The sequence below is a fragment of the Zootoca vivipara genome, chromosome 6 (assembly GCF_963506605.1).
Source record: "Zootoca vivipara chromosome 6, rZooViv1.1, whole genome shotgun sequence".
In the NCBI taxonomy this organism is placed as follows: Eukaryota; Metazoa; Chordata; class Lepidosauria; order Squamata; family Lacertidae; genus Zootoca; species Zootoca vivipara.
Window position 1 is genome coordinate 21,420,205 of NC_083281.1, and position 142,910 is coordinate 21,563,114.

The window sequence follows — 142,910 nt, forward strand, 5'->3', positions numbered from 1 at the left end:
TGGGAGAAATTCACTCTTAAATCGTTGATGAATTTTCAAAGGAGGTCTATTTTCTTTTCTGTAACTTTCAAACTAATGTGGAGAACTGAACCCAACTCAAGACTGGAAAAAACAGAAATGGACGTATTTGCTTATCCCTGGTCTGGAGGGACCCCAAGTCCTCTTCCTTTTCCTTGAAGTTAATGGTCCTTTTCTCTGTCCATCCCCACTGTCAGGAATGAGCCAGCTCCTAGTGGAACTTTACAGCTAGCTGCAGAACAGAGAGGGTTAGATCTGACGCAGGCTGAACAGGGGCAAGTGCCCAGTGTGACTCCCTTGGACATTGAAACGTCGGTTGCCAAGGGAACAACTGAGAGTGGGCTGGAATACAGCCAAAGCTCTCAGGAAGTTCAAACAGATGCGAGCAGACACAGAGTTAGTCTGTCAGAACGGGAAGAGGCTGGAGCTAATCCAAAAAGTCCAAAGAGTCGGCACGAATGGGAGGGCTGCTAGACAGGAAACAAAACAAGAGACGTAAGGTGCAAAAGTTCAATATATTCTGTAGGAACCAGAAGGAATCTTCAGAAGGGTCATCTTCTGATAATGTTGGTGGCTTTGTTACAGCCATCTGGAGCTATCTTTTTGTTTTTGCAATAAATCCTCCTTTTTAATTACCTACACTTACTGTGTTATCAAGCCGAAATCTGGTCTCCTGACCCACCCTGCAGCTTCCACCCATTCCATCTTCTTCTCAATGCATTCAGAAACTGCAGCCGGGACCATAATCTCAACGACAGAGGAACAATCAGATCTACACAAAGAAAAGAACTTCATTGATACAGAAAAAGGTGGGAACTCAGAGAGCAATAGTTTGGCCTCCTAGTTCTGAGGGGAGGGGAACTCTTACATTTCCAGTTCTGAGCAGTGAGCAGAGGTGCTAACCTCACTCCTTTCAGATCAAGGGATGGGATTCACCTAGCAACTGAAGTTCCTAAAAATATTCTCCGCAGGCCCAGTCAACCACTCAAAAAGTTTGGTGGCCACCACCGTCATCATTGGGGTTCTGCTGGTACTCGTCGTAGCTGGGTTTCTGCTTTACTTCTTTCTCTGTGAGTAACATGCTGGAACCTGGGAGCACAAGGCTCCCAACCATGAGACAGAAATGACGGTTCGTGTCCAGAGCAGGAAGGAGATGTGTTTGTAGGCTTAAAATCCATCCCTTTCCTTAGACCTTTTGGAGACCCGGTAAAAACTGCTCCTAGGAACCTAGGAGGTCATGCCAGTGGTCTATCTAGCTCAGGACAGTCAACACTGACAGGCAGCAGATTGCAAGCAGGGGTCATGAATCATAGAATAGTAGAGTTGAAAGGGACCCTGAGGATCATCCAGTCCAACCCCCTGCAATGCAGGAATAATAATAATAATAATAATAATAATAATAATAATAATAATAATAATACGCCACCCATCTGGCTGGGTTTCCCCAGCCACTCTGGGTGGTTACCAACATAAATTTATTATTAATAATAATAAAGCGATAAAACATCAAACATTAAAAACTCCCCTAAACAGGGCTGCCTTCAGATGTCTTCTAAAAGTCAGATAGTTGTTTATTTCCTTGACATCTGACAGGAGGGCGCCACTTCCAAAAAGGCCCTCCCCATCTGGTTCCCTGTAGCTTCACTTCCTGCAATGAGGGAACCACCAGAAGGCCCTTGGAGCTGGACCTAAGTGTCCGGGCTGAACGATGGGGGTGGACATGCTCCTTCGGGTATATGCAGCTGTCCCATGTGGGGATCAAACTTGCAACCATGTCATTATCAGAACCATGCTGTAACCAACTGAGCTATCCAGTCTCTCCCAGCCCAACCTGGAGATGCTGCTGGGGATGGCACCTGGGACCTTCTACATACAGGGCAGCTGTTCTACCACCAAGCTGCCTTAGAAGAAGTCCTCCTTTTGTTCCATCTTGCTCAGTATTGTCTACACTCCAAATCCAGAGATTTGGAGAGGGGATGCTCCCAGCCTCACCTAGGGGTGCCCCCAGGGACAGAACTGGGGGTGTTGTGCATGCAAAGCAGATCCTCTCCCACTGAGGGATGACAACCCTTCCCCCTTGCCCTTCATGCCCAGTAGAGACCACATTTGATGAGGATGACGCTGCTGATGTTAATGTAGGGTTTGGATGTTAACATTTGACTCCGAGCCTCCTCCCTTTCTCAGGTGTCCGTCGTAAGAGCTACGGGACGCCCACTCAGGTCATCTCCGTGACACCGTTATATGAGAACATCTCCCCTGCTCAAAAGGTAAGGCCTCAAGTGGGCGACACGAAGGTTTTCTCTTCCTATGTGCTATTGTCCTGCTTTCGGGAATTGGCTTCCTCCCCTGTGGCAGTAAATAAGAAGATCAATGAAAGGAACGTCTTACCAGTTAGATTCTTTAATAATCACAGAGAAAATAACACGTCTACCTAGAAATGGCGGTGCTCCCAGTTAAGGCTCACTCCCCCTCTCCGTCCCTGTTAATCTACGTCACTCCTATGTCTTGTAATCTGATCTTCTACCCTCTGCACTTTCTGTTCTGCCACTTTCTGAGCTCTCTGTGTCTTTGGGGAAGGCGGGTGAATGCTGTCCAGAGACTGTGAATCTGTTAACCCTCTCTCTTCTAGTGTTTCTTTTGCTAGCTGTTCCCCATCCAGTATTTCCCAGCTTCTGCCTTCTGAACTATGTCCCTCCGCTAACCACTGTTCCAATTCTTTACTGTCCTCCTGCTCCTGGGAAGATTCAGGATCAGGGGGAGGGGGAGACTCCCACCATTCTTCCTAAGTGCAGCCCTCCTCAGCATGGTCCCTGACAACTATTCAACATTGGCTTTCAGATTTTGAGGTGCTGTCGAGAGCATAACAGTACCTGCCCTGGGAAATTTATAAACTTTAAACAGGAAGGTATATATTTATTAAAATGCATAATAACAAATGTATAATTCCCAGCCTCACAGTGACTTATCAGGTGCTACATTAACACAAAGCTTAGGCTGAGAGACAGTAGCTCAGGGGTGCCCAAACTTTTTTTTAGGATTGAAGTTGTAGAGCCTTTTTTTTTTTACAATTTTACCCCAAAGTTGTTGAGCTTTTTTCTAGGATTGAAGTTGTTAAGCTGTTTTTAGGATTTTTGAGCTGTTTTTAGGATTTAACCCCAGGACATATAATGCCATGGGGACCGAATTAAATTGACCGGCGGTCCGGATTAGGCCCCAGAAATGGGCTTTGGACATGCCTGCAGTAGCTGGTTGCCCAGTAAGCTTCATGGCTGAGCGGGGATTTGAACCCTGGGTATAACAACCAATAAATGACCTTCAAGCATTTTTCATTCATTTCAGGTCGTGCACAACAATTCCTCTGATGCTGACCAGGTATACGAGGTAAGCACTGGCAGGAGCTCTTCATGATTTACCCTTGAGAAAAGACCCGGAAGAAGCCAATATTGGGCAATAATTTTGGAGGTGGTGCTGGGTGCACTTCAGGGAGGGTAGATGCAAAGGAGGGGTGGGCTCTTGTGTCTCTGAGAGCTGGTCAGAGGATGGGATTTCTTATCTTTCCCTCCTCCCAGGCACAAATATCAATCATGTCACCTGATGCCCTGCCTCCCTTTCTTCTTTAGAGTCTGCAGCATGGAGATCAGAATGTCTACAACGAGTTGATGTTCAGACAAAACCCATCGGAAGCCCCCTCTGTTAGGTCGTCTCCTTGACCCCCATTGCTCATCCCTTTTCAGAGAAGATGTGCTCATTTCAGCACATCTGAAGTGGGGAAATCATGTTGTTGTTTAGTCGTTCAGTCGTGTCCGACTCTTCGTGACCCCATGGACCAGAGCACGCCAGGCACTCCTGTCTTCCACTGCCTCCCGCAGTTTGTCAAACTCATGTTGGTGGCTTCGAGAACACTGTCCAACCACCTCATCCTCTGTCGTCCCCTTCTCCTAGTGCCCTCCATCTTTCCCAACATCAAGGTCTTTTCCAAGGATTCTTCTCTTCTCATGAGGTGGCGAAAGTATTGGAGCCTCAGCTTCACGACCTGTCCTTCCAGTGAGCACTCAGGGCTGATTTCCTTAAGAATGGATAGGTTTGATCTTCTTGCAGTCCATGGGACTCTCAAGAGTCTCCTCCAGCACCAAAATTCAAAAGCATCAATTCTTTGGCAATCAGCCTTCTTTATGGTCCAGCTCTCACTTCCATACATCACTACTGGGAAAACCATAGCTTTAGCTATACGGACCTTTGTTGGCAAGGTGATGTCTCTGCTTTTTAGGATGCTGTCTAGGTTTGTCATTGCTTTTCTCCCAAGAAGCAGGCGTATTCTCCGTCAAAATGGGCCCTCCTTCCTCCGAGGCCTGTCCTTCTGGCTTCGAATGAGCAGCCACAACAAATCAGCACCGGAAGAAGAGTCTGCTTCCTTGTGACCCTGCTCCCGTCTTAAGATGGGGAGGCTTTCACAAACATGCTTGCAGAGGGATCGTGGTTTGGTGAATGTTGAGTTTTTTGGGTGGGAATTTTTGTAATTTGGTACAGATGGATACATACTAGTTGTATAATAAAAAGGAGAACTCAATGGATGCCTAGATCCAGGTTTGGGGCAAGTCGTCTTTGGTGAGAGAGCTCCAGCAGAGATTTAAAATCACTAAACATGCAACGAAGTAAAGCATGGAAATATAGGCTGCTGGACCTTTAACATATCCCCTTCTTGGTTGTTTCCAAAGCTCCCCACTGCCCTCTGCCTAGAAAAAGACCATAAATTTGGTAAGTTAAAAATGGTTTACTTGCAAACTCTTTGAGACCCAGCATCTCCTCCCCTCCTGGTTTTTTGGGGGCAGGAGCTGGCACAAAGAAGACCTTGGGTCCCCTGGTCCCCCAAATCACCTTGGGAGTTTTTAGGGGATTTTACAATCTCATCCACCACCACCCCTTCCCTCCGCCTAAGTCTCTCCCATGGACGGGAGAGCTGCCGTCATGGCCCCGGACACAAACTGGAAACTGCAGCCATGTAGTTTAAAGACTAACAAGCAAACCCTACTCCCAGCTCAATCAAGATTTGAAGTGGGTGCTAAAAAACCAGAAGCATTTTAATTAGGAATCTTAGGACAAGACATACCGAAGAAAATGAAGGATTTTTTCATTGTATGCCACCACTGCAGCAAGAGTATTGTTAGCACAAGGGTGGAAGAAGGAAGAAATACCAACCAAAGAACAATGGCAAGAGAAATTGATGAATTATGCAAAACATGCAAAATTAACATACAAATTACATGAAAAGGACAATTGGGAATTCAAGGAAGAATGGGAATTATTTACAAATTATTTGAAAAAAACAACAGGGAGGCTTACGTTCACTGGCAGGATTTGAATAAACATACACAATTTTCTTTTATTAAAATAATGTAAACAATTAGGGAAATGATATGTATAATTGTATAACTTGCAGAAACAATATGCAAAAATAAATCAGTTAAGGGAGCTGAGGGAAGTCCAGGGGGGAGGGGGGGAGGGAAGGAGCGGGGAAAAGGGAAAAATGTAGATGATTGCAGTATTGACAAACTTTATTGGTTTAATATTGATAAAAAAAAGTTTTTTTAAAAAAAAAGTGGGTGCTTATAGCTGGTTTGCTATAGTCTCTGCTTCTGAAGGAATATTGATTGACTTGAACCATTTGTTCCAACCAGCATTTGTTCTATGCTGGGGTTAAAGGTTTAAATTGTGTTAGCTGCTGTGTTTTGTGCAGATTTTCACTGGGGTTGTTGTTTTGATTGAGCTCCTTTGTTTCGGTTTCAGGATTTTTATCATAAATTGCATTTTGCATTTTATTGTTATAAGTAAAGCACCCAGAGAACATGGCTGGGTGGCTGTATACAAATGTAAATGATAATAGTAAATGATTAATAATAATAATAGATGATGATGATGAATATTTGCTCAATAAACAGGTTGTCTGGAAGCAACCGCTGTATGCTGAGATGACTGTGTGTAGCCCCCCCCCCACACACACACACACACTTCTGGACGGTTATGTAATGTTTGACTCAACGCTGCAAGACTGATGCTGTAGCTCTGATATGGAGGGACGTTCTCTGAGGGAAGCCCCGTTGAAGTGAATTGTGCAAGCATATTGTTCATTTAGAGAAGATTCTCACAGGATTCTGCCCCATATTACTTAATTGTGTGTGTGTGAGAGAGAGAGAGAGAGAGAGAATTTGACATTTGGAGTTTCCTCAGGCGCCTGAAAGATTTGAGTCATGACTCCATCTATTGCTTCCTTCTTCAGTTGTCAAAACAATTTTTCTGTGTTGCTAGAATCGCCTCGCCACACTTGGAGCCATCTGTCTGGGCTCTTTCGGACTGTCACTATTTTGGGGAGACCATTTGCAGGCCACACTGTTCTGCACAAAACTTGATGCATTTCCACAAAGACAGGGATCTGACTTTAGTTGGATGCTATGCAGGTGGCGCTGTGGTTAAACCACTGAGCCTAGGGCTTGCTGATCAGAAGGTCGGCGGTTCGAATCCCTGTGACGGGGTGAGCTCCCGTTGCTTGGTCCCAGCTCCTGCCAACCTAGCAGTTCGAAAGCACATCAAAATGCAACTAGATAAATAGGAACCGCTACAGCGGGAAGGTAAACGGCGTTTCCATGTGCTGCTCTGGTTTGCCAGAAGCGGCTTTGTCATGCTGGCCACATGACCTGGAAGCTGTACGCTGGCTCCCTCGGCCAATAATGCGAGATGAGCGCGCAACCCCAGAGTCGGTCACGACTGGACCTAATGGTCAGGAGTCCCTTTACCCTTTACCTTTTATGCTTTTATATATGGTGTAAATCACCCAGAGTGGCTGGGGAAACCTAGCCAGATGGGCAGGGTATAAATACTACTACTATTATTATTATTATTATTATTATTATTATTATTATTATTATTAATTATATTACCTGTCAAACACCATATACTGGTCTGCAACTGCCCCCCCTGCCTGCCAGTTGACCACTCCAGCTGCATGAGATTGAGAGGGCAATAAAAACAACATGCGAGTCTTTTTACCACTCCTCTGCAGTCTCATTGGACTCTGGACTTTGGGAGCCATCTATGGTCTCACATGATTCCTTATTGCGCCAGGTTGGGGTGGAGAATGGAGGGTCCTTCATAGAATTATAGAGTTGGAAGGGACCCCCCCAGGGTCATCTAGTCCAACCCCCTGCAATGCAGGAACCTCAGCTATAGCATCCATGACAGATGGCCATCCAACCTCTGCTTTAAAACCTCAAGTGAAGGAGAGTCCCCAACCTCCCGAGGGAGTCCATTCTGCTGTCAAACAGCTCTTATCGCCAGAAAGTTTTTCCTGATGTGCAGTTGGAATCTCCTTTCTTGTAACTTGGACCCATTGGTTCAAGTCCTACCCTCCAGAGCAGTAGAAAACAAGCTTGTTCCCTCTGCCACGTGACTAATCTTCTTTTAAGGTCATGCTAGTTGGTGGCCGTCACTTGTGGGAGCGGATTTCACAGGTTAACTATGGGCCATGTGGGGAAAGTCCTTTCTCTGCTCTGTCCTGGACTTTCCAACATTCAACTTCACTGGACATGGAATCCTAGTGTAGGGTTGCCATATTCCTAAAAGTGAAAATCCGAACACAAAAAAATGTTGAGCTTTTTTGCCCAAAGTTATTGGGCAAAACAACAAAGAGAGTTTTTGAGCTATTTTGAGATTTTCATGGACACTTCTTCACCGATTCCCATCCGGACATTGCTTCCGCCTGCAGTATTCCGGCTATGTCTGGGAAATTCCAGGCATATAGCAACCCTAACTTACCTCCCCTACCCACCCACCCCCAAACCATGTCTGCCAGTCCAGCTGGAAGGAGCGTGTGCAATTTTGAACAGAGAAAAGCCCGAAATGTGGTAACCTTTCCTCCTAGGGGAGCTTCTCCCATCCCCTTGATAAATTGGGCTGTCCTTTTCTGAGCCCTTTTCCAACTGCGCACGTCTGGGGGCAGTTAAGACTGGGCAGCGTCTCCTTGGCTCAGGCTTTGGGCTGGGGATCTGTGTTTGTCTTGTGGCCTCATCATAAGGTGATGCCACAGGCTCCTTCCTTCCCCTTTTTCTTCCGCCAGATGCCGACCGAAAGCTTTTGCTCACATCACTCCACCATGGTGGCAAAAAAGACAATCACGCAAATGTATAATCAGTGCAAAAACAAAACTATGCCGTGATAAATCCCTGAAACGAGATATTGATAAAGGTGAATAATACTAAAACTCAACTAATGATTACTCAAAGAAACATAATAGGTTTAAATTTCCCAAAAGAAACTAGGATATAGAAAAGACATGAATATCTCAAAATAACCTCTAAATAAAGTAAACCTTGACGAGGTGCCAGCTAAGTGACTCGTTTCACCGGAAAATCTCTATCTGTTTCCTCAGAAGGAAAATGTTAAGGGGCTGAGGTTTCCTTATAATCAAAACTAAACAGGAGCTGTAAGCTCTGAAAAGAATTGAAAATGACATACGGTAGCAGTCAGGGATAAACTTCCCCAAGAAAAGACTATAGTTGTTTAAACTAAAGGTTAGCTAACCTATGGGACAATTCAACTAATGAATATCATTGCTCTTAGAAAAGATTAAGTAAAGGGCTGTAAAAGCTCTCCTAGTTGTGATGGTGTGAAGCCATTGTTCAGACTGCAAGAGGGTGTTTCTGATTCTTGGCTTATATACCTAGTGGAGCTCCATTTCTTAAAGGGCTAGGAACAATTGATTGTCTTAGGGCACGGGTGTCAAACACAAGGCCCGGGGGCCAAATCCGGCCCGCCAGACCTCGTCATGTGGCCCGCCGAGCGCCCCAGCCAGCGGGACCCAGCAGTGGGACCTTGCTGCTGAAGCGCTGCGCCAACAAAGCGCCGACAAACAGCTGGGGCCGGGGGGGGGCTAGAAAGGCGGCCGGGGCAGCGCTGCGTGGAGCGCCCCGAGCCACAGCAGGCGAAGGAGGAGGCAGCTTGCTGGGTCAGCGCCCGGCAGCGCCGCACGGAGAGTCCCGAGCCTCTGCGACACAGCAGTGCTCTGTAGCACTTTGAATCCTCCTCCTCCTGCCACGGCTCGGCACCTGGAAACGGCTGCTGCTGCTGCTGCTGAAGCACAGACAAAGCACCCAGCAGCGCCGTGTGGAGGAGGAGGAGGATTCAAAGTGCTACAGAGCACTGCTGCATCCCAGAGGCTCGGGACTCTCCGCACGGCGCTGCCGGGCACCGACCCGGCAAGCCGCCACCTCCTCCTCCTCTTGCCTCACCTCCTCCTCCTCCTCCTCCTGCCGCGGCTCAGCCTCATGAACGTGAGCTCAGCAGCGGCTCAGCCCCACGAACCTGCAACTCTGAGGCTTTACACACTTCTCCTAAAACGGACACCCGCTGCCTCACGCTGCACGGGAAATGCTTTTTGCCCCTGGGTCCCTTCGCGCTCTTTTCTGGCGCTGAATCAAGGCGGTGACCCCCCCCCTTCCCTTTCTTTCTTCCTCTCTCTCGTTCTTATTCTTTCTTTCCCTCTCCTTCCTTCCTTCTTTATCTCTGTCTTCTCTCCCTCTTTCTTTTTCTTTCCTTCTTTATTCCTTCTTTCCTACTCTTCTTTCTCTCACCTCTTTCCTTCCTCTCTCCCTCCTGCTCCCTCTTTTCTTTTTCTTTCTTCCTTACTTCCTTCCTTTCTTCCTTCCGTCCTTGCCAACTTTCTTCCTCTCCCTCATTCTTATTCTTTCTTTCCCTCTACTTCCTTCCTTCTTTCTCCCTTTCCGTCTTCTCTCCCTCTTTCTTTTTCTTTCCTTCTTTATTCCCTTCCTTATTTCCTACTCTTCTTTCTCTCCCCTCTTTCCTTCCTTCCTCTCTCCCTCCCACTCCCTCTTTTCTTCCTTCCTTCCTCCCTCCCCTCCCCTTCCTCTCCCTCTCCTCAGAAACATAGGATGCTGCTTTATACTTCTGGCCCTTAAACCCTGGAACCAGGAAAACAGCTCCAGTGAGTCAACCTTAGCCAGTCCCTTTGGTGAAGGGTGGTGGCTCACTGGCAGAACATCTGTCCTGCATGCAGAAGGACCCCAGCATCTCCAGGTACCAGTAGCTCTGCAAAGCTCCTGCATGAAACCCTAGCGAGCCTCCACCACCCAGTGCAGTTACCAAAAATCATTTTTCAATAAATTGTACAATAATTGTACATTTGAATATCTACTTGCCATTATTCTGACTATGTTGGTTATTATTTACATTATTACAAAAAACAGTAATAATTGAATGCAGTGACAATAATTTATGATAATAAAGAGTGGACACATAGTCCTACAGATACAACCGGCCCTTTGAGGGTGACCAAACTGCTGATGCGGCCCCCAATGAATTTGATTTTGACACCCCTGTCTTAGGGTGTGTCATCACTCCACTAGCACATGACGTGGCACCCAACAAGAGGGCTGGGAGTCACGAGAGGAGGAAGCCCAGCTCTGCCTGATTCACGCTGAGGACAGGATGATCCTTCCATTACAAGCCCCCATTCCACTCCTGTACTTGCGAACCACCCCCTGGAGCACTCGTGGAGGGTAACAGGAAGAGCAAAGGAACCCAGGCTGACAGCACTGTTGTCCTGTCAAGCAAAGCCCCCAAGTTGGAAAGGCAGGCAGGGCATCTGTGCCTCACCTGGACCCTGCGTAGGTGCGTTGCAGGGGGTTGGACTAGATGACCCTTGGGTCCCTTCCAACGTTATGATTCTATGAAGAGCCCCAGGCAGGCAGCCCTCCTAACAGGGCCATGTCTGCCGGTGAAGTGACGCCAGCATCAGTACCAGTCTGGGGTGGAATTTTGTGCCAAATCAAACACCCACAGCTGAAGCAAAGCAGCATTGCAGAGTTGGGACAGTACGGCTTATCATAGCTCTGGATTCCCTTTCTTGCTAGAAGCCAAAATCTTGCTAGAAGCCAAAATCAGCACCCTTTAAATATGTGGCTAGGAAATTGGTCAATTTCTTTCCCGTGTGTGTCATGCTGTCAGCTCAGAACTCTTCCTGTCCATCCTTCTGAGAAAATGTCTTGCTTTTTATTATTATTATTAAGCATACAAGAAACAATCCAATACAGCCAATATTTCACAGGACAGGTGGGTGTGGAAGGGGGGAGAGATTAATAAGCAGCTATTAACATCAGCTATCAAGGGACCCAGGTGGCGCTGTGGTTAAACCACTGAGCCTAGGGGCTTGCTGATCAGAAGGTCAGCGGTTCGAATCCCTGTGACGGGGTGAGCTCCCGTTGCTCGGTCCCAGCTCCTGCCAACCTAGCAGTTCGAAAGCACGTCAAAATGCAAGTAGATAAATAGGAACCGCTACAGCGGGAAGGTAAACGGCGTTTCCGTGTGCTGCTCTGGTTTGCCAGAAGCGGCTTTGTCATGCTGGCCACATGACCTGGAAGCTATACGCCGGCTCCCTCGGCCAATAATGCGAGATGAGCGTGCAACCCCAGAGTCGGTCACGACTGGACCTAATGGTCAGGGGTCCCTTTACCTTTACCTATCAAGCTATTAAGGGACGTGGAGCTGAGGAACTGGTTTCCCTGCCTTTGCGTTTTCAGATGTTGCTGTACTCCAACTTCTGTCGGCAGCAGCAAGGGCTGACCAGGGCCAGGGATGATGGGAGTTGCAACATCAGAACCATCTGACTCAGGCCTGCCCAAGACACTTTGCCGCCTGAGGCGAACTGCAAAATGCCCCCCCAGCCACCAGGGAAGAAAGGGGTGAGTGAAGACCTACATCTGGAACAAGGGCGGAAATAAAGATCTGCACCAGGAACAAGGGGCGGAGGAGATCAAAATCTCGGGAGCCCCCCTCGCAAATTATCTCCCAATACATTTTTTATTTGACCAACCAACAATTTTAATGAACTGATGTCGATAAAATCAGTATTATTTTGATCCGTTGTTGCAGGGCCCCTAAAAGGTGTGGGGCCCACAGGCCAGTGCCTACTCTGTCTACTTGCTAATCCGGCACTGGCTGCATTACAGGAGGTTGGACTAGATCAACCTTATGGTCCCTTCCAACTCTTACAGTTCTAAGGTTCTATGATCCCTTGGAGGCTGGATCTCCTGCTCCTGTGGCTCCTGCCGCCTGAGGCTGTTGCCTCACCTTGCCTCATTTGTGCACCCTGATCTGACCCCACCGCTTGCAGGGGGGCTGCGTGCGCCCAGGACAGTTTCTCCGGTTTACAAAGTTGCCCACAGGCCCCCAAAAGTAGGCGGAACTTTTTTTCGGCGCCCCCTTCTGGCAACACCCCTTGCTGTCTTCGCCTTCATCGACGTCGTCCGCATCCGTGCCGTCCTTTTCCTCGCCAGAGTCTCTATCTTCCTTTACCGTCGGGGCCGCCCAGGCGTTCTGTTTATTGCGCATTCATGACGCGCCTGAACTCTTCGGTTCCAGGCCAAAAGGCGGCTGAGCCTGGAGGGCGCGGCGTTGGCCATCGCGTCTTCGCGCTCCTCCGTCTGGTTCTGGGCAGAGCCCTCTTATTCCTGGCTCCCGACGGCCGCACATTGGCGAGAATGCAGCGGTCCCCCGACCTTGCCAAGGACGCAGGGAAGGAGCCAGACGGCTGAGTCGGATCGCTGTGGGTGCAAGCCCGGCCCCCCGAGGAAGGCAGGGCTGGGCAGGATCAGCTCTAGGCTGCCCGGAAGCGGGCAAACGAAGGCGCCCCCACCACGAAGCGAAGCCCCGCCGTGGGCAGGTTGGACGTGCGTCCAACCCAGCCTTGGAGACCCCCGGGATGGAGGAAGTGCTGGCGCGCAGGGCTCCTCGCAGGTGAGCAGGATCGGGACCAAACTGATGGATATGGTTATGGTTTCGTGCTGCGAAGCTCCCAGCACTTTTTAAAACGAAGAGCGGGGGCCAGATGGATCAGGGGGGCTGCAGAAGCATTGAGACTTATTTCACTTTATGCGTGCGCGCGTTGTTCCTCTGATCAAAATCGCACACGCCCCTTCCAGCAGCTTGCAGACATGGATTGGTGCAGGTGAGTAGGAGAAGCAAGTACTTGACTCTCCCCCACCCCGCCACCCCATGGCTATTGGCAGGAGTGCCAACTTGGTGCCCATGCAGATGCCATGCACCGTACATGGCCCTGGGCTGGCACCGAAGTTTGTGGGTGCCCTGCCCCTTCATGCGGAATTTTGTGGGTGCTCGAGCACACAAGACCCCAGGGAGTTGGCACCTATGGCTATTGGCAGCTTTTGGGTCGGGGTTTCCCTTGAGCACGCTGCTGTTTCTCTTTTGACTTCATTTCTGCTGTCACTCAGCAGTTGAGTTTTCTATTAGAAGAATGTTATGCAGGGTGATCATAGCATAGAGAATTGAATGCTCCCGACAGTTGAAATTCTCCACTGAGAGAGGCTGAATTCTGCGCAGGCTGAGAGCCTTTGCTTGGGGCTCCTTAGTTTGCCTAATTGTTGAGGGGGGGGGGAGGTTGCATCTGCCCGTCATGGCAAAGAACATTGCAGCGTGCAGCAAAGGCACCATCTTTATCCCTTCAGCTGAGATGGCATCGCTGGTTCATAAGCTGTGGCTGACACTCACTCAGCCCGGTGTTTTCGCAGTGGGTGATGAGGTGGGGTATCTATTTCTTGACTACCCAACTTCAGAATGTGGGGGGGGGGGAGTGGGCAAAGGGGTGAAGAAGGCCCTGCATACGAAAACTTAGGACATATTTTGTTTCTTCCACTGTTACCGGTACTTGTACGTTCAAGAATGTGTGTATTGCAGTTGATGTCTCTTTGATGCAGTGAAAGAGGAAGACTTTGGGGGCATCCATGGATCTCTTGAAGGGAACAGAACTGTGCTGAGACTAGGACTTTCGTTTGAAGTGACGTCTCCTCTTTGCTCTCTCCCCTTTACAGCCTCCATCCTGAGTTCCTGCTTCCTCTTGACTCAAACCAAGGGCGAGAGGGAGATAGCCATCAAGATGAAAACAGAACACCCAGAAGAAGGAGAAAGTATCACCTTCACGCCTGCAGACATTGATAAGGGGAACCTTAACACCTTCAGCTGGTACCGAGGGGAAATTGAGGAGAGTAGTCGGATCTTTACTTATATACTAGTACCAACCAGAATACAGAATAATGGACCTTCCTTCACTGGGCGGGAGACTGGTGGCCTAGACAGCTCCCTTAACATCAGGCATATATGGGTAAATGACTCTGGACTCTATACATTGACTGCTAAATTATCTTCGGAAACGGTGATAGGATTTGCAGTCATACATGTCTTAGGTATGGTGTTTACTTCCGCCTTACTTCTATTACTGTAAGTTATTTTAAACTGTTTCTAATATTGTGTGTTTTAATGTTGTAGCCCAGGGGTCCCCAGACTTACCGGGCTTTGGGCCGGTTCCCACCACGCCGATCGCGCGGCGGGCCGGCGGGCGGGGGAGTGTGCGATCGTGCGGGCCGGCGGGCGGGGGAGTGCGCGATCGTGCGTATGCGCACGGGCGCTTACTGGCGCGGCGGCGCGCTTCCAGGTCAGAAAAAGTGCCGGAAATCGTTTGTGCGCATGCGTATGGGCCTCCCCCGACCCGGAAGTGCACCAGAAATGACCTCTTCTGGGTCGGGAGAGGCCCATACGCATGCGCACAAAGGATTTTTGGCGCTTTTTTCCGACCTGGAAGAGCGCCGCCGTGCCGTAAGAGCGTGTGGCGGCGGTGAGCGGCGGGGGTCGTCGCGGGCCGGATTGGGAGGCCAATTGGGCTGCATCCGGCCCCCGGGCTGTAGTTTGGGGACCCCTGTTGTAGCCTGCCCTGGGAACTAAGGGCACAGGATGGGTAAATAGTGGTAACAGAAATAACAATTACAGAGTTGACTTTATAATCTGAAACACAGACAAAAAGAGAGACATCGCACATTCTTTTGTAATTCACGGAAATCTTTAATAAAAATTGTTTTTTTAAAACAAATCATAGTATTGCAGAGTTGGAAGGGACCCTGAGGGACATCTCGTGCAACCCGCTGCAATGCAGGAATATGTGTGGAGACGAGTGATGGGGGAGCCCAAGAAATCCACCTGCACCTGGCAGCCCTGCCGACCTTGAGGATCATATTCCATAAATTGGGAATTTCAATTAATGCCGTTGCGATCTTGCTTGTTTACCTTCGGGTAGAATTGCTTAGTCAGTTAGAATAGAATAGAATAAATCTTGTCCCCTTGCGGGAACAACGAAATTTCTCGGTTGCTATATCAACTCAAATACAGTGGTACCTCTACTTACGAATTTAATGTGTTCCGAAAGCACATTCGTAAGTCAAAAAAAAATTGTAAGTCGAATCCCATAGGAATGCATTGGGAGAAAAAATTTGTAAGTCGAAGCAACCCTATCTAAAAATTCGTAAGTAGAAAAAATCCTATCTAAACCGCATCCAAGATGGCGGACGGAGCTCCATTCGTAAGTAGAAACATTCGTAAGTAGAGTTATTCGTAAGTAGAGGTACCACTGTAGGACACTCCACATAAATTAAAATACTGATAAGCGCAATACAATACAGAACAATATAACAGATAAATAAGATGACTTCAGAGTCCAGAGTTTCCATTTAAGGCCAAATTGGTGTGGGAAAGAAACTTTTCTTGAGACGGCTCATTCTTGCCTTCAGTGTGGTGTAGTGGTTAAGAGCGGTAGACTCGTAATCTGAGGAACCGGGTTCGCGTCTCCGCTGCTCCACATGCAGCTGCTGGGTGACCTTGGGCCAGTCACACTTCTCTGAAGTCTCTCAGCCCCACTCACCTCACAGAGTGTTTGTTGTGGGGGAGGAAGGGAAAGGAGAATGTTAGCTGCTTTGAGACTCCTTAGGGTGGTGATAAAGCGGGATATCAAATCCAAACTCTTCTTCTTCTTCTTCTTCTTCTTCTTCTTCTTCTTCTTCTTCTTCTTCTTCTTCTTCTTCTTCTCTCTTTATCTCCATCAAAGGAGATAAAAGGAGCTCAAAGAAATGATGACCAGGATCTAATGCCTTTTCTATGGCACCTGATGGTATAGCTATGTTCTAAGGTAGAGAGTGAACAACCAATGATACTCTCTGCTGTTTTAATAATTCTGCACAACACTATCCTTTCCCGAGAAGTACAGCTTACATACCACATACTAGTCCTGTTAATACGATTTTGTAATTTCTGTATATTGTTGCTTTACCCATTTTATTGCTTTACCCATTTGTTGCTTTACCCATTTGCTCCCTGCTCCGGGGTTGAAAACATCCAATGAAGAATGGGATAGGAATACTGCAGATAAATCAGAATGGAATGGAAGGCTCTCGTGTGCAGGGGAGCCTGAATGTCCCATGCACACAGGTGCATTTGTCCATGCAGGCCACCGTCCAGCTGCATTCGTGGAGGGATGGGAAGAGAAAGTTTGAGACGCCTCACTGCAGCAAGGCCACAGACAAGCTTGGGGCAAAGTTGCCACCTTTTTTTCTTTTGCTCCTGCCTTTGACAGTAAATCAGAGCAGGCAAGAAAGAGTCTGGTGATACTCTTTTTACCGCATATCTCCATGCCAGGGAGAAGAAGAAAAAAAAACACCCTTAGCTATTTATCAAGGCTCTTCTGAATGGCGCATGAGCTGGGGAAATTAAATAACTGGCAACATTAGGTTGGTGTCCAGAAGAGCTGGTTTCACTGAAAATTGCCCTATACTCAATGTTACACATGTGGAGGACATGCAAGGGGGGGGGGAAAGAATTTTGGAATGTAATCTTTAATGAGCTTTAAAAAACGATTAAGGTATCTGTAAGGGGGAAGGCTTACAGAGAACAGTCTCCCCTCATCAGGACAAGCTCGTCTCCGAGCACCAACTCGAGCGAAGGGTCAGATGACAAGAGCCAGGAAACGGAAAGGGAGTGCCGGCCCTCAAGCAGCATCCAAGAGCCTTTGCTCCATAGGCAGGAAGAGAGGGAGGGGGAAAGAGGGGACAGGAGTCAGTCGGTCAGCAGGCCATTCCCCTCCACACCAGAATTGAGGTGTCGGGGAAGAGGGAGGCGCTTCACGGTTCCAAGGCTCTTGTGTTGGTCTAAAACCCGGAAATCGCCAGTGCAGGAATCTGATTCGGAATGAGCAGACGTGAAATCTGTGGCACCTTGCACTGTAAATAATGTGCACTAATAAAAGCATCTAAAAGACAAGCAGATGTGGAGGGTCGTTACTCAAGAGTAGCCACAACAACCCTGACAGCATCCTTTATTTAAAAAACGGAGGCGTTTCTCTTAGGGATACTTGGCCCAGATACAGTGGTGCCTCGCTTAACGAATGCCCTGCTTAACGAAATTTCCGCTTAACGAAAGGTTTTTTCTAGCAGAGGTTGCCTCGCTAGACGAATTCATTTTACGAAAAATTCGTCTAGCGAATCGCGGTTTCCCATTGGAATGCATTGAAATGCAATTAATGCGTTCCTATGGGCAAAAAATAAAATTAAAAAAAATTCAGTGCATTCCTATGGGATTCGCTAGACGAATTCTTCGTTATAAGAAAAGATCCATGGAACGAACGAAATTCGTCTAGCGAGGCACCTAAAAGTGCGAGAGAATTGTTCTTGTATGCTACTGTAGCTGCAGGAATATTAATTGCATCAAATTGGAAAGGAGAGAAAATTCCAACAAAGTTGGAATGGCAAAGTAGGTTGTTGGAGTACACCAAATTGGCAAAAATGACAGTAAAACTGAGAGGTTATACAGAGCAAACTTTTATTAAGAGATGGGATATGTACAAAAAAAACCCAACGTTATAAATTACTGTAATAGCATAATGCCAGTGGAAGGACTCGAACAAATTATGTGGTATGTTGCCTAACAAGAGAATACAATACTAATAGTGTGCTAGATAGGTTAAGCAGTGAATACACGATGGGGTGGCGGGAAGTCGTTGGATACTGAAGTGGAATGTACAGTGATATGATGTAACAAATAGAATGATTATCTTTCTTTTGCATTATTATTATTATTATTCAACTTGTATGTTTGTTATCTCTTTTTAATCTCAATAAAGCAATTTTTAAAAAGAAAAGAAAGAAAATTGCCCTATACTCATGTGATCAACTGGTCACATACTTTCCAAACTCACAGCACCTTTATCTCCTGTCTTGCAGAAGTACAAAGGGCTGACTCCCATCCTCAAGCGTCCATTTTTGGAATCATCCTAGGTTGTATGATTATACTCGTGGCCCTGGGAGGTGTGGGGTTGGTCCTGTACCCCAGGTTTTCCTCAGCGTAAGTCTGCCATCCTGATCCCCTTGATTCAGGGTCCCCCTGAATTTGCCATCTCCCCCCCCTCCCCCGGTTCTCCGGGAAGTTCCTGTTCTGCTTAACTGGTTTGAGTGGTCTCTCTGTTCACGCTCAGGGTTTGAGGCTGTCTCACTGGTGTGGGTTTCTTTCCCATCTCTCCAGCCTAGGTTGGAGTCCCACCCCACACAGAGACATCTTTCCCATAGGGGTTAGTGGCTCGTTACGCCAGGATGCCGGCCTCTCAGGGTCACCCCAGCGAGTGGGGGAGCTGCACGGCTTTGCCAGTAGCCTCCCCTTTCCCTGCAAGCCGCCAGCTGCGCCCCGCCAACCATCTTTCCTTCCTACCCTCCTCGGCCCGCCCCCCTCTGCGGGTGGGTCCATTGCTGCTGCTGCTGCTTGTGCTGCTCGCACAAGCACTCGGTTCCAGTGGTCTGGTCAGCCACGCCGCAGCCATCACATCGGCGGCGTCCTCTGTGGGCGGCAGCTCCCAGGGCTACGAGGTGGTCCGCAAGTTGGGCCCCGAGTTCTAAATTCTGGGAAAGGGAGGGAGCGCCGGAGGGATCTTTGCACCACAGTGCCGGATATGCTTAAGATGGCCCTGACCCCACGCTTCTCTTAGAAACATTCAGTGCCCCACTGTTTATGCCTCCCAGCCAAATGCACAAACACTAACCAGGGTTGCCATATTGAAGAGGGGGCAGAGGAAGAAATGCCTGCTTCAACTGTGACACTCGGGCAGGGGAAGTTGCAGCAACTGAGGTTCCCTCTTCTCAATAGTCCGCCAAAGGCACCATAGGCCTATCCTCTGTTAAACCTGGTGATTCACACACATTTGCGAAGAGTAGATGACCACATCAAACCCCCCTCCAAAATTGGTTAGAAACTGTACACTTTGGGTTGACTTTTCAATTCTAAAAGGAAAGGTAAAGGACACCTGACAGTTAAGTCCTGTCACAAACGACTCTGGGGTTGCAGCGCTCATCTCACTTTACTGGCCAAGGGAGCCGACATTTTGTCCGCAGGCAGTTTTTTCCGGCTTATGTGGCCAGCATGACTAAGCCGCTTCTGGCGAAACCAAAGCAGCGCACGGAAACGCCATTTACCTTTCTGCCAGAGCAGTACCTATTTATCTACTTGCACTTTGACGTGCTTTTGAACTGCTAGGTTGGCAGGAGCAGGGACTGAGCAACGGGAGCTCACCCCATCGTGGGGATTCGAACCACCGACCTTCCGATCGGCAAGCCCTAGGCTCATGAGGGGTAGCTAAGTTGTGACCTTCCAGATGCTGTCAGACTCAATAAATGTCTGGAGGACACCTGATTGAGGAAACCTCCCTTAAAGGTATTTTTTGCCATTTTGGGAGTTTCCAATATCTAGAGGAAATCCTAGCAAGGCATTTTTTGTGTGCCCCCAACCCATCTCAGGCCACTCGCCCTGCCTGCTTCCACTAATCTAGTAAGAGTTGTTCCCTCCATGGTCTCAGCCTTTTGAGCAGAGGGTTCAAAAGGAGCAGAGGGTTGTGGGTTTTCAGTCAGTGCCTCCTGCTTGGCTCTGGTGGGCTTATGCTCTGGGAGTCCTCTCTGTTCCCTGATGCTCTTTCTCTGTCCTGTTTCTGTCATTTCAGACCGGGGCGCCGCTGAGACGAAACCCAGCCTGGTAAGAATGACACACATATGATTCCTAATGTATTCAGACTCCAGAGTTCTGGTCCAATCTCTAGAACGGAGTAGGGAGGGGAGGGGGGGGTTGAGCTAAAGCAGAGCAAAGTGAAGGTCTTCCTTCCTCAGAAGGAAGTAGGACACGGGTGAGGAACTTTTTCAGCCCAGCGAGCCAGATCCTTATTTCCATGAGTCCTGTGGGTCAACTTTGACAGGTAGGCTGGGTCACCCACCTACCAGTCACCTGACAACCACTCCCCTCAGAGCATCCTGCTTGGTTCTGCTGGCCTTGGGTTCTGTCTGTTGTACATTTCAGGTCTGTGACTTTCTCTCTTTGTAATTTCAGACCAGTGCATCTGTAGGAAGAGAATACAAACCCACATTGGTAAGGATAGAACAATCGCAGACCCTAGTATATGCAGACGTCAGCATTCTGATTCTTTTTTTAAAAAAATAATAATTTTCATTTTTAATTTTCATAATACAACAGAAAAAAGAATTAAAGTAATATAAAGAATAAAAATACAAATAATAATACAACAAAATACAAAGAAAAAAATTAACACAAAAATCAAAATAAACAATTCCCTCTCACCCTTCACCCTACACCCCCACCAACCCTTGTGTGACTTCCAGCCTATTCTCTATTTCGACACTGGTTTCTCAGAGAAATTATGTATGCCTTTTTGAATGTTTTATATCTTGATTATTTATACTACTTGAACCCTTCACCTCTCTGCTAAGAGGTTAGCGTTTTCCACAAATTTCTTCTTATAATCGTTGAATTTTTCCCAATCTTTATCAACTTTGTGTTCAGATAACCCTTTACTTTCTCCTATTTTCCTTGCCATATTTTGGTATCCTTAATTTGCCAATCCTCTATCTTTGGTATTTGCACACTCTTCCATTTTTTTGCTATGAGAAGTCTGGCGGATGCAGTTGCATACATAATAAAACACTTATCCCCCTTCCCTAATCTCCTCGATTCAAAGTCTAGAAGTGGGAGAGGGGTTGAGTTGCAGCAGATGATGTATTTCTTCCTGCAAAGGAAGTAAGAGCAGAACCTCTTCAGCCCAGCAGTCTAGATCTTTATCTCCATAAATCTCCCTGGGCCAGGTTTGCCCGATAGGCTAGGTCACCAACCTGTCAATCACATGGCAACAATGACTATGAATTTCATTTGCAAGCAGGTTCCCTTGAAGTCACTTAGAAACAAACCTCAAAGTGAGGGCCACCTTTGGAAAGCAATTTTCCAATCTATATCAGTCGATGCAACCCCAGGATTAAGATACCATGTTATTTGGAATAAAACTTGCAGCATTTCCTGAGGACAGGCAAATGCTCAATATATAGAATAATCCCCAAGAAATACAAAAAGTTATAAGAACTCTGAAAACCAATAATTCACCATGCTTTGATGGTTTACCTGCATAATTTTATAAAAACATTTTCAGATAGCAGTACTGTTAAATTAAGCTGTTAAATTATTGTAAGCTACGGTAACTAAGGTAATATAAGAATCTTGGAAAGATGAAAAAAATAACCTTAATTCATAGGAAAGACAAATATCCGACAATACCCTAATCTTATAGACCAATATCATCATTAAACCAAGATTTTAGAATTCTTGCTCCAATGTACACAAAAAGGTTAAAGTTATTTTAATGTATAGACATCCAGACCCATGGGTTTCATTATAGGCTGTTTACTATCAGTTAGTGCAATAAAATTCTTGTATTTAATAAATGAAAGAAATAGAAATAGCTTTGGTTTTCTTAGATGCTGAAAAAGCTTTTGAGGGGATAGAAAGCAATTATTCATACTCCCTGTTGGATAAATTAAACACAGTGGTACCTCTAGTTATGAACTTAATTCGTTCCAGAGGTCCGTTCTTAACCTGAAACAGTTCTTAACCTGAGACACACTTTCAGTAATGGGGCCTCTTGCTGCCGCTGCGCCGCCGGCACACAATTTCCGTTCTCATCCTGGGGCAAAGTTCTCAACTCGAGGAAACTCTTTCAGGTTAGCGGAGTTTGTAACCAGAAGCATTTCTAACCTGAGGCGTTTGTAACTCGAGGTACCACTGTACTGGTGTTCCTTTCTTGGAAAATATCAAAGCTGTTTCTGAAGACCCATGCACGGTTTTATATATAAACGAACAAATATAAATAAATTCCTGAAATCATTTTTGAGGAGGCAGAAGCCCCCCTTTCACTTTTGCATTTTTTGTATGCTGAACCATTGACAAAATTGATACAATCTGCAAAAGAAGTACCAGGAAAAAATGTTAAATCAAATACCAATGCTGGTATTCATAATATTGATGTTGTGTGAAGTATATATGTATTCAACAATACTATGTACCTATGAATTTGTTGAGTTTATGTGTTCGTTGTGTTTTTTAAGTGAAATTGAAAAATATATTTAAAAGGAAGGATCTAGAGCTTGGCTGTTACCCTGACACCTTTACACTCGCTCGCTGGCTGGATTATTGGAAGGTGGGATCAAGTTTGATGTTTCCTGGATAACAAATCGATTATTGATTGCATGTTTTCCCTTATAACCTTGCAAGTAGAAAGTTGTGTGCTCTGTTGTGTCATCGTGTTTGCTTTTGAAAAATTCAGCGAAAGCTAGAAGTCCAGGGAACGGCCTTGCAATAAACACTCAAAAGTGCTGCCCCAATACAGCCCCCCCCCACCGCAATCCATTTGAACCTCCTCTTGGTCCCACTGACTCCTTCTTATGGTCTCTTGCAGGGTGAAGAGGACATACAATATTCAACACTAGCCTTCAAGGCCAACCGCCCTCCTCAGTCAGAGTCAGGAGCCGTCCGGCCATTGGAAAGCAACATAATATGCTCAGAAATCAAGCAGAAATGATCAGGGATAATTCTCCCCTGGTGGTCTCCTCAGTGCAAACATCTCCTATGACTCACCTCCTTTGCCTGGATTGTTTTGGGGAAGAATGTAGAATTCTCCCACATAGGCACACAGTCGCCTGGTGTAATAAAAAGTTTTAGCAGTGAGACCAAGTGGTTCACAGACGAGGCCTCAGTTCTTGCTGTGACTTGTGTGCGTACCGAGAAAGAGGCTGCTTCATCCTCATAACTGGGTGGGGGAAAGCTAGCAATGGTTTGTATCTCTTTTCTCCTCAGCATGTCAGGCCATTGTTTCACTTCCTGGCTGTGCCAAACGTCCCCTCTTTCTCCTGTCCCTCAAGTTTTGGTGTCACTACCCCAGACACCACAAGCCCTCCTTGAGGGAGCTGGATTTCAGGCACCGGCGAAGAAAGCGCTCAATATCCGGGAAAGTGTGCACTGGGAAGCAGGCTGGTGCGGCAGTTGCGTCCAGTGCCGGACAGGAGAGGACCTTGGCTCCTGATGCCTCCATCTGACTCCAGATGCTTCTGAGCTCATCCTTTTTTGAGGAGGCATAAAAGCTTGCTTGGGGGCCAGGCCAGACCCGTGGACTAGCAGTTCTCCCCTCTTGCTGGACTGGCAACATCTCCAACAAGACAGCAACGCCCTTTGCCTTCCAGTCTGGCTTTAGGCTCCAGCTACTCTTTTGCTCATGTGAATTTGAAACTGCCCCATGGATGGATATGTCAGGTGGAGACATGAGGGCTTGAAGTGTGTGTAGGGGATTTGTAGCGGCAAAGGGATAGTGATTTCCCCTCTGTTGGGTAAAGCCATTGGTCCTCACACACACATCAGTTTCTCCAGATTAACCCACAAAATCCAGTCTACAATGAGATGACTGTCAGGATGCTGTTAGTGGGTGCCAGCTGGTTGCCCAGGAAAGTATAAAGACAAGGAAAAGTTTCTTACATCCCTTTTTTATTTCATTATTTACAGAGAGAGTCATAGAATCATAGAGTTGGAAGAGACCACAAGGGCCATCCAGTCCAACCCCCTGCCAAGCAGGAAACACCATCAAAGCATTCCTGACAGATGGCTGTCAAGCCTCTGCTTAAAGACCTCCAAAGAAGGAGACTCCACCACACTTCTTGGCAGAAAATTCCACTGCCGAACAGCTCTTACTGTCAGGAAGTTCTTCCTAATGTTTAGGTGGAATCTTCTTTCTTGTAGCTTGAATCCATTGCTCCATGTCCCCTTCTCTGGAGCAGCAGAAAACAACCTTTCACCCTCTTCTATATGACATCCTTTTACAGTGGTACCTCGGGTTACGAACATGATCCGTTCCGGGACGCAGTTCATAACCCAAAATGGTCGTAACCTGAAGCGCCATTTTGTGCATGCGCAAAGCGCAATTTCCATGATTTTTCTGCTTTGCGCATGCGCAAACCGCACGCGCCGCTTCTGCAAACTCCTACTTCCAGGTTTGTGGAGTTCGTAACCAGAGGTGCTTGTAACCCGAGGTACGACTGTATATATTTGAACATGGCTATCATATCACCCCTTAACCTTCTCTTCTCCAAGCTAAACATACCCAGCTCCCTAAGCCGTTCCTCATAAGGCATTGTTTCCAGGCCTTTGACCATTTTGGTTGCCCTCCTCTGGACACGTTCCAGCTTGTCAATATCCTTCTTGAACTGTGGTGCCCAGAAATGGACACAGTGGTACTATTACTTCCCTGAATCTAGATGCTAGAGGTGCTAGAGAGGTTATAGAACCCAGCCTCTTGGACAATAGCATTGTCCCGAGTGAATCTCCACCCTCAGTCTCTCCCACTTCCTCATTTGTCATTCTCACCATCTCTACGGGTGCTGCTACGTGCCCTCTGTCTTTGAGTTCTTTGCTCTCCTACTTTTAAGGCTCACAAGGTTCTGGGAGATGACAGGTCTTGAATGTTTTCTAATGGAAGGTAAAAAAGATAAGGTAAAGGACTCCTGGCCAGTAAAGTCCAGTCAAAGGCGACTATGGGGTTGTGGCGCTCACCTCGCTTTCAGGCTGAGGGAGCCGGCATTTGTCCACAGACAGCTTTCCGGGTCATGTGGCCAGCAGGACTAAACCACTTCTGGCGCAACGGGACACCATGATGGAAACCAGAGCGCACGGAAACACTGTTTCCTAAAACACTGTTTTCTAATGGCAATGTGTCAGCCGGATGTTGTTCTGGCTCTCCCATGATTTCCCAACTTTTCTCCTCATCTGCCTCTGAGCTGCAACCCAATTCAAACCCCTGTTGTAGACTGTCTTCCTCTTCCTCCTCCCTGGAAGGGTCAGGATGGGGAGGCGGTCTCCACCATTCCTCCTCTGCCCAGTCCCTGACAATGACAGAAGCATCAAGGTGCAGATTGGTGAAGCAAGCGAGGACACAGCAGGCTGTAAGAGAGAGTGGGGTGTGTCAAAGGGAATCAAACAGTTTATCTTCCATGTTTCTCCAGCGTTGTGGTATCTGCTGGGTGGAAAGGGAAGAGGGGTGCTAAATGGTTTGCAGCTTAGAGATTTGAATGAGATGCGAAGACAAATCTTGGGTTAACTCAGCGTGGCAAGGGCAAAAGAAGGACCAGGGAGGAGCAAAGCGTTCATGAGCTCCCCTCCAAGAGCCCACACCCACATGCTCCCAGTAAACTGTAGTTTGGCTTACCATGCCATTCAAAGGAGTCTGTTGTCTTGTGCCTTGGGACTGGGTTTAAGTTGATGCCACCTCAAAAGGAGGACCCTCATGGAGTCATGGGTATATGGTTGAGGGCGACCCAGTAGTTCACTTGGGATACAAACCCCAGCTCCTTGTCAGGGACTGGCTAGATCAGGCACCCCGAAACTCCCAGATGTTTTGGGACTACAACTCCCATCACCCCTAGCTAGCAAGACCAGTGGTCAGGGATGATGGGAATTGTAGTCCCAAAACATCTGGAGGGCCGAGTTTGGGGGTGCCTGGGCTAGATGAAGAGAGGTGGGGGAAGCCGGCAATACCCCAGAGGAGGGGAAAAGCTGGGAAATACCAGAGGCAGGAACAGGAATCCTCCTTGGAGGCTCCACCACAGAGCTACTCTGACAGCTTCTCTGCTGACAACTTGCAGTCCGTCCGTCCCCCACTCCCAGAACAAGGCATTTGTTGCATGTTGCTGAGCAGAGAGCCAGGCTGACATAGAGAGGGTCCCTCGGAGCTCTCTGTAGACAAAGGAAGGGGCCTGGTGCAGAGGGCTAGGGAGTGGAGGGGGAGCTACAAGCCTTCTTCACCCAGACAACAGCTTCACTCAGAAGCAACCTTTGGAAGTCTCTTATTTTAAAAATAATAATTTTTCTTTGATTTTACAAGAGTAAGATAACAATACCAAATGCATATCCATATTTAGAGATTTCTCCGAAACTCTAGGCTTCCTACCTTCCCCTCCATGGGTCCTGTTATCAGCCTTTTCAATTGCATATTATTTCATCATCCACGTTTTATGTCTCTCCATTTTGTCCATAGTAATTTCTACATTACAAGTATTATTGCAATCCTGCTAATGTTTTCATCCGCTTACAGTGGTCTCTCAAGTAAATTGTAAAAAAAAAAAAATCCCATTCTTTATTAAAGTTTTGGCCTTCTTTGTCGGAGAACCAGCCGGCAATGGTGCGAATAAGTTGAGACAGACAGGGATCCGCAGATGCAAAAGGTATGCAGGGAAGTGCAGAGATCTCTCTCAACCTCAGCCTCTTTATTAAGCATTTTCCCCTCGTAAATATACATTAACCTTTAACTTATACATCACTCATGCCAACAAGGAAGATGTGTAAACAGACAGACTGGTGCCAGTGGTCCTGTGGTCCTGTGGTAAATCACTTGATGGATTGCCCCCCAATAAACCGTGCCTTGTACAAAGAAGTCCATATGTACACCCCCACACTTCTTGGTTCCTGAGTTTTCCAATCAGTCTTGCCATTTCGGCATAGTTCAACAGTTTGGTTTGCCATTCTTCTCGCAACCTTTCGAAGTCCCAGTGTGCTCTTTCTTCTGCTTTCCTTAATAAAGAAACTGTTAGCCAAGCGCTTCACTCTTTTCCTCTGATCTGCGAAAGACCTGCTCTCCTTGTTGGCTCCCTGACACTCCTTATTTGCAATTGCCACCTAGGATCATTGTGTATGAAGAGAGCATTGCACAAAGACAACAGTCTTGATCGGAGATAATGGGATGTCAAGGGAAGGGACAGTCACCTGCTCATGGCAGTCGATGATACGGGGTGGCCAAAAGCTTATTTGTGGGTGCAGGGCATATAAGTCTGCTAGCTTAACCATGCCTACTCAGGAGTAAGTCCTACTGAATTCAGTGGGGCACATTCCCATGTTAAGTGGGGTTAGGATTGAGGTCCCAGTCGGCAGCAGCGGAGCTTCATGCTCCGTCACCGGGGGCGGAGAGCAGGCACACTGCCCATAGTGACATGGCGCGTGTTCTGGGGGTGCGGCACGTCATGCATTTTTGGGGCGGGGTGCACAACATGGCACGCTTTGGGGGGCGGGGCACACTGTGCGCAGTGGCGAGGCGCGTGTTTTGGGGCAGGGTGCACGTTTTGGGCGGCGGGCAGGCAGCAGCAATGGTGCCCCTGGGATCGCGTCGCTCAGGGCGCACCGCCCCTATCTTCCTACGCCCCTGCCAGTCGGTATCTTGAGCTCTGCTGTGAGCTTTCGTGAAAAGAAGGAACTGAGAACAAGTCCCTCCCTCCAACTTTTGACCTTCAAGTGGGGCCAAGGGAAGGAAGTTTGCCTGCCTTTTCTTCATCCCTTCTGGGTAGGGCCTCCTCCTTTCTTCCTTCCCCTTTCTGCCACAGCCAGAAGCCATGCCTCAGCTCTGGTCTCTGCCCCACAGCCTGTCACCTGGCTGGCTAGCTTTGGCACAGAGAGAGATGTGAGGTGTGGGCTTCTGTTGCCAAGTTCCCTACCCTACTCTGTGCCCGTTGGGGGCTCTTGCCCAGCACAGAAGCAGGAAACACAGGAGCACCAGAAAGAGAAGACGAATCCAGGAGTCAGCCGAGGGGAGCATCCTCTGGATCAAAGTCTGAAATGAGGAAGCGGGAGAAGCTGCCGTACTGTGCTTGGGCTTCGCTGGGGAAGAAGAGTTTATGGCAGGCCACACTCTTCAAAGGTGAGATGGATAGGGACCCTAAATAGGAGGAAGGAGACACAAAGGGGGAGGGGAAATAGGTGCTGGGTTTCGATTTGTCCTTTGCTGGAGGGTGGCTAGTCTTTGGTGGCTGACTGCACAGCTCCAGTCACCAATTTCCCCACATTTCACCATCTGCTATCTGATAGCATGGAAAGAGGTTTTGATCTCTCTAAGGGTGACAGGCCACATTCACAACATACATTTAAGGCATTGTGATACCACTTTAAACCATCATGGCTTCCCCCAAAGGATTCTGGGAGGTGTGGTTTGTTAAGGGTGCCGAGTGTTGTCAGGTGACTTCTATTTCCCCTCTCAAAACTACAATTCCCAGAGGTGCCTCTGAAGAGGGGCTGACTGCTTAAGCTACTCTCGGAAGTTCTTTGGGGGCTGCAGTCCAGCAATGAGCAGGACACACACAGACTCACACACACAATCACATTTTTTTAAAAAAATTAATTTATATACCGTTCTTCATCTGAAGAGCACAGGGTTGTTTACATATAACTTTGAAAAACCATAACATACTCTTGAGAGGAGGCCCTTTTCTCAGTCCTGCCCCCTTCACAGCCAATCTTGGTTGAGATGTAGGACAGAGCCTTCTCTGTGGCTGCTCCCAAATTTTGGAGCTCCTTTCCTAGAGAAGTTAAACCGGTTTCTTCCTGGTCCTTCCTTCCTTATTCCAACAGCCTTTTAGGAACTGACTGTTCTTAAGGAAAGGGATGGTGCTGCGATGTTTTTATAGTTATTATCTCTGTTTTTAATAGATCATAAATGTGTGTGTGATTAATTATCTTTTAATGATTATCTTTTCTATGTTTGTAGCTTTTGAGTCCTAGTCTGGGGGGAAAGCCAGACTATAAATAAATATAATAATAAATATAACAACCACACACGCACATAGGGAATTGTTTTATTGTGTACTTGAATTGTGAATGCTCACATTTCAATGTTTGTGCAATTTGTTTTTATAACCTATAATCCACTTAGAAGCCTATTTTAGCATTAAGTGACATATAAACTAAGAAATTATAATGGAAAGAGGTGGAAAGAAGATGAAGTCCCTACCAGAGAAGAATGACATCCACCCAAGTTGATGGATTCTGCCTAAATGGCTAAAATGACCGGAAGAATCAGAAATCAGGAAGACCAAAATTGCAATAAGGAATGGGGAAAATTTATAACTTGTCTTAAATACCATTGCAAACAGTTAAAATCGTTAGTAGGATTGGAATATCACTTGTAGTTTAATGGTGAATCTTGGATACAGTGGAGAGGTAGAAGATTTGGATTATCATAAAAGATGTAGGAGGAAATGATTAACAACAGGACCCACAAAAGAAAGGAGAGAATTCCAGGAGATTCTTTGGAATCATGTTTTTATGCTGTATGTCAGATATGTGACTGTAACATTTTAATCTGAAAAACCAAATAAATAAATTGTTAAAAAGGAATTATAATACGGGGACATGCTTTTGCTCTTCTTCCCACCCTTCATGCTGCAGCCTCCATCCTGAGTTCTTGCTTCCTCTGGACTCAAGCCCAGGCCAAGACTGGAATACCTATCAAAGTCGAACCAGAAATACTGCAAGAAGGACAGAGTGTCACTTTAACACCAGGAGATATTAATGTGACCACACTTCGTAGCTGCAAATGGTATCGAGGGTCGAGTGCTGATGAAAATCGAATCTTCACCTATTTCCTAGCTCCAGTGATTTCACAGAAAAATGAATCTGCCTTCACTGACAGGGAGACTGGGAGAAGAGACTGTTCCCTTCACATCACAGATTTAACACCAAGCGACTCTGAAACCTACACACTGGAACCAGAAGGACCTCTGGAACACAGAACAGGGGCTATCAATATAACCGTCCCAGGTATGATTAGCTTGTTCTCCAGTCATTCTGACCTTTTATGCACCCAAATCTCTGCTGAGCTTCGAGGGCCAAATGACTCTGGAACCTATACGTTGAGAACAGAAGGACCTCTGGGATTTGAAACAGGGAGTGCAAACTTAGAGCTCTCCGGCATGAAACACACCCATCCTCTAAGCAGCTTCTGGCTAGGTCTCTGAGCATATCTGCTGGTTGAGAGAACTTTCCCCCAGCACAACTGTCTCCAAGAAGAAGCCATGTCATAACTGCTGGGTTCATTAACTGCAAGCAAATCACGGAGAATTAGAAGAAGAAGAATGTTTAGGTTTAGGTATTGAAGGCAGCTACTTTTAATAAGGGTTCCTGCTGTAATTCCATAATTCCTAGCACAACATGGTGGGTCTGGAAGTTCCCCTGGGTGGTGGTAACTGCATAAAATGGGCCTTTTGATTGAGGGTAAGGTCTCTTCCCCCCTTATTAAACCCCTCTCACGTGGCAATCACAATCCGCAGGTTTTGCTTGACTCGAGCCAAGCACAAGACCCCAACTGAAAGAGTTCATTTGCCGCCTTCATTATACACCTTTAAAGGTATATATAATATATATAATACACCTGACTGTTAGGTCCAGTCATGGATGACTCTTGGGTTGCGGCGCTAATCTCGCTTTACTGGCCAAGGGAGCCGGCGTACAGCTTCCGGGTGATGTGGCCAGCATGACTGAGACGCTTCTGTCGAACCAGAGCTGCGTACGGAAACGCCATTTACCTTCCCGGCGGAGCGGTATCTATTTATCTACTTGCACTTTGACGTGCTTTCGAACTGCTAGGTGGGCAGGAGCTGGGGCCGAGCAATGGGAGCTCACTCCATCGCGGGGATTCGAACCACCGACCTTCTGATTGGCAAGCCCTAGCCTCTGTGGTTTAACCCACAGCGCCACCCGCGTTGCTCTATATACACCTTTAGGCACCAGGCAAAAACGTCCCTCTTCCTGCAGGCCTTTGGCTGATTGGCATCCGATGCTCTTTTAAATGTGTTGTAGGAGGGGGAAATTATTAGTTTGTTCTTATTTTGTGGGTTTTTTATATTGTTATTTTATGTTGTGAACCGTCCCGAGATCTACGGATAAAGAGTGGTTAATAAATTTAATTAATTGATTAATAATAAAAATGGTGGAACCAGCAAAGTCAAAAGGAAGGAAGAGTTCCTGCTCAGATAGGTTACTTGATACTAGTCCTCAGGGTCAGCAGATGGAAGGAAACTCGGCCATTGCCTATTACCAACCTTCACTTAAGGAACAGATCCATGGAAGCGCCTGCTCTGGGTGGGAAACTGCAGGGCCTGGGTTGTCTGGCTTTTAAAATAGGAGATTCTTTCATTTCTGTGTTTTGCATCATGGCTATGTTATTCTTTCCTCCATTCACCTCGAAGGCCTTGATATGTTTGAAAAAAGGCAGTCAGCCAGATGAATGCTGGTCCTTATTGCTGCGATTGCTGAGTTCCTCAAAACCTTCTTTCTGGTTCCAGATTCTGCTCTGCTGGAAGCAGGAGTCGTATCTCGGATTGTCGTTGGGTCTCTGGTTGGGCTGATGTTGTTTGGAACACTGCTTTGTGTCTTATTCTGTGAGTAAGATGTTGGAAGCCTCAGGTGCCTGGCTCCTGTCGCCAACTACTGGAGCCCAGGGGAATTGCTGGACAGGGCGGGGACACAGGGTCTGCAGAAACAAATGTGCATAAAATGTGTTTGTGCTAACATTAATGCCAAACAATAATAATAATAATAATAATAATAATAATAATAATAATAATAATATTTTTATTATTTATACCCCACCCATCTGGCTGGGTTTCCCAACAGAGGACTAAAAACAGAATAAAAACTTCAAACATTAAAAACTTCCTGAAACAGGGCTGCCTTCAGATGTCTTCTAAAAATCAGATAGTTGTTTATTTCCTTGACATCTGATGGGGGGGAGGGCATTCCACAGGGTGGGTGCCACTACTGAGAAGGCCCTCTGCCTGATTCCCTGTAACCTCACATCTCTCAGTGAGGGAACAACCAGAAGGCCCTCAGAGCTGGATCTCAGGCTGAATGATGGGGGTGGAGATGCTCCTTCAGGTATACTGGACCGAGGCCGTTTAGGGCTTTAAAAGTCAGCACCAACACTTTGAGTTGTGCTCGGAAACGTACTGGGAGCCAATGTAGGTCTTTCAGGACCGGTGTTATGTGGTCTCGGCGGCCGCTCCCAGTCACCAATCTAGCTGCCGCATTCTGGATTAGTTGGTAGTTTCCAAGTCACCTTCAAAGGTAGCCCCACGTAGAGCGCATTGCAGTAATCCAAGCAGGAGATAACTAGAGCATGTAAGCCATCCATGTCACACACACACACACACACACACACACACACACACACACACACACACACCTTCAGTTAAGTCCCTCTTCCATTCATTTATTCCCCTTTTAATTTTCTGACAGATCCCACTCCAAATCAGTTCTGCTTCTATCATCCCAATTCTTTACCCCAATATCATCCCTTATGATAAAGAAAAAACATAAAAGCAAAGCACTGTGTAGGGTGAATGTTCAGGTTTGATTCCAACTTTTCTCCCTCCTTCAGGGGCCTGCCGTCTGAGATTTAAGACTTCTGCCCAAGTTGTATCTGAGCCTCCTTTACCTGATGATGTTCTCTTTTCTGGACAGGTGAGACCTGGACAGGTGAGGTATAGTGAGAGAAGCCGTTTGCACTGCCAAATCCTATTCCAAGTTTGTTTTCAAGCAGGCAATCCATTTAAGAACATGAAAGGGTTGCAAGGGCCCTGCCCCAAGGAATATATACAATCAGCAAGGCAGGAAAAGGATTAGCAGTTGACAACTCAGCAAAGAGAGTGGGATTGGGACACACAAAATTGGCTTTCTAAAAGGGAGGCCGCCCTCCTTTGGGGACGTTAAAAAATGTTTTGCAAGCCTGCATCTCCCCAGGGTTCACCTAAGCCTGTTGATACCCTCCTTCATTTCTCAACGGATCCATTTTGGTTCAATTTCTGTTGCCACACAGCTCTCAAGTTTGCTATTAGAACTAGCAATATTCAGAATTCAGCACTAACGCCCTGTCTGGGCTCAACAGCTCATCAGCCCCTGCTACTGGTGCTATTGCTTAATAACCAAGAACTGGTCTTAAGCATCATTACTATTATTGTTGTTTGTATTAAATCCAGGTCAAGTCTGACAGCTCCTCTGATCCCATCCACATGTACCAGGTAGGTGAAGTTCCATCACATTTATCCTTCTCTCAGAAAAGACATGTGATCCCATGTGATCTCCTCTCTCAAAGGGACAGAGCCACTGGAAGGAAAGGCCCTAACAAAGTCCTCCGATGACTTTGGTCTCTGGCTGAAACAACATCCTCTTTAACTCAGCAACATGGTTGACTGGGAGCTGTCCGTGGTCCTTATTTACCTGGCCTGAAGTCCCCGAGCCCCAGCAGAATCAGAGAGGCAGAAACTTTCAGACATGTATGCAAACACCTCCTCCACATATGCTGACCTTGTAAAGTAACACCTTAACATCCAAGCCGATGAGGGATTTGTTCTAAATACAGTGGTACCTTGGTTTAAGTACACAATTGGTTCCGGAAGTCTGTACTTAACCTGAAGTGAACATTCCCATTGAAAGTAATGGAAAGTGGATTAATCCATTCCAGACGGGTCTGCAGAGTACTTAAACTGAAAGTACTCAAACCGAAGCGTACTTAAACCGAGGTATGACTGTATGGATTCAGGTTCCCCCCTCCCTGCTTTCCACACTGATGCCTTTCCCTTCCTCTTCCCTTCTTGGTTAAAAGTTGTTTGCCTTAGGAACTTAAAAGAGCCTTAAAATAAATAATTAAAGTATTAGTTTAAAAGATTCCCTCTTCCTGCTCAATTGTCAAAGACTCAGGACAATTTTATGGTAGATAAAGTCTATTCATGGCTATTAATATGGCTGGCTGTGTGGTGCCTCCACGGTTAGAATCATAGGCTCGTGGAACTGTAAAGTTGGAAGGGACCCAAACGGTCATCTAGTCCAACCCCCTGCAATACTAGAGACTCCCTGACAGATGGCCATCCACCCTCAGTGGCCAACTTCCCAGGATGCCCAGGTTAAAAAAAAAAAAGCTTTGCTCTCAGTGCTTCTGTCTCATGCAGCTCCATTTCGTCCTCAGGCCCTCCAACAGAGAAACCAGGCAATGTATAACCAGCCAAACTGGTAATGCATGAACCCACCAACGTCCGTTTTACTTCTGACTTGGAGCTTCAATGGAAGGGCACGCCCTGGAAGTCCAAAGTACAGCCCCCTGTTTCTCTGGTTAAAGGGATCTTGTGGAAGGGCAAAGGAAGAACTGCCTGAGACCTTGGAGATCCAGTTGGAATCAAAGTACTGAGCTAGCTCTGAATCTGCCCAAAGTAGCTTCCAATGCCCTACTCTGGGAAGCTCTCCCTATAATGGCCATGAAATTCGTGAAACTGTTACTTGTGTGGCCAGTGGCTGAATCTGCAAATATAGCTCATGGCATCCTTTGCCAACCAGGTGCCTGCCAGATGTTTTTGACTCCAACCACCATCAGATCCAGCCAACAGCTCTGGATTAAAGAAACAGAAAACCATATTCCATTTTTTTGCTATGGACAAAATAATTTGTTGCCTGAGACAACAAGAGTTGTTGAGCTTTTGGGGGGCAAAGTTGTTGAGCTTGCAAAATTTCTTCCTTCTTGGCAGCAATAAGTAATTAGCTAATTAGCAATTTGTTATACTTTCAAATCATCTGCCTGAGGCTGCTATCTCACTCTGCCCAATGGAAGGGCCAGCCCTGGCTAATGGGTCAACTACCTCCTTTCTTGGTGGTGTAAGAACATGCCCCATGGTATATCCAGTTGATGAGGATCGAAATGAAGGAAGATGATCTCTTAAGTTCACAACGCTTTGCCCAGGCCTTCTCCAACCCATAACCCCAGAATCTCTGTTTCATTTGCTTATTTATTTATACTGTTTTATTTGTTTGGGATAGTATTTCAGAGAGAGAGAGAGAGAGAGAGAGAGAGAGAGAGAGAGAGAGAGAGAGAGAGAGAGAACATAGTGCACCGCTTACAGATTTTAAGCACTTTGGAAATGCTTTTAAATAAATCAATAAAGCTGCTGGTAGATGCAATTAAAAAATAAAGGAAATTTCCTGAATCACCACCAGGGGGCACATCATTGCATGTATTGAGAGAGTTTCTTGAAACTCAGCAGAATAAATTTCTGAGTAAGGTCATCCATCCAGGAGGGTTTAACTTCAGGTCCCCCCCAAAATCAGCCTTTGTCAAAGTGCTTTGGCAAGTGTCCTGGCAACTTGGTTCCCGGGTGAAATGGATTAACCCAAGTCCTTTTTCATCTGGTTTCCAGCCTAGTTTTATTTGTTAGTTTGCTTTTTACCTTTCTTTACCACCCATCAACTTAACTGTGCTCTCAGCCGAACACCTGCCAACGTGGTGAGACAAATTATCTATAGAGAACTTAACCGCTGCTGACATTAACACTGGCCAAAGACAAGGCATGAAGTGAAGGAAGGAAGACGAACTTAGTCCATCCATGTCATAAGAGGAGGTTGGATGGCCACCCGTCCTGGATGCTTTGGTTGAGATTCCTGCATTGCAGAGGGTTGGACTAGATGACCCTCGGGGTACCTTCCAACTCTACAATTCTATGATTCTGAGATTCTATGACCCTAGAGCAGGCATCCCCAAATTGCGGCCCTCAAGATGTTTTGGCCTACAGCTCCCATGATCCCTAGTTAACAGGACCAGTGGTCAGGGATGATGGGAATTGTAGTCCAAAACATCTGGAGGGCCGAAGTTTGGGGGTGGCTGCCCTAGAGTCTATCAGTGACCAGAGTCAGACTCCTGTTCCACTGGCTAAGGCACTGGACCAAGTTCCTGCCATTGAACCCGGTGGTCAGGGGCAAACTATATGATATTCCACAGCGCAAGTACCTGTTAAAGGAGCTGAGCTTAATTTTCTCTATGAAAAGTTAAGTCTCCAAGGAGATGAGAGATTGTTGCTGCCCCAATGAGAGGGAAAGTCCTCTCAAAGAAGAGACTGCCATTTCCTGAACAGCCACTAGAGGGACACAGAATCCCATATTAAAAAAAACAGGGTGTTGGGGAGTTGATAGAAAATATCCAATCTCAGTTTTGAAAGTCAGTGGGTGGTCTCCAGCAAATATTCCTATCTCAGCCTAATTTATCTCACAGGGTTGTCGTAGGGATAAGATGGAGTAATTCCAGACACACCGTCCAGAGCTCCTTGGAGAAAGCGTGGGATGTGATATATAGCACCACCACAGCCAACAACAGGCTCAGCTTGTGGGCTGTTTATTTGCAATGCTGTGTTTTTATGAAGTATATTGCGAGAATGCTTAATGGGTACTGGTGCTTCCCCATTAATACAGAGCACACATTAAGTGCTCAGGAAACCATTTTAACTGCATTGCCTGAATCAAGAGGCGTTGTCATCACTAAATACCTCCTCAAATGATGGGGCATTTAAATGCATTTCACGAGATGCAATTAGTGCCTTATCGATTCAGTTGTTTTCATGATGTATGCAGAAATTAATTCGGTATCCCAACAGTTTTTGTTGTTGTTTTGCAATTTGGAGAGGGGTCTTTTTTTGGAGGCCCAAACCCTAATCTTGTCCCATCACCAGCTTTGGTTGCCATCCTAGTCGTCTTCAAGGAATAAGGTAGGGAAGAATGTTATCCTTTGTCTCAGGCAGCAAAATGTCTTGGGCCAGCTCTGCAGGCAGCCAACATCCCAAGAGATTTGTGCGTGTGTATGTATTTTCCATCTCAGGCACCAAAAATGTCTTCAACCACCGCTCTGTCAGGGTTGCCAATGGCAGGGCACCCCTGGGTGCCCCTGCAGAGCCCTGCCCTGGTGCCCACAGGGTCTCACTGCCCCCATTCCTCCACAGGCACAAATCAAGCTTGAAAGAAGGAAGAATCCTCTCCCCAGCAACAATCTCCAGGAGGATCACCACACAAAAAAGTAAAAATACAAAAAATAGCTTGGACAAAAGTTGCAACACTCTTTTTTCAAACCTCGGGGCAGCTATGAAACTATGAAACTAATGAAGCTTAAGTTTCAGGGCCCCTAATCCTGAAGCAATTTTGGATTAAAATTTTTGTGTTGAGAAGACCCAATTTGAGTCACACAACTCTAATTGGTTAATCTTGCGTTGTATATATTTCAAGAATCCCTAAGTTTGAGAGTCAGTAGCACAGATGTTGTAAAGGTGTGGTGATCTGTCCGGCAACAACCCCCTTGAAGAATCATAGAACTCTAGCATTGGAAGGGACCCCGAGTGTCAGCCGGTCCAACCCCTTGGAATGCAGGGATCTTTTGCCCAACACGGGCTCGCCTCGAACCCATGACCTTGAGATTAATAAATGTCTCATGTTCTACCGACTGACCTACCCAGAGCTCGTTGTTGGCTGCGAAGGGCCCCAAAAACGTAGGTCCGCCGGCGCCACTGCTTTGGGTTTGGAAGTGTGGGTTTGTGAGTGTGGTTGTCGTGTGCGTAATTGCGCTACACGCACCGAGCGGTGCAAGCGCGGTTCCGCCGTGTGGCCGGGAAAGTTTCCCAGGCTTGCAGACGCTCCCAGGGTTCCCCGAAGGTTGGCGACCCCCTTTTCCTCCCGTCCCACGTTTCTGCCCGAAACTCGCCCTGCCTTTCCGGGCGGGAGGGCGACCTCGGCTCTCTCTATTGCGCTTCCCAGACGTGGCGGGACGGGCGCGCCCCGGCTCTTCCTCCTCCCTCCTCCTGCTCCCCTAACGGGAAGTGTCTGCTCGGCAAGGCGGAGCCGATCGAGGCTTCAGTGGCCGCTGGCTGGTTGTGGGCAGAGTCCTCTTCTCCCCGCCTCCGACGGCCGCGCCTTTCCTGCGAATCCCGCTACCTGGCCGAGGACGCTGGAGCGCGCAGACGGGGTACAAGCCCGGCCCCCGAGGGCGGGACAAGCGAGACAGGGTAGGGTAGGGCAGGGTCGCCTCTAGGTTGCCGGATCTCCAGCCGGGCAGATCAGAACCCAGAGATCTGCGGCCGGGCGCTGGTGAGCAGCTGGAAGCGAAGGGCCACACCACGAAGCGAAGCCCCGCCATGGGCAGGCAAGAGGCATGGAGACCCCCCGGATGGAGGCACTCCTGGCACACGGCGCTCCTAGCAGGTGAGGCCGACCGGGACCCTAAAAGAGAGCCACATATTTATTTATTGGGGGGGCGCTGCTTGCCAGGGAGTTGGAGAGTCTCAAAGGAACGGGGGGGGGAGAATGGGGCATCTCTCTCTGACCCCGCTTGCCTGCCCTGTAGTTGTGTTCCCCAGCAACAATGATTCTGTGTTGAGATTCCTGCATTGCAGAGGTTTGGACTAGACGACCCTCGTGGTCCCAAAGTTGGAGGGGATCCCGAGGGCCATCTAGTCCAAGCCCCTGTGTGAAGCTCAAACCCACAACCCTGAGATTAAGAGTTTTGTGCTTTACCAACTGAGCTACCGAGGGGATGATTGTACGATTCTAGCTCATATGATTACTGTGTTTATTGCATTTATTAGAGCAAGATCCTAGGGGTGATCAGATGTTTAGTGACTATTCAATGCATCACTCTTGATTTTGACTTCAGAGCCCCTTAGCACCATAGGTCCACGCTCATGGCAAATTGCGCTTGAATAGCTACTGTCTTTCCACCTCTTCCTGAGAATGTTCCCCTAAGGCATCCACTTCTTACAAACTTTTGAATACTTTTGCAGGGTTGAGGCAATTTCATGGAACAGGAAGCTATCAATGGCTGCTAGACTGGCTGGCTATAGATTACCTCTGGTGTCGAATACAGTCCCTGAATTCCAGTCCCTGGGGATCTGGAGCAGGAGAGGGTCATTGTACTCATGTGGGCTTCCCAGAGGCATCTGTTTGCCGCTGTGGGACCAGGATGCTGGAATATAGTAGTCCTGATCCAGAAGTCAGGCTGGCCTTATGTTCTTAGGTCTTACGGGTTACCTAACCCAAATCAAGGGAACTTCTAGCACCTATAACCTAGTCAGCCCCTCTCCATAGGGTCAAGTTACATGGGAGATGGGTGGTTGTTGTTGTTGTTTAGTCGTTTAGTCGTGTCCGACTCTTCGTGACCCCATGGACCATAGCACGCCAGGCACTCCTGTCTTGCACTGCCTCCCGCAGTTTGGTCAAACTCATGTTCGTAGCTTCGAGAACACTGTCCAACCATCTCGTCCTCTGTCGTCCCCTTCTCCTAGTGCCCTCAATCTTTCCCAACATCAGGGTCTTTTCCAAGGATTCTTCTCTTCTCATGAGGTGGCCAAAGTATTGGAGCCTCAGCTTCACGATCTGTCCTTCCAGTGCGCACTCAGAGCTGATTTCCTTAAGAATGGATAGGTTTGATCTTCTAGCAGTCCATGGGACTCTCAAGAGTCTCCTCCAGCACCATAATTCGAAAGCATCAATTCTTCGGCGATCAGCCTTCTTTATGGTCCAGATCGGTGGTTAGGCTCCCTTTTTCCTGAGCTGCAATCTTTGTTGAGCTCATCCTCCTTTGAGGTTGCTGTTGGGTGACATCTGGTTTGGACTTTCCTGCCCATAGATCTAAACCAATTCCAATGGGAATTCCCATCCCCATGGCAGGGATGGGATGGAAAGTGAAAGAGATAAAAGGAAGGCAAAGGTTATAGTTCTATGCAAAGTTTGCTGATAATGCTGAGGTTTATGGAATACTTGTACAGTATGGCTAAGGAAAAGAGGCAGTTTTAGAAACTAAGATAAATATGTTAGGCGCCAAATGGCTCCTTAAACCAAGGTTACAGTTGCCAAAGCGGAAGGCTTAGTTGCCATTTTGGGGCCAGATGGCTCAAAAGTCATATTTTCCAAGGCGACCTTTTGGTTCCTGAAGTTCATTCGGATTCATGCAGATAAAATATAACAGATAGAATTCTACAGGATGTGTTGCTAATGTGTGAAAACAGTCCAGATCCAAGAATTTCCAGGCACACAACTCCAGATAGTGGAGACGTCATGCGGGATATCTGTTTCTTGACTATACTATTTCAGAACACAGGTGGGGTGTGACAGCTGACTTAATTATCTCCATTATATTAAAAAAATTTTTTTCACTTTTTTCATATGCTCATTAATGTGTGCATTGTAATTATATCAGCACTCTTTTGGGCTAAAGTCTCTTTGAAATAGTGTAAAAGCCCATAACAGCATGACTTTGGGGGCATTTCTTCATCACCTGACGGCCTTTTGGAATATGATTACTACACATGCTGATATCTGTTCTTTTTGCCTAGAACAGGTCTTTTGCTTGCAGTTAAGTTTCCTTTTTTTTTCTTCTCCACACTGCAGCCTCCATCCTGAGTTCCTGCTTCCTGTTGACTCGAGCCCAGGAGACACCTGGAATAAGTATCAGAGTTTATCCAGAAGTGCTGAAAGAAGGAGATAGTGTCACTTTGACACCAGAAGGTTTAGATCTGAAGGTGCTTAGTAGCTGCAAATGGTACCGAGGGGCAATTATGGAAGAAAAATACATTATTTTTACCTTTTTCCTAACTCCAGTTATTGGTCAGAAAAATGGAACTGCCCACACTGGCAGGGAGACTGGGAACCCAGATTGCTCCCTTCGCATCGCAGATTTAAAGCTAAGTGACTCTGGAACCTATTCATTTACACCAGAATCTTTGGTGGTTTCCAACACAGGGGCTACAAACATCACCGTTTCAGGTATGATTAACTTGCTCTCCAGTCATCCTTACTACTTATGCACCCAAATTCTCCTCTGCTGAGCTCTGAGGTGGAGAATTCTTTGCCTTCCCCCTTGGGGCGAGAGGCAGCTCGTGAATTTGTCCTAAACACAATTCCTCTGCCCCAAGAATGAGGCCCTACAAAATTAATCATTTTTTTCATCAGAAAACTATACCAGAATACACTAGTCTTGCTACTGCCTTTTTAGCTGTTCAATTGGAAAATGTTTGAGGGTTTTTTTGGGGGGGGGGAGTTATATTCATTTAAAAGCATTTTAAAACCAATTAATATTTTAAAATCCCTATACTCTGTTACTTGCATTAGTAGGAATTGGGGGGGGGGGGATCCAATACAGTTCACATTTAAAGTCAGTTTCCAAAACAATATGAGACACAGCAACCCTTTGAAATTCACACTTACCTGAATTTTGCAGTTCTCCAGCCCAGTAATGTGTCCAAAAACACAATATAAGAAAGATAATGTGCAGAAGAATGCACATTTGTGATAATATACAAAAATGCATTATAATGTGTGTGTTAGGCAAAATTGCAAAGCAAGTTATGTACATTGGAAGAAATCGCACTAAAATCCTGCTGAATTTTTTTAATTTTCATGAGGATTTGTTTTGATGGGGAAATGTATAGAACTGAATAGTAGAGAAATTAGAAACTTAAGAGAAACCAAAGTTGACAGATTTGCCCATTCCTCTGCACTGGTCACCCTTATATACTGTTACATTAGTTAATTCCCATTATATGCTCAATCTGGATGGCTAAAGAGTCGTAGACCTGCACCATTTCCCCCTGTGAGTCAGTACATGCTCACAGGGGAAATCAAGTTCCTGATTGTTGTTAATGATTTATAATGCAAAAATAGGAATTGTTAGTGACTCCAGATTAACCAAACTGGAGGGGAAAGATGGGGTTTTCTGAATGTGGGATGTGAACCAGTCTCCTTGGATCTGTGCCAGCTTGTTGGTATTGAAAAGAAGTTGATTCAATTTGGCTAACCTGCTGGAGGGGAAAAAGTAGTTCTCTATTTTGAGTGAATGGCACAGACAGGAGTGCCAAGAAAAACAATGAACAGTGGTGTCTGGGTTATCAATAGAATAAGGTTGGCTGATATATATATTTGTAGGGTGGTACCCTGGCGTGCTCTGGTCCATTGGGTCATGAAGAGTCGGACACGACTAAACGACTAAACAACAACACTCTGGACGCTGGTGGTGCTGTGGTTAAACCACAGGGCCTAGGGCTTGCCGATCAGAAGGACGGCGGTTCGAATCCCCACGACGGGGTGAGCTCCTGTTGCTCGGTCACAGCTCCTGACAGCCTAGTAGTTCAAAAGCACATCAAAGTGCAAGAACAGTGGTGCCTCGACTTACGAATTTAATCCGTTCCGAGGGCACCTTCGTAGGTTGAAAAATTCGTAAGTAGAAAAGCGCCATTGGAAACACAATTTCCCATAGGAATGCATTGGAAACGGAAAAATTTGTAAGTCGCAACCCCATCTAAAAATTTGTAAGTCGAAAAAACCCTATCTAAAACCGCCGCGGTTTCCATTAGGATGTCGAGAAATTCATACGCGTGCGGCCATTTGCCCCATTCGTAAGTCGAAAAATTCGGTTGTCGAGTCGTTCGTAAGTCAAGGTACAAGTGTAGATAAATAGGTACCGCTCCTGGCGGGAAGTTAAACGGCGTTTCCGTGCGCTGCTCTGGTTCACTAGAAGCGGCTTAGTCATGCTGGCCACATTACCTGGAAGCTGTACGCCGGCTCCCTTGGCCAGTAAAGCGAGATGAGCGCCACAACCCCAGAGTCAACCGCGACTGGACCTAATGGTCAGGGGTCACCTTTACCTATACCTTTACTCTCTGCCATTTTTCTGCATCTGGTCTTGCACAAAAGTGGTTGGAGGGCTACCCCAAAGTGGTAGATTGTCCTAGGTTCAGTCCCCAACATTTCCAGGTAGGGCTCGGGGGAGAATCTTGTCTGAGATTGTGTAGAGCAACTGCTGGCTGGTGTAGTCAATAGTGAGCTAGATAGACTAAGGCATTGTAAGGCAGTTCTCTGTGTTCCTATAAGGGACAGTTCTTTCCTGTTCTTTTGGACTGGGGGCTATCCTGCCTTGTTACCTTGATGAAACTTTCCCAGGGGTGTCTTTATACAATGATGTTGGAGCAAATTAATCCACTGTTTTACATGTCCTGTTCTAGTATGCAACAGGCTCCCGAGCTGCAGAAAGCGAGTGGAGCATCTGCACATTGAGTTAAGGCCACATGGAGGCCAAGGCACATGACCAAAGTGACATGATGAGAAGGGAGTTGGGTGTTTACATTGCTGTCATGGTGTGGGTTTGTTCCATGTACACCTCGCTTGAACCAGAGAGTTTTCCAAAGTGCCAAAACTGGTGTGGCAAATGTGGTGCAAGTTACATCCAACTAAGGATGTGTTCACACTTCTTCTGTTTACTGTGCACTCACACTGCCTTTCCAGTGCTGGGTTTTTTAATCCATGTTCACATGACGTTGGCCAAAATGCCCATGTTATCTTGTATTTTGTTATAAGATGCTACTGTTGATGTGTTGTTTCTCAAACCTCAGCCCAGTTGGAATCCTTAAGGTCTGGACACCTTTGCATAGGGTAGAGACACCCCCACTTTGCCAATGTGTGTGCAAACAGAAACAAATCTGACATGAATGAAGATGTGCTTATGTGAACAGCTTGCAAGGGTGGGGAGCAGGGAAATGCTTTAAGATGGCAGTGTCTACCCAAAGTTCTACTTGAAAACGACCCATTGAAATGAATGGACCTAATTTAGTCATGTCATTTCAATGGGTCTACTCTGAGAATGACTAACATTGGGTGCAACCCATTGTCTTTAAAATGAGTAGAAGAAGCAAGAGTGACTCATGGGGTACAATATACATGGGCCTTATTTCAATGAACAGGAGCTATATGCTTAAAAGAGACAGGTGCAGGAAAATCTATTGATGCATTGCACCCCATGTTAATTAGTTATACAGTGGGTTCCACTGGATTTTTCCTTGTTTTGCACCAAAATGCCTTTGCTTGCTCCTGAATGGCAGAGTTGGCGTATTAATACCCCAGGATGATTTAAATACAGGTCTGATTTGACTTAGCAGAGGTGACTCCCAAAACTTGGTTGCCTGCGTGGACTTTGGGTTTTAATATTCCAGGGGTGCCCTGTGCAACGCCCCCTGCGGCACCCTCTTAGCCCAGCGCCCAGTGCGAGCAAAGCAGTCATGCTCCCCTAAATTCGCCTCTGCCTGCATGTTCTCACATGCACAGATTCCTAGGCTGCAGTCTGTATGTATCACTGATGTGTGTTTGGATCACATTTCTTCATATGCTATAGTATACCAGCTATATTCATCTGAGTGTTGCAACGCGTGCTGTCATATTCTGTTAAAAGGGTATTAAACTTGAGTAGGTACGAATTGAATTCAGAATTCTAAAAATCTGAATATTTGGTAGGGAGGTTTTCTGAAGCACGAAATGAGATCATGGATTTGTGAAAGCTAACTATAGGTTTTCCAAAGTTGCTGGGCATTTATTTATTTATTTATTTCGGCTAATATGCCAAAATGGTTGTCTGATCCAGCTGTCTGACAATAATCGGACTGTTGATATCCCACACATTATCCACAGGGATGCTGGGAATGCACATGTGCGAATCAGCACTGAAATATTATCAGATCAAACACTTGTACAGCGCTTGAATACTTGTTGCTGGATATAGGAACTGAAAAAACACTGAATACTCAATTACTTGTCAATTGTAGATGTGTTCTCCATCTGTCAGACTCTATAGAAGCATCTCTGTTCTTTTCTGTTTTTGTTAATACATTTCTGAAATGTTTATTTGCTGGGTATTTGTTTCTACCAATCTCTATCAAGCCTCAGTAGGAGAAAAAAAACTGTTGTTAATGGTTCTCTGTTGGCAACCCTCTGGTTTCAAACCAGTGATATGATAGTTGCAACCTGCAGCTGATGTGAGCTGATGCTGGACGAAGCAGCTCACTTTAGGCATCCAATTCCAGGGTGCTATTAAGAATCAGAATGCAATTCATGATCTGGTGGTGGTGTTATATTTTACCAGCATTTCGATTGCCATTTGGTTTTTCCTGCCTCGGGTACCAACCGGCTTCTGAAATGGGGCAATCTTTGGTTCCCTTCCTCATGCTTTCACATAGCTCAGCAACGATAACACTGTGTCTCTTCCATCTGTAGAAATTCTCTCCAGCCCCAACGTGCTTGTTTCCCCATTCCCTTTCCTAACTGAGTTCGAGACTGCCATTTTAACTTGCAAAACCTCGCCTAACGTCAGTGTCGCCTGGTTCTGGGATGGAATGCCTCTCAGGGAGAGCTCTCAGATGCAGCTTTCCAATGCTAATCAGACTCTCACCATCCATGGCATTAAGCGCAGCGATGCTGGGGACTATCGCTGTCAAGTGTCCAACCCAGTCTCCACTGCAAGGAGTGATGCCGTATACATTTCAGTGTTCTGTGAGTATCTGTCTCCAAGCGCCGTCCGTTGGACCTGTCCCGGTCTCTGCTTCTTCTCTGTCCTGTGGCATCTTCTCCCGCCTTTACATCTCTTCAGGTGGTTCGGTTTCAACAAAAAAAGTCTTATTTTATTTCTGGTTCTTCAGATCTCTCCGGGTTGCTTCTAGGGAACTTCTTCATGGTGCTTGGATAGAGAGTCAAGATATGGTGATTGTACTGTGCCAATGCAATGTGCAAATTTTGTTGCGGTATCCATGAAAATCTAGTTCCAACGGTTCAGTTCAGAAGTCCGCCTCCGCTGCTGGCTGACTCTAGCACCTTGGTCACCTTCCTTGTCCTCTCTGTTCCTCATTAGATTAAATTGTAGCTTACCCTCACCTTCTAACAGGAATGGTCCTGTTCAGTATCTTTGCCAGTCTGCCATGCCCTCCTCTAGAATACCCCATTTCATTCCCCGCCCTGTTTTCCATTTTTCTTTCTTTTCCAACAAACAACATTAGGTGGCTTAGTCCTCATGGCATTTTTTGCTGCCTTTGGTTATTTTTAAATAAAGATTTGGCATAGTTATGCAAACCTCAGAATTCCTCCAAGCACTTCCTCTCGTTTTCCCAGTGGCAAATATAAAGTTTACAATAGGTGTGGTAGGGTGTGTTGTTTTTTTACAATGAGTGAAACAACCATAAAATAAATGCAGGTTAAAGTCCGAATTGGATTTCCACATGACATCAAAGTGGCTTGTCCTTCTGGGAACAACACGCAGAGGGATAATATTAATAATAAGGCCCAACGATTAGATTTTTGAAGAGAGGAAGCAACAGATCATTCTAAATAAAAGCATGAAACAGGTAGTCCCGAAAAGAAGCATGATGTTGCGGACCATACGTTTTGTATTAACTGAAAACAGTTGAGTTTTTTAGTGTTTAATTTTGTGTGTGTGTGTGTTTGCCATGTCAGGCAGGCACCATTTGTTCTGTCTCAAGCACCATATTAAGGGCCTTACACAGAAAGGAGTGAAGCCATTCAGAGCTAGGAAGAGAAATGGCCTGCAGATTTCCCTCAGATTCATCCTAGCTCTGCCTTAATTTGAACATTTCGTGGGTCAAACTGGCATGTGGCTCTTCCAGGCAATTTATTCATGTTCCTCTTGCCTGAGGGAGATAATTTGTGGACGTGGGAGGAGGCTGAGAAATCTCCGAAATCTCGCTTTGAGGCCCACTTATAAAATCCCAGACACCCACCCCTTTGAGCAGAGAACACTGACAGACATGTTCTCTTCACGGAGAGCTGAACGAACCAAGCTGCCTATATTTATTCCACATCTTTCTTTCTTTTTATCTATTTCCTTCCCTTTTCTTGTCCACTTCATGTAATTCTGAAGCAACAAATAAATCAGGAGAGGGCTGTGTGAGGGTTCGCCCCAGAGTCTAGTCAGGTGTGAGGGAGAGAGGGCTTGGCCCCGGTCTCAGCTAGCACAGAAAGGCCTCCGCAGGATTTCCCCCCTCGCACAGATTTGTTTTTCTCTTCTTCCTCCTCCTCCTCCGTTTCTCATTAACTTGACAACTGTTTTTATTTGCTGGCGTCAGGCGCAGCTTGCTGGCACCGCTCACTGTGGCTCCCTTGGGTAAAAGGGCACCCAGGCAAGCGAGGCGAGGCAGGACAGGGGCGGCCTCTTGCAACCGAAAGGCGCTAAAGGCCTGCTCTGCTAGGGAGCTGAAACAGGAGGTTTATTAACAAGGCTCTTCTCACAACAAAGGGAATATAGCCACAGCTATGCCTTTTATCAAAGGAGGTGCGATTTTGAGGCTCCGAGTTAGCCCACATTGGCCATACAATTTTCACTTCTCCACCCCAGTAATATTGTTTGCAGTAGTTTAAGGAATTTTTAAAAGTGCTCTTGGGGATAGATTTAAATGCGGAACAAAGCTTGCTACTTTTGGGTGCTGCACTGGTAAAATTGAGGCAGAATGAGCCAGACGTCAAAGAGTTCATAGCTGTGACTATAGTATAGTCCTGGCCATCTGCTCCCATCTTGGTAATTATTTCAGTTATTAGAAAGGCAGAGTTGGAAAAACAGGCCCACAGTGCCTAACGGTCATTGAAGTTCCTTATTCTCCAAATAGTAAATTCAATTTCACATATAAATTAAGATTGCAAGGCCATGATTATTATTGTTTCAGCAAAATGGCTTCCCCTATTAGTCTACTGGAAAGGCAGATTAGCTGCTGCTCTCTGCTGTCTTCAGAAGCCTTCGCCCCAATACACAGACACAACACACATTTTTTTAAAAAAAACTGAAGGCAAAATTTATTTTAAGTCTGCTCAGGTACGCAACTCGGCCTTCAGAAACGTCTGGATGAACTTTAGCCATAATTTCTTTAAATAAATTTTTTTATTAAATTTTCAACAAAAACAACAACGAAAACACTGACAATAACAACCACAAACAAAGAAAAATATGCACAAAAACAATATCAAATCCATAAAATGGGATTCTCCACCCCTGGCTTCCCTCCCACCCACCCCCAGTTTGTTATTACTATTTACCTCAGATTTCCTGTACTATTTCTAAAATTACAAGTGTTTTTTAAAATCCTTCCAATGTATTAACAAACTTTAGCCATAAATTTTAGTGTTTCTGTTTTAGTTATGGACAGAGCACACAAACTATGAACGATCCACAAAGGTTTTGAATGGGTGGCAGGACAGAATGCAAGGGGCTCCAGACCCATTGGGAAAAACCTCTATGGAGACAATGCACAGCCACTTCTGATCTGCAGGGCTAAATGATCTGACTGCAGCCACTTTTCCTTCATTCCATATCAGTGAATAGAGCTGTGAACAGTCTGTTTCCTCCACTAGAAACCGGGTAAGGAGGATTCAATCAGGGAAACCCTTTGCGAAGGAAACACAATCTTTCTGTGCTGCATTTTTAATGCTTATTGTTTTGATCTTTTCACTTGCCAGCCTCCTTGGGAGAACTCATTCATAAAGGCAGGACGATAAATAATTACAATGAAGGTATAAATAAGTAAAAAAAATGTAATGCCACCCCCACCCCCACGGTTGCATACAAGAAGGCTGAGGGCCAATTTTTTGCCAGGGGCAGCAAAATATTTTGAGCCATCCCTGTTAGGCGGACTTCCTCCTGTGCCACTTCCTGCAGCAAACTCCCAGAGAACATCTCTCAGAGGCTGCTAGTATGTGCAGCCATTGCTGCTGTGCTGTATTCTGTGTCCCTGCTGAATAGGAATCAGCCAGTCGAGCATTTTTATTGCGTCATCTAAATAAAGGTCATTCCAGTTATCCCTAGAGACAGGTAGAATAGGAACAGCAGTGTCTGGAAATGGTGCCAGCTAGTACTGGCAGGTTGTTCTCCAAACAGGTGCTGTTTGTACAATTGATTTATTTCCTTCTTCCTAGTGCTGAGCCCTGAGAATGAATAGAAAGTTTGATCCTGGTCTCAGCCGTGGCTCAAACTAAACTCTGAGGGCACTTCTGCTAATTTTCTGAGTCCTGCCCTCTCTGTCTACAGTTTAAAATGAATTTATTATTTCCTTCCTGCCCTGTGCCTGTGCCTGTCGGTACTGTAAAGCTGCTTCTCATTTTCATTTCACTTCTAATTTGTATACCGCCTTTTTATATTACTCTACACAAGTATATTACTATACAACAAAGATTGCACACCTTATGACAATCTGATCCTATACAAAAATGTCATGATGAAAGCCTAACTTTAAAATAAACAACTTATATCAAATAAACTAATATTCAATCATCCATTAGAATATAATAATAGCACACAATGAAATATCAGCAGATAATAATTAAACAGAAATTCACTCTTAACAATTACAATAAATAATTTCCAAACTATAATCAACAGAAATAGCAAGTCACAGTGCATAAAATAACACATTACAAATTGCGTTTGCCAGTAAGTTGCGTTGTGGCCCATTTCAACGACAGGCTATAGTTCAACAAGATAAAGGTGCATGCTTTAAATACGGAAGTTTCTGGATTCTGTGCCTCGCACCTCAAGTGAAAGGTTATGGAAAATACCTCTGCCTGAGATCTTGGAGACCTATTACCAGTCGCATTCAATAGTACTGTGTTAGCTGGACAAGTGGTCTCACTTAAATAGCTTCCTCTTGTATGCTACTGAGGCATTGCTCTTCCACAGCTAGCTGGAAATGGAATTAAAATAGGTGGTGCTTCATACTGTGGCATTTTGTATCCAGCAATAGTTGTCCATATGGCCAGGATTGTTCTATAACGTCTACTCACAAAAGCATCCTATTCAAGAAAGGCCCCCTTAAAAGCCTTGGTTATATGTTATCCACACCAGGCATCATGTTTAGGCTGGAATTACATTTTATAGCAAGCTCCTGCTCATACCACCATATGTCAGGTTTGAAGACAACACAGAATACCCTGGGACACAACAATTCCCCATAAAAAGTGAGGGAGCAAAAGATGGCAACTCCTGGGGAAGGGACTAGCGTGGATGCAACCTCAGTGTAATTCCAGAAGTTGTTGAGCAGGGCCCTATAGGAGCTGCACAGAAATTGACTGAAGGGGGGGGGTCCTGGGATCTCATTTTGCAAGCAGAAAGCAGAGGTGCCACAAAGGGGAAGGATGCGTACCAAGGTGACAATGACGAAAACCAGCAGCCTGCAGCTAAGACTCATCACTGTAGATCTGTATGGAGATACACCAAGCTTGTTGTCATAACATCTGAGGTGAGATGCACAGGTCCCTAGGATGCCTGTCAAGGAGGTGCAAATAGACCCAGGTGAAGAGATAAGTCCTAGCAAGATTCTCTCTTAGCACTGTTCTATTTACTTGTGTCTGTCACCTTTCCCTGGAACATCAGGGGGCTAAAAAATTCCCTGTCTGTCTGGCTCCATCTTGTTCTGGTGAAGGAATCTTTCATGTTGCGAAGGGATGGGAGGGAATCTCAGTCGCCTGCTGGAATAACAACATGGTAGCTTCATCTGTTTGCCTCAGTTGGACCCGAAACACCTGAGATCCAGCCAAAAACAAGAGTTTACAATGAGCATTCTGACATCCAACTCAGCTGTGCAGCTATTGGAGAGCCTGCTATTGTCTATACTTGGTTTATCAATGGGACAGAACATTCTGTCGGATCCCAACTGCTTATCCGAGACATTTCCGTGGAGCAGTCTGGGACGTATCTCTGCAAGGCGATGAATAAAGTGACTCGTGACCAGAAAAACACCACCTTGGAAATTGAGGTGGTGGGTGAGTAGTTCAAGAATGGCTATCTGTTGCCACTATTCAAGGAATATGATCTGCTCCGGCCTGTTTACTGATTACACCCTGCTGTCAATTTGGGTTGATGAAGCTTTCTCTTTATATCTGATTTTGGACCTCCAGGTCTTAGCTTGTTGTCTCTCATGCTGTGATCCCACTGTGCTTTCATCCAGTGGCTGACTCTTGTTTGTTTTGTTTCCATGTCCTTTCTTCCTTAGGGTGTGTCCAAGCCAGCATTCTTGATGCATTGGATTTTTCATCTTGCCTATGACCATTTGCTTTTTTTTGGTATGCTGTCACTCTTTTCCTTTGGGGTGCCAAAGTTTTCCTAGATGTCTTCCCACTTCCTCTGATATCAACAGGAAGTTTGCACATGCCACTAAGCCTCTCCAGTTTTCGTTTCCAAGCTGGTTTTTTTGTGGAGTCAGGATGGAATATGGTGCTGATTTTTAGCCACAAAATCTCAGTTCTTTGTGAGATGTTACCTTCTGTCTTAAATCTCTGGGGAGCAAATTATCAACTGATAGTACAACATTCCCTGGCAATGATTTTTCCAATGGTCTCTTCCTTTGTCTGTCTGGGCCCAGTGCCTGTTTCTCTTAATATTGGTTCTTTTCCAAATTGATCAAAATCCAGCGCTTTTCACTACACGAAACATGGAGCCCTTTTGCAACTTTTCTTTCTCAACAGGAGAGGTATGTAATGTGGCCATTTCTGGCCCCTCTAATGCCACAGAAAATGATAATGTCACTTTGACCTGCACTGCTGCTGGCACCAATGTTTCGTATTACTGGCTGAATGGAAGCCAGCTGATTGAAGAAGGAGGTCATATCTCTTTAGATGACAACAACCAGAAACTCATTCTCAACCCAGTCACCAGGAATGATTCTGCCTACTACACCTGCTTTGGGAACAACAGCTTCTCTGAACATTCCAGTGAGCCACATTGGCTGCAAATCTTCTGTAAGTCTAGACTGACTATGTGGGCAATGGCAGGCAACTGGTGTCCCATAGTCCAAACCAAGCTGCAGTCAATCATAGGTTACCCCATCACATTCTACCTTCTGTAGCAGACAGAAGTGGCTCTTTTAGCCCTTATCACAGCTTGCTTCAGGAGGGAGAAGAAACTGCCAGGGTCTGTCCTGAACACACGTTTGCTACAGCCTCCCTCTTTTTCCTGAGAGCAGTGTTCTGCGGCTATCCATTGCAGCTAGCTGTGAGTATACTGCCTGCATGAAATGAAGAAGAGTAAGAGATTTGACCCACCCCTGGGACTCAACTATGAATTGGTCCACAGGTCTATCTTATTGCTAACCCCTAATCCTATTGTTATTGTTGGAGGTTTTTTTTCTATGCTCCATTTCATCCAAGAAAGCCCCCACCCCACCCCCAGACACTCTCCAAGTTCCCAAATAGAAATTTCAAATACAAAATACAACTTCCTTACGGAGTTGAAAGGGTTATTTTAGGTAACGTTGTGTGTAGGCTGCAGGGGACTTTGCCTCTTTGGGTTACCCCAACAAAAGACATAGAGAAAACTGAAATAATCATTGGTTTTCACTACATCTGTCTTTTGATCAATAGGCTGATTGAAATATCATCTGCATCCTGATCAGGTTTCTGCTCCTCTGTAGATTAATACCAAAGGAAAGGCTCAAGAGTGGGTAGTGAGTGATTTACCCTGAGGTCCATACTCTTTGCATCTAAAAGAGTCATCTATTACCTAGAGCCAATTCTAATGATATACTGTATATCTTCCCAAATACCCTAGAGGTCATATATTCATTCAGCATCCATTCCCAGGGTGAGGCATCCATTTTTCTCCAGGTCAATAAGATCGCATGGGGACAACATATTGCAAAAACAAAGGTTCCAAGGGCTCTGTGTTTTGGCATCAGTGTAGTAACAACTGAGTAGCACCCTTACTACTAGCACAGCCTGGCCCTTTCCAACATGTGGCTTTCCTATATTTACTTCAGACGGGCCTGACAACCCCACAATCGACCCTCAGGAGCCAGTTTATAGAGACCAATCCACCCTTAACCTCTCGTGTTCTGCCAACTCCAACCCACCTGCCAGTTATTCTTGGTATCATAATGAGAATCTTCTGGAAGCTCAGAACGAGTCCCAACTCCTGATCTTGCATCTTTCTCTAAATGATGCCGGCAAATATACTTGTAAGGCCACCAATGACGTCACCGGCCTTTTCAGACACACCAGCCTGGAGATCAGCGTCCTGGGTGAGTAGCTTGAATGGCCAGGCTGGATCCTAGGCTAACGTGCACCTTCCTGTGGCTGATAAGACTGTCCTTGCAGTCACTGCTTCATCTGTACAATGGGGACTTGATTGCGCGAACTCTGTCCCATGGCCATTTTGGCTTCCAGAATGCATTCCTCGTATTCTTGTCTCCTCACTGTCCCTTTGCAGTAGCCATGGCGATCACTCCACTTCAGTTCTTGATGTACCATGAACTTTCTCTTCTTCAGGTCAAATCCAGTTCTTGATCTTGGAGTCTCTATGTCTCCCACCCTGTTTTTGAACTCACACTACTATTTCCTGTCAATGAATCCACTCAGATAATGGACAAAAATTGTGCAGACATTCCTGCCAGTTCTCCTTTGTGTGTCCTCTCTTCAACAACCTTCCTTCTAGACCTTCTGTTGTGATGGTTCACGTTGGCAAGCATTTTGCAATTATTCACTTGGTGCTTCAGGCCCTGAACTGATTCTTTCATTCCAGATGCCTGTCTTCCTTAACTTTGTCCAGTAGTACCTTAAAGACCAACTAAGTTTGTTCTTCGTATAAGCTTTCGTGTGCATGCACACTTCTACAAAAGCTTATACAGTGGTATCTCCGGTTACGAACTTAATCCATTCTGGAGGTCTGTTCGTAACCTAAAACGGTTCTTAACCTGAGGCGCGCTTTCGGCAATGGGGCATCCTGCTTTGCACATGCCTCCAGCATGCGATTTCTGCTCGCATCCTGGGGCAAAGGTCGCAACCAGGAGCAGCTACTTCCGTGTTAGTGGACCTCGTAACCCGACGTGAGCGAAACCAGAAGCGTTCACAACCAGAGGTACCACTGTACCCAGAACAAACTTAGTTGGTCTCTAAGGTGCTACTGAACTTTTTATTATTATTATTATTATTATTATTATTATTATTATTATTATTATTTCGACTGTGTCAGACCAACACTGCTACCTACCTGAATCTATAATTCCTTAACTTTGTTCCACTTGGGCTTAATCTTGGTTTTCTATAGAAGGTCATCTTTGTTCCAAAAGCTGGATCAGAAGATTCTCCACTAATTTGTACTGATCCATAAATAACACATCACAAAGGAGCAAACTGTTCTTTTTTCTCTGTTGCTGAACCTTTAGATTTATTCACACCATTTCCTTTAGTGTAGTGACCATTTTTCATTAAAAAATGCATCTTTTTCTGGGAAGAGCAGGTTTTTCTTTTTCTTTTTTAAAGGACTGCATGTTTACTCCAATAGATTTGATGCAGTATGGAGGGGTTACTTAGAACTGGAATCATGAAGAATCCAGTGCTAGCTTCTGTTGAAATAAACTAGCAGAAAGATCTATCAAGGTGTCTGTGGCGGATGGGTTCACAAATGCAAAAGTGTAATGCATTCTGCCTTCATTTAAATACAATCAAGGCAGAAAACAGAATAAAATTTCTATGTAAACTTGTCAGAAGAAAGTTTTACCATGTTATTTGCAGATCATAGAATGCAGTGCAGTATCTCTCTGCTTGAAATACAAATGCATCTGCAAACACTCTTGTGGAACATTTCTATATTTCATACCTTGAATATCCAGAGATATCTCACTGAGACTCAGAACTGATGCCTTTATAGGCAGAAGGCATTTGAATACCTTCTCATCGGCCTGCCTCCATTGTTGCCTTAAGTCCTTTTTCTCATGGTGTGTTGCACATTCCAAATCACAAACTGTCAGTCAATTGACTATTGCTATTCTTTGTGGTCAATTTCATTTTTAGGATCCTAAAGTTTTCCTAGATGTCTTTCCACTTCTGATGTCAACGGGAATGTTCTACCTGTCACTAAGCCTTTAAATTTCCTTTATAATTGCAAAGCCAGTTTTCATTTCACTGCCTTTTCAAGCTGTTTTTTTTTGGAATATGGTGCTGATTGTTAGCCACAAAATCTCAGTTCTTTATGAGATGTTACCTTCTGTATTAAATCTCCTCTGGGAAGCAAAGTCTCAACTGGTAGTATAACACTCCCCCGGCATTGATTTTTCCAACAGTCTCTTCCTTTGTCTGTCTGGGCCCAGTGCCTGTTTCTCTTAATATTGCTTCTTTTCCAAATTGATCAAAATCCAGAGCTATTGCACTACAAGAAACATGGAGCCCTCTTGAAAGTTTTCTTTCCCAACAGGTGATGTATATAATGTGGCCGTTTCCGGCCCCTCTAATGCCACAGAAAATGATAATGTCACTTTGACCTGCACTGCTGCTGGCACCAATGTTTCATATTACTGGCTGAAGGGAAGCCAGCTGATTGAAGAAGGAGGTCATATCTCTTTAGACAACAACAACCAGAGGCTCATTCTCAACCCAGTCACCAGGAATGATTCTGCCTTCTACACCTGCTTTGGGAAAAACAGCTTCTCTGAAAATTCCAGTGAGCCACATTGGCTTCAAATCTTCTGTAAGTCTAGACTGACTATGTGGGCAATGGCAGGCAACTGGTGTCCCATAGTTCAAACCCAGCGGCGGTCAATCATAGGTTACCCCATTGGCTCTTTCAGCCCTTATCACAGCTTGCTTCAGGAGGGAGAAGAAACTGCTAGAGTCTGTCCTGAGCACACGTTTGCTATAGCCTCCCTCTTTTCCTGAGAGCAGTGTTCTGTGGCTCTCCATTGCAGCTAGCTGTGAATATATTGGCTGCATGAAATGAAGAAGAGTAAGAGATTAGACCCACACCTGGGACTCAACTATGAATTGGTCTGCAGGTCAATCTTATTGCTCACCCATAATCCTATTTGGCAGTAGGCCTAGTTGATATATCATCCAAAACTGGTTTGAAGTCCATATTGTGATATTGGTTTCATAATTTCTGACCTGGCAATATATCATGAAGCATGGTGTGTGCTATGTAGAGATCGCAATGTGGAAAAAACTGTGAAGCCAGCCAATGCTTCTCTCGATTCCTGCAGCCCTTTTTCACTCTGCCATCTCAGCTCTCCCCTGCTTCATGCGGGGTCAGTGAATCACAAGAGCAGCCACCGGCAAAAAGCGTGATCCAGGAAAAACCGTGAAGCCAGCCAAAGCTCTATCCTTATTTCAGATATGTTTAGCTGGTGATACAGCACAATGTTGAAAACCAGATATCTCCCATCCCTAGTGGGCAGTGGGCCGTGTTCTGTGTCTCTTCACTGCAGCTAACTATGAGTATAGTGGATGCAAGAAGTGGAGAAAGGAAAGAGATTTGACCCACACTTTGTACTCTTCCCTGAATTGGCTCCCAAGTCATCTCATGGCTAAAACCTAATCCAATTTTAAAGAGTTTTTAATGCTCCCTTTCGCCAGAAAATGCCCCCCTATGGATGCTCACAAAGTGCACAAATAGAAATATCAGATAGGGTTGAATGGGGTTTTGATCTGATCCTGTGTGCAGCATGCAAGGGATTTCATTCATTTCCCAATGGCTACAGAGCAGTAACTGAACCTTGAAAGCCTAGTGGCCAGTAGGGAGGAATACTATAGAATGGATCAGGTAATAGTTGCCTTGGGTCACCCAAACCTGCGACAAACTTGGCTCGCTGCCACATCCAGCTTGGACAATCCCAACAAAAGTTGTGGAGAAAACAGAGAAAACTGTTTGGTTTTACTGTATCTGTCCCTTCGAGCAATGGGCTGATTGGAATATTATCTGCATCCTGATCAGCTTTCTGCTACTCGGAAGATAAATACTAAATGAAAGGCTCAGGAGTGGGTATTTAGTGTTTCCAACCCCTCTTCCCCAAACTCAGATCCTTAGCAACTAAAAGAGTCAGGAAAAACCTAGAGCCATCCTGACAATATATTATATGTTTTTCCAAGCAACCCTGAGGTGCTATATTCACTGAGCATCCATCCCAGGGATATTTCTCCAGGGTAGTAATGTTGCCTGGGGACAGCAGGTTGCAAAAACAAAGGTTCCAAGGGTTCTGTGTTTTGGCATCAGTGTGGTAACAACTGAGTAGCACCCTTCCTACTAGCACAGCCTGACCCTTTCCAATATGTGGCTTTCCTATATTTGCTTCAGACGGGCCTGACAACCCCACAATCGACCCTCAGGAACCAGTTTACATAGAGCACTTCCCCCTTAACCTCTCGTGTTCTGCCAACTCCAACCCACCTGCCAATTATTCTTGGTATCATAATGAGAAACTTCTGGAAGCTCAGAACGAGTCCCAACTCCTGATCTCGCATCTTTCTCCAAATGATGCCGGCAAATATACTTGTAATGCCACCAATGATGTCACCGGCCTTTTCAGGCACACCAGCCTGGAGATCAGCGTCCTGGGTGAGTAGCTTGAATGGCCAGGCTGGATCCCAGGCTAACGTGCGCCTTCCTGTGGCTGATAAGACTGTCCTTGTAGTCACTGCTTCATCTGTACAATGGGGACTTGATTGTGCGGACTCTGTCCCGTGGCCATTTTGGCTTCCAGGATGCATTCCTTGTATTCTGTCACCTCACTGTCCCTTTACAGTATCCATGGTGATCACTCCAGTTCCTGAAGTACCATGAAGTTTCTCTCCTTCGGGTCATATTCAGTTTTGGTTTTTTTTTTGTAGTCTCTGCTCTTACCATATTTCTGGACTCACTACTCTTTTTTTCTGTCGATGAAAACACCCAGATAACATACAAAAACTGTGCCAAAGTTCCTGGCATTTCTCTTCCTCTGTGTGCCCTGTCTTCAATAACCTTCTTTCTAGAAATTTGATTCATGTGGTGGTTCAAGTTGGCAAGGATCCCGGAATGGACCCTTTCCTTCCAGATACCTGTCTTCCTTAAATTGATTCCACTTTGGCTTTATCTTGGTTCTCCATGGATGGTCATCTTTGTTCCAAAGACTGAATCAGAAGATTTTCCACTGATTTGCATTGAAACCATAAATAACACATCCACAAAGGAGCAAACTCTGTTCTTTTATTCTCTGTTGTTGAAGCTTCAGATTTCATCACACCAGTTCCTTCAGTATAGTGACGGTTTTTCATACATAAATATTTCTTTCTCGTCAAAATGAAGGTTCTTTCTTAAAAAAAGAAAAGAACTGCATGTTTACCCCAATAAATTTGATGTGGTATGAAAGGGGTACTTAGAGCTGGAATCATTAAGAATACAGCGCTAGCTATCAATAAATCATGATGTCAGTGAGGGATATGTTCTATGTAAACTTGCCACAAGCAATATTTACCATGTTAATTGCAGATCATAAGATGTAGTGCACACTCCGTACATGAATATCAGTATTTACTTGCTCAAATATAAATGCAACTAGACACACAGTCTTGTGGAACTTTTTTATATTTCATACATTGAATACATAGAAATATTGTCACTGAAAGTCATAGCTCATGCCTTTGTAGGGAGAAGGTATTTGAAAACCTTCTCATCTGCCTCTATCCATTGTTGCCTCAGTCCTCACATTTCCTCATGGTGTGTTGCACATTCCAAGTCACAAACTCTCAGTCAATGGACCATTGCTGTTCCTTGTAGGCAGTTAATCTTTTCCGGGTTCCAAAGTTTTGCTACCGGTAGATGTCTTCCCACCTCCTCTGATATCAACTGGAAGGTTGCACCTGTCACTAAATCTTTATATTTCCTTTATGATAACAGAGCTTATTTTCGTTACACTGTCTTTTAAAGTTGGGGTTTTTTTGGGGGGGGTGAGAATATGGCTCTGATGTTTGGCCACAAAATCTCAGTTCTTTGTGAAGTGCTACCTTCTGTCTTAAATGTTGTCGAGGAAGTAAACTGTCAACTGGTAATACAACGCTCCCCCGGCATTGATTTTCCCAACCATCTCTTCCTTTGTCTGTCTGGGCCCAGTGCCTGTTTCTCTTAATATTGCTTCTTTTTAAAATTGATCAAAATCCATGGCTATGGCACTACAAGAAACATGGAGCCCTTTTGAAAGTTTTCTTTCCCAACAGGAGAGGTATATAATGTGGCCACTTCCGGCCCCTCTAATGCCACAGAGAACAGTATTGTCACTTTGACCTGCACTGCTGCTGGCACCAATGTTTCGTATTACTGGCTGAAGGGAAGCCAGCTGATTGAAGAAGGAGGTCATTTCTCTTTAAACAACAACAACCAGTGGCTCATTCTCAACCCAGTCAACAGGAATGATTCTGCCTACTACACCTGCTTTGGGAACAACAGCTTCTCTGAAAATTCCAGTGAGCCACATTGGCTGCAAATCTTCTGTAAGTCTAGACTGACTATGTGGGCAATGGCAGGCAACTGGTGTCCCATAGGCCAAACCCAGCTGCAGTCAATCATAGGTTACCCCATCACATTCTACCTTCTGTAGCACACAGAAGTGGCTCTTTCAGCCCTTATCACAGCTTGCTTCAGGAGGGAATAGTAACTGCCAGAGTCTTTCAGGAGCACACGTTTGTAATAGCCTCCCGCTTTTTCTGAGAGCAGTGTGGTTCTCCATTGCAGCTAGTTGTGAATATACTAGCTGCATGAGGTGAAGAAGAGTAAGAGATTTGACCCACACCTGGGACTCAACTATGCATTGGTCCACAGGTCAATCGTATTGCTAACCCCTAATCCTATTGCTATTATTACAGGGGGTGTTTCTATGCTCCAATTCAGCCAAGAAAGGCCTCCCCCCAGCCTACCCTGGACACTCTCCAAGTGAACAAATAGAAATTTCAAATAAAAAATACTACTTCCTTATGGAGATGAAAGGGTTTCTTAGTTAACCTTGTGAGTAGCATTCAGGGGACTTTGCTCATTTTCCAAAGGCCATAGAGGTGTAACTGAAGCTTGAAAGTCTAGTGGCCAATAGGGAGGAATACTATAGAAGGGATCCAGTGTTAGTTGCCTTGGGTCACGCAAATCTGTCAGGAATGTGGCTCACTGCCACACCCAGTTTCAACAATCCCAACAAAAGTTGTGGAGAAAACAGAAAGAACTGTTTGGTTTTCCTGCATCTGTCCCTTTGATCAATGGGCTGATTGGAATATTATCTGCATCCTGATCAGCTTTCTGCCACATGAAAGGCTAAATAATGGGGATTTAGCATTCACACACCCCAAGCTCAAACTCTTAGGGTCCTGATATTCTTCCAAACAACCCTGAGGTGATATATTCACTGAGCATCCAATCCAAGGAATATTTCTCCAGGTCAATAAGATCGCATGGTGACAACATTTTGCAAAAATAAAGGTTCCAAGGGCTCTGTATTTTGACATCAGTGTAGTAACAACTGAGTAGCACCCTTACTACTAGCACAGCCTGGCCCTTTCCAACATGTGGCTTTCCTATATTTCCTTCAGACGGGCCTGATAAACCCACAATCGACCCTCAGGAGCCAGTTTACATAGAGCACTTCCCCCTTAACCTCTCGTGTTCTGCCAACTCCAACCCACCTGCCAGTTATTCTTGGTATCATAATGAGAAACTTCTGGAAGCTCAGACTGAGTCCCAACTCCTGATCTCACATCTTTCTCCAAATGATGCCGGCAATTATACTTGTAATGCCGCCAATGATGTCACTGGCCTTTTCAACCAAACCAGCCTGGAGATCAGCATCCTCGGTGAGTAGCTTGAATGGCCAGGCTGGATCCTAGGCTAAAGTGTGCCTTCCTGTGGCTGATAAGACTGTCCTTGCAGTCACTGCTTCATCTGTACAATGGGGACTTGATTGTGCGGACTCTGTCCCGTGGCCATTTTGGCTTCCAGGATGCATTCCTCGTATTCTGTCACCTCACTGTCCCTTTGCAGTATCCATGGCGATCACTCCAGTTCTTGAAGTACTCTTCTTCAGGTCAAATCCCGTTCTTGGTCTTGGAGTCTCTCTGTCTTTTACTATATTTCTGGACTCACACTAGCTTTTTTCCTGTCAATGAAAACACCCAGATAACAAAAAAATGTGCCTCTCTCATCTGACTCTATCCATTGTTGCCTCAGTCCTCACATTTCCTCATGGTGTGTTGCACATTCCAAGTCACAAACTCTCAGTCCATGGACCATTGCTGTTCCTTGTATGCAGTAAATCTTTTCCGGGTTCCAAAGTTTTGCTAGATGTTTTCCCACTTCCTCTGATATCAACTGGAAAGGTGTACATGTCACTAAGTCTTTATATTTCCTTTATGATAACAGAGCTTATTTTCATTACACTGTCTTTTCAAGCTGGTTTTTTTTGGGGGGGGGGGCTTAGAATATGTCTCTGATGTTTGGCCACAAAATCTCAGTTCTTCGCGAAGTGCTACCTTCTGTCTTAAATGTTGTCAAGGAAGCAAACTGTCAACTTGGTAATACAACGCTCCGCCGGCATTGATTTTCCCAACCATCTCTTCCTTTGTCTGTCTGGGCCCAGTGCCTGTTTCTCTTAATATTGCTTCTTTTTTCAAATTGATCAAAATCCATGGCTATGGCACTACAAGAAACATGGAGCCCTTTTGAAAGTTTTCTTTCCCAACAGGAGAGGTATATAATGTGGCCACTTCCGGCCCCTCTAATGCCACAGAGAACAGTATTGTCACTTTGACCTGCACTGCTGCTGGCACCAATGTTTCGTATTACTGGCTGAAGGGAAGCCAGCTGATTGAAGAAGGAGGTCATATCTCTTTAGACAACAACAACCAGAGGCTCATTCTCAACCCAGTCAACAGGAATGATTCTGCCATCTATACCTGCTTTGGGAACAACAGCTTCTCTGAAAATTCCAGTGAGCCACATTGGCTGCAAATCTTCTGTAAGTCTAGACTGACTATGTGGGCAATGGCAGGCAACTGGTGTCCCATAGGCCAAACCCAGCTGCAGTCAATCATAGGTTGCTCCATCTCATTCTACCTTCTGTAGCAGACAGAAGTCGCTGTTTTAGCCCTTATCACAGCTTGCTTCAGGAGGGAATAGAAACTGCCAGAGTCTGTCAGGAGCACACGTTTGCTATAGCCTCCCGCTTTTTCTGAGAGCAGTGGGGTTCTCCATTGCAGCTAGCTGTGCATATACTGTACTGCCTGCATGAAATGAAGATGAGTAAGATATTTGACCCACACCTGGGACTCAACTATGCATTGGTCCACAGGTCAATCATATTGCTAACCCCTGATCCTATTATTATTATTACAGGGGTTTTTTTTTCTATGCTGCAATTCAGCCAAGAAAGGCCTCCCCGCAGCCCACCCTGGACACTCTCCAAGTGCCAAAATAGAAATTTCAAATAAAAAATACAACTTCCTTATGGAGATGAAAGGGTTTCTTAGCATGTGTGTAGCATGCAGGGGACTTTGCTCATTTTTCAAAGGCCCTAGAGCTGTAACTGGAGCTTGAAAGTCTAGTGGCCAATAAGGAGGAATACTATAGAAGGGATCCAGTGTTAGTTGCCTTGGGTCACCCAAATCTGTGAGGTATGTGGCTCACTGCCACACCCAGTTTCGACAATCCCAACAAAAGTTTTGGGGAAAACAGAAAGAACTGTTTGGTTTTACTGCATCTGTCCCTTTGATCAATGGGCTGATTGGAATATTATCTGCATCCTAATCAGCTTTCTGCCACATGAAAGGCTAAATAATGGGGATTTAGCATTCACACACCCCAAGCTCAAACCCTTAGGGTCCTGATATTCTTCCAAACAACCCTGAGGTGATATATTCACTGAGCATACATTCCCAGGGATATTTCTCCAGGTTGGAATTCTTGCATGGGGATAGCAGGTTGCAAAAACAACTGTTCCAGAGGCTCTGTGTTTTGGCACCAGTGTAGTAGCAACTGAGTAGCACCTCTTCTAACAGCACAGCCTGACCCTTTCCGATATGTGGCTTTCCTATATTTCCTTCAGACGGGCCTGATAAACCCACAATCGACCCTCAGGAGCCAGTTTACATAGAGCACTTCCCCCTTAACCTCTCGTGTTCTGCCAACTCCAACCCACCTGCCAGTTATTCTTGGTATCATAATGAGAAACTTCTGGAAGCTCAGACTGAGTCCCAACTCCTGATCTCACATCTTTCTCCAAATGATGCCGGCAAATATACTTGTAAGGCCACCAATGATGTCACCGGCCTTTTCAACCACACCAGCCTGGAGATCAGCGTCCTGGGTGAGTAGCTTGAATGGCCAGGCTGGATCCTAGGCTAACTTGCGCCTTCCTGTGGCTGATAAGACTGTCCTTGCAGTCACTGCTTCATCTGTACAATGGGGACTTGATTGCGCGGACTCTGTCCCATGGCCATTTTGGCTTCCAGGATGCATTCCTCGTATTCTGTCACCTCACTGTCCCTTTGCAGTATCCATGGCGATCACTCCACTTCAGTTCTTGAAGTACTCTTCTTCAGGTCAAATCCAGTTCTTGGTCTTGGAGTCTCTCTGTCTCTCACCATATTTCTGGACTCACACTACTTTTTTTCCTGTCAATGAAAACACTGAAATAACGAACAAAAATTGTGCAGACAGTCCTGCCATTACTCCTCCTTTGTGTGCCTTGTCTTCAAGAACCTTCCTTCTAGAAATTTGATTGATGTGGTGGTTCAAGTTGGCACGGGTCCCTGCATGGACCCTTTCCTTCTAGTTGCTTGCCTTCCTTAACTTTGTTCCACTTGGGCTTTATCTTGGTCCTCCATCGATGGTCATCTTTGTTCCAAAACCTGGATCAGAAGATTTTCCACTGATTTGCACTCAAATCCCAAATAACTCATTCCCAAAGAAGCAAACTCTGTTCTTTTATTCTCTGTTGCCGAACCTTCAGATTTCATCATACCAGTTCCTTCACTGCTGTGGATTCCGTCTTCCTTGTGAAATGCATCAGAGATGGAATTGTAATTATTGTTTGCTGCAATTCTGTGTTTTTAGGTTATTTACTGTATCAACTATTTTCTTGTCCACTTGCCTTGTTCCATGTTGACATTCATCCCAGACTGGACATTCATTTTACACTGACAACCTTTTGCAACTGATAATGTTGAAGTGTTTCTATGTGCGCCCTCCTGTTCTTTGCATCTGCCAACTTGTTCCTTATTGCTGCAGAATTTAGTTTACTGAAGTTTCCTAATTGAAAATAAAGAAGAGTTTCACCTCTCAACGGCAAATGGATCACACTGCAGGACCTCTCCTTAAAGGACAGCCGGATATATTCAGCTTCCAAGATGCAGAACGAATAAACTACCCTGAAGAGGCCTACTTACTTCTCCACTTTTAACTTGGATAACACCATCATTCCCTCTACTTCTCTCTCTTTTCTCTCTCTCCCTCTACAGGATATGTCACTAATATCACCATCAGTGACTCTGGCAAGGCCATCGAGAATAGCACCACAGTTCTGAACTGCACCTCCGCAGGCACTAACGTTTCCTACTCTTGGTTAAGAGGGAACGAGAGCCTAGTGGTTGGAGAGCGCATTTCTCTGAGCAACAACAACCAGGTCCTCACATTCAGTCCAACGAGCCGGAATGACTCGGACAGCTACAGCTGCTATGGATATAACAGCTTCTCTAATGACAGCACCTCATACTTGCTGAATGTTCTCTGTAAGTCTGGTTCTACCGTTGAGGGAGGGTTGAAGCAGCACTGGGAGCGGAGCATGTGGAGGCTTGACTTAGGCCCTGAGAGTGCAAGACTATAACTTTTAAAGATGAGGATAGCTGGCAAGTAGATTCAATAAGACTGAAATACACAAAGGTAGAGAGACCCACCATGTCTCTCTGTGTGTCTCTGTTGTTTTTTAAACCCCCCCCCCACTTATTGCAGTGTAGTAATAATAATAATAATTAATAATAATAATAATAAATTTTATACCCCACCCATCTGTTTGGGTTTCCCCAGCCACTCCGGGCAGTTCCCAACAGAATATTATTATTATTAATAATAAAAGCGATAAAAGATCAAACATTAAAGACTTCCCTAAACACGGCTGCCCTCAGATGTCTTCTAAATGTCAGATAGTTGTTTATTTCCTTGACATCTGATGAGAGGGAATTCCACAGGGCGGGCACCACTACCGAGAAGGCCCTCTGCTTGGTTCCCTGTAACTTCGCTTCTTGCAGTGAGGGAACCACCAGAAGGCCCTCTGAGCTGGACCTCAGTGTTGAACGATGGAAGTGGGGACGCTCCTTCAGTATATCATAAAATATTTTGAAAGTACCATCAAAATCTCTCGGAGAGATAGAAGATCATTGTAGCGGCCCTTATTTGATCTAACCATACACTTGATTTCACACAGCACTGTCAAATCTTAAGAACCGCATCAGCCCCAAAGATAGTAAGTTGAAGTTCAGGGGTCTGCATCATATTGAGCGAGATCTGTGGCCCCTGTAATCCAGAGCCAATGAAACGTAATGATTAGAGTGTTAGGCTAGGACCTGGCAACCCAAGGTTCAAATTCCTACTCAGCCATGAAGCTGACTGGGTGACCTTGAAGCAGCCACTGTCTCTCATCCTAACCTCCCTCACAGGCTTGGTGTAGAATAATACAGAGGGGAGAACCAAGCAGACCCCCTTGAGCTCCCTGGAGGAAAAGGTGGGATATAAATGAGAAATCAGAATAAATGAATAAATAGAACTGCCTGGCCTGATTGGCAGCAAAGTAGCTGTCCAACATCGGAGGCAGATGCCATTTCTGGACTGCTGGAATCCTTCTCTGCAGATGGCAAGGACTAGATTTGTGGCCTAGTAAAGGCATACCATGTGCTTTAGCACATAGCTCCTTCCCAGTACGTATTGTGCAACTTCCTGTATGGTGACTGGCTGGCTGTGGTGTGATGTAAAAGTCTAGCCCTGCTGCTCAGAAGTTAGCTGAGGCAATACTCCTTCCTTGTCTCAGATTTCACACAGACACACACATTTTACTGACAAAACCTAAGAAACCAGAAGGAGCTATTTCTCCTTTCGAATGCTCAAACTGCAACTGCTGCACATCTGGGCACATTGGGCTCCTCCTTGAGTTTTGATGAGGGAGAGTTAAATAATACTGCTGCCTCTTGTGTTACCTCGGAGCTATTAAAGTGACAAGCACTATCTCCCAATCAAGACCTGCCACTCTTAAGCTTGCAATTCCTTCTTGTCCTTAAGCAAAGCCAGCCACCCAGCAAACTTCAGAAATCTTAGCTAATTGCTTTTTTTTTTTAAAAAAAAAAAAAAGGCCAGTCTCACTTTATAGTGTATTGTCCTGACGCACAGCTTTTCCATTTAATTGAGCGTATATGTTCCTCTTTTCATAAATTGCTCAAGAATAAGCCGCAACAAGTTCCCAAAGATACATTTAAAAACAGTGAACAAAATTATTGCCCACATCCTGCCCAGCTTGTTCAGCTTCCCATTTAAGGTTCACTGTTTCCTGCTTTCCTCTCTCTGATAATAGAGTCTGCAATATTGATTCCCAGATCACAAACCAGTTAATTGGAAGTCATGACTTCTACCAAGGATTTCCCCACAGTTTTGGGGAAATCCTGAGAATTCCTTTGTCAGGATTCCCAGAGAAATGTAAGCATGCTCTAAGTAAGTAAACTTATCCTGGATATGGAAGGGGCAGTCTAAACCTCCCAAGGCAGCTATTCTGCTGTCTCCGAACAAGCGCTTCTATCTGCAATTCAGCTTACTTCCAACTAAGAGAACAACATCACACTTCGCATGCCGAACACACAGGCATGTGCCGGTCAATCCGACTCACAATGCATTTTGCCAAAGGTGGCACCTGAGCCCTCCAGGATCTCGCTGGCTTCCCCCAACTTCTGACTCTCCTGTATTTACTCCAGATGGGCCTGATGACCCTGTAATTAGCCCCAGTGAGCACTATTACGCAGAGGGCTCCAACCTCACTCTCTCCTGCACTGCTGACTCCAACCCAGCTGCACAATACACCTGGAGTTTCAATGAGACATCAGACATGCAGTCCACCTCCCAGCTTTCTATCCACAATCTGCAGTTCAACCAAAGTGGGAATTACACCTGCAAGGCTTTCAACAATGAAACCAATGCTAACTCCTCCGCAAGCTGGAAGATCTGGGTACTAGGTGAGTATCTACAGGGTTACACGCATCCATGGCTTAGAAACGTGACTTCTAACTCACTGGCATTTCTTTTGCCATGCTGGTCGTTTATACTCCTGTCCCACTTCCTGTTCCCATGGGACTCTTCCTGGAGCCAAATCCAATGCCATCTTTTTGCCTCCTATTCTGTCATATTCTGCCTACCCAGCAGGCTCAGGTGCTCTTCTGTTAGTGATTAGTCTCTCACAGGATATTGCTTGACTCAGTGTCTCTTCGAATCAGTCACCTGTCAATGAAGACCTTCAAATCAAGATCACCAATGGAATCACCTTCTGTGGTGTTTTGCTGCCTTGGCAAACTTCTTGTATGTTTTCTGTTCATCTTATTCGCAAGACTCTGTCCTCTCCAGGATGCATCTCCTGAAACAGGATAAGAATCTTGATGCAACAGCTTACTGCTTCCCTTCAAAGGAATGGTGCTCACAGCCACTTGCTTCACTGTCTCTCCCTCTGGTGCCTTTTTGCAGTGACTGTAACTTCTATTTAGGACTGGCCACAAATCAAAGAAAACAAAAATATCTCTTGTCCGTGGAAATTGTCCATCTGTCCCCAGTCAGGGCCTTGTTCATCACCTGTCACTCAACACTTCTTTGGTATCTTTGAGGTCCTTCTTGTTCTTCTGTTGGTGAAAGCATTCGCATGGCTTTTAAACTACGTTTCTGTCCTCCTTGGAAGATTTCAAGGGAAGAGGGAGTCCTTGCAGGCAGACCTGCAACACCCTTCCCTGCATCTCTTCACCATTTGTTTCTTGATAACCCTCTGCCTCCTCGTTATTCTTTCCTTACAGCGGAAGTTTCTGACGTTACCATTACGGGTCTGTCGGAAACCATTGAGAACAAGTCACTGATTCTGACTTGCACCTCTGCTGGCAGCGAGGTCTCTTACTATTGGTTCAGAGGGAATCAGAGCCTGGAGGATGGAGGGCAAATATCGCTGAGTCACGATAACCAAACCCTCACAATAAACCCGGTCAACCGGTCTGATGCAGGTCCCTACACCTGCCTTGGAGTCAACAGAATCAGCAAGAACACCAGTACCCCCTTCGAACTGACAGTGTTCTGTAAGTGTGGCGCCAATTCTCAGTTCATCCCTTCTATCACCACCTCCCAGCTTCCCTCTCCCATGTATGTGCCTCCTAAAATCCGAATGAGGAATATATCATTCTTCAGTCCCTTGAGCCACCTCTTCAGCCCTTCACCATGATGCCCAACTTGTGATTCTCCTCTGTTTGCTCCAGATGGGCCTGATGATCCTGTAATCAGCCCCCAAAACAAAAATTACAGTACGGGATCCAGCCTCAACCTCAGCTGCAGTGCCGACTCTCACCCGCCACCTCAATACACTTGGATTTTTAAAGAGGAAACAATTGGGAACATCTCTGAGCTGTTGATCTCAAATCTGTCTCTCAACGACACTGGGAATTATACCTGCAGTGCTTTCAATGCTGAGACTAATCTCAGCAAAAACACAATCCTCCATGTTGAGGTGTATGGTAAGTATCTCTTCAGGGATCCCAGCTTGGTGTTTTCCGCTGTGGCACCAAATGCCACCAGTTTGTCTGCATTCTCTTTGGGGCAGCTCCCTATGCTGCCCACTGTCTCCTCATCTGTCCTTTCCAATGTCTATATTCATCAAGACTTCCATGAGTCTCTCAAGGAGAGATCAGGCTGGTCTGTAGCTTGAAACTTCCTATGCTGGGTGTGGCTATTACCCTGGATTATACTTGGTTTACAGGAACTTCCTTTATTTTCTACTCATTTTGCCTGATGCCTGCAGCGAATGGTCAGACAATACAAAAACCTGGAGTGTTAAATGATGACAAGAATCATGACTGGTGGTAGGGTGTTGCCGCCGCCGCCATTTTAATAACATATACACAGCTAACTTGCGCGTTGAAACATGCCACGTGGTCCTAACTTGATAGCCCAGAGTGCTAACTTGGGTATATTATATTCTGTCTACATCTGGGAAGGGGGATGGGGAATCCCATATAATGTTCCTTTGTGTACCATGCTTATTTAGATTAGGAATTGAGGAACCTTTCTTCTGTGGAGACTGAGTTGCTTTTCCTTAGGAGTAATCTCTTTGTAGCTGGGGCTGCTCTTTTCTTCCTCCCCACCCATCGGGCAGCAGGGGGAGGGAGAGCTTGAGCTTCTCAGAGGTCTGAACTGAGAGCTTTCAAAGCCCGCCCCCTTCCCTCCACACTTCTTCCATTAGCTGAGCACGATCTCTATTGGCTCACCACCCACCTCTGCCCTGCCTCCTTCTCTTCCTCTAGGCACACACCCACAAAATTCGGAGGAGGGCCACTTGCCTCCCACCCCAGATTTAGCTCTTTAGCATGTAAATTTCTTATGCAACATAGGCCGTGCTGGAATGTTAATGAGATTCTGTTAGCATAGCTTAGTGATGGGACTGTCACTTTGCATTGTGTATTGGAATGCTCTGTGCTATCCAAACTTCTAGGCCAGGGGTTCTGTGGACCACCCATGGCCTGCAAGCTTCATTCGGGTGTTCTGCAGCATGTTTGTGGGAAAACACCATTTGAATTCTATGTTAGTCGCCCCCTCCACCGACCACATTGAAAATTGCTGAGGGTCTTAGTGTCCAAAGCTTTCTCCACTTCTGTGATGAACTGGGAAAGAGTCACTCTGCGGCATGTGGAGTGAGTGCCATCAGCCTCAGCTTAGCCTGGTCTCTGTGCAAATCTTGGACCCCAAATACGAATGAGGCTTGTACTGGGATTCTGGCTATTTTAGGTGGGGAGGGAAGAAGCACTTCAGAGCATAATAGCATGGAGTATCAGAATAGTAACAGGAAGCAAACGGATCTGAAAAAGATCCAAGCCCTTGAGAAGACCTGCTCAGCGACTAAGCTAGGTTTAATTCTTTGTTTGCTGGAAGATCATATGCAACTGTTGCATTGCCCTTTGGGCAGTGCCAACTTGGCAGTTTTAAACCAGTGTGACTGGGATTCTTTATCCTGCTGTGCGCCTTCCAAGCATGCATTCAGTGCATAGGAGTTATGAATTCACAAATTTTGCATGAACCGTACACAAATACGCAACATTGTATTTGAGATTTCACCCTCTTGGAAATGGCAAGCATGATTATCCCCAGTTGGGGGTTCTCCCATAAAGAGAAACTGTTATCCCTACAAGTGCCAGATTCCAAAGCTTTTAAAAATGTTACTAGCCCTTACTACTGCAACAATATGTCTGGGAGTGTTTCGTAGATAGTTGCTGAAATTTCAGAAGCCAAGGGCGGTCACTACAGTAAAAGAATGGTTGCCAATGCCTGGGGTTTGTCCTTACACAGGAAAACATGAACCAAGAGATTATGCAGAGCAATACAAATGAAAGACTAAATTGTGGAAATCTGTGAAATAAGTTGAACCTGCATAATTTCTTTTATGCCGCAGAATTCAGAGTTTTTTTGGAGCAGAATTGGGATTCCCTAGGTAGATGTAGATTTTGTTTGTTTTGTTTGTTTTTAAAACATGGAGTACAAACAGCCCTGATTCTCGGGTAACTAATTTATGCTAAGTGATTATGCGAATGCCTCCTGTTAAGTTTCAGTTGGTTACTAGGTTAATGTGTCACAGCTCTGCTCAGGTTCAGAGAGTCCTGTATCAAGATCTGCTTCCAATCCCCACCATCCATTGAGTGTTGAAGTTGTTGCTGGCTGTTTCTCTTGGCCGCATTGTCACATGCCACCCAGAACTGTGAACCATCATCAGCTCCATTGCTGCTTCCTGGCAGATGAGATAAATGGCTGGCTAGATCGGAGGGAGGAGTCGGTCGGCAAAAGCCTGCTCTTTCACATCTTGTTTGCTCTGTAGAATTTGAAGATCACTTCTTTGTGCTTTCTCAGTCCACCCTTTCACAGCATCCATTGTCTATGAAAATGTGACGTTCCAGGTGTGTTTGTGTCCGTCAGGTTCTTTCAGCACAATGCATCTCAAATGCCTTTCTTTAATCTTAGTTTCAGCATTTCCTTATTATGCCAATAAAGCTCAACCCTTGAACTGAGATATGGCTTTCTCACCCTGGGGGATATCCTGGCTGACTGAGTCACCTCTCTCAGTGATAACAACTCTGTGTAATGCATCTGAGGTCTGTTCCTCATCTCTCTTATTCTCCCACCACCACCCTCCCACCCCACCTTTGTCTTATGCATCATCAGTATAACAAACTGTATATTCCTGCGTATAAGACTACTTTTTAACCCAGGAAAATCTTCTCAAAAGTCGGGGGTCATCTTATATGCCGGGTCATATTTCTTATACAGTGAGTATATCCCAAACACTATATTTTAACTGGAAAAGTTGGGGGTCATCTTATATGCACAGTTATATATTCTTATACGCCGGAATATACGTACCTGCCTTTCAAACCTGTTTACTTGTTGTGGTTCCCAGGGACTGTATCCTTGGAATTCTTTGAAGGGGTTCTGAAGGAATCCTTCTTGTTTTCCTTCTAAAATTCAGTTCCCATTGCTCCTCACTGGCGTCGCTTTGCTTCTTTTTAATTGAATTCATTCCCAAATCCAAGAAAGCCAATTAAACAAGAGCACCAACATGTGTGATTCAATACAAAAATCAAAAGCATGTCTCTAAATCTGATAAATCCTGCTGCACCACCGGAGGCGTCCCAGGGGTCCTTGAGCCATGGGGTCTTTTACATCTGTTTGTTTTCTCCTCCACTCCTTTTTTTAAAAAACTGTTTTAACTATTGATTTTACTTTGCTTATAGGACGGCTGAGTGCATTATGAAGTGCAGTCGTGGTGGGGGAACCCCTTTCTCAGAGGCATCTCTACATATAAATGAACATATGCAGATTGTATGCAAATAAATGTCAGGGACCTGCACCCCTGTCCATTCAGTTACCTAGCAGTGACCCTCCCCCCCCCCAACACCATCCAATAAACGTCTTGTCCTTCCTCCTAGTGGTTAGGAGGGCCCCTCAATTGGTGCCTCTGCAGCTTCTTTGCTGACTTGTCTCCTGCTCTCTTCAAGCAAGCAATGAAAGGAGCAGGCTCACCCTGTCACCGTCTTCCCCAATGTGGGTGACCTCCAGATGTTCTGGATTACAGCCCCCATCAGCTCCTGCTAACACATCAGTGCTGGAGCTGATGGTACTTGTAATCCCAAACATCTGGAAGGGCACCAGGTTGAATTAGACTGCCTTGTCTTCTTTCTTTCTCTCTCTCTCTCTCTCTCTCTCTCTGAGAGGTGGTGCCGATTTGGCCCAGGAGAAGAGACAAGCTAATGGGCAATGGCATCAATGGTGCCTGTTCAGGAAGAAGGCACGACTAAGAGCATCTTCCCCCAGGACCCCCGGGAACCTGGAAGTATCACTGCGTGCGGTGCAATTGCCCAGGATGTTCTCCTGCACAGCCTCATGGAAGAACCCTGGGAAAGCTTTCCTGCTCCTTCCTGCAAATTGCATAAACTTTCCCGACACTTCATTAAAGCACTTAGCAGCACACTCCCCATATTAACATCCCCTTTACAAAAAACCCACAACACCCTATTATGTGACGCCATCAGCAACTGGTGTCCAGCCACTTTTAAATGGGCAAGGGACCTGAGATTGAGCACTAATAGGGCTTATTAACAAATGAAACTGATTTGCAAAAATGATACATATAAAAATATGAGAGACACTGCACACACCTTTGTAATTCAAGAAATCTTTAATAAAAAATACTTTTTTAAAAAAGTGACCACAACAACATATAGGTTGTTTAAAAAAAAATATCAAATCACCTTGTTTTTGTAAAAAGTCTCTGGGTTATAGCAGTCGCTGGCGCCACTTAATTGTTAATTTCAAAGCATGAGGTCAGTTGTTGTCTCAGCTACTCGCATTTCAAAATTTCATTAAATCACAGTTTGCAAATTCCATGTAAATTGCTGCTAAGAAGAGGCCTTTAGAAAGCAGCTGCAGGAAGCTTCTAGCTCACTTGCTTCCTCCTCGAGATGCCTTGGCTGGAAATGCTGCCAAAATGTATCTCCTCCAACACATACACAGACACACCCTTTTTGTGTGTTCTCTATACTGCAACAGAGACAACAATGCCCAAAACAACTCATGACCCTGGCAATTCAGTACGTAATTCCTTGAACACTTTCGTATAGTAATCTTGAGCTATGCTTTCAAAAGAAGCAGGATTCTGCTTTAAAGGGGACAGGATTTCTAACACACTCCAGAGGCAAAGTGCTGCACTTTCCCTAATAACCACAATTGAAGTGACCCTGCCCAGATTTAGGGGCCATGAGGACCCACAAAGCATGACCCTCTTTCTGTTTTGTGTGCAGAAATCCTCTCCGACCCAATCCTGTGGCCTGCAGAAGCCATAGTGGCAGAGAACGCAACCGTCTCCTTACAGTGTAACACCTCCGACAGGCCCGATGTCACCGTCACCTGGTCCAAGGACGGTAACCCTGTCCCAGATAAGGCTGTGCTTTTCAACAGGAACCGAAACCTCAATCTAACTGGCGTCTCCAAAGATGAGGAAGGGATGTATACATGTATTGCTACCAACCCTATCAACACTACTAAAAGCAACCCCAGTAAGATTAGCTTGGCATGTAAGTAACCCTGATTTGAAAATGCTTGGTGACTCCTTTCTCCTTGCCGTTGCCGCATGCATTTGGCAGCAAGGGCATTTGTGAGTCCTAATGGGGATTTCCTCTCTCCCTTGATCTCCCCACCCCCTGGTCTTTCTGAAATAAGAGGTGCTGGCGCTCAAAGCATACTTGGAGGCTATGAGCCCACTATTCCCTAACCCCGATGTGTGGAGGTAGCTCATGGGGAGGCGGGAAAAGCACTCTGGAGATGCTGTCTCCTTTGTTCATAGAGGCCTGCATGCTAAAGCTAAGCCCCAGGATTGAAAATGGCTTCAGAGAACTGAACCCCAGCAAACACTTTCTTACATTAAGCTCTAAAGCTGGTTGGCCAGCTCTTTTGCTGCGTTTGGGGTGGTGCACACACACACACAGGGGGGGCGTGGCAACACAAACGCACCCCGCCCCTGTTTCCACCCCTTGGTCCTGATTCTACTTGCTTTCCTTTCTAGATGGGCCAAATAACGCTAAGCTGAACCAAACAGGAACCATAACTCTAAAACTAGGCTCCCATTTGGCTCTGCTGTGTACTGCAGAGTCCCTACCAGAAGCCCAGTTTCAGTGGTTTTTCAATAATACTGATATGAATGTGACGGCGAACACCTTCAGCAAAGACTTAACAGCCTGGGAAAATGAAGGCAATTACACCTGCCAAGCTTTCAACAGTGTCGTTAAGAAGCTGGCCTCAGCATCTGTCAATGTGAAATTGACAGAGCATGGTGAGTCCTGTGACAAGCCCACATTTGTCTCTTGTCCCACCAGCATTTTGAATGCCCCACAGTCTCCCCCTGGACCTAATTATTTGGAAATGTGGCCAGTCCGAGTGGAATTAACAGAGGAGGACGCAACTGACTTTTTTTGCGGGCAGAAAAGGGTGGTATCTAGAGTCAACTGCACCAAGATCTCATTGACACCAGTTGAGTGAGTTCATCGTGACAACTCCCCGTGATCTCAGTGAAACTAGGTGCAACCAACTTTGTCTGGATCCAACCCAAAGTCTTGTTTTGGCTTTCCCTTGCTCCTGCGCCTTTCATTATTTAAAAAAATGTATACCCTGCCTTTCTAGGCGAAATGGCTATGCAAGACTGTTAACAGTGTCACAAAATAAAACATGACAAGCAAGATGAGATATAATCAAACAATAAACTGCGTTAAAAAAAATTAAACTTTAACTACAGCCTGAAAACGTAATAGCTTCAGTTTTCCCCACCCCGCATTGTTGCACCTCTTTACTAGCAAAAGCTTCACCTGCTGGGTGTCCGACTGCAATTTAACAGCACAGATTGGGCAGGGCCAGGGTTAAAAAAACAGAAGAGGCAGACCTTGTTATCTATTCTTGCACCTGAATGCTAGGGAAAAAACTTTGTGGCAAATTTCTGTAGTCTTTAGTATTGAGGGTTTTATGCAGCGAGGTGTTTTCTTTTGGAGGAGGAATGATGATCCAGAGATGTGTGGACATTGATTTAGAAGCTGTACAGAAGTACAGAAATGACACGGGTTGCCTAGGCATCGTAGAAGAGGTGCAGCAAGTGCAAGCCATGGTTGTTGGGGGGGTTTTTGCTTCTCATGGGGCTACCCATGTCACTTTATACGTCTGGTCTTCCCTATTCTAAATCCCATAGGGAGCCTACATGGGTAGAAAGGGCTGGCTGCTCCAGAAGTTCTTCCTCCACACAGGAGGAGCCACGGGGCATCCAGGATGGAGCCTCCACACACCCTTTGTATCTTTGTTGCCCCTGTACATGTGACGTGTGAAGAGACCTACTGGTTTGCAAGGTACAGAGGTACTCTCTGTGCCGAAACCTTAGAACCCCATTTCTTGTGGTGGTTCTGGTTTGTTGGTTTGTTTGCTTAGCATCATCCATAGGCATGGTGTGAATTTGTTAATATTGAATCATTACCAAGCCCCTGGTTACAGGAACAAATTTAGACATTTGTTAATTTTCGTCTTCGTTCTCGGTGTTCGAAAAGTCCTGCAGCTTCCTCTTACGTGCATCAGACCCAAATGCGACACAACCTCTCAGTTTAGAGCTGCAAATTTAAAGCAAATAAGAAATGGCCTTTAAGATGCAGAAAAATTGGAAACCTAAGTGTAATATAAGCAGTTGTATATTGCTTTTTATTAGATATCGTTATTTTTATTAAATCGTTTTTTGTGATTGTGTTTTTAGCGATTGTAAGTTTTTTAACTGTTTCTAATGTTGTACTTTAAATTGTTGTAACCCGCCACCAGGACTGTAGGGTGATGGGTGGATAATTAATAATAATATGTAATAATCATAGAATAATATGAACCAGGAACAGATTCCCTTCTTCTCCTGTGAGTGTGCATCAGAGGGCTCCAAAATCATTTGACTGTGGTGTGTTTCACACAGAATGCTAAGCCAAAGTATGGCTAAGTGTTTTGGAGTATTTTGGAGCAAGCGTGTGGGTTGCTCAACACTAGGGCTGCTATATTTCAAAAGTTGTTGAGCTTTTTTTTTGGCAATGTCCAGGAAATTCCAGACATATGGCAACCCTACTATCTAGAGCTAAGCCATGGTTTGTCATAGCACATGGTCCAACCCAGGCTCGTGACTTGTCTTCCTCAAACAAACCACAAGCTGTAAGCCAAGAGCAAACCTTGGTGATAGCCCATGGTTGTTTTGGAGTGAGACAAACCACTAGCCCAGGTGCACACAAAACACTAAGTCAAACCATGACTTAGCTCCTGGTAGGAGAGCAGCAGCAGGGCTAGGGGAGGAGGTAGCCATCACCAACTTGAATAACTTCTGAGTAGATATGGTTAGGGACTGCACTGTTAGTTTCGGTCTACAAAGCCCTATAGAGCTTGGGATGAGGATATCTGCAGGACTTCTTCCTCCCGAATATGCTGCCCACGTCACTATGGCCTAAAGATGGGGACCCCCTGACCATATCATACCTTTAAAGAAGTTAGATTTGTTGGAGTCGAGAGGGCCTTTTCTGTTGTGGCTCCTACCGTGTGGAGTGCTCACTCTCCCTATTGAAATAAGGCCAGCCTGGCTGCTTTTGCCAGCGGTTAAAGATCTGCATCTTTGCCTTGGCCTTCCCTGACCTCTAATCCTTGGCTGATTTTTCTGGTTTTGTTGAATCTCATAAGGCTTCTGGGTTGTGAACTGCTTTGCTATTACAGCAAATGAAAAGTGCTGTAGAATTTTTTTGTAAATTAATCCTAAGGCCAGCGCTTGTGAGGAAAGGGGATATGAAGTGAAAGCTTGAGAATCCTCGCTGCACCCACACTACATATAAACTTGGGGTAAAGTTGCCTCCTCTTTCTTCACTCCTGCCCCTTTGCTTTGTTAACAGTAGTCAGACCATGCAGAAAACAAGCTGGTGAAGTTTTTCCCACCACCACTTACCTCCATGCCAGAAAAAAGTTCACTGTGTGAATTTCTATTTGTCAGAGTGATGTTGAAGGCACAGGAGCTAGGGACGCTAAAATAAATAAACAGATGGCAACCTTGGCTAGAGGTCCCAAAAGACTGATTTAGTAAAGGGAAAGGGGCTTTGCAGTCATAGAGTTGCTTTTCTTTTTGGGAGGAAAGGAAACTTCTGCATATCAACCTAAGCATGTTGTGCTTCCTTTTTCTGGTTATTTGGCTTTAACTTTTGATAGAATACAGATTATTGAACAAACTTTGTTGCATTACATTCTTCAGTAAATTGTCTTTCCATTGATATATAATTTTATGGTTTTACCACCCCACCCCCCAATGGATGTGGGTGGCGCTGTGGTCTAAACCACAGAGCCTAGGGCTTGCTGATCAGAAGGTCAGCGGTTCGCATCCATGCAATGGGGTGAGCTCCCATTGTTTGGTCCCAGCTCCTGCCCACCTAGCAGTTCGAAACACATCAAAGTGCAAGTAAATAAATAGGTACCACTCCGGCAGGAAGGTAAACGGCATTTCCGTGTGCTGCTCTGGTTCACCAGAAGTGGCTTAGCCAAGCTGGCCACATGACCCAGAAGCTATCTGCGGACAAACGCCAGCTCCCTCAGCCTATTGAGCGAGATGAGCGCGCAACCCCAGAGTTGGCCACGACTGGACCTAACGGTCAGGGGTACCTTTACCTTTACTCCCCCCCCCAAAAAAATGGTATTATGAGCCACTAGACCTCAGAAATACACTTTTTCCAAAAGGTTTCCACAATTTTGGCCACTAGTGTATACTCTGTTTTCCAAAGTTCACAATTCCTCTTGTTCCCCTCTTCCAGAATCTCCTTCACCACCTCCGGGTCCCGATACAGGAGTAATTGCTGGAATTGTCATAGGTTGTGTGCTTGGAGTAGCACTCATTGGAGGTCTGGTATATTTCCTGTGCACCAAGACTGCCTTGGGGTAAGTCTGCCATCCCGTTCATCTTGGATTGGGGTCCCCCATTTGCCATCTGAATTTGCCATCTCCCCAGCTTCTCCAGGACCTTCTTGTTTACCTGGTTTGATTGGTCTCTCTGCTCATGCTCAGGGTCTGAGGCTGTCTCATGGGTGCGGGTTTCTTTCCTGTCTCTCCAGCCTGGGTTGGAGCCCTGCCTTACACATCTCTTGGAAGAACCAAGTGTGTCCTGCTGTTCATGCCTCCCAGCCAAAGCACAGACAGTAACCTGGGTTGCCAAATTCAAGATGGGGCAGGGGAAGAAACTTCTCCTTCTACTGTGACACTTGGACAGAACTTGAATAAGTTGCAGCAGCTGAAATTCCCACTTCTGTATAGCCTGCCAAAAGACACAGAAGGCCTGCCCTCTGTTGAATCTGGTCACTCCAAAAGCACACACATTTTATTTATTGATTTATAAATAAATTTATTTATTATAACAAATATGCGTATACTGCTGTAATATAACAAATATATCAAAGCGGTGTGCAGCAATAAAAGCATAAAATCATACAATAAAACCACTAAAAGCATTTAATACATTTAAAACACACATATGGAGCGATTGAATAATTATGATTGGATAGACCCTTTTTTAAAAGTGCAAGTCCTAAGCATTGTTGATGAGATGTTTAGGCAGCAATATTAAGTATGGACCTGCCAAACTTTCACCTCTCAGGGACCCTGAAAAGTCAAATACATATGTTACTGGGGAGATCATAAGGGGTGGGGAAGAATGAGGATAGTGCCAAAATTTCAAAGATTGACGGTGTTCACGGGAGGAGAAAAATTGTCTCCTGAACTCGGAACAAGTGGTCACCACAAGTGGTCAGTGAAAACAGTGCTTCATCTGGGGCATTCTCAAGGAAAGAAAATGGCTCTTGTTCCCCTAAAAGAAGAACTCTGCTGTAGTCGCCAGTGGCAAGATGATTTTAAAAGAAGTTTCAGTAAGTTTCTGCCACTCCTAATGATGTGTCCCATCCCCCATCCCCCATGAACTTGGTGGCAATTGCAGCCGCCCCGCCGCCCCCACTCCCTTGGTGTTCTCACTGGTCAGATGTCAGTGTGTGATGCAGGGCTCATTTTGATTCATCCCCAGTTCAAATTCTGAGGAGTAAATTCAAGTTAGAAAAAAAAATTCTTAAGAGTCCCCCCCCCACTCCCTTACATATTTTGTTTCAGCTTGAAAGCGCTAACAGACGTATAAAGGTCAGGGGGGTGTCTGAAAGACAGAGAGACTAGGGAGGGGGTCTTCAGATCATCTCCAATACTTGCCAATGAAGCCATAAGCAATGGAAGACAAAACAAGACTGGCCTGTGGCTACTGGTTTTTGCTCGTAACCACATAGGGATGTGCCCTAGGCCTATTCTCAGTTCACACAGGAAACAGTGAGGCCCCCCAAGGCCTTGCCAGTGCCCTTTTATGACCAGGAGAGGACCCTTCAACTCTGTAGATGTTGTTGGACTACAACTTACATCATCCCTGACTAGTGGCCCTGTTAGCTGGGAATCATGGGAGATGTAGTCCAGCAACATCTGAAGGGCTGGAGGTTCCCCGTGAACTGAGTGCACTCTTTAGAACGTGTCCCAGAATTCCCTGCAATTTACCAGGGTTTCCTTTGAAGGCACACGAGGGCTCCCTTTGCAAACAGGTCAATACAGGGAAGATTCCATCAATGTAGAAAGTTTGGAAACCACTGATGTGGCCAAGGGCAAGATAAAAATTGGATGGATGACTATGTGGCACAAAGAAAGTGAATGAGATTTATTATTTCACGTGACTGGTCACTAGTATAGGACGAGGGATAATGTGCTGGTTCTGTTGTTGGGGGAGGGACACCCCCCCCCCCCCGCTTGCTATAGGATCACACAGTGTCTGCTGTTTACCTAGGAGGACGGAGCAGCACTCATCTAATGGAAACATACCCTCAGCTCCCGGCCGCAGTAAGTATCAGCCCAATGGGCTGGGCCGGGCCGGGGTCTGTGTGACGCATGTTGTGTGCTCTATGTTACTCTCCCCGACCACCATCACCCTGTTTAGGGTGAGCTTTCATAGTTCACGAAGAAGATAGGTGGCCTTCCCATGCACTTCTATGCCAAAGCATGGGCAAGTAGGACCGCTCCATCCCCAACCCAGGTGCATCATGGGAAACTCCTGCTTAATCCACTTCATGGGAGCGGGGAGAAAGGCCTTCACAGCTGCTCCAGCTCCCATTTCCAAGAGGCTGGCTGGGGGATTCTCTTCCCTGACCCCTCCTGGGGAGGGGAAAGTAAATTGCTGTTTTCTGTGGAGTGCGGGTATCTTCCTGTCCCCTATCGCCCTCTACGCCCACCCCACAAAAAAATCATTTATCATCATTTGGGGATTCCTGCTGCGGCTCTATAGCTGGCCTGGTGGTGGAAAAGCTCATGAGAGGGGACTTGTGGGAGGTGATGGGGCTCGCCGGACTGGTCTCTCCAGAGAACGGCTATTTCTGCCCTCTGCACTGCCACCATAATATTCCTAGAATCAAGTCTATCCAAGACCGTTCTTTGCCTGCCTCTTTAATCACGCTTGGGCTTCGGTGCGAAGCAAGGAACGGAAGTGAAGAATTCAGGGGCGAGGGTGGAAGCAGGTGGCTTCCTCCCTCTACTCCCCACATTGGCCTTGGAGTGCTCAGGAGGACTCAGCACAGGTAGGAAGATGCAGCAGGTGGGGCTGGAGCAAGGGAGAAGGGTATGAGATGGGGACAAGACTGGAGTGAGGAGGGGACAGTCTACACACACATCCCCTCTCCTGTTCCACCTGTCCAGCTGATGGACCGTTACCTTGCTTGCCATTGGTCCCCACCCTGCATTCAGCACTCACCTGGGGCTCCTAGAAGCTGTCAGCATGCGACAGCAACCACATCCTGGGAACGGCTTCAGCTGGCCGTCTAAACCAGTTGAGGGTAGCCAATGTGTCTCAAACCCTCAGTGAGCTAGGGACTTCCTCTGCATGCGAAGACAGACTCTGGCAGATGGAGCGGACGAGATCAAGAGTGGGTCCAACGGTCAAGAAGGCAATTTCTGCACTTGCTGTTGAGGGAAGTAAGGGGCAGATGGGGCTAATCCATCTGGGAAGAGAGCCCATCTAGGAGAAGGAAAACTCTGATCCTAAACCTCTGCTGCCTTGTGGGATATCTTCGGGAGAAGAAAAGACTCAGGAGTAAACCCTACACAAATCCAGAGTGGAGTCCCTAAAACGACTGGGGTTGTACACCTCCTTCTGGCAACTCCTGCAGCCTAGCTGGCACCAAATGTCTTGCTCTGCTTTCCTTTGGACCACATCAGCAAGACCAAGAGGGCGGTCTTGTCATGTGGGCAGCGCAGGACCTCTAGGCACACTTGGATGCTGCTCATGCAGCGCTTTGACGTCACTCCCAGAGGCACACTGTCTCTCAAGACAGACGGATGCCTAAACACACGTTGCTCGTGTCTGCTATGCTGTAGGATTGCCAGTCTGGGGTTTTAAGAGCTGCCTGAAGAGAGAATGTTTACCTGCTAGGCCTTTTCCCCAACTTTCACTAAACTCTGGTTTAGTGAAAGTAGCAGCTGTGCATTACCCGGTGGACCTCTCCTTGCTTTGCAGCCCTAAAAGCGGGGGTAGCTTAAGCTGTGGCCCTCCAGATCTGTTGGACTCTCCCATTGGGAGCCCAGCAATGTCTGGGTGGCACATGGTCAAAGAGGTCAGCCCTAAAGGAATGCAACCCTTTAGGAGATTCCTGATACCAAGGGGGAAATCCTGGCCCAGGCACCTTCATTGCTTACCACATTACTAATCCAGCTCACGCCATTTGTCCTGTCTGCTTCCGCTAATCCAGTGGGAGTCCCCGCCCCACTGTGGTCCAAGGGCAGAGGGTTGTGGGTTTTCAGTGTCTCCTGCTTGGCTCCCGTGGGCTTGTGTTCAGGCTCTGTCTGTTGTACCTGCCAGTTCCCTGATGCTCTCTCTCTGTCCTGTCTCTGTCATTTCAGACCAGGGCGTCACTGACACCAAACCCACACCGGTAAGGACGGAATCATGATATTGAAGTCCGTATCATGATGTTGGTTTCATAATTTTTGACCTGGCAATATGTTGCAAATCATGATGTGTGTGTGTTTGTGTGTGTGCTATCCAAAAATCACAATGCAGGAAAAACCATGAAACCAGCCAGTGCCTCAACATAGCTCCATCCTTATTTCAGACATTGTAATATATTGGTACATTGGGATGTTTAACTGGTGATATATCACAGTATTGAAAACCAGATATCGCCCAGCCCTAGAGGGGTCTGGGGGCTTCTTGAGCCCATTCCCAATCCTGACAAGGAAGCAGCCCCAACTCTTTGACCTGCTAACAGCAGCTTCATCTGCAGAACGTAGCAATGTGACAACGACTCAAGTTCTTGATGGGGACAAGAAGTTTGGATTGCCTTGATGGTGGCAAACTGTCTTTCATTAGAGATTTCCAGGCAGAAGCTGCACGGGTCCACGTAGCATAGATGCCGTAGTAGTGGATTTCTTGCATCAGCAGGTCATGGGATGCTTAACAAACAAACATGATAAATGGCCTCAGTTCAGTATACCTGAAGGAGCGTCTCCACGCCCATCATTCTGCCCGGACACTGAGGTCCAGTGCCGAGGGCCTTCTGGCGGTTCCCTTGCTGCAAAAAGCAAAGTTACAGGGAACCAGGCAGAGGGCCTTCTCGGTAGTGGCACCCGCCCTGTGGAACTCCCTCCCCCCAGATGTCAAAGAGATAAACAACTACCAGACTTTTAGGAGACATCTGAAGGCAGCCCTGTTCAGGAAGGCTTTTAATGTTTAATAGATTATTGTATTTTAATGTCTGTTGGAAGTCGCCCAGAGTGGCTGGGGAAACCCAGCCAGATGGGCGGGGTATAAATAATATATTATTATTATTATTATTATTATTATTATTATTATTATTATTATTATTATTACAATCAAAAGCTTTGCTAGTGGACTTCTGTCGATCAAGCTGTTGTTAAGGCATGGGAGGAGGTCTGCCTCTCCCCACCCCTGTGTTCTGGCCACTTGGTATCCTAGCCCTAATGATCCAGGCATCAGGTTCTGGCCTGAGAGGTGAGTGGACTTTGGTGCCCGTACAGCCAAACTACCTTGGGGATGTCTTGCTTGCTCCAGGGTAATGAGGTAAGTCTGTACAGTCTGCTAGTCAGCATAGTTAAATTTTACCTTGCTTCTAGCAACTCCGAGGGAATTAGATGTGTCTCTCTCAGAGCAGGAGGAGAGGGGGAACTAGGAGCTAGTTGCTAGGAGATTCATAAGCTTCTCCTTGGCCTCTACCTCACCTGCTTGGAATGGCCTCCACCGGGAGGTGGTGGACTCTCCTTCCTTGGAGGTTTTTAAGCAGAGGTTGGATGGCCATCTGTCAACGATGCTTTAGCTGACATTCCTGCATTGCGGGACCCTTGAAGTCCCTTCCAACTCTGTGATTCTATGATTCTGTGATTCCCTCATCACATGCAAGTAGAATCGTCACCTTTTAAAATGGACCTGCTCATGTGCAGTGGGTAGGGGGCTTGGGGCTAAGGTGGTGCTGTTAGCCACACTTACCTTTTGCCCTTCTCTTTCCAGGCACAGGTCCACACTTTAAAACTCCGAGTCTGAGAGCTCCTCTTTCTTTTGCCCTGGAACTTTCCCCGCAAAATCTAATTATTTGAAGTGCAACGAATGGCCATTCAAGTTTTCTGTGGGTTGCCGTTTGCAGCTTTAAAGAGCAGGTTCTTGTGCAGGAAGCTATGGATTTAAAAAAAAGAGAACGCTCGGACACAGAGGTTTAAAGTGTGGACCATTCCTGGAAAGCATGGAGGAAAAGTAAGTGTGGATAAGCTGTAAGTGTTGGCCAGCAGAGGAGGAAGACCAGAGCAAAACAGCCAGAAGCAAAATACAGAGAACCTAGTAAGCTTATTGTGATGGAGATTGTGCAGATTGTTAAATTCCAATGAAATGAAATATGTTTCAAAATATCAAAATAAGAGTTTAGTTCTTGGCTGTTACCTTGGTACTTTTTACACTCGCTGGCTGGATCACTGGAAGTTTGATGTTTCCTGAGTAACATATTGATTATTGATTGCATGCTTTTCCTTATAACCTTGCAAGTGAAAAGGCCTGTGCCTTGTTGTGTGCTGCTGTTTGCTTTTCTTAATTCCAATGAAAGCTGGAGATTCGGGGAAGGGCCTTTCAAGATCCCAGGAGGGGCTGCTCCCCCCACAGGCCCACCTGTGGCCTTCGAACCTTCTTTTGCTCCCTCTGACTCCTGCTGATGTTCTTTTGCAGGGTGAAGAGGACATACAATATTCAACACTAGCCTTCAAGGCCAACCACCCTCCTCAGCCAGAGCCAGCAGCCGTCCGGCCTTTAGAAAACACCATAATATACTCAGAAATCAAGAAGAAATGATCAGGGATGAATCTCCCCTAATGGGCTCACTGGTGCAAACATCCCCTATGACTAATCTCTGCTTCATTTGCCTGGATTTTATTTTGGTTGTGGTTGGGGATTTTTTTAAAAAACTGTTGCCTCTTCTGAAGATGAGGCTATCGGTCCCTCCCTTACACACACACACAAACACACACACACCCCTCAAGTGGTTCTCCTTTACCAACCCGCTGAGCTGAAAACAAAAAAGCAGAAGTTTGTCTCCACGCCCTGCCACCTGGTGTAATTGAGGGTAGGGTTTGGAATGGAACCAAACCATTCAAAAGCGGGCCTTCCTTCCACCCACCATGCCGTGGCTGGCATGCATGACAAGAGGGAGGCCATTTCATCCTCGGATCTGTGTGGAGAGAAACTAGAAACATTTTAGATATCTCTTTTCCCTTTCACTCTCTCTCTCGACCCATCCTGCTATTGTTTCGCTTCCTGGCTGTGCCAAACCTCCCCTCTTTCTCCTGTCCCTCGGGTTGTGGTGTCGCTAGGCAGCGGTGTGGCTGCTGCTCCCTCAGGCCTACCCCAGACACCACAAACCCTCCCTGGAGGAGCTGGATTCCAGGCACCGGCGAAGAAAGCGCTCCGGGAAAGTGTGCATTGGGAAACAGGCTGGTGTGGCAGCTGCGTCCAGGGCCAGCCCGGACCGGACAGGAGAGGACGTTTGCTCCTGATGCCTCCATCTGACTCCAGATGCTTCTGAGCTTATTCTTTTTTAAGGAGGCATAAAAACTTGCTTGGGGGACTCAGACCAGACCCGTGGACTAGCAGTTCACCCCTCTTACTGTCCAGAATGAACTGGCAACATCTCAACAAGACAGCAACACCCCCTCGCCCTGCAGTCTGGCTTTTGGGTTCAGCTGTTCTTTTGCTCATGTGAATTTGAAAGTGCCCTAGGTATGGATATGAAACTCGGGGTGACATGTGGGTGGGAGGGGGGATTTGTGGTGGGAAAGCCATAATTATTTCCCCTCTGCCTGGTAAGGCCACCGGTCATTATTCCCTCTCCTCCGCCACCCCATTTCTCGCAATTAACCCGCCAAATCCAGTCTATAATAGAAGGAGCAAGATGCTTTTGCATAGCAGATTGGTTAAGCACAGCAGGCTGCTATAGAACATGGGGTGAGCTGAGGCGTCTTGAATAGATTCCCTTCCCTAGAAATGGAAGAGAACTGTGCCAAATGTCTGGAGGCTTAGAGCACTGGATAGGGGTTCCACCTGCGGAAGAGGAAGGGATCTGATAGTTCCCCGTGTCCCCTGGGTGACCGCAGAGCCAGTGGGCAAAGCACTGGGCTCAGTTGCAAGAACCCTGACGCTTGCTGAGCAGCCTTGAGCAAGTTAACTACCCCTCAAACTAACCTTTGCAGGATCGTGGGGCTACAGTGAGATAAGGCTATAACAATAATAATGCCTGGAGCCAGCAGGAGGGGGGAGGGGTATTGGGAGATTAATTTATTTTAATTGCAGGTGTAGAATTAGGGACAGCAGGGTCTGCATTCCAGATTAGCTCAACTCCCACGCTGCAAAGGAACTGGGCTGCTTTGCACAATTCAACGAAGTGTGGTGAGGAAGAAAGGAGGAGGGTGCTTGGCAGCGAGCAGTTGTCCGTTTTGCTTCAAACATCAGCGCCGGTTTCGCAACTAGCCAGCTTCTAGCTAATGGGGCAGACATGCCAAGCGCTGTTGATGTTAGCCTGAGCAGACCTCGTAAGATCTCTGATAGGAACGAGAGGGGAATCCTGTGCCTTCTGCTCCCTCGTTGTGTTGTTTGGGTGAGCGTTTTCCTCCTCCACCACCACCACCCCATGCCGAAAGTTTGTCATCTTTGACTGAGAGTGCCCCTTTGCTGCGATAGCATCTCGTACACTCTGGGCCTCGCTAATTGTTGGGTGTGGCTGGAAGACGGCATGTATTCACGTTAAGCTCCATGACGGAAGGACAATGGAGCAGTGTTTGGAACAAGCGCCACACTCATCATGCCCCAGTTAACCCATGCATCGTTCTCCCATCTTGAGGAGGCCTGGAACAGTCGTCTGCAATGAAGGAACCCCACAAAAGAAAGCTTGTCTCCCTGTTGCATCCGGTTGGCACCGGGCCTTTGGAATGATTACTCAGTGTCCTGCAGGACAGGAGAAGCAGAGATGGCCGCTCAGATCTGAGGGCGGCTGTTGAGAGTGCAAAATTGGAGATGGAATGCAAAGCTGATGATTGTGAAAATTTGGGCTGTTTTTCTGGATGTAAAATGATGAATAATTTTGTTTTTAATAATAACGATAATAATAAATTGAGAATGGAAAAGACTTTTGTGTACCTTGTGGAGGGGGAGGCAGGACCGGCCCGCCCATGAGGCAAGGTGAGGCAAGGATCCCCAGGGGCAACAGATCCAGCCTCCAAGAAATGTATCCCCCTCTGTTACTGCTCCAGCTGCGGCACACCCCAAATTCAGTGGCCTCTTGGAGAACAGGAGGTGCTACTAGTCTCTTCCTCCTACACTTGTTCTTGATAAAGATCTTTATTCCCACCTTGTTCCTGATATAGATCTTCACTCACCCCTTCTTCCCTGGCCAGGGAAGGGGCACCATTTTGTGGTTCACCTCAGGTGCCAAAATGTATTGGGGTATCCCTAGGGGGAAGCAATAGGATCCCATAACTCGACAGGGGACACAAATAAGACTTTTCTTGTTCCTGGGCCTTTAGCAACAGTTTGATCTGCTGAAACTGGGCAGTGAAACTTTTCACTCACATGACGACATGCAAACGAATCTCTGCAAATCAGGCTGCTGCTAAAAGTGATGGGAGCAATGCAATGCAGCAGGAAGGTTTGGTGAGAATGTGTCAGGCAGGCTGGCCTGCACAACTCATGACCCATTAAGAATGGCGGCCCGCCTGGAAGTAGTTAACTTGCTTTTACTGCCTGTCTGAGGCTGCAAACATGAGGGAGCGGTGAGATAGCATCTTGTGCTCTTGCAGGAAACAATGCATGGGTGTTAGATTACATAAGCCTTTGTAGCTCCGACATTTTATGGGTCTGGTGTGTGGCGGTATTCCACTTGACCAATCAACCAGGCAAACCTTCCTCCCCCCTCCCGACTTCCTGGCTGTCCTACAGCCCATAGATGCAGCTTGTTTTGCAAGGTCCCTGGTCTCTAGAATGTGATAGCTACGGGGATGCCATCGCAACTCACCTTTTCCCGCTCCTCCTCATGCCCTCCCACCCATCAGAGGTGCTCCGCAGCGCCTTCCCTTGACCCCTGCAGTTGCATCACCATTTTCTGTTGCTTTGCATCTTTGGGAGTTTGCATGAGCAAACTGAAAGTCAGCTGGGCAGCTTTTCTTGCTGCCGCCCCTGCATGCCAATACTGTAAAGATTTTGCATGTCAAATATCTTCCAGTGTTATGCCTGTGAAGAGCAATTGCTGGAAATCACAAATGGGGGGGGTGATTAATTTAATGTCCTGGTGATTGGTGGGCTTCCCATAGACATCTTCCTATTTTCTTAAAAACCCTTGGGTGTTTTTTTGGGGGGGGGTGCAGCAAATCTCATGCCACCCCTAACATGTCGAGCCTTGTTTTCCAGTTTTGTATTTTTTTTAGGCACATAATCACCTTGATGCTTCTGTTTGGTGATGCTGGCTATACCATGTCTTTAAAAAGCAGCTGGCTACTTATCTCTAGAAATGCATAGAAAAGCTTCCCTTGCATAATTTCTCTGTCTGTTTCTTTAAAAACATACAATAAAAGGGAGGGGTGGCAATTACGCTGTGAGGGTTAACCCAGTTTAAAATCACTTGAAGTTTACAGTGTAAACACATGCCCTGAAACATTTCCCAGATGAAAATAGTTATGCTTGGAACAGCAGTATTCACTCATGCCAAAGTTCTCTTCTCCTGGAATCCTGTGCCCCCCCCCCCCCGTGTTTTGCAAGCATTCAAGAAAACACTTCACCCCCCTCTGGATGCAACATATCTTTATTGCGAAACAGCCTGTTCTGTGCTCATTTCAAAGCCAGGATGATAATTGCTATTTTGGTAAAAGATTTTTAAAAAAGAATTCCGGTGTGTCACCAACAGTTCAAAACAGAGCACAGAGCAGTTCATAAAATGGCAGACTGTCCACTGAGCTGCCTTACTGTGTATAGAACCTTTGGCCATTTTGCTCAATATTGTCTACCCTGACTGGCAACAGTTTCTCCAGGGTTTCAGAGAGAGTTCTCCATTAGCCCTAACTAAAGGTGCGGTGCTAGGGGGATTGAACTTGATATCTTCTGCTTGGCACGGCGTCATGTAACCACCTGCACAAACCAGAATGAATGTGCAATAAACAGTCACATAGGCTTTCTGAAAATTTGATGCAAAGAGATCGGGATTCATGCTCGGTTTTGCATGGCCGAGCCAGATGCATGGCCATCTGGAAGCAAAGAATTTACACAGTCCAGAGCCCAAGGGTGCAATTTTCAATACTTTCCAGAGGAATTTCTTATTGAAGGATGGACGGGTGTCTTCTTCTCACATCCTTTTCCGTTCCTTTGCCACCGCAGTGGCGTTGAGGCTCCTCCACACTGCCTTGGAGCAGCTGCCAGTTTGATAGAGACTTAAGCACTTGCGAGATTAGATTTAGAAACGCCAAAATGTTCCAACACATCCCCCACGCGACCTGAAACCCAGCAGGGGTAATGCAGATGGTCGGAATGTTGCTATTTTAAAAATGTGGTTTATTTTTAAACCAGATTTGTTTGAAATGTGGAGAGGAAGCTTGCTGGGCCAGCGTTGTTTGGCCACGGTCTTCAACGTGGGAGCGAAAACAAGGCCAGGAGAACATGGGATGGAGGCTTATGCCGAGTCCAGACTGTGGGTCCATCTAGCTAAGGTGGCCTGCACTGGCAGCAGCAGCTGGTCAGGGTGTCAGGCAGGCAGCAGACCCAGCCTGACCTGGGGAGACCTGGGACTGTACATGGCGCCTTCTACATGCAAAGCAGATGTTCTAATCTAACCCATTGATGGGACAGGCCAAAGATGGATCCCTGGGGCAACATTTTGCCTCCATTAGGAGCAAGGGGCCTGTGCTTGGCCTAAGCTTAAACAGACAATGTGGACACTGGAGATGCAGCCTGGAAAGCTGGTCTAGTCTGTGAACCCATTTCTGTGACTAAAACATTGAGATCATGGCTAGGAACACACTGTGCATTTAAAGCATCCCCCCCCCCACACACACAAAGCTACAATTCCTTAATAAACTTCAAGTCCCAGGGTTCTCTAGGTGGGGTGGATGCTTCCAATATATGGCACGTACAGAGCCTTTATTGCAGATAGTGCTTGAGTATGCATACCCTCCAACATTTCTCTGATGAAAATAAGGGTGTCCTATTCAATAATAATAATAATTTATTTATATGCCACCCATTAAACATTTTAAAAAATCCCTATACAGGACTGCCTTGAGGTGTCTTCTAAAAGTTGTATAGTTACTTATCTCCTTGGCTCGTGGGTCGCCTAACTCCATACCCTCCAACATTTCTCCGATGAAATTAGAGACATCCTAAGGAAAAGTGGGACATTCCGGGATCAAATCATAAACCGGGACGGCTTCTGTAAATCCGGGGCTGTCCCTGGAAAATAGGGATACTTGGAGGGTCTGGGGTATGTTGATGCAACTTGTTTCCCTGCATCAGTGGGGCTCTGTGGGATGTATGTTTCCTAAGATGGCCTGCAACCAAGGCTTTTTTTTCCCAGCCGGAACTCAGTTCTGGCACCTCTCAAATGGGTGCATGGCCATTCTAAGAGAACAAGGGGGGTGTTTGTGGTCAGTCCTGGCACCCCTTTTTCTAGAAAAATAGTACTGGCTGCAACTGATCAAATACAGTGGAACCTTGGTTTATGAACACCTCAGTTTATGAATTTTCGGTTTACGAACGCCGCGGACCCATCTGGAACGGATTAATTCACTTTCCATTACCTTCAATGGGAAAGTTCGCTTCAGTTTATGAACAGACTTCTGGAACCATTTACACCCATGGTTCGGGTTAAGTACGCTTCAGTTTAAGTACTCCGCGGACCATCTGGAACAGATTAATCCACTTTCCATTACTTTCAATGGGAAAGTTCGCTTCAGTTTATGAACGCTTCAGTTTATGAACAGACTTCCGGAACCAATTGTGTTCATAAACCGAGGTACCACTGTAGTGCAGAGGTGGAGAAGCTGCAGCCTTCCAGAACGCGGTTCATTGGCATGGCCAGTGGTCAGAGGCGATGGGCGTTCTAATCCTACAAGCTCTGAAGAAGCACAGATTCCTCATCCCTAAAACAGCAGGCATAGTGGCTGAACTTGTCTCCGAATGCCTGTTGGTGAGAATTGCAGATCCTGCTTTCAGGTTTCCCATGGTCATCTGGCTGGCCGCTGTGAGAGCTGGACTAGATGGGCCATTGGCCGGATTCAGCTGACAGCTCTTCTGATGTCCTTATGGATGGACCAGACCACCCCCTCCCATTACAGATTGGAGAGTCTCAGCTTCTCCTGCTGTTTTGCCGAGAAAGTGATGGGTGGGTCATCAGATTAAAAATATAGGCTTGGAAAACATAACTATCCTGCAATAAGTTGCCAGGGTTTCAAAATACAGAAGCAAATAAAAATAAATTCCAGTGAAAAAAATCCCAGGACAAGGCCCCGTCTCACCAATTTTCATCAGCAATGTTTTAATGGTCAGAGTGTACCAAGTATGTACCAAGAAGGCAAACATACTTGGTACACTCTGACCATTAAAACACTGCTGATGAAGAATTGGCGAAACAGGGCCTTGTCCTGGGATTTTTTCACTGGAATTTATTTTTATTTGCCTCACTATCATACTGGAATTGATTCCTATTTGAATTCATCTTATCACTACATAAATAAAACCTTTTGAAGACTTACTTGAAATTCATCTTCCTCCTGGCCCGAGTTCTTGCAATTTACTGTTTATTTCTGGACTTCACCAAGAACTCCAATTTCTACAGGGTTTCAAAATACACCTTAACATTTAGAATGAGTTCATACCATGGACCGCCCTGAGACCTCCGGGTATAGGGCAGAATATATATATAAATTCAATAAATAAATTCAATAAATAAATACAGAATCCAGTAGGCTGTTAATATCTACATACGTGTTAGGATAATAACGTCATATATATTTATCTTCTTCTCTGCCGATCCCTCGTAGCCAAGTAAGATTGTCTTTTAACAATGAGTCCGTAAGTGACTGTGGAGGCCAATTCCAGACCCACACGTCTTTCCACAGTGGGGACATTGGTTTCCGGGCGGGAGTTGATCACGGTGTGGATTTGCCCAGCGTGCCTTCCTCTTAGCACGTTTCTGCCTTGCGTCCTGAGTTTGAGTGCCTTCAAATCCCATGACACCTTTGGTAAAGGCTGATAATTTATGGGAGTATATTATATTGTATTTGTTTCTTCCACACATTTTTTCCCCTTTCCTGTTTTTTTCTGTATGTTTTTTCAGTATCATGTTACTTCTTAATCATTTAAATTCTTTCAATAATACAGTGGTACCTTGGTTTTAGAACAGTCCGGTTTAAGAACGATTCGGTTTACGAACTCCGCAAAACCGGAAGTAGTGTTCCAGTTTGAGAACTTTACCTCGGTCTAAGAATGGAATCCGTACGGTGGAAGGGCACTGGGGGCAGGAGGCCTCATTAGGGAAAGCGTGCCTCGGTTTAAGAACGGTTTCAGTTTAAGAATGGACTTCCGGAACGGATTAAGTTTGTAAACCGAGGTACCACTGTATATTAATACCAAAATCTTAGCAGCTGCAGTCTATGAAACGGCAGGCTGCTCCCAGCAGGATGCCTTCCCATTGATGCCCCAGAGAGAAGATGCCACAGCTACTTTGCACTCTGAGTTTCAACTTCTAGGGAGCCTGTGGAGATAGCTGGACCCGTGAGGAACAAGGCCAGCAGCCCCTGCGAACAAAATGTTGGAAAGGTATCCGTCAGCGGCAAAAATAAAGCAAAATTAATGGAGCAGTTTACTAGAGACGAGGACCTGACAAACTGGGACAGTTGCAGCATATGTATTTTTACCACCAGTTGGGTCGGATTTGGATTTTTATGCCTCGGGCCTCAAAATAGTTCAAGCTGTCTTTTAGAAGGCGGCCTTCATTATCTTGTGTGATGAGTGAGGAAAAGTTAAACGGAGACATTTTTAGAAACAAGAATGAAAGCGCAATCTGACCTCTGTCCCAGGCATCTGTTGTGTGTGAGGATTATTTAAAACATATTCAAGAATATATTAAGGCAGAGCGTGCTTGTTTCCATCACTCCTCTCTCAAACTAGAAGTGCTTGCTGTGTTTTCCTCCTGGCTCACACCCCTCACATGAATGACCCTCCATTCTCCACCCCCATCTTGGTGCGATAAGAAATCACGGGGGACCATAAATGGATCCCAAAGTCCATATTCCAGTGGGACTGCACAGGTGGGGTACAAGGGCTCTTGCATCAGTCGAAGAAGAGGAGGAGGAGGAGGAGGAGGAGGAGGAGGAGGAGGAGGAGGAGGAGTTTGGATTTGATATCCCGCTTTATCACTACCCTAAGGAGTCTCAAAGCAGCAAACATTCTCCTTTCCCTTCCTCCCCCACAACAAAGACTCTGTGAGGTGAGTGGGGCTGAGAGACTTCAGAAAAGTGTGACTAGCCCAAGGTCACCCAGCAGCTGCATGTGGAGGAGCAGAGACGCGAACCCGGTTCCCCAGATTAGGAGTCTACGACTCTTAACCACTACACCACACTGGCTCTCTTACCACCCTATCAATCTCATACGGCTGGGTTGGGCAGCTGGCAAGTTCCAGACCCATCGGTGGTGTTTGACAGAGGACCCAAAACACCCCTGTCAAAATAAAGTCGGAAATGCAGTCAAGTTACATGAGGTGCGGTGTGGTTTGCAAATTGTTTTCTGGGGAACTCTGAAGTTCCTCTGAAACTTCACCATGGTTCTTCAATTTGGACAGTCACATCTCCATCAAAGGCAGCTATCTGCAAACCACACAGGTCGCTTCCAGAGGTCCTCGTAGTGGCTGCTGGGCAGTGGGCGAGGAGGAGAAGAGGCTGACACTGCCAGGGCCCAGCCCTGATGACAAAACAGCTCTGAGGTGCAGGTGGAAGACGGGGTCACCCTGGACAGGAAAAAAGTAGGAACTGAGAGGAGCACAAGGTGTCTTGATTTTAAAATAAAAAAATGCTTTGTGCATCTGCATCTAATCTTTCCCCTTTCTAAAATGTACAGCCGTACCTTGGAAGTCGAACAGCTTAGTTCCTGAACGTTTTGGCTCCCGAACATCGCAAACCCGGAAGTGACCCTTCCAGTTTGTGGACTATTTTTGGAAGCTGAATGTCCGACAGGGCTTCTGCAGCTTCTGCTTGGCTGCAGGAGCTTCCTGTAGCCAATCAGAAGCTGCACTTTGGTTTTCGAGCGTTTTGGAAGTCGAATGGACTTCCGGAACGGATTCCGTTCAACTTCCAAGGTAGACTGTATTTACCGGTGTTTTTTCTTTTTCTTTTTGTAAATCCATCAAAGAATAAAATAAAAATCAGAATTAAGGGTTTTTCTCAGAACAGTGTGTGTGCTGTGTTTCATTGGTGCCGTGATGATGTCACTCGCCCTTCTTCAAATAGGAAATGCTTGGGGGGGGAGGGTGGAACACAAAAATGGATGGTTGAGGAGGGTCGGTTGCGGGTGGAGGGGAGAGAAGGGCAGAAATGTCCCTATTCTTGCCCAGAGATGGAAAGAACATAAAGTTCCTACCAGAGAAGAGTGGCAGGTGAAGTTGATGCACTATGCTGAAATGGCTAAAATTACCGGAAGAGTCAGAAATCAGGACGACCAAAATTTTAACAAGGAATGGGGGAAATTTGTAACTTAACTTAAAGACCATTGCAAACAGTTAAAATCGTTAGTAGGATTGGAATATCACTTGCAGTTTAAGGTTGAATTCTGGACATAATGGAAGAGGTAAAGGGTTTGGATTATCATAAAAGATGCTGGAGGAAAGGATTGATAATAGGACCCACAAAGGGGGGGGATAGAAGCCCAGGAGATTCCTTGGAATCTTGTTTTTATGATTTATGTTTGATATCTCTCTGTAAAATTTTAATTTGGAAAACAAAAAAATAAAATTTTAAAAAGAAAAATGTCCCTATTCTCAGCTGAGGAATGTTGGAGGGCATGGGATATCGTGTGCGATGATGAGCAAGGCTTCAAAAAATAACTTTGAGATGCATTCATATGGCAGCCCTGCCCTAGACAAACATTGTACTGTATTATTCTCTCTGAAAAGCTACACACCCTGGCTCTTCAGTTTTTGCCCGTTTGGGCCTGGAAGCGGGTTAGTAGCTCAGAGCTTCTTCACCCTTACATTTCCTCCAGACTTTCCAGGTCCGGGTCCTTAAAGCTCTGTGTCTGTGCCATTTTTTCTGCTCCAGAGCTTTCACCACTAAAAAGCATGCTCCATAAAGCTCAATCGGAGCAAATGGCCATCTGTAGAAAACACAAATTGCCATTCAGCTTTAAATAGCAGAGGAAATCTCCAGAGCGGAAAAACAGGCACTCAGACACAGAGCTTTAAGTCACAGACCTGAACCTGGAAAGAGTGGGGCGAAAAAGGTCAGTGTGGATAATCTTTTTAGATATTAAGCTATGACACAGGTACTCTCCTGCCTGGAATTCATTTCTGCTACAAGCTTAGTAGGTAGATATTTAGGCTAGTGGTTCTATCTCAGCTGAGGAACCTCAAAGGTCATCCAGCCCAGCCCCCTCCTGCTACAGAAGACTCCCATGCTAAGGCATCCCTGATAGATGGGCCACCCAACCTCTACTTTTAAAGGTCTGACAAAGGAGCGCCTACCAGGGCCGGCTCGTCGTAGACCCCCGGTGGCGCAGAGCACCATGGCGCCGGCCCGCCAGGAGGGCGCCGCGAGCTGCGCCTGCCCGCTGGCCGGCCGGTTCGCCGGTCCGCTGCGCAGCTGCGCGCGGCGCCCACCTACCCACCGCGCTGGGAAACGGGGCGGGAGGGCACCGGAGAGATCGCGCTGTGCCTGCCCGCCCGCCCACCGTGCAGCAGCGCCGCGCCCACCTGCCCAACGCGCTGGGAAACGGGGCGGAAGGGCGCCGGAGAGATCCAACGCACCATGGCAACAGGGGCGCTTAAGACGGCGCTGGCGCCTACCATGTCCCTGTTGGCATTTGGAGTTGAAGGCTGGCAAAAGCTGGATTGAGACAGAATGCTTTCCCTGGATAAAACCGCCCAGAGGCTCTGAGTTACAGAAAACAAGCAGGTTGATAGTTATTAAAGGAAAGACAGGTTGACAGGAAAGATCCCTCGTTCTGTTTAGCTAAGGAGGATTTCCTATAATCCATGCTTGCTCCTGCATCTCAAGAAAAGAGAGGTCCAAAATACGTCTCTGAAAAGGTATCTTGTGGTCAGCTCCCCTCACGAATGTCCCTGTGAGATTCTTGCCTCCTCTGTACCTTCCCAGGGGTGGCAATGTCTCGCACACTACAAAAGACTCCCCTATCTCTCTTTTCTGCCATCAAAGACCACATTGACACATTTGAAGCACTGTGATACCACTTTAACAGTTGTGGCTCGCCCCAAGGAATCCTGGGAAGTGTAGTTTGTCAAGGGTGCTGCTGAGCATTGTTAGGAGAGGCCTATTCCCCTCCCGGAGCTACAATTCCCTGTGAAAAGGGATTGATTGTTAAATCAGTCAGAGAATTTTAGCTCTGGTAAGCCAAGGGATCTCTCCTGACAACTCTCAGTACCCTTAACAGACTACACTTCCCAGAATTCTGTGGGGGGAAGCCATGACTTTTTAAAGTGGTATCATAGTGCTTTAAATGTACTGTATAGTTTGAATGCGGCCAAAGTTTGGTTAAGGAGGAGCCTTGAAACTTCCCATCTTCAGAGCTATTGGACGGCAGACAGACCAGGCACTCAGGTGACAGGTGCATAATATGGTATTTCTATGTATATCATAGCAATGGTTTCAAAATCAGCAGCTGCACATATAGGTTAGCATGTGCAATTTTTATGCAAATCTGCATCCTCCTTTGCATGTTTTTGAGGTGATGTGTTTTCTCTTCTTTTGGCAATGTGTAAGTGACCACCTTAATCTCTCCCCTGGCCACTTGTTAGGGCAAAAGTTCCTTGATCAAAAAGTCTCACTTTGCTCTCTTTCCGGGCGGCCATAGCCGAGGCAGCCGTGGTCAAAATGACGTTCAATCCGTTTGTGACCTCAGACTGCAGCAAGAACCGCACTTCAATGCGCCATCTCACATTTGCAGGAAGGTCATGTCTTCTCCCCTTTCCAAGGAGTCGAGGCAGGAATACAATGTCTGTTCTATGCCCATCCGAAAGGATGATGAAGTCCAAGTCATCCGGGGCCATTACAAAGGGCAGCAGATCAGCAAGGTAGTCCAGGTTTACAGAAAGAAGTATGAATGAGTACAGTGTGTGAAAGCCAATGGCACAACTGTACAGGTCGGCGTTCACCCTGGCAAGGTGGTGATTACAAAACTAAAGCTGGACAAGGATCGTAAGAAAATATTGGAACGTAAAGCAAAGTCTCGCCAAGTTGGCAAAGAGAAAAGAAAGTACAAGGAGGAAACAATTGAGAAGACACAAGGGTAAAATGGACTCATTTGTGAAACCCATTAAAGTTTCAATAAAATCTCAGTTTTCCCAAGTTGTTTGCCCAAGCAAGGGAAGGGCGCCATAAATGTGGCACCACGAGACCAGAAATGTTGTTCTTCAAGGGCAAGATGTTTCCAGAGAAACCTCATAAACCCTACAGGGACCCACCCTCTGCTAACCACTGCTGGTCAGAGTTATAAACAAGACTTTGCCAACCACTATGGTTCAGGGCAATACACCAGCCTATGCCCTGATAAGGAAAATCCTGGCGTGCGGATTTACTCCGCTGCCCAGCTCTTCGCGCTGCCACTCCCCGCGTATCTCTCTGGCCAGCGAAAGAAGGAGTCTCTAGACAATTTAAAGAAGCAAACAGTGGTCAGCAGACCTGATCTTTATTTGTTGCAACAAAGTTCAAACACACAAAGAGTAGGAACCCCAAGCATGGGGTTGCGTGAACTTTTAAGACCTCTCCCCATTTCAACATTTTTCAACAGCATCATCGATACATCCCAAATATGTCACACAAAGTAGGAGTGTTTGGCATGTGGAGACACGGGCCCATCACCCATCCCTGTCAATAACCCCTTTAACTACCCTCTTCCCAAAGAACAATAAGTGTGCATGCACACGAAAGCTCATACCAAAATAAAAACTTAGTTGGTCTTTAAGGTGCTACTGAAGGAATTTTTTTAACAATAAAAGTATTTACACATCCCCTAGCTGCAAGGCTTTCCTGCTCTTCTCCTTTGAAAGTATCAGGATTCAATCCAGCATCCCAATGGGTTTCTTTCTGGGGTGTGTGCTGCCCTTGATTGCCCCCTGCCTCCTATTGTGTGGCTAAATTCACACCTTATGGAGGGCCAAGGAGTACTTGACCTTCTGTTTAAGGGATTATGGAGGCAGGGGGAGCCCTGGATTCCCCTCTTCCAGAGGACCCATTAGCCCAGGCACCATCATCCCTAGCTAACAGGACCAGTGGTCAGGGATGGTGGGAATTGTAGTCCCAAAACTTCTGGAGGGCCGAGTTTGGGGATGCCTGCTTAGCCGTTGGAGCCAAGGAAATCAGTCAAACCGTTGAATTTTGCCAATTATTCAAAGTTTCTACAGTTTTCTATACAGTCATACCTTGGTTTGCGGCCGCAATCCGTTCCAGGGAGCCGGTCGCTCCACGAATCGGTCGCTCCCCGATGCACGCTTCTGCGCACACACGTGCTGCGCAGATCACTTCTGCACATCCGAGCGCTGCGGAACCCGGATGTAAACACTTCCGGGTCCGCAGTGGTCGGAAACCGAAGCGGTTGCAAACGGAGGTATGACTGTACCATAGCTGCCAAGTCTCCCGTATTCCCCGGGAAACCCCCGTTTTTCCAGCTGTCCCCAGCCGAAAAAACGGATTTTTTTGTTTTCCCCCGGTTTATTCTGGCGCGGTGGCCATTTTTTAACTGGGTGGAGCATGCTCAGAAGCGACTTTTGATGCTGCTTTGCCCAGTTCCAAAATGGCTGCAGCGCGACTTCTGGTGCGGTGGCCATTTTGGAACAGGGCAGAGCAGCATCAAAAGTCGCTTCTGAGCATGCTCCACCCAGTTCCAAAATGGTGGCAGCGCTACTTCTGGTCTGCTACTTCCGGTCCAGTCCCTTATTTCTCAGGCCAGAACTTGGCAGGTATGGACTGTACTGCATAGTCAGAGGAAACAGCTTATTGCAACAATTTTATAGGCTGCTTTTCTGAGCCTCTGTGCTGTTGTGTATGCATGGTGCCTGTGTCAACCGTCATTGTCCTGGCCTTAGTCAGAGGCTGTGGTGGGGACTTGGGATTTGGGGGGAGTTGTCTAACTGCCCCCCTCCCCCATTCCTGGTTTTAACAGCTCCATCCCTACCAAAGTATGGCATGCTGTTGCAAGATGAGTGCAGTGGAGATTCGTGAACATGAAACACCGTGAACATCTCTGTACAGCAGATTTCTCACCGTTCTCTCTGGCCACAGGGTTCCTAGGCCCTTAGTAGCTGCATGACAGGCAGAAATTCAACTGGTGCACCCCCAAACAACTTAGATCCAGGATATCTTAATGACCACCAGAGTCCTTATATCCCACCGTGATCCTTGAGATCATTGTGCTTAGTTTCCCACCGGGACTCAACCATGGAGTGTCGCCAACCTCGTGCAGCGGAACAGTCTTCCAGCAGAGATGAAACATGCACCCTCGCTTCTCACTTTCAGGAACGCCGTCCTAAAAGACCTTTGCAGCTGTTTAATCCGCCAGTTGTTTTGATGATTATTTTTTCCTGTTTTAATGGTGCTTTGTGGTTGTACGCGGCCCTGATCTTACGATATGGCAGTGCAGAAACATGTTTATCAATCAACAAAAGGCTGAAATGAGCCGGGGGGGGGGGGAACCACGAATGGATGCAGCTTTCTGTATCAACCTTGGCTAGAAGCTCTCCTTGCAGAAGTGCAGAAGGGGGAGAGAGAGGATTAACCATTAACTCAGCCTCAGATGAATCAGAGGGGAACATCACAAGTTTGACAGCAAGTCAGCTGTTCCCTCCTCCTCTTGTTCTTCTCTGTGCTGTTTGAACTGCCGATTCTCAGAGCAATGGAAACTGAGCCCCACCTACCCACCCCCGCTTCTGTTTAGCCTCTGGATAAGGTTGGGCAGCCAGCCTGCTTCCTTCTAAGCTATATTTGGATCTGGCCTAACAAACGCTGCCAGTCATAAACTCCCAACAATGATTTTTTTCCAGGACTGCCAAGCGTTTGCTTTTAAGAACATCAGAAGATCAGGCCAATCGCTCCAGTATCCTGCTCCCACAGAGGCCAGCCAGATGCCCATGCAAAGCTCAGAGGCACTACCTGTTGCTCCTACACTTTCCAGGTTTCTTGGCTTTTAATTTAGTATTGTGTGGTGAGGAAATCAGACAAAGGTTGCCAGCTAGGTGTGGCATGCAGTACAGTGGCATCGCATTCGGGGGAAACAGAGCAGCCACACGTCAAAACAACAACAACAACAACAAACAACAACAAAACCCAACCCCGTGCAACGATCCTTAAATCCTGCCAGATTTACATTTCTTGGTGTTTTTCGTTAGCAGGAGGCAAATCTACCCATTTCGGTTTCTCTCAGTTTCTCCTTTTCCCAGTCCAAAGTTCAGTTCTTGGCATTTCCACATCAGTTTGCAATAAAACGAAAACAAAAAGTCCTCCAGAAAATTCACCCACTTCTTAGTGTGAATTTCTCCTAACGCAAATATGTTCGTGTTGCATTTTGTCCAATGTGCACATTTTTGCAGAGCAATTCTTCCAAATGTAATGCAATTCTTCTACGTTATTCTCTCTGATAGATACACTTTTACACATGCTTTTTTACCCTAGTGTTTTGGCTGGAGAACTAGTCTTGGCTGGAGAACTGCCTTGTGAAATCTGGAGATTTCTCCTCGCATACACACTTGGAATTTCTCTTAATATATAGATTTTTGCAAAGTAATTTCCCCTAATAGAATGCATTTTCAATGCTACTTTCACTAAAATGTGCATGGGGGGTGGAAGTTTATCTTAGTATATAGATGTTGCATGCATTACTCGGACGGAGGACCGCATCGCAAGATCCAGAGATGTACAAAGCTTTAAGGATGGTTCTCTGACCCTGCCAGAGCATCCTGCCTCCTTTTCTAAGCCAGGCAGAAGCTTCCCGAGCTTCGGGAAGGAGGCGCGAGGCTCTGATTCGGTGGAGGTGAGATGTCGGTACTGCAAACCTGTGCATACCGCCAGAAAAAAAAAGCACTGTGTAGACGTCATGGGTTTTCAGTGCATGGAGAGATGCAGTGGTAGCTGCCAAAACCTGCAGATCAACTCGTCATTTGAGGCACTGCTAACACAGCCTGGTTGAAAGATTTGTGGTGCTGTCCACAAACACACACAGCACAATTTACCTGCAAGGGTATGTGTTCCTGTGCCGGAAGCATAACTCAGTAAATGAGTTTATATTTTGTTTCCCAAGTAACCTTGGCTCTTTAAGACCTGAAAGAAAATGAGGTCTTGAAAGCTAGAGAACAAACAGCCTGAAAAGTGTGTCAGTAATGGGCTTGGGATTTTTTTTTGTTTTTTTTATAAAGCCCTTGATAAAAAATGAAAGGAAGAAGAGGCAAGATCGTGACTTTCAAAGAGCTTTAAGGTCTGCCAGCATCTCTTCTTCTGCGTAACGTGATTCCATTTTCCATATATCAACTGACCTCCACAAGGCCACTGATGCAATTCAGGGAGGAAAATCCCAGGTGGAGCTTGGAGACGGCTGAAGCTGCTAGGGTTTTGTTTTCCTTGAAAAGCCTCCTGTGCCCTGCAATGGATGCAGATATTCAACAGGGGAAGCTTCTTCATCAGTGCCTCTCCATGACCCATAAAATGCCCGTTATAGAGGCGGAAGAGCCCCGCCAAAAAAAGACAGTGGCAACCTCAGTCCTCCTCCCTGTAACATCAAAACAGAGTCTAATATATTTGTGGGAAGAATGAGCCATGCCAGGGATGAAGGACAACTGTAGTAAACAAAGCTTGGCTTCTTTCCAGCGAACCTAGTGCTGTGGAAGTGGTGTGACGGTTCCATTATCAGCCTTTGAACCTTGCACTGAACCACAATATCTGGCCTTCCCTGCTGAGATCGAAAGAGATTAAGCCAATTTAAATGTACTACAGAGGAGAGTTTCTCACTGACCCAGTTAGGAAGAAAATGGCTTGACCACCTCTTGTGTCTTCAACGGCAGCTTAATCTTCAGGAGATGCTCTTTTTTTACAGCAGTAGAGGAGCTTTGCCACCTGGTAATGTCAGCAGATCCAGCTGTTGTTAAATGCAGAAGAGCAGTAGTAAGGCAGAAAGTTGGCAGCCTTGATTTCCAGACCTGTGGGGCTTTTTGGCACTAAGGTTGTGAACTTTCTGAGGGTAATCCATCCTTAGCATCAACTAAGATAAGCCCTCGTTTGCACATGATAAAGTTTATCTCCAGTAGGGTGAAAGTCTTGAATTTCTACAAATCAAGTTGCTGCAACAGGCAGAGAGAACATGCAAATACTGAATCAATAAGACATGTCTCTTCTGCCTCCTGCCCCCACCCTGTCAATAAATTGCATAGTAACAGGTCCGAAACCTCAAGAGCTTTGGGTCACCTCCATATAACCTGTTTACTGAGCATCCATCCTGCTTTCTTTGCGCATAGTTTGTGGCATGTTATACAGCATTGATTGCTTAATGAGCATTCATTCATATTTCTTTATGATTTTCTTTGGCAATCCCTCGTAGCTGAGTAAGATTGTCGTCCATAAACACAGTTTTAACCATGAGTCCGTAAGTGACTGTGGAGGTCAATTCTGGATCCACACGTCCATCCACAGTGGCAGCATTGGATTCCGGGTAGGAGTTGATCACGGTGTGGATTTGCCAAGTGTGCCTTCCTCTTAGCACGTTTCTCCCTTGCATCCTGAGTTTGAATGTCTTCAAAGCCCATGACACCTTTGGTAAAGGCTGTTCTCCAATTGGAGCGCTCGCAGGCCAGTGTTTCCCAGTTGTTGGTGTTTATGCTACAATTTTTTAGATTTGCCTTGAGACAGTCTTTAAACCTCTTTTGCTGACCTCCAGCATTACGCTTTCCATTTTTAAGTTCAGAATAGAGTAGTTGCTTTCGAAGACGATCATCAGGCATCCACACAATATGACTAGTCCAACAAAGTTGATGTTGAAGAATCATTGCTTGAACACTGGTGATCTTTGCTTCTTTCAGTACACTGGTATTAGTTCACCTGTCTTCCCAAGTGGTGTGCAAAAATCTTTCGAGGAGTTGGAGATGGCATTTATAAGTGGTCCATGTTTCCCAGTAAGGTTGGCAGTACAATTTCTTTGTGCAGAAGATATACAACAGCCATGTACACACTCCTGTCTACTCTGCATCCAGCAAGCTCCCACAGTTGGTTTGGGAAGCCAAGTTCGCATCTTGTGTCAGCCACAATCCATCTCTATCTTGTATATAACCCATTGCTACTTAGGAAATACAGCAAACCAGCTTTGATACAAATTAAGAAAGAAAGTAAAAACACACAATCTAGCTGTGTTTTAAGCCAGTAATGCATATACATTCAACATTGTATCAAGCAATTGCTCATTGGTTGGTTTGTCTGTCTGTTTGTTGCAGTTATACCCCAGCCTTTTCTCCAAGGAGTTCACACACAACAACCCTGTGAGGTAGGTTAGGCTGAGAGGCAGTGTGACTGGCCCAAGGACACCCAGCAAGCCAAGTGAGGATTTGAACCCTGGTCCATCCCAGGTCCTAGTGCGACACTCTAACCCAGGCACCCCCAAACTGCGGCCCTCCAGATGTTTTGGCCTACAACTCCCATGATCCCTAGCTAACAGGGATCATGGTCAGGGATGATGGGAATTGTAGTCCAAAACATCTGGAGGGCTGAAGTTTGGGGGTGCCTGCTCTAACCACTACACCACACTGGCTCCCACATTTGCCACCCCTATTCCAGCAAGTTTGGAAAACTCAGCAATGGCCAGAGGATTGGAGAAGATCAGTCTACATCCCAATTCCAAAGAAGGGCAGTGCCAAAGAATGCTCCAACTACTGCACAGTTGCGCTCATTTCACACGCTAGCAAGGTTATGCTTAAAATTCTACAAGGAAGGCTTAGGCAGTATGTGGACCGAGAACTCCCAGAAGTGCAAGCTGGATTTTGAAGGGGCAGAGGAACCAGAGACCAAATAGCAAACATGCGCTGGATTATGCAGAAAGCTAGAGAGTTCCAGAAAAATGTCTACTTCTGCTTCATTGACTATGCAAAAGCCTTTGACTGTGTCGACCACAGCAAACTATGGCAAGTTCTTAAAGAAATGGGAGTGTCTGATCGCCTCATCTGTCTCCTGAGAAATCTCTATGTGGGACAAGAAGCTACAGTTAGAACTGGATATGGAACAACTGATTGGTTCAAAATTGGGAAAGGAGTACGACAAGGTTGTATATTGTCTCCCTGCTTATTTAACTTATATGCAGAATTCATCATGCGAAAGGCTGGACTAGATGAATCCCAAACTGGAATTAAGATTGCCGGAAGAAATATCAACAACCTCAGATATGCAGATGACACAACTTTGATGGCAGAAAGTGAGGAGGAATTAAAGAACCTTTTAACGAGGGTGAAAGAGGAGAGCACAAAATATGGTATGAAGCTCAACATCAAAAAAACCAAGATCATGGCCACTGGTCCCATCACCTCCTGGCAAATAGAAGGGGAAGAAATGGAGGCAGTGAGAGATTTTACTTTCTTGGGCTCCTTGATCACTGCAGATGGTGACAGTAGTCACGAAATTAAAAGACGCCTGCTTCTTGGGAGAAAAGCAATGACAAACCTAGACAGCATCTTAAAAAGCAGAGACATCACCTTGCCGACAAAGGTCCGTATAGTTAAAGCTATGGTTTTCCCAGTAGTGATGTATGGAAGTGAGAGCTGGACCATAAAGAAGGCTGATCGCCGAAGAATTGATGCTTTTGAATTATGGTGCTGGAGGAGACTCTTGAGAGTCTCATGGACTGCAAGAAGATCAAACCTATCCATTCTGAAGGAAATCAGCCCTGAGTGCTCACTGGAAGGACAGATCATGAAGCTGAGGCTCCAATACTTTGGTCACCTCATGAGAAGAGAAGACTCCCTGGAAAAGACCCTGATGTTGGGAAAGATTGAGGGCACTAGGAGAAGGGGATGACAGAGGACGAGATGGTTCGACAGTGTTCTCGAAGCTACGAACAAGAGTTTGACCAAACTGCGGGAGGCAGTGGAAGACAGGAGTGCCTGGCGTGCTCTGGTCCATAGGGTCACGAAGAGTCGGACACGACTAAACGACAACAACAACTTCCAAGAACATTATTATCCTGTCACTTTTCTTACTGCAAACAGTCTGGGGTTTCATTTGTTTGTTTTTACTCTTAAATGCATAACCCTAATTCACCCCATCAAACTGAATCCCATCTACATCAGCCCAGGAGCATCGCTGGTGTGCGTATGACCCTGTCGTCTTTTAGCAAGGACCGAAACCAGAAAAAGAGGGAGTCTTCCTGGTGGTGGTGACATGATACAGTCAGAAAGCGTACACACCTGCTGTATTCTTTTAAACCAGGTTTTTAAAAAATCAGGTCTGGTTCCTTTAGGGCTGGGAGAAAAGAGATGCTACCCAGTGGTGACTTATGACCCAGCAATGAAACTGGCAAGTGATGCATTCTAGAGAATAATCTCCATCATTGTAAGGAAGTACATATTTCTTAAAGTTCACAAGAAGCATTACCGAAACATGCCATTCTTATTGACTCTATTCAATTTGAGGTGCGGGTTTTCTTCTTCTTAAGTGCTCTCATTTCTTTGTTCCAGGCCTCTCCCTTCCGGGCACTCCTGAAACGCTCGGCTCCAACTCATCTCATTCCTTCTCGGTGAATTATTTAGATGCCATTTCCTGGAATCTCATTTCTTTCGTTTCTCCACTAGCCAAAAGCTGAGAGATGAAAGAGAAGGCACTCTCCACTAACACAGCCCTATTCCTCCACTGACTGGCTTCTTCCTCAGACGACTGAAAATTCAGCTGTCGTTTATGGGCAGAAGTCATCCTATAAAACATGGCATCAGTCTAGAGAAGAACCAGACAGGGATATATATATGATGCAACTCTGCGACAGACCCAGACGGGGTTTAAATTATTATGTTTGGCAGTCTAAGCTGACAAGAGCTATTGATTAAATCAGTAAAACTGGCCCTTTCATTTAGCAGGTCGAAAAGGGAGAATTTTGACATGCGTACAGCAGGCATGGGGAATGTGCAGCCTTCCAGATGTTGGTGGACTCCATCTTCCATCATCCCCCACTATTAAGGACTGCTGGCTGGGGCTGATGGGAGTTGGAGTCCAACACTCGTAGAGCCACAGGTTCCCCCTCTGAGTCAATTCCGACACACGTCAATTCTACAATTCTATGATTCTTTTTTAATAATAATAATAATAATAATAATAATAATAATATTTATTTTACAAGTACAGCATTATAACAATACAAAACACATATCCATATTTGGAGATTTCTCCAGATCTCTAGACTTCCCACCTTCCCCTCCATGGGTCCTGTTATAAACCATTTCAACTGCATATTATTTCATCATCCAACTTTTACGTCTCTCCTTTTTATCCATAATATCTTCTACATTACAAGTGTTATTTCAATCCTGCTAATGTTTTCATCTACGTACAGTGGTCTCAAGTAAATTATAATTCCCCCCCCCATTCTTTATTGAAGTTTTGTTCTTCTTGGTTCCTGAGCTTTCTGCTCAGTTTTGCCATTTCGGAATAGTCCCAACAGTTTAGTTTGCCATTCTTCTCTAGTAGGAACTTTATCTTCTTTCCATCTCTGGGCTGGTAACATCCGTGTGGCTGTCATCGCATACATGAAGTCTTTTCTGCTCCTTTGGGATCTTGGTACCTACAATGCCTAATAAAAAAGCTTCTATTTTTTTGGTTTGTTTGTTGTTGTTTTCACAAAAGTTATTTTAAACATTTTTTTTCAGTTCATTATACATCGTTTCCCAAAAGGCCTTTATTAGATTACATGACCACCACATATGATCAAAGGCGCCTTCTTTTCTTTACATTTCCAACAGATATTTGTGCTTGTCTCATACATTTTTGCTAACTTCCTAGGAGTCAAATTCCACTGGTACATCATTTACTTTCAGCGTACAACATGCCAAGTATGATTCTATGGTTCTATCTCTGCCCTGTGCCCTTGTTGGTTGAGTAAAGAGGGGAATTTCAGCAAATGCTACTTCTTAGACAGGGGGTGGTGGCGGGGAGGAGCAAAGCTGGACCTGCTGAAATTTCCTCCTCTGCTCAGAGTGTTTGGAGAGCCTCAGGATTCCCCCTGATCTCTGGCTTAGACACACTGTCCTGAAGTTCACTCCTCATCTTAGAACCCTATTTTTTCTTTGCCACAGCTCCCCATCACTGCATGTGAGTGGACCAGTCAAGGCTTAAAACAGGGGTGGGCGAACTCAGACTCAGGCCATGGTGTCATGGTCTGGGGTTGAGGGGCGGGGGTCAAAGACCCCTTCAGGGCAGTCTTAAGCGTATCTGGCGCCGTGGTGCAAAGATCCCTCCAGCACCCCCACACACATTTCCCTCCCAGTGGGCAGCAGCTGGAGGGCGGCTCCTCTGGTGGGGAGGAGGCTCCGGGCGCGGTGTGGCATGGCAGAGGCGGACGAGGGCAGTGAGCTGGTGCCGGGCGGCACCGCGTCCAGCCTCCGCCTCTTCCCTGGCGCCCTCCAAAACGTGGCGCCGTGGCGCCGTGCACCACTAGCCTCTATTGGTAAGATGCCCCTGGACCCCTTACTATTTCCACAGCAGGGTCTCTGTCTCCAGAGTCCGAGGGCCACTTGGTCAGCATGAGTGGGGAGCTTTTTAGCCCCTGTGAAGGAGTCTCCTCCCCCATTGTGTCAACTGGAGCCAATCAGAGGGGAAGGGGGCGAAACTGCCGCAGAGGATGGGCTCCTAGGGTCACTCTGGAGAAGGAATGCAGGAGCAACGCCAAGGAGTTGTGGTTCTTTATGCTCCAAAGCTAAGCATTTAGAAACTCTGAAAACACAAGGGGCTACTCATTCAAGAGGATAATGTGCGACTTCTGTTACATACAATGGAACGTCAAGGAAAGCACGGCTTAAGTCCCTCTGAGAGAAAATTTGGAGCACTCCAAATCATTTGCCCATGCACATACACAGAAAATGGTATTATCTGTTATGTATTCAGTGGTCTGCGTTTGCCTGAGCTTGAGTCTGGACCGGGGTTCAGCAACCTTTTTCAGCCGTGGGCCGGTCCACCGTCCCTCAGACCATGTGGGAGGCCGGACTATATTTAACTCTGTCTCGGGAGTTAATGGAGGAGAGGGCCTTTGGGGGTGAAGTCAAACTGTTGGAAGGTTGCAGTGCCTGCTGTGGCTGTAGAGACCGATATGGGAGAGACATGCTTTGTTGCAGCTGGGACAGGTGAAGGTGTCCAGTTGTGTTGCTGCAGATGCACCCTAGCATTTCTTCTCTCTGTGCTCCTCCCAGAGGTCATTCATCCACTGGTCACTGCTACAAATGACCCGCATCTCCACAGTGAGCTTTGCTCAAAGTGGCTCACCACAGAAATCCACTTATTCTTAAAACATTGCAGGGCTGTTAGAGGGTGCAGATATAGGTGCACAGGATCATAGAAATGTCGGGTTGCAATGCAAGGATATTGGACATGAATATGTTTAAATGTTACCGTAGAAAACTGGGCTCTGCAACGGTCGCTTGGTTGGTGTGAAAGTGAAGAGCCTTTGTCTGAAAAAAAGTTGATGACAACTGCTGTGGGCTGCAAGCCAGGCGAAGGAAACTGATCGCCAAGCTCTCCTCTCTCTCCCTAACTGTTACTCATTAGATCTGTCAACCATCCTGTATCTCCGAAACGGTGTGTCTAGACCGGTGGAATCTGAACTCGGCATGGCAGGTATTTCTTACTAGGCTGGTATAGAATGTTGCTGCTTGGTGAGTCCCCCGTAGAGAGAGCGGGAGACACAGACCAGGTAAGGTGATCGTTTCCTTGGAAGTTGGCACGGAACAGGGTATTGCCTTACCCAATCCCAACGTTGCTTACTAGCTTTTCATTAACTGCTCGGAGCATTTTATGACCTTTTGAAGAATGGCTAGAAAGCTGCCACTCCTTCTTGCCAATATTGCAGGGGTGACGCACTCGTGGTTCTTCGGAGAGATAGGTGGCGATTGTCGGTGCGATGGCACCATGAAATCTGACCACGGAAGCAAATTTCGAAGTGCAGCAAGTCAACCCAAGACTTTATAGCCACACCCTTCCTAATGTTGCAGGCACACCTTGCATTTTGTGTCCCTCTAAATAGTTTATTAAGGGTGTGGGGGAATTGTAGCTTGGTGAGGGGCGAATTAAGGTCCACAAGATTCTTGGGTGTGGGGTATCACGCGGATGCTGTGGATGTGACCTTTGGCTATAATGCAAAAAAGAACTTTTGACACATATAAACATCATAGCTTCAATACCAAGGCTGAACATCCAGTCTGATGAAGAGTTCTTTTGGTCTCAAAAGCTCATGGTCTCTTTCAAATTAAGGGTTGCTGTTTAACCCTTTGCCATTCGTGCCAGTTTAATTTACGACTTAGAATCATAAAATCATAGTTGGAAGGGACCCAGGGCTCATTCCTGCAATGCAGGAATCTCAAAAAGTCTTCCTTTCTTGGCTTGGTGTATTAGGTGGGTTCCTCTCTGAGAAAACCCGATTTATTTACCATACAGAGGATTGGAAAATAGCAGACCAGGAGATGATGGCATTACCTCTTCTGTGAAATAGGTGGTGTCACTCTTTGTCCCTGCCCAGCTACACCACTCCTCAGAATCTGGTGGCTGTGTAGAATTGTGATAATCTTGGCTTTTTTGTGATTAATAAAGAGCAAGTTCCTAGACCTCGTTGATACATAGATGACAAAGGCCTAGAACAATATAAGTACCTGGGAGAGTTGGAAGGGACCACGAGGGTCATCTAGTCCAACCCCCTGCAATGCAAGAATGTTTCACCCAACATGGGGCTCAAACCCACGATCCTGAGATTGAGAGTCACATGCACAATTGAGCTATCTGTTGGGGACATTTGCTAAATTCCAAGGACCTGACAATCATTTCAGTAGTCCTAATATAGAAATAGACAAGGCATAGCTCTAGTTTTGCTAATTCCTGCTTTCTGGTCATGGCAGAAACACCGATCCATTTACACATACTTTTCAAGTCCATTCTAGACGTCTGGGTTAGGTTCAAAACAATGGGACAAGCGAAAACGTTTCCTATGTATTGCCTTTGATGTTAGGTTGCCCCGAAGTGGCTACATTTGGAACTGCAGCCTCCAAAATCACCTTGCATTAGATTACTGCATCTTGGCAGGTAAGATTATTATTTTAAAAAGAAAAAAAACTTTGAATGTTGTCAAACCTGATGTTTTGTTTCCATAGCAAAGGAACAGGATTCCAAGGCATAAGGAAGAGGAAATAATAAAAATTAAAACTGTCATGTCGCACACAATTACTTGGCAAGAAGCTGCATGGAAATCGAGGGAAATTGCTTCAAAGTAAATAGGAGCTTTGGGCTGAATCATGTATAGCTTATGAGAAAGGTCGTGAACTTTTGGGCAGAAGGCCAAGAACTACCCACAGTGCGTTTCTAAGGCTGAGTGCACACCGTAGATTTAAAGCACGTTTAAATCTGATTATACATTATACCCCTTCTCCCCCCCCCAAAAAAAATAATCCTATGAACTGTAGTTTGCTAAGGTTGCTGGAGCTTGTGCCTCTGGGAGGGGTAAACTCCAGATCCCAGGATTCTTTGGGAGGGAAAAAATTTGATAGTCTGCACTTCTGATAAGATCTGATTCAGTGGGTATATCAGATTTTCGTCAGGCACAGCTGCAGAAGGATGAGAAAAGCTCTCAGACGCAGTGGAATTGATTGGTACAGAATACAATCAAAGTATGGGTCAAATGAAAATATGAGAAAGCTCATAATCTAAACTCTCTGTAAGTTTTGTGCAAGCAAATCCGGATGAATGTGCCCCAAAAATCGATTGTCTGGAGGACCCTTCATCACCCCGACCACTGGCCATGCTGGCTGGGGCTCATGGGAGTTGGAGACCAAGAATCATAGAATCGTAGAATTCGAAGGGACCCCAAGGATCATCCAGTCAAACCCGCTACAATGTAAGAACATTGTCTAACTACAACTCCCATCATCCCTGACCATTGGCCATGCTGGCTGTTGGGAGTTGAAATCAGACAACATCGGGGAGGGGGGCGGTGCTTCCATACCCCTTCTCTCCTTCATGGGAAAATAACGAGAGTACAACTGGATTCTATAGCAAGGGTGGCAAGATGAATAGATATCCTAGGAGCACCTGGGTGCTCTTTTAATTAAGGAAGCAAGCAAGCATCAGACTCCATCATTATAAGCCTCAAAATTTTATAGCATGTCAAAATTAACAATCACGCCATTCTTTTGCTTGTTTGGGCAGGCCTTCTCTCCCATGAAACAGGATGTTTTGTCCTCAAAGAGGATCTCGGCAACACTAACAAAACAATAATAATCCCCATACCAGGAAACTGGCCCTGGGGTGAGTGCCATCAAAGTCTTGTTGACACTGGTGGGGCATCGTGCTTGGCTGGTTTGCCAGACGGGCACCAAAAGGGGGAGGGGGGAATATGAGGGTCACACAGGAACAGCTCCCAGCCAGGGGACGGATCCGCAGCTGAGATCCAGTCAGGTCCTGCTTCCAGGCATTTGGTTGGCCGCTGTAAGAACAGGATGTTGGACTAGATGGGCCACTAGCCAAGCCAAATCCATCGCCAGGAACTTAACTGCCCAATCAGCTTCTTGACCTGGGAGGGGGCACGTTCTTGCCCTCTGCCTCAGGCAGCAAAACAACTTGGCTCGGACTATTGGATTGTCAACTTGCAACCTGACCGCTCCACCTGCACCTTTACATTTCCAGCTGTGGTGATTACAGGTAGGTAGCCGTGTTGGTCTGGATCGAAGTAAAATAAAAAAATTCCTTCAGTAGCACCTTAAAGACCAACTAAGTTTTTATTTTGGTATGAGCTTTCGTGTGCATGCACACTTCTTCAGATACGAATATATGGTTATATGGTAACAGATATATGGTTTATTTACCCCCAGCTGTGGTGAGATATGGCAGCGACCACTTCCCTGCCTGTCCTACCTCCCCAATCTTTTTGTCCCCCCCCCTTCACTATAGCAGGTTTGCTAGACAGGCTGCACAAGTGGGGAGGGGGGGGAGGAGGAGGAGGAGGAGGAGGAGGAGGAGGAGGAGGAGGAGGAGGAGGAGGAGGAGGAGGAGGAGGAGGAGGAGGAGGAGGAAAGGACCGGGATAGCGAGTGAGGAAGCCACCACCAGCATCTTGTGACAACTCTACACAACTGGTTGTACCAGCGGCAGCACACAACGTTGTCTGTCCCAGCCTCCTCCTCCTCTTTATTATTTTCTTCAAAACAATAATCTATTATACTATACTATACTATGATATTGTTACACGCCAGCCCAGTCTCTGAGCAGTGCGAGATCCCAGGGGTTCCAGGGCAGGGTTCATGGTTCCTTTTGGGAATAAGTCACAGAGGAGACTGTGGTGTCTTTAGGATATATGGTTTATTTACCCGTATGTACCACATGAGACTGCGTTGGAGGGGGTTCACAGCATCAACACCCAAAAGGGTCTTTGTTTCTCCTATAACTGCAGCCTTGGATTCAAGCAGAAACCAAAACATTGCTCTCAAGCACTGCTCTGACTCTCTCTCCAGCTTGCTCCTTTTCCTATCACCGGCAAACTCTAAATTCTGCTTCGTTGTTCTAACTGCAAGCTCGAGGAGGGGCCCAGTGTCGTAGCGGGGTGGGCAGAGGGGCAGTGGCCCTGGGCACAAAATTCTAAAGGGGTGCAACCAGATACAACAGTTCTTGGACTGGCCAAGCTGGGAGGTGGTGGCGCTGCCAAACCGAGAAGGTGCACACACAGCTATCACAGGCTCTGCACACGCCCCCGGCACGTGCCTCCACCCCAGCTGCCCGGTCCACCAGGGGAGTGTAACACTTGCTCTGCTCCGGGCACCAGCAACCCATGCTACACCACTGGAGGGTCCTCACACTGAGTATCTTTATTTTGTTCTCCTCAGTGGCCCTTCAACCAGGATATCACCTCATAGCATCATAGATTAAGTGGAGATTGCACATTACGGCTGACTGTGCCCCCACCCTGGGAGAATTCTGTGCCCCCACACTTCTGTCTGCCCTCCATTTCGCTTCCATATAGAAACGTCACTCTCCAACTGCAGACCTTCCAAGTGTCCCTATTTTTCAGGGACATCCCTGATTTAGAGAAGCCGTCCCAGTTTCTGATTTGATCCTGGAATGTCCCGCTTTTCCTTAGGGCGTCCCTATTTTCATCGGAGAAATGTTGGAGGGTATGGAGTTTTCCAACCCCTGAACCGCCTGAAGGCAATCCTGTATAGGGAAGTTTTTAAAATGTTTTATTATGTTTTTGTATGTGTCAGAGGCTGCCCAGAGTGGGTGGGGCAACCCAGTGAGATGTGTGGGGTTATTGTTGTTTAGTTGTGTCCGACTCTTCGTGACCCCATGGACCATAGCACGCCAGGCACTCCTGTCTTGCACTGCCTCCCGCAGTTTGGTCAAACTCATGTTCGTAGCTTCGAGAACACTGTCCAACCATCTCGTCCTCTGTCGTCCCCTTCTCCTAGTGCCCTCAATCTTTCCCAACATCAGGGTCTTTTCCAAGGATTCTTCTCTTCTCATGAGGTGGCCAAAGTATTGGAGCCTCAGCTTCACGATCTGTCCTTCCAGGGAGCACTCAGGGCTGATTTCCTTAAGAATGGATAGGTTTGATCTTCTTGCAGTCCATGGGACTCTCAAGAGTCTCCTCCAGCACCATAATTCAAAATGTGTGGGGTATAAATAGTAAAAATTATCATTATGGAACAGGACTTCCCTATTTCCATCGGAGAAATGTTGGAGGGTATGCAATTGGTTTCTATCAATCCTGTCAAACCAGCCAATCCACACTTTTAAACTACAGCCCCATTGCTGAAGGGTGAATTTCGAACGGTGGCTGAGCTCCTCTTTGTGTACTGAAAGTGCAAATTAGGTAACTTGGCCTTTCGATGCAGACTGAATCAAATGGCTCCCCCATCTGTACTTGGGACTTGCTCCAGGAAATCCCCCTCAAGTGCTTTTTGCCTGGCTGGAATATGTCCTTGAATGCCTCTTGCCTGCTTCGGTGGAATGGGGTGTGCGTATGTTTGGAAACCTCTTCGTTCCTGAAGTATAGTCCGTTGTACAAAGCCAAGACTCACAGTTGTTGCCCCGCCCACTTTTCCATTTGGCCCCACCTCTTGACCCCAGGTGAGGGTCAGCCTTGGACTGGGGGAAAAAAGGTACCCTCCCCTCTTCTTTTGTATTTTTATTCTCTGATAGCTTTGCTTTCGTTCGAAAATTTCCCCGAGCTGAAACTCGAAACCCAAAAGTCCAGGAAGTAATATGATCCACTCTTTTTTATTTGGCAGACACCTTTTGTGTCTGTCGCTCTGATCTGAATTTGGCAAGCCACACTATTTGCCAACTCCAATTGCCAGGTACAAAAGCTGTATGCGTATACGGGTCGAGAGGAGATTTCCCTCTTCACAAAATATGCATCTCGAAACTTCCAGGAGCTTTTGAAAGCAGCTCTCTCCAAAAAAACAAACATGTTACAGGAGAATATTTCTGCTCCAGTGATCCAGGGCCTGCCCCAAAATAATCCCTTTCTTCCCCAACTCTTCCCGTAAATGACATCAAGCATAAAGGGGAGTTGACTCAAACAGCAGCACAAGCAGATAGATCCCCCGTCGCTACAAATTTGTGCCTTGCAGACTTCTGCGGGCGTCGCTCTTTGCCATGGGCCGATTCCTAGCTTTGACTTTCCTGCTCCTGTCGCTCAGCATCCTTTGCTGCACCGCCAAGGATAAAGGTGAGAGGGAAGGATTGAAACTGGGAAGAGGAGGAATTGCTACGTCAATTCTTCCCCCTTTGGTGGGCGCAGTTGAACAGTGGAACTCGCTGCCGCAGGACGCAGCGACGGCCACCAATTTGGATGGCTTTGGAAAAGGATTGGACAGATTTGTGGAGGAGAAGTCTGCTGGTGGCTATTAGCCATGATGGCTGTGCTCTGTCTCCACGGCTGAAAGCAGTAATGCAGGGGCGGACTCTGGTAAAAGGCCGCCCTGTGCAGACTAATTGACACCCTCCCTCCAGCCCTCATGGCACCAGTTTAAGCCAGGCTTTGGGAAGGAGGCATGAGGTTCTGGCAAGGTCCTAGTGCCCTCCTTCCTCTTTCCCCAAGCCCGGTAAGGGCTTTACTTGCCTATCTTTGGGAAGGAGACAGGAGCCCTTACTGGGCTTTGAGAAGGCACCTTCCTTGGCTGCACGCCTGGTGTGACGGCACCGTTTGCGCTGCTGTAAATCCACCTCTGTAGTAATGCTCCTGAACGCCAGTTGCCGGGAGGCACAGCAGGGGGAGAGTATTTTTGGGTTTGGATCTTGCTTGTCGGATTGCCACAGGCATCTGGTTGGCCCCTGTAGGAACAGGATGCTGGACTAGATGGGCCATTGACCTGATCCTGCAGGTCCCAGTGGTGTAGCATGGGTTGCCAGTGCCCCGGGCTGCATGGAGGGAGGGAAACAGATGGAGTACACATGTGCCTTCAGCTGCCTGACGGCCTCCACATCACAAAGGAGATTGCGGCCGCAGATCTAAGAAAAGAAGAGTCGTTCCATTGTCTAGAGAGATCGCTTCTTGGTTCTCATGGAAAGGGGTCAGCATGGCATAGAACACCCTGCTTTGCCAACCAAAGGTGCCAGGCTCAATCCCTTGCTTTCGCAGCTCAGGTGCTCCTGGGTTGGGGGGGGCGTGAGGTTTGCCACTGTGTAAGACACTGGAGAAACGCTGTTAGAATAAACTAGCCTTCCCCAGTCTAGGACTCTCTATATAGAATCAAAGAGTTTCCACTTCATGTGTGAGTTGGGATTCGAATCCAGATCCTAGTCGGACATTCCAACTATTATACCACACTGACTGAAATGCACATATCAGCTAAGCAAAAACAGTCAAGGAAGGCACTGAGCAGGACCGGTAAGAGGCATGGTCTGGCGAAACATAACGACCAAGGAGAATCCTGGGGGCCAGGCAGAGATGTCTGGGGGCCGCATTAGGCTGCCAAGCCACCCCACCTGAGGTGGAAAGATAAGAAACAAGTTTCCCGTCCCCTTCTCCCCCAGGACCATCCACCTGTCATGGATGCTTTAGTTGAGATTCCTGCATTGCAGAGGGTTGGACTAGATGACCCACAGGGACCCTTTCTGATTCTATGATTCTTCTCCCCTCTCCAGACACCTGCGCCCCTCCCAAAACCTTTCCAGAGGGTGGTGGGCTCCTTCTCAATGAGGAATGCAGCAGGAGCGGGCAGAGACTGCTGCGAGAGGGAAGAGTCACCCAGAATAGGTCTTGGGACGCAAGGAAGTTCATGGCAGCAAAAAAAACTTATTTCCTCCAGCATCGTTCAGGAGAGAGCCGTGACTCCCCTGAGTGGCTTTGCAGAGGGCACAGTGGGGAGGAGCAGGCGGTAACTTATCCTTCTGTGTCTCTAAATCTAACTTGCTCCATATAAATAACCCGCCCTCATTCTCAGAGTAGCTGTCTTGCTGTTCAGAGTTTACCCAATTGAACATTTTCTTTCCCATTTTCTCTGCCAGGTAGAAGATTCCGTTCAGGCCACAAGGAGCGACAGCCAGCCCGGGGAGGCCACCAACCCTGCAGTTGTTCCGGTGAGTCACCTTCTTGCACCACCAACCCCGGCAGTTGAGAATCTGGAAACTCTCTCCCCCAAGTTCCGCTTTTGGTTTCCTCTGTAGCAGCTGGCCCGGCCTGTTTATTGCTGAGGTGTGGCATTCAAAAAAGATAGGACCGGTAACCTCTTGCACAAATCACTCAGGCTCATCGCTTGGTTTGAGAGTGGCACAAACCAAACCTGACTGAGTGCAATTTGACTCTGAAATTTTCCAGTGTGAAAAATGGAGGTGGATGATGGTCATCGCTCATTTATATAGAATAATAAATGTTGACGGTTAATAATGCAGCAATACACCGCTTAACACCAAATTAGGCTTCTAAGTGGTCTTATTAAAAAAAAAACCAATTACGCAAGCATTTAAATATAAAGCACCCATAATTAAAATGCACAGACAATCCCATTAAAAGTTAGAATGTGAGCATCCGTAGTTAAAATATGCAATACAGTAAAGCCAAATGATGCATTAATTAAAGCAGGGAAATCCTGCTGGAGGGGTGAAGGAAATGCCTGTGTAAACAGGCGCATCTTTAAAAGCCGGTGAATTAGATTGGGTTTTTTTTGCATCATTAGTGAGTGAGGCAAGGACTCAGCATGGTCTGCTATGGATTAACTCAGAACATAAAGGTGGAACTTCATCTATGGAGAATGGGGAAAACTCTCCTTTGTGTGACTAATCTATGGCCCTCCAGATCTCATTTATGGCCCTCCAGCTCCTATCCTCCCCAACCATTGGCCATGCTGGTTGCGGCTGATGGGTGTTGAAGAACATCTGGAGAACCACCCCTGGCTCACTCCCACAATGGAGAATTGGAGGGGGGGCAGCGGAGGAGGAATTGCATGTGCTTTGGCTCGTTTTCACGAGACATCTCTGCAGTCAACACCCCTAACATAGGAACCTGAGAAGAGCCAATGGCCTATTTAGTCCAACATCCTTCTTCTCACGCCCAGAGGCCTATGTGAAACCCTCAGTTGGGACCCTAGCACAAGAGCACCCTCCCCACTCATGGTTTCCAGCAACTGGTATTCAGAAGCGTTGCTTGCTAGCAACCATGGAAGCAGAGGCGTGCCACAAGGACCATAAGCCACTGTCTGCCCTCTCCCTGAATTTGTCCAGTCCTCCTTTAAAGCCATCTAAGTTGGTGTCTCAGGGATGCAGGTGGCGCTGTGGGTTAAACCACTGTGCCGCTTGGGCACAGTGAGCTCCTGTTGCTCGGTCCCAGCTCCTGCCAACCTAGCAGTTCGAAAGCACATCAAAGTGCAAGTAGATAAATAGGTACCACTCTGACAGGAAGGTAAACGGCGTTTCCGTGCACTGCTCTGGCTTCACCAGAAGCGGCTTAGTCATGCTGGCCACACGACCCGGAAAAACTGTCTCCGGAAGCGGACAAACGCCGGCTCCCTTGGCTTATAAAGCAAGATGAGAGCCGCAACCCCAGAGTCGTTTGTGACTGGACTTTATTGTCAGTGGTCCCTTTACCTTTACCTTTAAATTTGGTGGCTATGATTGCATCCTGTGGCAAGGAGTTCCGCAGTTTACTATGTGCATACAGTTTCTTTGGATGTCCACGAGTTCTACGGTAGAGTTAGGAGCGCTCTCCTATATTCTGCTTGCATGCCCTAACCCTTTTTGGTTATGGGGGAGGAGGGAGGACCATAAAAGCACCCCCCCACACCCCAAATCTTGCACGTGCCTCTTCCCACTGCCAGTTACCATACCTAATTACGGTACTCATGGCTTATGTTACTTTGTTGGCTTATGTTGTTTTAGACCTGCGTGAGCCCTGGAATCCAAAGAAACACGGACGGCCGTGTCCTTGTGACGGCATCCTTACTGGTTTGTCTCTGCCAGGTAACAAAATACCTTTAGACAGGGCTGGTGGTAGAGATAAGATGAATGGGAAACATTTATCCTCCACCCCCCACCCCCCCAAGAAAAAGACTTCAAAGGGGAGAGGTAATTTATTGTGTATCCTAGGTAACTAGAATCTCATTGATGGGAGGGAGAAAGTTGTAGTCAACACCTGGGTCCCCTAACCAGATCAGTCTCAACTCTGTATGGTTTGTGCTTGTGCTTGTATCTCCTATTTGTGGCCATGTAAGCGTAAATCAGCCATGCCTAACCATTGGGAAAGGGTTGTAGCTCCAAGTTAGAGCATCTGTTTTGAATGCAGAAGGTCCCAGGTTCAATCCAGGGGTGGGAGGGACCTTGTGAACGACCTTTATGTGACCCCTATAAAAAGTGTTTGTTCTACAGATCAAAGCGACTGAAAGCATACCTTGGGCAGGGGTGAAACTAGGCTTTATTTCACCCAGTTTGGCACACTGACCCCAAGCGCATTTGTGTAAACACACACACACACACACACACACAGAGAGAGAGAGAGAGAGAGAGGGAGGGGGGAGGGAGGGAGGGAGGCTGGGAGCCTCAAGGGCGCCTCCCTGGAGGCTTCATGGGGGGGCAGGCACCAGCTAGCCCCCTCCCCCAGCTACAGCACTGCATCAGGTAAGGTGATCTCACAAGTCAACTGCTCCCTAATGGTTAAGGGATTAATATAGTAATAGTAACACCTTATTTTGGCCCAGTAGCAATTCAGCAATTCAGATCTCTGAGCAGAGGTGTTTTATGTGTGGGGGGAGGGGGGTGGCTCGTACACACTTGCACTTGTCCACTTGCCTATAAGACAAGTGTCCAAATGGTTTCCCCCTTGATCCGCTCCTTTCCCAGGGAAAACCTGCTCTTTACAGCTAGATCGGAGCAGACGTCAATTTGGAGTAAAATAAAAAAAATTCCTTCAGTAGCACCTTAAAGACCAACTAAGTTTTTATTTTGGTATAAGCTTTCGTGTGCATGCACACTTCTTCAGATACGCTGAAATAGGAGAAAACCCAAATTGCCATTTGCTCCAGTTGAGCACTAAAGAGTGGTTTCCCCCGGAGGAAAGCAGCGGGAGAAGAGGAAGTTTGGATAAAACCAGGGTCTCGCTCCTGCCAGCAGCATTCTGCGCTAGCTGCAGCATCCAGATCAAATGCAAGGGAAGCCCCACACAGAGTGCATTGCAGTTGAAGTGGGGTAACCTGTGTAAAAGGGGCAAGAACATTGGAATATGCCTTTTACTGAGTCTGACTACTGGTCTATCTAGCTTGGTGTTTCTCAAACTTAGGTCCCCAGCTGTTTTACAGCCCCCATCATCCCTAGCCAGCAGGACCAGTGGGCAGGGATGATGGGAAGTGTAGTCTAGAAACAACAGCTTTCCAGGTTTTCCAGAGAGGGGCCATTCCCAACCCTCCTTGGAGATGCCAGGGGTTAGGGTTAGGGTTAGGGTCGATCACTAAGCAAGAGCATCAGAAGGGAAGATATAAACTGTCACCCCCCTTTTTTTTTTTGCAGAACAGCTCCATCACCACCACCGTGGAATGGCCAAGCGACATTTGCACCAGAGAAGGCATCGGTGCCAGGCGTTTGTGAATAAGTGCCACATGATGCGGGTTGACATACCCTTGTAGCTTTCTCTGCCCCCAAGCACAGGGCTTAATTCTTTGTGTTAACCATAAAACAAATCCCTCTTCGGTACCTGCTGTCTTTACTTCGTTCGTTTCCCCACAACAGCCCTGCGAAGTAGGTGAAGCTGAGAGGCAGCGATCGGCCTACGTTTACCCAGGGCCGAGCAGGTCCTAATCCAACACACCAACCACTACAATACCCTCCAGGTATTCTGATTCCCCAGGGATAGGTTCGTGAATTACAGAAGCCACCCCAGTTTCTGATTTGATCCCAGAATGTCCGGGTTTTCCCGTTTTCCTTTCTTCCACACAGGGCCTTATTTAGGTTTGATGAGGCCCTAAGCTACTGAAGGTAATTGGGCCCTTTTATATGTCCAGCTGTCCTCTGCCAACAACAAATTGTCGCTGTCTTTTGTGTTAAATATATGCTATATGGTAATTTATGGACCTAATAGGTATCTAAAGCCACTTGCCCATGTTCCAATGCAACCAGTCCATGCAGAATGTAGGCACCCGATACAGTACAGTATATAGAAATGAGCAAACCAGTGATATTTTAGGGAGCACACTAGCAGGTGGGGCCCATGACTTACCAGTACATCATAAGAGCCTACACAACACAAAACACTTGTTGCTGTATGTAGGTTTTATTTTATTTGTTTTTTATCTTATATTTTGGAAATGTACATCCAGGTGTTTTTTTTCTTTAATTTTTTTTGGGGGGGGCCCAAGAGAGTGGGACCCTAAGCTATAGCTTGTTTAGCTTATACTGTACATAAATCCGGAACTGCCTCCACAACTTGGAGAGCAATTTAAAGTGGCAGAAAGATCAGCCCACCCCTCTCCTGTCCCTTTTGTGTGTTTGTGTGCATGTGTGCATGTGGAGGCGCAAAAACAGAGTCCTGTTTATACTGAAAATAAAATACCTGCACCAAATGCAGTACCGGAGGGACAGAGGTAAGGCAGCAGCTGGCAGCAGCACGCGGCACAGCGGCGGAAGGCAGAGGCCGGGCACCCGTAGCGAAAATGTTGTGGGTACTCGTGCCCCCAGGGCCCCCTGGAGTTGGCGACAGTGGCTCGAAAGAAGCCCCGAAGCAGGGCCTAAGCACAGCACCTCTCTCTAAGCACTTGTGATTCCCAGCAAACCAGTACATGCAGACATTTTACTCTGACCCAGAAAGGCTTCACTTACATGCTGCGTGGCAGACGTGTGTCATCCGAGGGGCAACATGATAAAATCTGACAGCAAAGCATTTTGCCTCCGTTTAAGGACAGCTCACAAATGATTAAAAGTTGTCCTCGACCCACAAAAGAAGCAAAGGTTACAACTTAGGTTTGCAAACCACGACCACATGACTTAACCGCAGGAAATTGTGAAGTCATAAAACTGGAGCTGCAAACTTGAGGTGATTTTGTTGGTTGATTAACAGAACGGTGGGCAAAAAGAGGTAAATGTCAAACTCAGGCGTGGGGGACATGAAAAGCTCTGGATGTTCACAGGCTACAACTCCCACCATCCCTACGTATTGGTCATGACAGCCAGTGCTGAAGGGAGTTGGGGATCCTGCAACATCCTGCTCTAGAGCCTAGAATTCTGAGGAAGCATCTTTTAAAAGTTGAGGAAGAGGAAGAGATTTGATAAAAATGTGGTGGGCGATCTGTTTTTGGATCACTAATTTATCTTTTAGGGAACAGTCAGAGGCTAATTCTCCTTCTCCTTCCTTGGCTGTGTGTTGCAGGGGGACTTAATCCCAATAAAATGGAAGTGCTATAGCTCGGGAGATCTACTAATCAGGGTAAAAGTTTAGGCCAGATCCTGGATGGGATCACACCCCTTCTGAAGGGCCAGTTACACAGTTTAGGAATGATCCCAGGCTGGGCACTTTCTGTGAAGACAATGTTGACATCTGTTGCTTTTCGCCAGCTTAGGCTGGTTCAGCAGCTGCGGCCCTATCAAAAGATGGCATTGATTATGTCCAGGTTAGATTACTGCAATGTGCCCTACGTGGGGCTGCCCTTGAAGACGGTTCGTAAACTGAAAGTGGTACGGTACCTCTGCTTGGTGCAAAGATTGTATGACACCTGTTCTGCATAGTCGTTTCCAGGCACTAATCTACATTAGACAAAACATGCGCATTAGGCAAAACTGCAGACAAAAATGCTGGAGATGATTTTAAGAAAAAAACATGAATTGCTGCAGAAATGAGTATAACTGAATTTAAGATTGCAAAGGTGAGAAAGCAAGAGAACCAAAACCAATAGATCCAGCCATCACTATGCATTTCTTCCAAGTCTGGCTGTGCACAAAAAGTTAAAAAAAAAAAACTTTAGCAGCTGCTAGTGGGGATCTTGTTCACTTATTTTTTTGCAATTGTAACTGTATATTTTTTTAATGTGCAGTGTTCCCTGGATTGTGGCTCAGAGGAATCAGGGCAGCACATGTAAAGCACATGACTCCCCCCTCCCCCAAAGAATCCCGGACCCGGAGGACTGTAATTAGTTAAAGATGCTGAAAATTATAGCTCTGCGTGCGGAGAACCACAGTTCCCAGGATTCTTTGCAAACTGCCCTGTGTTTTTCGGATGGTATGTAAATTTAATAAATAATAATATGGTATGTAAATTTAATAAATAATGATGATGATGATGATTTACGTGTAGGATTGCACTGCAAATACAGTAAGCAACAAAAAAACCCCAAAAATCGTGCATTTGCAGGGGGGGAAGAAACCCAGCATTGGATATTAATTATATTAGGCGGCGCGGGACATTCGAAAGCGTCCCGAGCTTAATCCGTATCTATCCCCGGGCGTCCGCACTTCGGCGCGCCCGGACCCTTTAAGGCCGGGCTGGCTGCGGGAATGCGGAAGCAGGGAGCCGGGACGCCGTTGCCGTGGGAACCGGCTCGGGTGACGTCACAACCGACCGCCCCTCCGTCCCCGCCCTCGGTTCATTGGAGAGCGCCCGTCATGTGGCGCTTCCGAACGTTCGCTCCGAGGCGGAAGCCGGTCTGGAAGGGGGCTCACAGGGGGCCGGCGGGGGCAAGAGACGGAACCCCGTTGGGTAAGTAAAGGGCCAGACAAGGGGAGGCGGGGTTGCCTTTTGAGGTGTTGGCACGTCCCGCCGCGGTCTCCCCCCCCCTCAAAGTTGTAATGGTGGGGTCTGAGTCCGCTCTTCCTCGTTATGTGGGAGGGCGCTTCCATTAGGGAAGGGGGGGGCTAGTCCTATGTCTCCCGAAACGTCAGGTAGAGGTAGCAACCGTGGGGCTAAGCTGGGAGGCGGTGGGAACATTAGGCGGTAGACAGTTATTGTTGGGGGGGGGGCGGTTTTCAAATAACGTTGTCCCTTAAAGGCCAGCTCACTTTATGGTGGCGTTTGTGACAGTTCCATGGACCGTGTTGTGTGGTTGTTTAAGGCTGAGAGGGTGGCTGCAGCCCAAAGTCACTTAATGAGGGCGTGGGAGGATTTGAACCCAGGTCTCCCAGTCAGTCTGGCGCCCTTAACCTCTGCAGGTCAGGGGCATGGGGTGCCCCATCCCCCCTGGAGGCATATCTACACACACACATATAGGGGTTGCAAGGGGTGGCTTGTCAGAGGTAAATCGCATGCAAGAATCGCAGGTGGAGGTACGTAGTTTGGCTGGAGCAGGAATGCTTGCAGAAATTAACACTTTGACCTGTTACGACAGACCCCTTTGCAGTAAAAAACAATAGCAACATAAATAAGGAGCCGCGGTAGGAGATCAAACAGTCAGCTTGGTAATGTTGGGGTGTGTATGTGATGGAATCCAAGGGTAATAGAATAGACTAATATTCTCTCATGGCTAGGATAGCAGATCCTGTGAAAACCCCAACTGATGGACCTTTTCTCCAGGGATGGTCCTCAGGGGTGCCTCAAGTCTTCTGAAGGGTCTGTGGTGATTCATCAGTGCAGAGCTTGAGGCCCAACTGAAAATAGCAAGGGGGTGGTCCCAAACTATTTCTGAAAAAAATGCCCGGCAGGTTCTTGTGGCATTATAAAGATTAACACCTTCAATTTGGTTTAAGCTTTTGTGGACTGCAGTCCCAACTTAGTCGACATGAATAAAATGTTGTTCTGAGTTATGGGTATATGCAGGATTACATACCATGCATCTGATGAAGTTGATTGTAGACCGTGGAATATTATGTCATAATAAAAGACTTGTAAACTGCTTAGAAGTTGTTTTTTATAATTGGCAAATAAATTTTGTTAAGTAAATTTAAAATGTTAGTTTTTAAGGTGCCATAAGAATTTTTGTTTTGTTTTATTTTTGTTTTGTTTTTGCTGCAGCAGGCTAACGTAGCTACACCCTCTGGAAGTTAAATAAAAAAATTCCTTCAGTAGCACCTTAAAGACCAACTAAGTTTTTATTTTGGTATGAGCTTTCGTGTGCATGCACACTTCTTCAGATACCTTGGTATCTGAAGAAGTGTGCATGCACACGAAAGCTCATACCAAAATAAAAACTTAGTTGGTCTTTAAGGTGCTACTGAAGGAATTTTTTTATTTTACTTCGATCCAGACCAACACGGCTACCTACCTGTAACCTCTGGAAGTTGTTGCAATCAAGTCCTTTATGGGGCTCATGTTGCTGAAAGTATGATCCATGATATTTTGACAGGGTTTTTATTTATTACGTTATATCTTAAGGACCTGAAGGCATGGTTCTCTTACCATTTTATCATCACAACATCCTTGTGAGAGGGATTAGGCTGGGAGATAGTGGCTGACCAAGGTCACCCAGTGACCTTAGTGACTGAGTTGGGATTTGAACTCGGGTCTCCCCAATTCTAGCTACCATATCACATTGTCCCTCAGCGACATCTGCTAGAAATTAACTGTATGATCGACTGTGATGGTCCTTCAGAAGATGGGAGTGGGCTCTAGAGCTCAGTGGTTGTTGGGTCGTTTTGAATCCTTTTGTTTAATAAATTATGGCTTTTCTCTTTAGCATATTAAGCAGTGTGTGTGTACTAGATCTTCTGCTTCTAGAAGATCGTATGTCATTGATCAGTAGTGAAACCTTTGCAACCCTGCTGCCAAGATGTGGGGAGGCAATTTCTTAGCATACCTTCCAAGTGGGGTTTGTATGTGTGTATTCTGCTCTGTGCCCCATAATTGGGTGGCACCTGGGCTTCTGAGGAAGAATGTTGTGTCTGTTATGTTTGCCTGTGGAAATTCTCAGTGAGATTCTCATATAGCAGCTGCATATATCTGAAAATTCAATGAGATGGAGATGGAGGTGAATTAAAAATTTGATATTGGGGCTTTACGAAGAATTATGTAAGCTTTCAGGTTCCGATATAGATTTAAGCTGCTGGCCATCTGTGTGCGGCCGTCTGGATGATAAGCACTAGTTTCAGAATCCTACCCAAAGTAATTTCTGAACTCTTAGGCTGCCGTCCTAGACACTGTTACCTGGGAATAGGTCCTGTATAACCAATAGGGCTTACTTCTGGGTAGACATGTGTAGCATTGCACTGCAAATGTCACACATCTCTGCTCTTAAATACAAAATGTTTTTTCACTGTTCCCTTGCTGGATTGAATTTTGGATGACAGCTTCTTTCTCAAATTGTTGTAGAAGTTGTCAAGATTTGTTCCTTCTGTCGGTAAAGGCCCAAGAATGACTAGACTGTGCCACGTTCTCTTCTGTTACTGTACCTGGAGATTCCATCTTGTTCCCTCTCTTGGCTGTGTCTTCTAATTACTTTTTAATGAACCACCTTGCCACATCCCTGAGAGCCCCGATAAAATGGCAATTCTAACAAGGTTTCTTTTCTTTTTAAAGTTGCACACTGAGTGACTGGGTATATGTTCAGATCACGTCAAAGTTCACAATATTACATTCCTCTCAGCCAAGAGTTCTGGTGATTTCTTATTGACCTGGAGACCCCCCTGCCCCACAAACATTGTTGGCATCTGTCTGTCTTGAGAAACAATGGAGTGCGCCTCTGGGGGCAAAGTCAGGCCGTGTTGTTTCTGTTGCGTTAAACAGCCCCAAAGTGACCTCTCTGGGGCGCAAGCCTGGGCAGTGTGTATGGAGGTCCTGGGCTGCCCAGATGACAAGACCCCCCTCTCGACTTCACTGATGTGGTCCAAAGGAAAGCAGAGTAATATGTTTGGCTGCAGGAGTTGCCGGAAGGAGGCATACAAGGCACCAGCCAATCATCTTAAGGACTCCACTCCAGATTTGTGTTGATGTTTTTCATATGTTATTTTCAGATAACGGTGAGTGGATTGGAAGCTTGATCTTTAAAGGAAGATATACCTGCAAATTTGGTTTCTCAAACCAATGCCTGCCTTTAATTGCAAGGATTAGTTTCAAGGTTTAGTAATGTTTTTGCATATTTCCCTGGCACCCTACCCTGCAGGCCCTGAGCAACCTACAGCAGTTTCATAGAACTCGTTTTGTCACTTTTCTCATAGGACTTGTCTAGTCAGTGAATTAACTTGTAACATGTCATGCTGAGTTGGTACCACTGTTTTTACAGTACTTCTTCCTCGGTAGTGGCAGCACAATTGGTTTGCAGAACTTGTTGAGGCCTGCGAATGCATTGCCTAAGGCGCCACATTCCCAATCTACAAGCATTGCAGAACCGGGCACCCTTTTGTTCCTGGCAGAATCTCCGACCAGCCTTTTCTCTGTGCCAAGGTCATGCCAAGGGGCAGGGAGGAGGCTGGCAGCTCAGCTGGCGGCCACAAAGGGAGATTTGTGTCGCGCGCGCCTGGCACAGCTAGCGGCTGTGCCCCAGAGGTCACCCGATGATCTTAACTGATGTGGGCATTAGCTCTGGCAGAGCCGCGTGAGATGCTGTTTCTCACTGGTCTGTGTTTTTGCTAGAAACTGCGCGGCACTGGAGCACCTGGGGTGAGGAGGTGGGGAGGGGAGGGGTAGGCCAGGAAATGGGTGTGCCAATCCAAGAGCCACGTGGACATGGTGTGACACGGAGGCTTGGCTTTCACTGCAGGTCAGTCATTCCTTAAGCTATCCCCCCTTCTCTTCTCTCCCCCCCCCCCCTGCACAGCAGAGGTCAAAGGGCAAAGGTTTCACACCCTGCCAGGAGGAGGAAAGAAAAGGGAGACAGTTGACTTCCTCCCTCCCTCCCCTCCTCCCTGTGGAGTTCCAGCCACAAGGCTCTTCCCTGCCCTCTCTCCCAGTCCCCTGTTTTCCGCGTTTTTTGCATTTGACATGTGCCCCTTGCTCTCATCTGGTCCCCATGTGTTTCCTAGTTTACCCAGAAACATTTCTTCCCCCACAGATGCCAAAGTGGTGACTCAGCTGGGCAAGTCTCGAACTCCATGTCCTGGGAGGGAATGATGAAAGCCTGGGTATCTCCTGGCATCGCAGATCTTTCAGATCTTGCTCAAAACTAAGTTTTGCCTTCCGCATCTTGTCTTTTCAAACATCCCATCTTTGGAACTCCATGCTGCTGTAGAACGTGGATGGGGAGCCTGTGGCCCTCCAGATGTTGTGGGACTGCAACTCCCACCATCCTGACTGGGGACTGATGGGAGCTGGACTACGACCACATCTGAAGGGCCACTCGGCTCTCGTGCAGCTGGTGCCCTTAAGACAGAAGCTGTCGGCTTCCATTCTCTCCTAGGAAGAAAACTCAAGTTGATGATAAAAAAGGATTTGACCATTTGTTATTTAAAAGGATGCTGCATGTCTCTTAGGGTGAGGCCCACTGTAAACCTGAATATTGGGAGTGCGGGAAACTCGTAACACCTTTGCTGCTCCTGGATCCCCTGCATTAGCCACCAGGGGCTGGGAAGACAGCAGTGACAGGGCAGTCAGGAGGCTCTGGCTTGTGGGTTGCTAAATTCCTTGGGACCCAAGTACTTAAATGAGCCCCTTCCCCAGTATCAGCCATCTCGGACCGTATGATTGGCAGGTAGGGCATTGTTGGTAGTGGCACCACTGGAAGCTCACCTGTGACGGGGCCATTTTTGTGGTGGTTCCTCGTTCATGGAATGAGCTTCCTAGTGAGGTACGTCTGTCTCCATCATGATTAACTTTCTGGATGCATTTGAGAACATTCCTGTTTGGCATTTGGTATCCTGAGATCACTGGATAAAATAACGCTTTAAACTGATTTTAGAACGTTTTAGCTGTCTTAAAATGCTTTTTTAAAAAAAAATATGCGTATTTGTTTCTTCAGGAGGCTTCTTCAGGAGGAAGGGTGGGATATAAATTCAGCAATTAGTAATAAGCATGACGACATCAACAACATCTGGTGGCTTTGAAAGCGAGATCCAGGCCGGGAGAACCAGCTGCAGACTGGTGGTTGGAACATGAGAGAACGAAGATATAGATATAGATATAGATATAGATATAGATATAGATATAGATATAGATATAGATATAGATATAGATATAGATATAGATATAGATATAGATATAGATATAGATATAGATATGCCTCTTAGCTCACTTTCATAACTATGGAGTTATTGTCCATTTTGTTGCAAGCTGCCTCAAGATTTTGGCTGCTAAGAGAGGTATAAAAAGGTAAAGGGTAAAGGGACCCCTGACCAAGAGAGGTATATATACTCCAAATAAATAAATTGACTTCAGTGGTTGAGGTGTCCCTGCTGCACTGTATAGAAAGATACTTACTCCTCTCCAAGATCCAGAATGATGAAAACTGGTTCTGCCACTTTGCAGCAGAAGCTGATTATGCACAGTGCTGTTTGGCTAGTGTCCGTGAAGTTACAATTCCACACCTGGGAGGTTTCACCATCTATAATTTTTAAAAAGGCAACCTTGGAAGCGATGGCAGATGCTGACGTGAATAACTCTCAGCCTAGCTCCAGGAAAAGAGTAAATAAATTAAAAAGGCGTTGTGGAATGGGCAAGGTGAGATAATTCAGTTGGCATTCAGATTGCTGATAGGCCTATCCCTCTGACAGAGTGTCAAAAGAGTAGGGGCAGGATAGGGTCAGTTTGTGTGTGAGAGAGAAAAGTGCGTAAAAACCTTTTAGAGGAACTGCCTGCACTATGGACACCTTACCAGCGCATGTATTTTTGAAGTGCGGTGTGTGCTTATGCTGAATCTGGAATTGTTTTTTGTGGAATCAGAGTGGAGGAGGGAGCAGGCGTGAGGAAGGAATTGGGAAAGTGTGTTTGTGGGGAAGGCATAGCAAAGGTCAGAAACGGAGCGGAATGGCAAATTCCTGCTAATCGGAAGGGAGAGAAGCCTCCTCTTAGCTGTTCTTTCCAACCGAGGGCAGAAATGACAGGTACGCTGTAGTGAGGACCAATATTTTATTTGGTATTCGAATAAATAAAGACATTCCAGCCCCTGCATGAAAAGTTGGCACGGACCGCTTTAAGAATGGGGCATGGCACACATCAGCCTACTAGCTGAAGTCTGACCATTTCAAATTGTGCCCCACGTTGTCTGATTTAAATAGAAGTCGCAGGACCATTTCCTGGAGAGTCTATGATCCCTATTAGTTTTTCTGATCTGGCTCAAGGAGTGCAATGCCCCTTTCTTGCCCTTAGCGCTCTGCACAAAGGCTGTTGCTCTAAAGCAGCCCAAGTTTCAAGGAGCCCCTTGGGACCTATCTGTGCATGGGGAGAACGTGGCCCTCCTAGAAAGAGTTGGTCTAATTGGCACCGTTCTTGAAAACATGGTCACGGGAGCCCCATAAACAGCCCTGGCTCCCTGCCCTGTGTGAGGAAGAGCAGGGGTCTGTTCTGTTCTTCTGGTGCAAATAGCTTCATTCTTCTGTTACGGAATCAACCAACTCAGTTCCTACAGTATTAAATGCAAACGAATATAATAGGTCAGTGGTTGCTGAGGACCAGGGTTTTGGAATCTTTGTTGCCACACTATTTCACAGGGTCGGAAAGGACCCAGGGGGTCATCTAGTCCAACCCCCTGCAATGCAGGAATCTCAACTCCATGGCACATGGCCGTCCAACCTCTGCTTAAAAACCTCCAAGGAAGGAGAGTCCACAACCTCCCGAGAGAGTCCGTTCCAACTGTTGAACAGCTCTTACTCTCAGAAAGTTCTTCCTGATGTTTAGCTGGAATCTCCTTTCTTGCAACTTGAATCCATTGGTTTGGGTCCTGCCCTCCAGTGCAGAAATATATTGTGTGGTGTAAAGAGTACTGTATAGTCATAAGGACATGCCAGACTCTCCGCTTCCTTTTAGTGGGAGGGAAGTACTAGGTTTCTAGTCCTCATTGATTGCAGAGGAAGAAACAGGCAACAGCTGTGTACACAGTGCTGCTTACTCTGGCTCTGGCATTTGAAGCTGTAGTGTGCGTGGCATTAGCCCCAATCCATATCTATCCTGTAGTTTCTTGGGAAATGACGCTGTTTGTTATGTTTCCCCTCAAACCAGTTTCCACCCAGTTCAGAAATATATGCCATGTTTTTGCAGTTAAGCTGATGATGACATGCTCAGATGACAGCTTCAGGAATAGGAGTTGGAGGCATGGGCGTAACTAGGAATTATGATAGGGGGAGCAGGACTTTTGTTAGGGGGGAGCAGAACAGAGCTATCTGTGACGTGATTGGTCAGTTTAAGTACAGTATTTTTATTTATTTACTTGATTTGGGGTGGCAGCTGTTCCCCCCCCCCCCCGTTGCCGCCGCCTATGCCCACAGTTGGAGGGGTTCTTGCAACCACAGGAAAAACCCATCAGGCAATGCACTTTGGGTGAAAATATCTCCCCCTGCTCTCCAGCTTGTACAACAACAAGCAAGTGTGACTTTAAAAGGGGGGTGGGGTGGGGGAGCAGCCGTATTTTAAACCTCCAAAATATACATGGGTAATTCTAGCTGGAGGGACAGGCATTCGAGGACTGAGACCTCCATTCCCCACAATCCCTAATTTTCTGCCTTGTGCACCTCGTTGTCCTCTTGTCTCCCCACTCCCACCTGTTGCTCTCCCCCCAGTTTTCCTGGCCCAGCTTCCCTTGCAAAGCATCTTTCCCACTGGGGTCCTTTGCACTCTCAGAAAACAGTACCTAACATCAACAACAGCAGCAGCAGCAGCAGCACCTTCCACCCTCCCCGCAGCTTTGCTGTGGGCACCAAATATATCCAGTGAAGAAAGCAATTCATGCACACCAACCACTCTGTACCTAATTTATTCCAGCCCTGGGTTTGCGGAGAGGGAACTGGCAGCGGAACCGGAATGTTGGAATTTTGATCCAGCGCCTGAGCATTCCAGAACGCTGAGGGGGAAACAGAGAGATGAGCTGAGACGGCAGCTTGGCAGCTTGACCCTCCTTCCCCTTCCCAGTCAATTCCAAACTCTCCCTCCCTTGTCCCCTCCTCTGAGGCGGAGCCAGCCTGTTGACTTCCCCGGCCCTCTTTTAAGCCGGCTGGCTGGGCAGGCAGCCAGTGGCCGAAAGGCAACTCCAGGCGGCATCAGGGAGCCCCGGTCTTTAGTGGGCAGCGGTGGGTGAGTACCCTCGACACAAGCCCCTCTTCCTGTGCTCGAGCATCTCCAAGAACCGGCTGGGGTGTCAGCCGTCTCCTGTCCCCTGGTAGCCTGAAACCAGGCTCTGCCTCCTCAGCGAGCCGAGACCTCTGCTGCTGCCGGTGGCCTCCCCGGCAGGGCTGATGTATGGATTTTTGAGGATGCAAAGAGCTTTGGATGTCTTTGAAGTGCATTGCGTCAGTGCTGGAGGCTGCTCCTAACTATTTGGAAGGCCTGTTGATAGAATGGTGGTTATTTATTAAATGTGGGTGTGCTGTGCCCGTGGGGAGTGCTTTGGGCACCTGTCGGCGAGGGTCGGGGGCTTGCCAGTCACAGAATTAGAGTTTTGGAAGGGACGCACACACCCCAGGTCACCTGGTCCAACTCCCTGCAATACACAGCCATCTCTGGGCAGGCTCAAGCCACCAGCAGTCAGAGGCATATCCCATCGCTCCTCTTGAAAGGGAGCAGATTTTTGGCTGTACCTCACCAGGGTCAACAGCTTAAGTTGTGCACTCACCTTAACCCCTACCTGCTCTTAGAAGTGAGCTGCATCCAATGGTGGAAGGGGAGATAAAAAAGGGAACTCAGGGACCCCAGTGAGATGTGGGCAAAATCTGCCTGCTCCATCCATTAGGAGTAGGCTTGATTCTCTTTTTGGGATTTTTTAAAGTTTTATTTCCGAATTTCAAAAGTTTACAAATTGATACATGCTTCCAAGTAGACCTCCATTTCACATACAACTTCACCCCACCGTAGTTCCCCCGTATTTTCTAAATTTGCTGCGTATTATAAATGTGCTCCCAACTGCTGCTGCTCTTCATTCAAATCCTGCCTGCATTTTTACATGTTTCTATGAAGTGGGCTTGATTCTCACTTGCACAGCTTCATCAGGAGAGTCCCTGTCAGGCGTTATTCCTGGGTGACAGAACCGTTGAGAGTGGGGTGGAGCCCACTGGAAAGGGGCTCTTCCGTACATTGATATTGTCTTAGTAAGTGATGCCCGCTCTGCTCACAGGGCTTCCAGCCTGCGCGGAGGAGACATGGAGGCCGAGGAATCAGGGAATGTGGAGTACGTAGCTGAGGCAGTGACGGGGGAGTGTAAGTAAGGGGCAGGACGTCCGGCGAAGGCGCGCTCTTCTCTTGGCAAGAGGCTCCTTGCATTCAGTCGCAGCAGCATAACTTCTCCACCCAGCTCCCTTCATACCCGCCTCTCTCCGGGGAGGGACCCCCTCACGGCTCTCCTTTCCTCTTCCAGGCCCCCCGGTCACTGACACCATGGATCCTCGGCCCCTGTTCCAGACCCTGCATGCGCTGGCGGAAGACAACGTCAACTTCTTCCAGGAGAGCTCCAGCGAGACCAGCCGGCGCTTTGTGACTGCCTTCACCACCATCCGGGAGCACGCCCGGTGCCTGGAGCCAGTGCTGAACCACTTCTCCACCATCTACCACATCTTCGACCTGGACGAGCACACGCCGGCCAACGGCTACCGGAGCCTGGCGCAGACGGTGCGATGCTGCCTGGCCCACATCGTCCACAAGAGCCGGTACGTGGCTACCAACCGGCGCAGCATCTTCTTCCGCACCAGCCACAACTGTGCCGAGCTGGAGGCCTACTGCACCGCCTTGACGCAGCTGCGAGCCCTCGTCTACCTGGCCCAGCGCCTCCTCACCCAGAACCGGCCCGGACACCTCTTCAACCACGAGGACCGAGGGCTCTCCGAGCAGTTCCTGCAGGAGTACATCACCATGCACAAGGGCTGCTTCTACGGGCGCTGCATGGGCTTCCAGGTGAGGCGGAGGGGAGACGCTCAGCCTGCATGGAGGTGCTAGACTTTGGGGAGGTGGCCATTGACCCATTGAAGGCATCAGCGAACCCCCACGTTCCTACCTGTCATCATTTTTCTTTGGCCTCCTGCTCTAAAAGGAGGTCGGTCTTTCCCCCGTGATGTCCTTGCATCCCCTTAGTGGGACATCTATCTGCAGTCAAGACGGTTGGTCCATCAATAATAAAAATTATGATTACAATTAATTACTTATATTCCGCCCATCTGAATGGGTTGTCTCGGCCACTCTGGGCGGCTTCCAAAATAATATAAAAAACACAGCCAAACATCAGGCGTTAAAAACTTCCCCGTACAGTGCTGCCTTCAGATGTCTTCTCAAAGTTGTTTATCTATTTGACTGGAGGACATTCCACAGGGAGGGTGCCACTACTGAGAAGGCCCTCTATCTGGTTCCCTGTAACTCCATTTCTCACAGTGAGGGAACCACCAGAAGGCCCTCACAGCTAGCACAGTATCGCCTCACTGACTGGCAGCAGCTCTCTGGGGTTTCAGAGGAGGGCAGGGGGACATTCTCAACCCCACCTAGAGGTGTCAGAGATTTATCCTGGGACCTTTTGCATGTAAGCCCTCCGCCTCCTTCCCCTCAGCCCAAACCCTGTGAAGTTGCCAACCCCATCTACAGCTTAGCAGCTGTGTTTGCTTGCATTCATCCCTTGTTGGCCTGGCCTGGCTTCTCCCTCTGTTGTTCCTCCACCACTGGCTGCATTCAGCTGTATTTTCCTGAGGGCAGGGACTCCCCCCCCCCGGGTGTTTGCTCTGTGTTTTTTGCTATTTTTACGTAGCAGCCGTCTCATACTGCAGTAGTAATAATTGCCAGGAGAGCCCGCTTCATCCCAGGAGAAGCTGGTGCCCTTTCCTCACGAGACCTCTGAACTCCTCCCAAGAAGTTCACCTTGTTCTCGCCAGTCCCCATCAGCTCCCTTGTCTGATTTTCCCAACATAGAGCCCTCCGTGTTTGTCCCGAAGGAGCCTCTATGGCGAGAGCTGCCTGCCACATACGGAAAGCCAGCTTTGGCCTTCCCCTTTCCTCCTCTCTTATTTTCCACGCAGGCGATGGCCTTGGCTGCATGGCCCTGAGCCATGTGTCATGCAAGACCCTCTGATTCTCTCCCTCCTCCACCCCAACACACTTGCCAGTCATTGTCCAGTCTCACAGGAGACGAAGTTTCCCAACTGAGTTTGGATCTCCATTGCAGAGCTTCCCTGACTCTCTGACTTCACCCAGAGGGTTCATGCAGCCAGGGACCCTGGCAGGACTTTGCAAGGGGGATCCAACAGCTCCTCCTCCTCTTCTTCTTCTTCTTCTTCTTCTTCTTCTTCTTCTTCTTCTTCTTCTTCTTCTTCTTCTTCTTCTTCTTCTTCCGCATCCTTTTTTCACATGTTTGGCTCAGGCTATGAGAACCAGGCCCGGCCAGGCCTCTGCCTGCGAGCAACCAGTTCCCCGAACGGCATATCCTGTTCCGCATCTCCCACGGTTTGGTCCTCCAGCTATAGATTTCTCAGCTTGCCCCTCTCGAGCTTGGATCCAGCAGCCGTGTTTGGGAAGCATGGTGTGGCTGTGGATGTGCTGGACTGGGTTCAGTAATGAACTGGATTAGGGTCAACAAACCGAAGCTCAATCCAGACACGGCTGTTATTGGGTGGTTCGCTAGACTGGATGGATGGGAGGTTGCCTGCTCCTGATGGGATTACCCTCCCTCTCCACTGATGTTGCTTGAGGCTCAGGTGGCCTTTGGTGCTGCAGTGTTCCTTCCATCAGCTTTGGCTGGTGGCCCAGCTCTGCACCAGTCTGGACGGGGACAACCGCCTATGCTCTGCTAACCTCTAGGATAGTTCAATGCATTCTACGTGGGGCTGCCTCTGAAAACGGTTCAGAAGCTTCAAATGGTGCAGAATTCAGCAGGCAGGCTGCTTACTGGGGCAAGACGGTTTATGCATATTGCACCAATCCTGGCCCGAATGCATTGGCTGCCAATGAGTTCCCAGGCCCAATTCAAAGTGCTGATTATAACCTATAAAGCCTTGAAGAGCTCAGGAACCCTGTGCCTCAAGGGACTGCCTCTCTTCATATGAACCTACCTGGATCCTGTGATCATCATCTGAGGCCCTTCTTTGAGGTCCAGAGGGTGGCAACTTGAGAACAGGGCCTTTTCTGTGGTGGCTCCCTGTTTGTGGAATGCTCTTCCCAGGGAGGCTCGCCTGGCACCATCATCATATAGCTTTAGGCGCCCGTCAAAAACATTCCTCTACAACCATATAATAAGCCTTTTGCTTATTAAACTATCTAATAAGTTTAATAAGGGGGTGTTTTTAGGGTATTGCCGCCGCCCCCCGCTCCATTTTGGGTTGCCCTGGGCAAGAAAAAGCAACAAACAAATGTGATTATTCAATGCATTAAGAGTTTCTGCCCAGCCTTAATGTTTACCTTTTCCTTCCCAGTACGCTCCCTCGATCCGGCCTTTCCTGCAGACCATCGCCATCGGCCTCGTCTCCTTTGGGGAAAATTACAAGCGCCATGTGTCCGGCATTGGTGAGTGGCGGTGGAGGGGAATGGCAGGCATATCTTGGCACATCAGCAACATGGGAACTATGTTCCTCTCTCCAATGTGTCCCCCTGAACACCATAACGCTTGTTTTTCCCTCCCTGTAATGCATAGCTGCCTCCTTTTCCCAGGACGCATTACTGGCCAGTGGATCAAAATGCTGTTATTCTCATGTCATTTGTATTATTTTGACCATGTCATGTTGGACTAGGACCTGGGAGGGACCGGGGTTCACATCCCGCCTAGGCCATGGATGAAGTTCACTGGGTGACCTTGAGCCAGTCACTTCCTCTCAGCCTAACCTGCCTCAAAAGGTTGTTGTTGGGATTAAATGAGGGTGGGGCAGGGAGAGATCCATGTATACTGCCTGGAGCACCTTGAAGACAAGAGTGGGCTAAAAACAAATAAGTACCGTATTTTTCCGTGTATAAGACTAGATTTTTTTCCCTTAAAAATAATGTCAAAAATTAGGGGGGCATCTTATACACGGATAAATCTCCCCCCATTTTCTTAAATCTGGGTCCCCTAAAATAGGGGTCGTCTTATAGACGGAAAAATAGGGTAGTTACAGTGGACGCTCAGGTTATGCTACGCTCAGGTAACGTAAACTTCAAGTTGCGAAAGCGGCAAACCCGGAAGTGTTTTGCCGCGCACACATGCGCAGAAGCAGTCTCTCCGGTTGCGAAAACTTTGGGATACGCCCAAAGTATAGGCCAAACATCTCCCAAGGGCAGAAAAGGTTGTCTCAAGTCAGGAAGGACTCCAATCCCTGTAGAAGTAGTGGAACAAGTGCATTTTTGCAGCGCATAAGCGCCACAGGCACATCCCAGCTATGCGTAAGAAGTGCAGTGTCTCTGGAAAATGTGTCAGCGCTTGACCTCGCTCTCTGCTACTAGCAGTGAGCTTCATGGTACCGCATATTTTTATTTTTCTCTCTCCTGCACTAGACGCACAGAGGGGTATAATAATGTGGGCAGCCCCTTTCTCGAAATTCAAAGCAGAGGTTATCCCCTGAGCCGTCACCCAACCCCTTTGATCTCTCTCCCTCTCTCTCTTCTTCCTCTTCCTCTCTCTCGTTCCCCCCCCCCCCCCCCGCATGCGCAGGCGTGGCTGCCAGCTCTCTCTTCACCAGCGGGAAGTTTGCTATTGACCCCGAGCTCCGTGGGATAGAGTTTGAGCGCATCACTCAGAACCTGGACGTGCACTTTTGGAAGAGCTTCTGGAACCTCACCGAGATGGAGCTGCTGGCTGTGAGTCCTGCCTCAGACAACAGGAGGCCGGACCTACTGGGGAGGAGAAGGGACCTTGGATGGGAGAGAGAGACCCTGCCTGGGTCAGAGGGGGAGGCTTGGAGGAGGCATGATCAGATGGCAGGGAGCGTGAGGCGAGGCAAAGAGGTTGTGGGAACTGTGAAAGATGGACAGAGGGACAGGTTTAGCAGGGGGGGGGCACCTATAGCAACAAAATGGGCTGTCTAAATTGTATTTATACCTGAAGGAGCATCTCCACCCCCATCGTTCAGCCCCGGACACTGAGGTCCAACTCTGAGGGCCTTCTGGTGGTTCCCTCACTGAGACAGGGAACCAGGCAGAGGGCCTTCTCAGTAGTGGTGTCTGCCCTGTGGAACGCCCTCCCACCAGATGTCAAGGAAATAAACAACTATCTGACTTTTAGAAGACATCTGAAGGCAGCCCTGTTTAGGGAAGTTTTTAATGTTTGATGTTTTGTCGTGTTTTTAATACTCTGTTGGAAGCCGCCCAGAGTGGCTGGGGAAACCCATCCAGATAGACGGGTTATGAATAAATTATTATTATTATTATTATTATTTATTATTATTGATGCAGCACTGTTCCTGCGTGCCTGGTCCCTTGTGGCCAACTCTGCCCTGGATATTCCCCTGGGGAATTGCTCTTTGGATATTCTCTCCTAGAGCACTCACACAGCTTCTGCCCTCTCCGCAGTCCCTCGCCAGCATGGCTTCCTCGCAAGTCCGGTTATCCCGGGCACTGCTGGTGCCGCCGCACTCCTTTGACCTGCCTTTGGTTGCTGACCCCCAGCTGACAGTCACCATCACCCCCCCAGTTGCCCACACCGGACCAGGAGCCGTACAGATGAGACTCATCTCCCACGAGCTGCGGGAGGGACAGGTAAGCAGCTGGGAACAGCCATGGATTGACTTGAGCTAGGGTGGGTGCGCAGGGTCAGACCTCGTAGCTTTGAGGCATGTGGAATCCTGGGCTTTATTTAGCCTCTGGATGTGGCCCCTCAGACCTCTCTCCCTGGCCCTTGGGGCTCTCCCTAGACCACACCCTTCACCAGCCCTGCCCCGCCACCTCAAGGGCTTTTGCCTTGCTGGAATTTGTCCTTCAACAGCACTGGTGCCTCTTGCATGCCTGGTTGGAAAGCGGTGTGGTGGAGCGGGTTGGGGGTCTGTCATTTTGCATGGCTGGAATGTATCGTCACATCCATTGTGCAAACAATCACACCCGCCGCTTTTGCATCCACCGCTAGCCTGTGCCCCGAGAAGATTGCCTGCAAGGGAACTTGTTCCGCAGGCTGAAAAAGCTTCTCCAGGCGTATGGTCTGTAATTGGATGCCATCCCACATGTCCGTTTCCCTGACTGCAGGAAACCCGGAGTCAAGGACAAGGGAGCTGGTCTGTCCTTCTCTCTGACGTACAGCTTTTTAACCACTCTGCTGCCGTTTAGAACATAGGAAACTGCTGGATCAGGCCAGCAGCCCATCCTGTCAGCATCCTGTTCTCACAGTGGCCAACCAGATGCCTGTAGGAAACCCACAACCAGGACCCAAACACAAGAGCGCTCCCCTTTCTTGTGGTTTCCAGCAAATGATGTTTTGTCATTGTCTTTGTTGTTGGCGGTGTGTTTAATTGTATGGCTTTCATTGTTAGCTGCTTGAGGTTTTTGGAAGCAGAAAAAGCAGCATATACAGTGGTACCTTGGTTCTGAAATTTAATCTGTTCCGGGAGTCCGTTCGACTCCTGAAATGGTTCGAAAACCAAGGCACGGCTTCTGATTGGCTGCAGGAGCTTCCTGCACTCAAGCGGAAGCCACACTGGAGGTATTGGCTTCTGAAAAACGTTTGCAAACCGGAACATTCAATTCCGGGTTTGCAGCATTCAGGAGCCAAGCCGTTCAACTACCAAGGTACCACTGTACACATTTAAAATAAGTGTGTCGTTTTCAGTGCCCCTGTTCCGAGGTTACCCTGAACCTCAGGCTTCTGTCCTTCCTCTTCCCTCCTTCCCACTCTTCCCCCCCCCCCCCAAATGCCTGTTACCTCCAGGGTTTGATCCTGGCTTGCAGGACAAGAGCAAACCAGGGTTTGCCGCAGATGACTAGGAGAACTGCGGTTTGCCTCAAATCAGGAACCTGCTGCGCATGAAGGAGGGGGGAGAGGGCAAGTTCCATGTTCCGCAATGGTTGAGGGTTTCCCAAATGCAAAATTCTTTTTTTATTTAAGCAGAGTCTGGAGCAACAGATTCCAGGAATGCATCACAACAATCTTGTTTGTCAAAGAGAGCCCTTTGAGATTCTGATGGCCTCGGGGACTGGCACCACTGGGCGGCAGCAGGTGGATGCCAGCTGGGCGCCTCTTGCCCCTCGGGGCCTGGCACTGCACCCTCGACCATTTGCTTTCCCCGTTTCTAGGACAGCGAGGAGCTCTGCAACCTCATGCGCCCCGAAGGCCCCCTCGCCCTGGAGCTGCGCTGGAGGACCAAGCCGCTGCCTCGCTCGCCTTACCTGGTGGTGCACTTCCACGGCGGTGGCTTCGTGGCCCAGACCTCCAAGTCGCACGAGCCCTACCTGAAATCCTGGGCTCAGGAACTGGGCGCCCCCATCCTCTCCATCGACTACTCGCTGGCACCGGAGGCTCCCTTTCCTCGGGCCTTGGAAGAGTGTTTCTATGCCTACTGCTGGGCCATCAAGAACTGCCACCTGTTGGGTGAGAACAGGAGAGCTGGGGAGGAAGGAGGTGGGGTCCAGAACTGGGCTTTGGCCACAGTGGCCTGAGAGAAAGCAGCTGCTAAGATCCTCCTCGGAAGATCACATGAAGCTGCGCTATGCTGGCTCTGCCCGTCTGTCTGCCTAGATCAGTGTGTCCCTATGCCAGGCATGGGGAGCTTGTTGAACCACAGCTCCCATCTTCAGGGTTGCCATACATCCGGGAAAACCAGGACATGTCCTCTTTTGCCGGGCCAACATGCCCATTCGGGCGGATTTTTAAATTTTAAAGGAAGTGTTCGGGTTTTTCGGGCTCAAGCGACTTGGACTGTCCTCTTTTTTGCTCTTTGAGATATGGCAACCCTAGCATCTTAGAATCATAGAATGGTAGAGTTGGAAGGGACCACATCGGTCATCTAGTCCCTGCAATGCAGGAATCTTTCCCCGCTACTTGGGACTCGCACCCACAACCCTGAGATTAACTGCCTCACGCTCTGCCAACTGAGCTTTCCCAGGAATGACCCTGACCATTGGCCATACTGGCTGGGAACAAAGGAGCCTCTGGGGCAGGGGCCCAGGTTCCTCCCCATCCTTGCCCTGTGCCCAAATCTCAGGTGGAGCTTGGTTTCCCAGGCGTCCTTCCAGAGATGGTAGAGGGACGTTTCGCATGTCGCTGGAGACCTCCAGATCTGAACGGCAACTCCCACTAGCGGCACCCCAGCAAGCATGACTCCAGCAAGCAACATCTGGGTGGGGGGGGGTCATATTCAGTGTAAGGTCTACTCTGTGTAAATGCCTTGTTTGCATAGAGCTAAAAATAATAATAATGAAAGCCGCCTACCAGTTTTTGCCCCGCTTCCGGTGCACAACGAGTTTCTAGCGCCAGCCACCCAGCCAGGCTTCTCTTGGGGCTCACAGCCAGGGCTTCCCATGTTGCTTTATTATTTCATGAAATTTATGCTGTAAAAGTAAAAATTAAATCTCAAAGCTGTTTGCAGAAAGAAGGAAACAATCAAATTACTGTTGCGAGCAGTCGAAAGCTGCTAATTAAAGCATTTTTGAAAAATAATAATAATTAAAATCACGATCAACTAGAAAAAGAATAAAACACATATCAACAGTCTACATCAGTGGTTCCCAATTAGCTAAGTACTGTAACCTATTTTTTCAAATAGGTTTTGATACCTTTACGGTAGTTTATTGTTATGTCCCATAGAACCCCTGGGTTCCCAATCTTACATGGGCCTAAAGAAAATGGTTTTTAGAAGGTGCTGAAAAGAATACAGTGAAGATGCCTGCCTGGTGTCAATAGACAGGGAGTTCTGAAGTGCGGGCACTGCCACCGCCTGCTGTGTCTGGCATTTGGAGAGGGTTCTGCTGCTGGGTTTTGAAAAAGAACCCTCTGCCCCACTTGCCCAGAGTGGTTCTGACCTCTTCTCCCTCTCTCCCTCTCCCCCCTGGCCGCTTGGCAGGTTCCACAGCCCAGACGGTGTGCCTTGCGGGAGACAGCGCCGGTGGAAACCTGTGCATCACGGTCTCCATGCGGGCGGCCGCCTTTGGGATCAAGATGCCGGACGGGATCATGGCGGCATACCCGGCCACCCTCATGCAGGTCTCGGCTTCGCCCTCCCGCCTCCTCACCTTGCTTGACCCGCTCCTGCCTCTGAGCGTGCTGTGCAAATGCCTCAGTGCCTATGCTGGTAAGGGCAGGGGATGCTCGGGGGGCAAGAGGGGTACCGCTACAGGCCGCACAGGTGGGCAAAGGGAAGCGGTGGCTGAAGGTCGTAGGGTTGGTTAAGCTCAGCTGTGTGGTTGGTTGGTCTGTCTCAGGAGACCACGGAGGAGTGCGCCTTTGGGGGTGAAGTCAACCATTGGAGAGTTATAGCACCTGCTGTGGCTGTAGAGACCGATAAGCGAGAGACATGTTTTGTTGCAACTGGGGCAGAAGAAGCTGTCCAGTTGTGTGGCTGCATGTTTATTCTCCTCCCAGCGGTCATTTCTGCTCTGGTCACTACTGTGGATGCACGACCTGACTGTTTGTCTCCAGGCGCGTCTGCAAGGGATTCCCACATGGCGGAGTTGACGTTGCCAGCCTTCCTGTCTCATTTGCAGACATCTTTGAAATCAGGGTAGATTTGATTTAAATCAAATCGATTTAAATCATGATTTAAATCACTAGTCAGTAAGCCTTGATTTAAATCATCTTCTTTTTTTACAGAAAGACTCATTCTTGCTGGTATAATCTTAATATTTACTACCAGATGAAGGTTTCATTTTTGGAATAATGAATTTTCAGAGTAGTTTTTACAGTTATATCAAACATTACTGATTTGGTAATACTATTAGAAATATATTGACTGATAATTATGAAATTGTGAGGTTTAATAAGTTAACTGTTTATATTTGGACAACTTTTCTGCTATACTTTATTGGAAGGATAAAAATAATCATTTCCTTAATAACTATTCAAACAATTTATTTAACTAAAACAATAACATTATAGCATATGTTTGTCAACTGATGTGGTTAAACAATTTTTATAAAAACAAACCTTAGACTGAGTTTTAGCACACATGAAAAACTTAAAACAAATCCTTATTTCCTGATTAATAGCCTTTGGACTATAATGTAACTTAAATAGAAAACTATCTTTAGAAAGATTTTTCCCTCCAAATTTTAAAAATCCATTTTTTAAAAAAAAAATCTGATTTAATTTTTTTAAAAAATCGATTTTATTTTAAAATCATTGGTTTTTATCCACCCTGTTTGAAATGCAGAGTTGAAGGCGTCTGGCTGCTCTGCTTCAGGCGCACTTCAGGAGCCCAAGAAGTGTATAAGAAGCTTTGCAAATTTGTGTTTCTTTACTCTTGTCGTGGAGCTGATAACCAAGAGTCTCTTAAATTTAAGAATTAAACTCTTTCTCTGGATTCAACCCCCGGTGTCATTATTGGCTGTCTCTGTCCCTGCCTGGGCGCAACTTAAAGGGCCCTTAGTAGCTAATAAGGCTACAGGAACACGTCTCGGCCTGACTGTCTGGGTTTCTTTCCCCCCTTTCCATTCCAAGGGATGGAGCCAGAACAGTGTGAGTCTCCCGCCCTGGAGAAACTGAGCCCCGTGAACATGGTGCGCCGAGATACCACCATGCTCTTGCGAGACTTGCGCCTGGGAGCCTCCTCCTTGTTCGGTTCCTTGCTGGAGAACACGGGCA

The 142,910-nt window shown here is 46.8% G+C and overlaps 3 protein-coding genes and 1 pseudogene across 10 annotated transcripts in view; all 4 read left to right on the forward strand.

Annotated features, from left to right (window-relative positions):
* The first annotated feature begins 27,613 nt into the window (after positions 1 to 27,613).
* LOC118086119 (uncharacterized) lies at positions 27,614 to 35,170 on the forward strand. Of its 2 annotated transcripts, none has more exons than XM_035117396.2 (6): positions 27,614 to 27,958; positions 29,482 to 29,853; positions 31,377 to 31,472; positions 32,471 to 32,568; positions 33,069 to 33,110; positions 34,055 to 35,170. In XM_035117396.2, the coding sequence occupies exons 1-6, from the start codon at positions 27,877 to 27,879 to the stop codon at positions 34,100 to 34,102; spliced, it is 738 nt and encodes a 245-aa protein (XP_034973287.1). In that variant the 5' UTR covers positions 27,614 to 27,876; the 3' UTR covers positions 34,103 to 35,170. The 2 variants fall into 2 exon arrangements, with proteins under 2 accessions (XP_034973287.1, XP_034973288.1); XM_035117397.2 differs by having other exon boundaries at positions 32,471 to 32,553.
* A 2,582-nt stretch (positions 35,171 to 37,752) lies between these two features.
* Positions 37,753 to 86,499, forward strand: LOC118086118 (carcinoembryonic antigen-related cell adhesion molecule 5). Of its 4 annotated transcripts, XM_035117392.2 has the most exons (12): positions 37,760 to 38,091; positions 40,276 to 40,650; positions 63,928 to 64,197; positions 66,421 to 66,678; positions 67,501 to 67,773; positions 67,951 to 68,205; positions 73,033 to 73,305; positions 73,794 to 74,060; positions 77,575 to 77,698; positions 79,623 to 79,675; positions 81,725 to 81,756; positions 84,051 to 86,499. In XM_035117392.2, exons 1-12 carry the CDS (start codon positions 38,025 to 38,027, stop codon positions 84,171 to 84,173), a joined length of 2,370 nt encoding a protein of 789 aa, XP_034973283.1. In that variant the 5' UTR covers positions 37,760 to 38,024; the 3' UTR covers positions 84,174 to 86,499. The 4 variants fall into 4 exon arrangements, with proteins under 4 accessions (XP_060131578.1, XP_034973285.1, XP_034973284.1 ...); XM_035117394.2 differs by lacking the exon at positions 79,623 to 79,675 and having other exon boundaries at positions 37,759 to 38,091; positions 84,051 to 84,188; XM_060275595.1 differs by lacking the exons at positions 73,033 to 73,305; positions 73,794 to 74,060 and having other exon boundaries at positions 37,753 to 38,091.
* Positions 86,500 to 96,050: 9,551 nt separating this feature from the next.
* On the forward strand, positions 96,051 to 97,469 carry LOC132592375 (large ribosomal subunit protein uL24-like; annotated as a pseudogene).
* A 25,371-nt stretch (positions 97,470 to 122,840) lies between these two features.
* LIPE (lipase E, hormone sensitive type) overlaps positions 122,841 to 142,910 on the forward strand; it is a 25,710-nt gene continuing 5,640 nt past the window's right edge. The window contains exons 1-9 of one of the 4 annotated variants that reach the window (XM_035120251.2): positions 128,317 to 131,329; positions 132,366 to 132,448; positions 132,606 to 133,138; positions 135,634 to 135,724; positions 136,842 to 136,987; positions 137,699 to 137,884; positions 139,409 to 139,703; positions 141,175 to 141,402; positions 142,767 to 142,910. The exon at positions 142,767 to 142,910 is cut by the window's right edge and continues 27 nt beyond it. In XM_035120251.2, coding sequence (XP_034976142.2) covers positions 132,391 to 132,448; positions 132,606 to 133,138; positions 135,634 to 135,724; positions 136,842 to 136,987; positions 137,699 to 137,884; positions 139,409 to 139,703; positions 141,175 to 141,402; positions 142,767 to 142,910 — 1,681 coding nt within the window. In that variant the 5' untranslated portion in view covers positions 128,317 to 131,329; positions 132,366 to 132,390. The other 3 variants (XM_035120249.2, XM_035120252.2, XM_035120250.2) reach the window with 3 other exon arrangements.

Bases quoted from the DNA above. Each gene is read 5' to 3' on its own strand.
- LOC118086119 (XM_035117396.2), top strand. From the start codon at position 27,877: ATGAGGAAGCGGGAGAAGCTGCCGTACTGTGCTTGGGCTTCGCTGGGG. The intron at 27,959-29,481 runs GTGAGATGGATA...TTCATGCTGCAG, and splicing joins GCAGGCCACACTCTTCAAAG to CCTCCATCCTGAGTTCTTGC. The intron at 31,473-32,470 runs GTGAGTAAGATG...TCCCTCCTTCAG, and splicing joins ACTGCTTTGTGTCTTATTCT to GGGCCTGCCGTCTGAGATTT.
- LOC118086118 (XM_035117392.2), top strand. From the start codon at position 38,025: ATGGGCAGGCAAGAGGCATGGAGACCCCCCGGATGGAGGCACTCCTGG. The intron at 66,679-67,500 runs GTGAGTATCTAC...CTTTCCTTACAG, and splicing joins CTGGAAGATCTGGGTACTAG to CGGAAGTTTCTGACGTTACC. The intron at 74,061-77,574 runs GTGAGTCCTGTG...CCCCTCTTCCAG, and splicing joins TGTGAAATTGACAGAGCATG to AATCTCCTTCACCACCTCCG.